This window comes from Cucurbita pepo, chromosome LG06 (genome assembly GCF_002806865.2).
Source record: "Cucurbita pepo subsp. pepo cultivar mu-cu-16 chromosome LG06, ASM280686v2, whole genome shotgun sequence".
NCBI lineage: Eukaryota > Viridiplantae > Streptophyta > Magnoliopsida > Cucurbitales > Cucurbitaceae > Cucurbita > Cucurbita pepo.
In genome coordinates, this window is record NC_036643.1 from 6,060,752 (window position 1) to 6,204,930 (window position 144,179).

The following is a 144,179-nucleotide window of genomic DNA, read 5'->3' on the forward strand; positions in this document are numbered from 1 at the left end:
TGCTCAGTGTTACGATTAGCATTCCCGTAGCTAACAGGATCTGCCATTCCATGTGAGAGATTCACCGAACAGCCACCACCCTCGCCGAAAAGTAGCCTGAGTTCCGGTCATCATCTACGCCGTCTACCTCATCCATACACGAACATCTCGATCACAACACACACCAAACCATCTCACTCAAGAAAAACACCATTTCTCTCTTCCTCCAAAGCTTCCAGATCTATCAATCACCTGCAATAGCAAAACCACAACACCTCCACTCCAAGTAAAAGCCAAACCACAGTGCCTCCACTCCAACTCTCCGGCAAAGAAACAGAGATTCTTCCGGAAAACAGAAGAGAACAACGACAAGCCGCCGCAATGATAGGGTAAAAAGAGGACTACTCGACGGAAAACGTGCCGACGACGGAGTTCAGAAACGGAGGAGAGAAGAGAGAGAGAGAGAGAGTCCGAAGTTTGTCAAAAAGGAAAGAAAAAAAAAGTACATAACCAAAGACGAAAACAAAATTGATATATTAAATAAATATTAAATTATATTAAAGTTTTTTTTTTTTTTTTTTTATAATTATTTTTTGTTGCTTTGGAATCGACTGGGAGCGGAAAAAGGAAACAAGAAAACATTTCCAAAGCAAAAATGATGGAAATTGTTTTTTATTTTAAGAATAAAATAAAATAAAATAAAATAAATATTTGAATATATATAATAATTATAAATACATTAAATTACAAATAAATAATAATATTTAGGTTTGGGGGAGGGAGGCACGTTGGTGAGATGAGTTCCATTGGTGTAGGATTTTATGCAATGTGGACCCCAAATAATATGTATTCATCGTATTATTTTGGAAAAAGTGCATGTAACAGCCCAGATCCACCGCTCAGTGATATTGTTTGCTTTAGGCTTTCCCTCTCGGATTTTCCCTCAAGTGTTTAGAACGCGTCTGCTAAGGGAAGGTTTCCACACCCTTATAAATGGTGGTTTATTCTCCTCCCCAACCAATGTGGGACATCACAATCCACTCCCCTTCAAGGCCCAGCGTCCTCGCTGGCACTCTTTCCTTCCTCTAATCGATATGGGACCGCCCCCAAATCCACCATCCTTTGGGGCCAGCGTTCTTATTGGCACATTGCCTCATGTCTACCCCCTTCAGAGAACAGCGAGAAGGTTGGTGTCTGACTCTAATACCATTTGTAAGGGCCCAGATCCACCGCTAGCAAATATTGTCCTCTTTGGGCTTTTCCTTTCGGGCTTTTCCCCTAGGCTTTAAAACGCGTCTGCTAAGGGAAGGTATATATATATATATATATATTGATGAAAGTCCCACGTCTCAGCTAATTTAAGGAATGATCATGGGTTTATAATCAAATAATAGTATCTCCATATTGGTGTGAGGCTTTTTATGAAAGTTCAAATAAAGTCACGAGAGCTTAGGCTCAAAATGAACAATATCATACTATTGTGCAGAGTCAAACCACGTTAATTAATTTCTTTTAAAATTTAGTTATGGGAAATTCTCAGAATTCATAAATGCACGATAGAAATTGTTTTTCAACGAAAAGTAATAATTATATAATATTTTTTTCAAATATAAATTATTAAAGGGGAATATACTTTTTCAATATTCAATATATCAAAAACTTTATTTCGAGATTCAGCTAATTTATTTTTGAAAATATCTTACACGATCTTAAGAAACTATCTCGTTAATCTCTCAAACTTACGATCATATCGAGCTAAATAGAATTTTTAAAAAAATAATAAATTTATATTATTTGGGTCCACATTGCATAAAATCCTTCACCAATGAGACTCATCTCACCAACTTTGCCTCCCTCCCCCCAAACCCCAAATCCCAAACAAATATAAATATTATTATTTAATTCGTCTACAAATTTCTTTTTAAATTTAGTTTTTTAATTCGTCAATTACATAACATGTCTTAAAGCTCGTGATTCATCAACGNAAAAAAAAAAAAAAAAAAAAAAAAAAAAAAAACATATATTTAAATTTAATATTCAATATATCAAAAACTTTATCTTGAAATTGAGCGGAATAAATTTTCAAAATATCTTACGAGCTAAATTTTATTTTAGTGATTCATGAGGTTGGGAGATTTATACGATGATTGATTAGAGTTCGATCTTTATATTAATTTATTATTAATTATTTTTAAAGTTATTAAAATTAATGGGATGAATGTAACGGGCAGTATAAATTTCATTTGGATCAAATTTAATATTTATCAATTTCGCTCAACGTAGAAATATTTCAAGACTCTAATCATGCAAAGTGTCTAGTATCTGTATGAAGTCTAACACGTGGACCATTGTAAAATTTAGCAACATAGTTGTGCAGAAGTTTGAACTTGAAGTTGATGCTATGGACTCACATAGGTTGACTTGGATTTCAAATGACAAAATCGAACTTTTATTAAGGATAAATTGGTGACACCACTTTAAGTTAATCAGGTAAGTGGTCTTACTATCGGCTCGAGCAAAAGATTTATCTTATGTATAACGACACGTGCGCAAATGTAAAATGACCATGATCACCTTTTTTATGACTTTGGTAGCTAACTATCCTATCACATAATGTGTAATTACCACAAAAGTTATCACAATAACTATATCATGCATCATACAATCATATATACAACATTTTAGAAAATAAAACATTTAAATTATTTTCAGATAAGATTGGATGCGTGGTAATTCTCCACACACGGCCCGCGCACGCGCACATGGACCCACCAAACGGGCTCTTATACGTACCCCTTGGGTCTATTTTGGTCGGGCTAAACGTGCTAACACGTCATTGGATGCCACAGAAGTGAAAGGTCTGCATGATATCATGGCGCATAAATACTATTAGTTGTCACGTCAATTTCCGTGAATAATATTATAAATTATGTCACATATACTATATTATTTGTCATATCAATTCTCATCATTATTTTAATGAAAAATCCAATTTCATGACTTCGGATTAAACCAACCAAATATGTGGCTTTAGTGTTAGCTTGGTTGGATGACTTACTAGTTGTATGAATGACGCGTGTCCCGTAGCCCCTGTACATGTTATATTTTATGATTGATAATGTGTATTATGCTATGATTTATGTTACACCACGTACAAGTTATGCTATGATGTCGTATATACTATGCTATGTTTATGCTATGTCATGGAGTTATGTTATGTTGTCACTGTTATTTGATGCATGTATGTCCATATATCGTGCCACTTAAACTACGTTGATACATATGCTCTACGCCTATGAGACATTAGAAAATCACGTATGTTAATCATGAACAATATGGCGAGTAACAAATATGTATAGGAACAAAAAGTGGAGTACGAATAACATTATGATTATATGCGATGTTTTATTGTTATGGGACCTCATGCATTGTATATGACAAGTGCATCAGGGTACTTTTCCATTATGTTTGGTATGAAAGCGTACCTTATGATATCTATGTTTGACATGATATTATGTAGACTCTTTCCTTTTGTGCGTATGGTAGCATGAGCGTGCGCTAGCTCAACAAGCTAGACCCAAATGGTACGTATATGAGCCTACGTGGTGGGTTCATGTGTGCATGACTATGTTTAGGGAAATACTACACATTAAACCCAACCTGGGCTGGAAAGCGGAGTCCAAGACTATGCCACGATGTTTTTATGAAAAGATAGGTCCCATTATGATTGCTTGCGTTTGCATTTCTCAGACTCCAACAGTAAGGCTAATTACAAATGGCTAATTACTTTAAATACTACTTTGATATCATGTGATATTTGAGTAAATGAGAAGAATATGAATGAACCGAGACTACATCTAGATGAGAGTGATCTTGGGAATATGATAACTAAAATAGACTCAAAAGTGGATAAAAATTAGATTAAAACTCTTATGACCAAAAAAATTTAATAACTAATAATGTTGAAAATAAAGTTGGTTGCCTAAAAAGGAATAGAAATCCCACACGTTCACAAAGTTAAAGAGGATTAGTGTAAATACCACACGTTCACATAATTTTTCAGGTATAGATAAGACGTACGTGTACGAAGGATAACAACATTGTGAGTAGAGACTATAACATGTGCATAGGGTAGACTCATATTTAAATTCGTAGGTCTTAAGGTTAGAATATGTTGTTTTGTATTTCATTGTTTTAAACTATTTTGTATTTTTTTTTTAATTTCTCTAAATTCCAGTACTTCATATTTGAACACATAAGACCATGACCGTGTTTTCCAAAGAATAAAATGTTTTAAATTTTTTCGACATTTATATTATAGATGACATTTTCTTTTAAGAGTTATATTTCCGCATTAGAGATGAGCATGAAATGTTAGTAGTGACTCTGAGTACGTAAAACTTTAGAGACGTTACAGATTCAAACTCTTATGATTAAAAAATAATAACTAAAATGTTGAAAATAAAGTTGGTTGCCTAAAAAGAATAACATAAATAATTGAGCTACAACTAAATCCCACACGTTTACAAAGTTGTGGGGTACATATACAACCCTCAGGCTCAACGGTTAGGTTCGACTCTGGTCTCATCGAGAGGATTTGAGGTGTATTTGGAACCACTTTGTTCGTTTTTGGATTTTTCAGACATGTTTGTGAAGTTACCAAATTGCCCTTAAGTAGGTGAAGGATGGGCTTTATTTTGGATTGTGTGTAGTGTAGGTCCCATTGATTTGGAGACATAGATTCTCCCTCTCTCTTAATTTCGTTTTCGAGGGGGAGATATTATTTTGAAACTCATGTTTGTTTGTTTCTTTTTCAATATATTATTATTATTTTTTTTATTTTTTTAATTCCATTTCTAAAAAACTTGACCGTTATATTTTTAAAATATTTATTTTAGTCGTTAGAGAACAAACGACAAACCTTTAGATCACAAAGGGAACCAAATTTCGAGAGGGACTCAACCGACAATGCAATGAATGAAAATGAAAGAAAATAAGTAATAAAAATTCAACTAGAGTTAAAAACGTTTCAAGTATGAAGAAGGAAACAATATATGAGTCAACTTCATATAATGGGGAAAAAGGGATCGGGATATATGATATGATAAATTTTATCTATACGTAAGTAAACTAGACAGACGCCCTGGGTCGGCATTTCAAGCTCCTGAGCACTCCAACGCCATGATCTATAACTTCACAAACCTGAAAAAAAAAAAAAGCGTAGAAAGGAGAAAGTATAAATATAACCAGTAAGCAACCTACTTGTAGGTTCTTCTTCTCATCCAAGTCTTAGGAGAGAACCACGAGCTATACTCTAGGTCCTAGAGTCTTAGTACTCTCAGTACACAGTTCGGGGTAGAAGAACTTGACCTTTGAAGCGGTATTCGACGTATGAGGATGAGGCGCTACCTCATAAAACTCTGTACCCCCAGTATAACCCAGCTCGAATAGGTCACCATCATGGTCAACTTCCTTCCGTAAGACAGACCCATCATGCACGAAACCTTGACCTACCCGCATGATCAACATCCTACTATAAGACAGATCCACCATGCAGAGTAGTCAATCTACCATTGAGTAACACCACCCTACCCAACATCTTGCCTAGCTCAACGGTACCGCACTAGAGTAGAAAGGGAATTGGAGGATCTTCGACCGCTATACCAACTCTTGAGGCTAAAGGGTCTTTTCCCTTCATCCCGAGGGTCCTAAAGTGGTCCTCTAGGTCTCAAGAGTAGTTAGATGGTTGTGATAGGGATCCTGGCTTCCATATTCACCCATTCAAGACTTCCAAGAATGTAACGGTCCAGGGTTAAAGGGTTTCACCTTCTAATCGTCCCTCATGACACCACTGAACGCAACATCAGGAGGGTTCCCAATCTAAACCTAACTCAATCTCTACAAGTGTACACCCTAGGCATAACTCAACACTACTGCTTATCATTCATATAATAAGTTCACACAATCATTCAACAGGAGTGTGTGTACAATTAACTATGCATGCAGGCACACAAGCTCAACAGGGCAATAACATTCATCAGCACCCGAAGTGCAGATACACAAATACCCCCATCCGCCAACATGGCATGAAAAAATATAAGCATAAGTAGGACAATCCAGATAGCATACAGAAATTTGAGTATGGAATTTCACTAGGGTAGCAAGTTTATCAAATATATATAATTAGCTTCCTAAGTGCAGGGGCTATCAGATCTAGCCACCTAAGAGTAATTTTCTCTAGCATGCATGCAAAACCAAGTGCACCCTACAAGTATTACTTCCTAATTCTGTGTGGTTACTTACCGGTATGTTGCGTGCTTTCCTAAACTTGATTTATAGGCGTAGAGGAGTAAAAAAATTATGAATTCTCTCTACATGCACCTAATTCATAGTAAAATAGGACTAGTATTGGAATCAGGATGAAAAACAGGCAATCGGACATCAAACGGCTAAAAATAGTGCTTCCCACATGGCTTCCACACGTAGGGCGCACGCGCGGGCAGGGATGCCCTTCGAGCCCTAGCAGACGTAACCTTACCCTTCGATTTTTAGGATGCAACACATGGCATGCAGGGATTGAAAATAGGTATCGGGTTTGACTGCGGGNCTTCAAAGGATTAAAGACGTTGTCCTCAAAGAAGATGGTAACTAGGTTGCCAGATATTACTCCACCAACGGAAATTTGCGAGAGTTATGTAGTAGCAAAACATGAAAGAAACTCTATTCCATCCGGAAAATCAAGAAGAGCTCAAGCAATTTTGGAGTTGATTCATTCAGACATATGTGGTCCCATCTCTCTAGCATCAAATGGTAACAAGAAATATTTCATGACCCTCATCGATGATTTTAGTCGAAAAACATGGACTTATTTCTTGCACGCCAAATCAGAATCCTTTGATTGCTTCAAAAAAATTTGTGCTACTATGAAGACGGAAACTGGAAGAAGAGTCAAGGCTTTAAGAACTAACAGAGGTGGAGAGTTCTGCTCGAACGAGTTTATTAAATTTTGTGAAGAGAAGGGCATACGTAGGCAGTTAGCAATAGCATATACACCACAACAAAATGGAAGGAAGCTATGGACAGTGAAATCAAATCCATAGAGAAGAACAAGACTTGGGAGCTCACTGATCTTCCTAGAGGACAGAAAACAATCGGAGTAAAATGGGTTTTCAAAACCAAGTTGAATGAAAACGGTGAGGTGGATAAGTACAAGGCGCGACTCGTTGCAAAAGGATACAAGCAGAAGTATGGAATTGATTATAAGGAGATATTTGCACCAGTGGCATGTCAAGATACTATCAGGCTCATAATTTCTATTGCAGCACATNCTGTTGAAGCTAATAATAGAAGTTTGAATTAGTTACTACGGAACAATTTCATCCATAAAAATCCCAACCAACTTCGGGAATCCCCCTCTAAAAGGACCTCCCTCCCCATCATTCAAATCACTCCTCCTCTCAATCTCACTTCAGTTTTCTGTTGTCACCAACAACTGTTATCAGAGCAATCTTACAGCAGCAAAAAAAATGACAGCAGAAAAACAAGTTGAGAGCTACGTTCAGCCCGCCATCCCAAGGTTCGATGGTCACTATGATCATTGGGCGATGTTGATGGAAAACTTTCTCAGATCAAAGGAGTTCTTTGATATGGTGGAGACGGGTTATGAAGAACCAAATGAAGATGAGATACTCTCAGCTGGTCAATAGCAACTGTTGGCAGCATCGAAGTTGAAGGACCTGAAGGTCAAGAACTATTTATTTCAGTCCATTGATAGGACTATCTTGGAAACTGTTGCGGTCGTAGAAAAGATTTTGCGACCACTAACTCCAAAGTTCGATTACATTGTATGTTCTATCGAAGAAGCAAACAATGTCGAATATATGCAAATAGATGAACTCCAAAGCTCCCTATTAGTACATGAGCAGAGACTCAATCGTACAAGTGTAATAGAGGAGATGACAGCCTTAAAGATATCCACACCAAGTGAAACTTCAAGCTCTAGAGGTAGAGGGCAAAGAAGAGGTAGAGGTCGTGGGAGAGGCAGTCGAGAAAGAAGTGGAGATGTTGGCAGGTCAGCAGACCTAGTCAGAAACAATTCTGACAACAAAGGCAAGAGACACTTTGACAAGTCTAAGGTGGAATGTTACAGATGTGAACGCCTTGGACATTACAAAAATGAATGCTATACTAGGCTCCAAAAGGAAAAAAGAGATCAATCCAATTTTGTGGAGAGAAGAGAAGAAGAAACATTGTTAATGTCATTCCATGCTATGAAGGTTGCAGATCAAGGTGTATGGGTCGTAGACTCTGGATGCAGCAACCATATGACAGGTTGTAAGGAATTCTTCTCAACTCTGGATGAAAATTTTCATACTACGGTTTCTCTTGGCAACAATTCAACTCTCCAAGTGATGGGAAAAGGAACCGTAGATATCAAGACTAGAAATGGCTTTGTAGAGTCTATTTCTAATGTATTCTACATTCCTGATCTGAAGGCCAACTTACTTAGTATCGGTCAGTTACAAGAAAAGGGGTATGTGATCACATTTCAAAATGATGAATGTGAGATTTATGACTCCAAAAGAGGACGATTGCTAAGATGAAGATGACCACCAACCGTCTATATCCGTTGACGTTAAATATCGTTGCCAAAAGTTTGATTATGAAGAAAGAAGATACCACCTCNCAAAGCCCTTGAAACAACCATTGTTCAAGAAGCTTAGAAGAAAGATGGGGATGTGCAGAATCCAGGATGTATATCAAGAAGATGAAGTGAAGTCCTAAACTGAGAATTCAGTTTAAGGGAGGGTGTTGAAGCTAATAATAGAAGTTTGAATTAGTTACTACGGAAGAGAAGGAGGTGAATTCAATTTCATCCATAAAAATCCCAACCAACTCCGNGCTTTAAGAACTAACAGAGGTGGAGAGTTCTGCTCGAACGAGTTTATTAAATTTTGTGAAGAGAAGGGCATACGTAGGCAGTTAGCAATAGCATATACACCACAACAAAATGGAAGGAAGCTATGGACAGTGAAATCAAATCCATAGAGAAGAACAAGACTTGGGAGCTCACTGATCTTCCTAGAGGACAGAAAACAATCGGAGTAAAATGGGTTTTCAAAACCAAGTTGAATGAAAACGGTGATGGGGATAAGTACAAGGCGCGACTCGTTGCAAAAGGATACAAGCAGAAGTATGGAGTTGATTATAAGGAGGTATTTGCACCAGTGGCACGTCAAGATACTATCAGGCTTATAATTTTGTCTATTGCAGCACAGAAATCATGGCCTATTTATCAACTTGATGTGAAATCGGCTTACATGGAGAGCTTCAAGAAGAGGTATATGTGGACAGAAGGTTTTGTTCAATCAAAAAGGTAAAGAGGGAAGAAAAAGTATACAAGTTGAAGAAAGCTTTGTACGGTTTGAAGCAAGCGGAGAGAGCATGGTACAGTCGCATTGATTCTCATTTTGAAAAGATGGGATTCACTAAATGCCCATATGAACATACATAGGTTGTATGTGAAAACTGAAAAGGGAGGTAACATTCTCATTATTTGCTTATATGTTGATGATTTAATATTTACTGGCAATAATGAAGAAATCTTTGAAAGAGCATGATGAAGGAATTAGAAATGACAGATCTTGGTTTGATGAGATATTTTCTTGGAGTAGAAGTTACTCAAACTCCCGCAGGTCATTTTATCTGTCAGAAGAAATATGCTCAAGAATGACTTGAAAGATTGAAATTGGATGAGTGCACATTTGGAACTCCATCAGAATTGGGTTTGAAGTTGCACAAGGATATTGAAGGGCGAGAGGTTGATAATAGGTACTTCAAACAAATTGTGGGAAGTTTGATGTACTTAACTTCAACAAGACCAGACATCATGTATGCGGTTAGTATGATAAGTCCTTACATGGAGCATCCAACGGAAAAAGATCTCAATGCAGCAAGAAGGATACTTCGTTATGTGAGAGGAACTTTTTCTTTGGGGGTATTCTACAAGAAAGGAGATGATCCGAAGATGGTTGGCTATACAGATAGCGACTATGCAGGTGATATAGATGATCGTCAAAGTACTGAAGGAAGTATTTTCATGATGAGTGAAGGAGCTATTTGCTGGTCTTCAAAGAAGCAACCTATTGTATCTCAACTACAGAAGCAGAATTTGGGGCAGCAGCAGCATGCTCGTGCCAAGCAATTTGGTTAAGAAAAATGCTTGAAATTCTTAATCAGAAGCAACCAGGTACGACGGTTATATATTGTGATAATATGTCAACTATTAAGTTGTCTAAAAATCCTGTGTTGCATGGAAGGAGTAAGCATATCGATGTTCGATTTCATTTCTTGCGTGATTTGTGTAAAGAAGACATTATTGAACTCAACTTTTGCCGAAGTGATGAACAAATCGCAGACCTATTCACAAAGCCCTTGAAACAACCATTGTTCAAGAAGCTTAGAAGAAAGATGGGGATGTGCAGAATCCAGGATGTATATCAAGAAGATGAAGTGAAGTCCTAAACTGAGAATTCAGTTTAAGGGAGGGTGTTGAAGCTAATAATAGAAGTTTGAATTAGTTACTACGGAAGAGAAGGAGGTGAATTCAATTTCATCCATAAAAATCCCAACCAACTCCGGGAATCCCCCTATAAAAGGACCTCCCTCCCCATCATTCAAATCACTCCTCCTCTCAATCTCACTTCAGTTTTCTGTTGTCACCAACAGGGTCATCGGATCGTTTCTCAGACTTGAGAGTCGGATGTAGTCCAGGTGTCGGTTTGGATCAGCCGCAGCACCACGTGTCAGCGCTCGAGTGGGGCACGCTTCTCCACTGCTTGCCTGACATGTGTCCCTCCAGTTGCCAGACGCGTTTCTCCTCTCTCTGGCCGCCGCATGTTCGTCGTTGATTGCCTGTTTTACACTAGGCCAAGTCATTTAATCGTCTCCTTCCGTGCATGCATGTTCAATTGTCTGTGGCTTAACCGACTTACCTCTACACTAGGCCAAGTCATTTAGTTCAACCTTACCTCGACTCGGGGGTAAGATCTCTCATGTGCAACATTGTATCTGAATTCTCATTTTGGTTTCCAATTAACACGACCTTCGTGTCATGATGTCATCCCAAGTCCTAGGATGTCATCGGCCATCATAGTTCACTCAGTCATGCTCATCGAGAACGAACCCATATTTCATTCATATCATCGAGACATCTTGAACATCTATTTGTCTGGGCTCTATCGAGGCATTGGACCCTCATGTGTCAATGCTAAGTCATTTACGAACTCCATATTAGATAGCTGGTACATATTTCAACCTTCTACACATGGGTAGGGGCACAATGTCGGCACACCCATGCCATCCGACATAGTCCTTAAAAGACTCATTTCAAAGGAAGTCATCAAAGACAATCGTCTTGCAATGCTCGCTTTCATTGTGACAAACGTATGGGCAACAGAGTAGTTCTCTTAGGCTATAGGGCCTAGAGTGGGTGGAGAGCTGACCCCATGCCTCCCCCCTAAGGTATATTATAAGGCATTTCCGAAATGACAGGTGTAAACAAGATTTTAGCAAATGGTCATATGGGGTCATGGAGTGTTCGTCTAGTGTTTGATTGGCACCAAATTTGGTGAGCTTCCATTTTTCATATGGATTGACTTAACTTCAAAGTTGCATGCCCAAACTCTTTCCAAAACTCCAACTTTCGAGGTTAAGTCCTGAGAACTTTTCCAACCCTTTATTAAGTATATCTTTGTCACTCATGTCAACATAGTTGACTCTATCTTACTTATGCCCAAGCTTGACTTAAAATGCACATCTCTTTGGTGTGTTAGATGATGTATTATTGTCACGGCCCAAAAATTTGACGATGAGTCATGACCAAAAGACAACGCAGGTGTAATATGTACGCATGAAATAAGTTAAAATCAACTAAAAACTTTAAATTTCAAAAAGGAAAGTTTTGATGCAATGTAACACGAAACATAAGGAATCGTTTAAAAGTTTTAAGGTTGGAGAATCATGAAGGTCAAACTCCTAAAGAAAAGAGGACTAGAAAAATGCCCTGGGGCTGTGTTAAGAATGAGAAATAGAAATAGAATTAGGATCGAAAGTATGATCTTCATTCATGTTTACCACGTTTTAAATAGGATACAAACTATCAACTAATACCTACAAATAGGGAANTAGAAAATATTTCAAATTTCCTAAATCTTTGATAAGAAATTTATGGAGTAAACTAGTCTTGAGATATTGAATTTCTTTGAGATCATTGCCTGTCAATAGAATATCATCAACATAGATTAGAACTGTAGTGAAAGAAGTACCTTTACTTTTAGTAAATAAAGAGTAATTTGCTTTGGACGGAGTGTAGCCTGCANAAAATATATAACTAACTAAATCTGTTAAATAAATAAAATATACGTTAATTNATGGAGAACCAATTGCGAGAAGCCTATTTTAATCCATAAAGAGATTTATGGAGCCGACATACTGTATTCTCTCCCTGTCGGCGAAGACCTGGTGGTAAAGACATATAAACTTCCTCGTCTTTTNCAACTCCCAAAATATCTCAGATATACTCGTAACTAATTATTAAAATATATCTCTAAAATATCATGTCTTAATACTCCCCTCAAGTTGGAGAGTGTATGTCAATCACACAACTTTTTCTTCAAAAAATCAAACTAATGTCTTCCTAAAGCTTTAGTAAAAACATCTGCCAATTGCATTTTGGTCGAAACATAACACGGTTTGATGATTCCAGCTTGTAACTTTTCTCGAATTATATGACAATCTATTTCAATGTGTTTCGTATGTTCGTGAAAAACTGGATTGGCTACTATATGTAATGCTGCTTAATTATCACAATATAATAATGCTGGTTCGGACAGTGGAACATTCAAGTCTTGAAGAATGTATCTTAACCAAGTTAACTCTAAACAAGTATTTGCCATAACTCGATACTCAGCTTCTACTGATGATCTGGACACATTAGTCTGCTTTTTAGACTTCCAAGAAATAATTGAATTTCCGAGGAAAATGCAAAACCCAGAAATAGACCGTCTGGAAGTTCGACAACCACCCCAGTCAGAATCGCAATATGCTTGTAATCTTAAATTGTTTTCAGATGGCAGTAGGAGTCCTTGACCAGGAGTGGCTTTGATGTACCTCAGAACTCGAAGAGCTGCCTCCCAATGTGGTTTTCTTGGTTCATGCATAAATTGGCTAAGCATACGAACTGAATAAGCTATGTCAGGCCTAGTGACGGTCAAATATATTAATCTGCCAATCAACCGTCTGTATTTACTTGGATCATTCAACTTCTCTCCTTCAGTTAAAGAAAGTTTCAGATTTTGCTCCATAGGAAATTTGTCTGGACGTGCTCCTGTAAGACCTGTGTCTTGAAGGATGTCTAGAGCATACTTCCTTTGAGACATAAAAATTTGAGATTGCATGTCATACAACTTGTAACCTTTATGACCACAAGGATATCCTACGAAAACACAAGGAGTTGCCCTAGGTTCAAATTTTTGCTTAGGATGTACTATAGTTGCATAACATTTACAACCAAAAACTTTAAGATGATGAAATGTAGGTGGTCGTTTGTAGAGTGCTTCAAAGGGTGTCTTGTTAGATAATAATGGTGATGGCGTTCTATTTATAAGATAAACAGCCGTTAAAATGCACTCTCCCCAAAAATTAAGTGGAACCTGTGACTGAAAAAGAAGAGACCTAGCTACATTTAGGATATGGCGATGCTTGCGTTCTACGACTCCATTTTGTTGTGGAGTATAGACACAAGTGCGCTGAAATTCAATACCACAAGAAGTAAAGAATGGTTGCAAAGATAGGAACTCAGTCCCATTGTCTGATCGAACTATCTTGATAGTAGTATGAAATTGAGTTTGAACGAATTTAACAAAGTTCATTAACAAATGATGGTACTTCTGACTTATGTTGCATCNTCATTAACAAATGATGTACTTCTGACTTATGTTGCATTAAAAAAACCCAAGTACATCGAGTAAAATCATCAACAATAGTGAGAAAAAAACGCAAACCAGAATGGGTAGGAATTTTATGTGGTCCCCAAAGATCACAATGTATTAGATCAAAAGCAGAATGGGTTGTTATTGAACTTCTTGGGAAAGACAACCTAGTTTGTTTTGCTAACGGGCAGATACTACAATTATGAGAATAACTCGCATTATTAAGATGCAATTGATCAGCTAGAAATTTAAAACGAGAAAAGGAAGGATGACCTAGGCGTAAATGCCACAAATCAGATGATTGAGATACTTGATGAGCTCAAAATTTGATTGAAGATGAAGAAATATGATAGAGACCTCCAAATTGTTTACCCGAGCCAATCATCTTCCCCGTAGCCAAGTCCTGCATAACACAAGAATCAGGATAGAAGGTGACATAACATTTCAAGTTATTGGTAAGTTTGCTGATGGACATTAGGTTTAAATTGAATGAAGGCACACATAAAACGTTGTTTAATTTAAGGTTAGGGCTTGGTGAAATATGTTGACAGTGTCATGGTTCCTTGTGACATCATTGCTATCGAGTTTTGTATCTGAAAAATTGCTGGAGCATTCCTTTGGGGTTGATCTTTGATTAATCGTATATTTCATTCTTTTGTGGGTTGATCTTTGATTAACCGTATATTTTATTTATTTACCAGATTTAGTTAGTTATATATTTTTCCTATTTTGAGGTATTAGTTGATAGTTTGTATCATATTTAAACGTGGTAAACATGAATGAAGATCATACTTTCGATCTCAATTCTATTTCTATTTCTCATTCTTAACATGGTATCAGAGCATGCATAACTAATTTACTCTAGGATTGATAATTTGCTCCATTTAATTTGATTGGAACAAGTGAATATCCTAACTGATCAGAGTGATGAATATAGTAAGGATGTGTTAAATCAACATCCGAAATTTTGAAGCTGGATTTGGCTGATTCCGCCATAAAGGAAATTTTGATATTTAAGAACACCAAGATCGGTACTCTGATACCATGTTAAGAATGAGAAATAGAAATAGAATTGGAATCGAAAGTATTATCTTCATTCATGTTTACCACGTTTCAATAGTATACAAACTATCAACTAATACCTAAAGATAGGAAAAATATATAACTAACTAAATCTGGTAAATAAATAAAATATGCGGTTAATCAAATAAAATATACTACTAACAACTCTACTACTAACAACTCCCAAAATATCTTAGATATACTCGTAACTAATTATTGAAATATATCTCTAAAATATCATATCTTAATAGGCTGCTCCCATCTATGACCCCATGCTTCCCAACACGCCTTTTCCTCGACCAATTGCATCACACACCTAAAAAAAAAGTGTAACAAGGGGTGAGTAAAAATGTTATACTCGGTAAGCAACCTACTTATGAGCTCTCATTGCATTATTAGCATCACAAATTCCCACGAACTTTTCTATGGCTCTATAGGACATTTGGGTCTGGTCTCTAGTTGCTTAGACTTTGGGTCTGGTCTCTAGTGCATTCTAAGCAACTGGGTTTCCCCAAGGTCCTAAGAGAGTTTATGGTCTAGTCTTCTCCTTAGGGGTCTATTCTGGTTTTCATCCGTATATCCTAAACCTTGTAAGTTCATTATGCTAGTGTAGTGAATGACAGGTGACCATCCCTGAGGCACTACCTTATACATGATTTTAATGAGACTATATGGCATCATATCTGGGAAGTTAGTTGGTGCCTCCCACAGGTCCACAATGTCACCCTTCTTTGGGGGTGCCACCCCTCCCTCGACCCATCCAACTATTGGGATATCCGACATGGTCTCATGCTCCCTATACGGAAATGGCTTAGCATCTATTTGGTTTTGTTTTAGGAACCACTGGTCATACTATGAATTTGGGGCCCATACTCCGCTTTTTGGTCCATATCTAACTCATCTAATTCGTTACGAGTATGGAAAGGGTATTGAGACACTTATAGACACCGATCACTTTGGTTGCAACCTAAATGAGCTTCCATGGTTGATTTTTGGCCGTGAGGGTCTACTAGGCTCCTAGGGTGGTCCTCTTGGAGTGTACACTCTGTTTAGTCCACGTGGAGTTTCTGTCTCCATCGCAAACACAAGGGTTTCCACCCTCTGTCTACCACGCGCGATCTTATGAAGTTCGGTCTACTAGGGGCGTCCTGACCTAAAATTAGCGACGAGCCAACCTAACCTTATTACCCTAGTCTTAACTTGATCTTGGTTCTATTATCTTAATGAAGAGTGCACTCAATCTTGCACCTAAAGTTATCCTACAATATTTCATGCAAAAACAGTCACATGTTCAACAGTGCGTTAACATCCATCAAACACTTGGAGAGCAAATAAAAAAATCCCCTATCCTTCTTTTAGCATAATATAAGATATAGGTGCAGTGATGTGTAAAGCATGATAGCATTAGGAAGACAATCTTTTAGGGTTTCTACACATCCATTTCTCCCAAGTACATAGTACATAACATGATGGAGCTAGCCTGCTAAGGTAGGTTTATTAGCATGCATTTAATCCAATGAATTCCATAAATATTTTTGGCCTAAATCCATGTGGTATCTTACCTGTTTATCGCGTGCCTTTCCGCCTATGATTCTTCACTAATAGGGCATTTGAGAGAATTGAGTTTCCTCACGTAGGTCCTATTTCACATAAAAATATAGTTAGTATTGGAATCGAGACAAAAAAACTACCAAACAGAAATCAAATGGACCAAAAGGAGACTCACATGCATGTTACACGCGCTTCCACACACCTGGAGTCATTTTCACTTGTGATATCATACGCAAGAAACACTACAGTCGGAGCTCATTTAGTCAGGTTTGGGTCGGTTCAAGTTGGGACCGTGGATCGGATCAATTCAAGTTTTGGATCGCGAGTCATGTCGATAGAAGGTGCAAGCCACATGTATTTGTCCCATTTGCGACACATTTTTCCACGCTGCTCTCAACACTTGTCCTCCCCTAACCGAACGTGCTTTACCCCTCACCAGTCGACACGTGGCACGTCGAAAATTATTCTCTCATCCTAAAGTCACAAATGCAAATTTCGATTAGTTTTTTCTTTAGTTTTACATTTTTATAACTTTTACTTTTGAACTTGAATTGAGTTCGTTCCTTCATCAAAATCTTAGAGTATAAATTTGTATATGCCATGAAATTTTTCTCAATTAAACACCAACCATAGGTTGAATTTCGGGCGTTAAAAGTAGGTACGTTACTCTCTCTTATTGTTCTTGGTTGAACCTTCTGACACAAGGTTAGAATTCTAGCTCTTCCAAAGTGGTATCTCACTGATGGCTCGAGCCCCCCTAGAAGGGTGCCTTCTTTGCCTTCCACTTAAGCTGCACACGAAAGATCCAAAACTAATCCCAGGGAAAAGTGAAGCTTCATAGGGTCTTTCTATCCAAGTGTAGGTAGTTTTCATCTTCATAGACATGTCTATTTCACTAAGCCTCTCTCCGAGGCATTGCTCAAATCATTACGCGTTTCGTGTGGATCGAAGCTTACTCGACAAGGAATTTCACTACCTTAGAACTATTATAGTTACGACCGTTGTTCACTGGGGCTTCAGTCGCTGCCTTCCCCTGTCATCAGGTCACCAATTTCTTTGACTTTATGACACTGGGCTAGCGTTAATCCCCCATACATGGTCTTACGATTTTGCAGAGATATGTGTTTTTGGTAAACAGTTGCTCGGGCCTGGTCATTGCGACCTCCTTTGTGAGAAGACACCCCTTCTCCCAATAGTACGGGGCTATTTTATTGAGTTCCTTAGAGAGAGTTGTCTCGTCCCCCTAGGTACTCTCTACCTACCCACTGTGTATTCTCTGTTTCCAAACCAAGATCTCTGCCGAGTTCCACGAATCTTGTGGAGAATCCTTCCAAGGTGAACATATTAAAAACTTAGGTCTCGATTCACAAGATAGGTTTCAGATCTAAGGAAAAACCGTGTAGGATTACCTAATACTTTACCTTGCGAAACTCCTTGGTTTTTTGATCGCTTAATTCTTCTTCTTCCGCACAAGAAAAAGTTCTTGTGTTAAGATTGAACTCCAACAACTATCCAAGGTGTTTTTTGTCAAGTTCTTTCTTGTTCCACACCCCAAACCCTAACTCCCTCACTCTTCCTTTCTTTTCCTTTTTCTTTATGGCTAGGATTCTCCACTTGGTCCCAATATAGTACCAGGATAAAATGACTATTTTGTCCTTCAGTTGACTTTGACCAAGGGTATTCGTTTTTTTTTTTATTTTTATTTTTTTTTATTTGTTTTATTTTTTAATTTCCCTACATCCTTGAAGTTATCGGATCACTTATCTCTTCTATGCCAAATTCAAAATCAACGTTTAAGGCCCTCCATAAATTTTGGGAAGTTTATAATAAAAAGATAATAGTTAGGAAAATGGTGTACATAATGGCTCACGTGCTACAAATATCCTCAAGTTACATCATGACACTCGTTTATCTTGGTGACTAGATGGGCACCACTTGAGGGTCGCCACTTTACTTGTCTCGATGCGAGAGTCAAAGCCTACTTCTTCTTAGTATGGTTGTGAGTTTCTCCCCCACTTAAACTAGTCATCGTCCTCTATGACTTTCTTTGGGACACAATCCCTCCATGGATTATGACACTCTCTCCCACTTAATCTCGACATCGTCTACGATGACGACCTGACTTTAGACTGGCTGCGACCAGACCCCCTGGAAATAATGTGCTTCAAAATGATTACGAAACTACACACTACTTATGACAGCGACATAAATATGAAAAGAAACTTACCCAATGATTATGAGCTACCTCGCCCTTTTCTAGGACTTGATCGAGGACTCATCAAACCATGGTAAAATGAACTAGCATCGATTTATTTTCGCCTAAGCTAGGGGGAGCACACCCTAACATGGCAACCTTGGCCTCAACACTCGTATTCTCTGTGTCGCACATGATGGTGCATCCTACAAGGTGAGGCTCGAGAGCCAAACACAATATTTACTAACACAATCTCATGTTGGCACTACACTTCAGCCAACTTTCCACCGGCCACCTTTATGTGGCAGTCGCCTGCCTTGACACTTCTCTTGCACATCTCTTTGGCGTGTTAGATGATGCATCCTCCTCCTCGGTCACATCATGAAATTCGTCTCTCTTGTCCCTCGTGCGGTTGAATGGGCACCACTTGAGGGTCGCTGTTTTACTTGTCTTGTAGTGAGGGTCACAACCTACTCTTTTCTTAGTATAATTATGACACACTGTGTGTGCTTCTAGGAAGCTATAACCGGTGCGTGCATGGCCGCCTATTTTTTTCATTTTTTAATTTTATTTTAAAACGTAGAGAAGATTGCCCAATTACATCAGTCGTGCAACATTTCCAATCATAGGTTTAACCTACCCACGACACCCATGTCACATCATCAAAATTTTGCTAGTGAAGCACCACATCATCCCAATTTTAATTGTTAGCCTGTCAAGTCAGCATCCAAATGCCGACTTCTGGTTTGTTAGCTCATTTGCATATAGACATCGAAAATCGTGTATCGAGTTTTATGCTATTGATATTTTAAATACTAAAATTATTAAGATGTTCAAAGTTTATTATCATTGATCAAAACATATGGTCGTGATTAAAGTTCATAAAGCTAACAAAATTTTGATGATCGATAAGAATATCAAGGTGTTCGAGTACAAAAAGGTGAAGATTGATATCTTTCGTAATTGCTCGAAAACTAGTATATAAAGGATACACAAACATATATTATACGTACTTTTTTCTTTCGAGAATTAAGTTTTACTAGGACTAAATTATAACATATGAAAGTTTTATAAAATTGAAAAAATAGAAACTAAATTATTACTTTCTTGAAACAAATATTAAACCACGGTGTCTAATTAATGATTAGATATACATGAACGCACACCAAGTCAAACCTTTCTAATTAGAAGTAGTAAAAGTGTTGAAAAAGATTTAGTTGCTATTTTTATGTTTTAATTACGAGTATCAAACCACAAACATTTCTTTGACACTATGACACAATCATATGGTAGTAGTATTTATTATCTTAATTTTAGGCTAGTACAAGATGTTTTTAATTTAAATGCTTATCTATTTTATTTAATCTTTTGTTGTGTCGTTTTAAAGCTGTTTTCAAAACACGTAAGTCCATGGCTGTGATTTAAGCTGAAAGTTATGTTTTATGAAAGTTTAAATGAAGTATTTCTGCATTCAATGTTTATGATATGTATACCGTAGCAACGTTAAATTAAATAGAAAATTTCGGGTCGTTACATCACTGATATGATCTTATGTCGTATCAAATCATAGATACAATCTTATGCCAGATTCTTTGTTTTGGCCCGATATTCTACTTTCTATTAGGATTTTATTTTTATCTTCGGTTTATAAATATGGTCATTTTCACATAATAAAGTACCGAATTTTCGTCATTTTAAAAACTTNGAAAACGAGGTTAGACTAAAGTTTTCTTGTGCAAGAGATGTGAGTTTTATAACTTTTAAGACATGCTTCTATATGCATGTAATAGGAAGTTTTCGTGATCATGCTTCTTAAATCTTCACATGTTGACAGCCCGAAAACAGCCCGATGTAAGGATAACATCGCTAGAGCCAAAAAAACACCAGCTATCTTACTCACAAATACAGCATATGACAAACAATTTTGAGACGAAAATCGGGGAAGGAGGATTTGCAAAAGTATTCCTTGGTTACTTGGACAATACTCAAGTTGCCGTTAAGGTCCTTAAGGCTTCTGTTCAAGGTTATAAAGAATTTGAAGCAGAGGTCAGTCATCATGAAAACATAAAGACCATCTTAGTTATCCAAATGTTAATTGCTGACTTGATTTTTTAGTATTCAGTTCTTGGCTCTTTTGGAGGATTCTTGTTCAAGTTGATTCTACATTTTGTTCTTGGTTTTCTGTTTTTGAAAATTATGTTCGTTGTCTCGCAATTTTTTGGCATGTTATGGGGTGATTAAAATGTTTGGGTTTTTGGTTTTAATTCTTTTAATTTAAAGTGATTTTCAAGAGATTTGGGCATTTATATAGCTATGGATTGATGATTTGATCTAATTGAGGTTAACATGGCTGTGATGTTTACAAGTTGTGACAAGAAATACCTTATCGAGGTCTAGCGGATATGTTTTTATATTGGGTTTCAGACCTTATTCACTAGCCTTATAAGAGGTCCAAGTAAGAATGGTTAGGAATTACAGATATATACATGTTAGGATCGATACCAATTGTTAGCTCTCATACCAATTGTTAGGATCGCTCAACAACGCATACACTCGATCAAGATGAACACAAAGAACAGGAGAGAGAAAATACAAGGAGGAATATTGACTAAAAGTTTTATTATTGATGATTTAAGGGACAACAACAGAGAATACAGAGAGAGAAGTACATTTTGAGCTCGGGGACTAGGCTATATATATATATATGGTTTCAATTTACTAAATATAACTTCCAAAGATTTAAACATATAATCTAACAAACATATGTGTATCAAATCTTTACCATCTTTCAAATATATCTGTATTAGATCTTTACAAAATATCTCTCAAATATATCTATCTTCCAATTATATCTCTACCAGATCTAGGCATCAGGCTCCATATCCAACAACTGATATTGTCCACCTTGAGCATAAGTTCTCATCGCTTTGCTTTGGGCTTTCCCAAAAGGCGACATTATTCCTTAATTATAAACCCATGATCATTTCTTAAATTAGCGACTCACTCCCAACCATCCTCAAGAACTAGGTAGCTAATAATAAAGAATTTCAAGTTGGTCACATTTATTTAGTGGTTTAGGTGGGGCACACACTTGGACAATAAGTTTAGGATATTATTCATTGGAGGTCTATGTTTAAAAAATGATATATGTACTTTATAGTATATAGATAAAGTTTGGTATCTTATTTTTATCTTTTATCTCGATAGCACTGTTGATATGTTATACTATTATTTGATTCAAATTTTAACAACTTTTATCTAAGAAAAAAGATTTTAGTCGCTTGTGAACTTGCAATACAATCCCAAATGAATTATGTTTGTTTTAGCCCACTTCTTCGCCCGAAAAGCTTAGAATCATATCTGAGCGTTTTCTCTCTCTCGATTTTGAAAATCGTCGTTCCACTCTCTCGAACTCTCTCTATATCGATCAAGTGTCATTGAAGTTATCTGAAAAGGAAATTAAGGATTGATGTCTTGTTTAAGTGGGAATTGACATGCAACGTTGTTGTGATTCATCTCGATCATTGTGGATGTCCATATTCGTGAACAATCAACCACAAAGTATAGTCGATAATTTCTTAGATCTCATTCTTGGTGGTTTATTGGTTTCTTGGTGGGTTTTGGTTGGCGCTTTTGATTAATGTTCTTTTGGTATTGCTGTCATCGCCATGAAATTAGTAGGTGCATTAGGCTTATCGTTGCAGCCCGATTAATCTTGTGTGCTTTACTATCATAACCTAATTTTCGAGATTTTGAAATTTCGACCACGAAAGAGTACGAAAGCAAAAAATAAAAAAATAAAAAATATGATGAAATTAAAATCAACACCACTACATTAAAATTAAAAGAAAATCTAATTATAAGTTGTATTTTTTTGAATTTATTACAAATGGAGAATGAATTTGGAAATAATTACAAACAAAGCACAAAAGACAAAAAAAAAAAAAAAAAAAAATATATATATATATATATATATATATATATATATATATATATATATATATATATATATATATAAAGATTAGACTGACGTCCCGGGATGATCTCCTATATGATTGTGGAGCTCACGAATGCTCTTCTACATTGACTTGTAGCCCATGAATGCCTAAAAAACGGGAGGTGAAGGGGGTGAGTATAAAAAAACTCACTAATGAGCCTACTTGTACCCTCATGGCATCTTTATCCTAGTAATTTATTAAGGATTTTTCTCTAGACTCTAGAAAGTTCGAGCCTAATTCTATAGATATTTGAGTTTCTGAGAAGGCCTTGATATTTCGAGCTATTATCTTATATGTTATAAACCCTATTGGGGTCTAGAAGCTGTTTACCGGATTCTAGCCCCGCAGGTTTCTTGGACGGCAAATCTCATCTCGAAGTGAACCAACTTCCTATTCTCAAACTTGATAAGCTTGTATAGCCACAACAGTGAACGTTCGATATCCTAGGTTGAGATGAAACCTCGTCAAATCTCACAGGACAATATTAATCTAGTTTGAACACATCTGTATAAGGTTAATTGTCTACCCATCCACAAGAAAAACCATAGTCATTAGGTACCTTGCCCCTCGCAAGACTAGTAAACAATATAGCAAGCTTGTTTAGGGGACCCCTGACTGTTTCCACTAACGATAGTGGCACTTGTCGTGAGTTAAACTATTTATGTAGTTCTTTGTCCCATCTCAAGGCTGGTTTATGATCTTTTGACCCCCTTCTATATACAATAGTAGCTCTTTAAGTCAACTACTTATGTAGTCCCTCGTCCCCTCTCAACACTGGTTCATGGGCTCTCGACCTGCTTCTACACACAATAGTGGCTTCTCAAATTGATACTATTCACGTTGCTAGTGGTCTCACAAGTTCTCTTAAATTTCTTTAGAAGCCGTGGAGGTTTACTTGGTTCTTAGTGTATCTATTTGGTTTAAATCTCATTTGATGTTCCTAGGACGCTCGGAGTTAGCTCTTCAAGGCTAATTCAATCTCTAGTTGCACTCAAGTCTAGACCTCTGATCACCGCTCACGATCCTAGAGTGCTCATTCTACTGGAAACGTATTGACTTAGGTCAACGTGTAAACCGCTCTAGCTCTATCTCTAGTGTCCTAATCATAACTTGATTAATTCATGCATGCTTTGTTAAGGAAATAATTAAATATTTCTACAAACTCGATCCGGAAATCATTAAAATAGGCCTACAAGTTAAATTCTCATCCTAGGAGAATTTTGGTAATTTTCATAAGATACATAGTATTCTCATGCTAGCATTGTCTTGTACTATTGCCGAACACCCGGTAGGAATAGTGACCGTCGTAGCATCATGTTAAACATGAAGATCATTTTTATTTTCATAACGTATATGTCCGTACTCATCATAAGGGACAACATATCCCGATGCATGTGACTTACAATAATGCATAAGATCCCAACATTTTTTCACTTTAATTAGCTCACGTAAGATAACCCTTTCCATTTTCGTTCGCATCATATCATTTTATAACATAGCGTTTAAAACATATTTCGGGGTTGTTTATCAATTCAAGACATATTTACTGTGTATCATTCATGTCATACATTGTATTATATCCTATCGTGCTCATCACATATCCCTCAACATATCATTTCAGAAATTGTATCATATTATAATATGCATCATTTATCAAATATATCATACCATGACATGTACCATATCATCAAGCATATCATAACATAACATAACATGTATCATAATATCAAACATATCATATCATAGTCATATCGTATCTCGAACATAACATTTCATAAACACCTCGCACATATCAATCATATGACACGTGCAAAGCCACCAGGCACGTGTCATCATACATAACACAACTTCTAACCATGTCGATAGTAAGGTTCCAAGTATCATCGAGGTGTTCGTCATATCGTATATCGAACATAACATGTTGGTTGACCTTAACCGACGTTCTCCCTAAACTCGAATGCTTGATTTCGTCCCTCGAAATTGTCCCAAGTATCGTCGAGCTGTTCGTCCTATTAGCAAATCTCATTTATTAACTAAATTGAACTCAAATTGACACCTTAATTGCCTTAAATGAAGGTAGGGTTGCAAGTTGATATTTGACCTCGGGTTCGATTCGATCGTCTTCTTTGCCCTACTCGAGCATCCTCCAGTCTACCCCTTCTCTCTCTTCTGGAAACGGTGTTCGGAGGCCTTTCCTTTTAAAAATCCAACCGTCGTGATTTGGTTTCAATATGTCTTCCACGCCCTCGACGTTAAACGCTTCGTATGTACCTACAAACACAACTTCTTGCTCTTTAGTTTCCCATATCCTTCCATATACCATATCCTTTCATTCTCGTCAGCGTCACTCTTTGATGAACGTAAAACGTTCACCTTTTTTTGGTATTCTCACATTCTTAGACCACATGAAAGTATTGAATGGTGAAGGTGATGTGTTTCATTTTTAAAAGGAGGGTAATGGGTTGGTTGAAATCGTAAGATCTCGGATGCCTCATCGAAAATTTCGCATTTTTCCGCGACGACATATATATGTATATATATATATATTTTTTTTTTTTGAATCGTTACACAAACCATCACAAACAAAAATTCATAACTCATTCAAGATTAAAATCGAGTCACATATAATCATTTTGTGAATATTAATTTTCTCAATTAACAAATTTAGTAGGAGAGCTTTTATATTTTGTAATGCACTCATTGAAATGATTGCTATATTGGTATAACTTGCAATAATTAAAAAGTTATTGCAATAGGAAGCCCATTGTCACTATTACTAAATGTGATATTTGAAATGGACTTTCATCCATACTCATAGATTTTTCACAACAATAGACATGCGTTCTTGTAGCAACCAAACTATAATATTCATTTTGTAACGGTCTAAGCCCATCATTAGCAGATATTGTCCTCTTCCGACTTTTCCTTTCAAACTTCCCTTCAAAGTTTTTAAAACGTGTATGCTACGGAGAGGTTTCTACACCCTTATAAACATTGTTTCGTTCTTCTTTCCAATCGATGCGAGATCTCACACATCTCATCATTTCTTACGAGCCCTTTTTGACATTTCTCTCTATTACCATCCCTAAATCCGCACCCACGTCAATATTTCAACCAAATTTTGAAAAGATTAATGTTTTAACATGGGTAAGACAACATAAAGTAGAAAAACAAAGTAAATAAGATCTTTGAAAACTAAAAGTCCAAGATTAACCAAAAGTTAAAGACCATATTCACTCCAACAACTTCAAAGTTATGATGAATCAATAGTCAAAAACTTGACATAGAAAAGAAAATTAGTTGTCTTGATGAATGGGAAAGCTACCCATTCTTTACATGTGGCTACTTGTTTTGAATTCTATGGGCTCATAAAAGTTTGGCTTTCTCCCACAAACAAACAATAAACAAATGAACACATAATTCTTCGGCTTTATTACACCTAACAATGGAAATTCAAATATATCATTACTAGTGAATATTACAATTTATGATTCTAAATCATCAATTTGTTTGAATATTTGCACTTCCATTTATGCATTAATTGATGAATGGAAGAGAGTTCAATTACAATTTTGTTTACATTTTGTATGATTGAAGATAAGGTCAAAATCTTATTTTTCATTATTTTAATCCAAGCTCACCCGTAGCAGATATTGTCTTTTTTGGGCTTTCCCTCCCGAGTTTCCCCTCAAGGTTTTTAAAACGCGTCTGCTATGGAAAGGTTTTCATACCCTTGTAAAGGGTGTTTCGTTCTCCTCCATAACCAACGTGGGATTCTTACACTGATTCTTTTTATAACATAAATTTTAAGAACTCATTTTAAAGAACCATGGTGATTTATATACGTGTGTGTTCATGGAGTTGTTCATTGCCTAAATATATAATGCAATGCCACGTGATTAAGATTCCGATTAGGATTTAGAATATAGATTCAGGCTAGATTCTCTTGTTTCTCCTAGGACGTGGTCATATTACTTACTCATTTCTTTTAAGAATGAAGACGGTCACCACATAATTTTAGAGTTCTCATGGTTGAGCTAATTAAGATCACCCTGTTGATACATATAGTAACTTTTAATTCTTTTAAACCTTCTTAAGTCATCTTACCCTCAATATCGCTATTATTTGAATGTGGTATCATTCATTTACTTAGGTATTAGTGAAGAATCTTTGTTTAAACTGAGAAGGGGGAGAGATAGTCAGAGATTTTTTTCCGTTAATTAAACTGGACGAGAGGTGCATATTATATTTTCCATCTCTATCTCTGTCGTTATTTTTTTCTCAAGTATTAAATAGTATTTTGTAATATTAAAATTTAAATTTTTAGAAATTAGGTTGAAAAACATTATATTATAATATTATATATTTTCTTATGAAATACTATCAAATTTATTAAGATATTTTAATTTTTTATTTTTAGAAAATAAATATTATCCAATTGAAAATATATTTCTTTCAAAAATTGAGAAAATTTTCCCATAGGGGTCATGCCCAAATTCCCGCAAAAATAGATGAAAAATTTCTAAGAAACGAAGATTGAAACAGGTGGTGAAGAAGGGACGAGACTTTGTCATCTTTGCCCCTGCCCTATGAACATCTCTAACAATAATCTCGGTATAACACAAACCGACATCAATCAATAACGTACACAAACTTATTTTTCGGTAAAAGATACTGGGATTAGTTCAAACGCTCGGGATCAAGGGACATAGTTGTTATTTCACCATGAGTGAATGAGGCTAGGGCTATTTTACACTAATAATCTCCTGACCTCTATCTAGTCTAAATCCTATCTAGTCTAAATGGTAATAAGGATCGGGGATTGTCTAAATGGTAATAAGGAAGTGGCAGCCGTCCTCTCATATCATATAAAAGATAAAGTTATTCTGCTTGTTCTCTCTTTTCCCGAGTCATTACATTCAAATCGTTATTTTCAATCAAGTTGGTCGTCGTCACACCACTCGCTAATGCAGATCTAGGAAGCTGAGTCGTCCTGCATTGAATACGACTAAGCTACGAGAACGAAAAAGATGAGTATTATTTGGCTCCTACACCAAACAACATTGATTCAATTAAATACAAAAGTGATGAATTATTGAAAAAATTAAATAATAAATATATGATAGTCAAAAGTGAAAGCAAATGAATACACAGATCCGTACGTGGAATTCCAATGGCCTCTATTAATTTCAACACACCTAATCTTGAAGAGATCTTAATTAAGAAAAAAATGGAAGGTTGTAGGAGACATGCCAACCACTCTTGCCAAACCCCAACTCCTTAGTACCTCAACTTTCCTCTAAACCTATCTTCCAAACTTCGTGCCTTTCCACTCGCTCCTCTAACGATTTTGAGGTTTGTGTTTATTTGAATTCGAACGGTAAAGAAATCGTCACGAAAAATCAAAAAACGTGTCGGGATAAATATCTCCCGACGCTATACTGACTCGACAAAAAACGTAGGTAAAACTGCATTGTGGAAACATTACGGAATGTTTGTGTTAGAAGCATCGAGAATAAGACTTGTTCTTTCAATGCTTAATTTAGCATTGAGGAAACATCGTTATACTAATAACGTTTATATCAGTATAATTTTTTTCTTTTTTTTTTGTACCAACGCCTCATAGCTCTATTTCAACCCAACCCATATGAAAAGATTCTTGTAATTATTTGAAAATTTTCGTTAATATCAATGCTAGTATCTTGAATTAAGTGCGATAAAAGGTTAATATACTCCAACAAAATATGGGTAGAAAAGTATAAATTTATACGACCAGAAATCCAAATAAAGTCCCTCCGTGAAATATAAAGATGGTTATTTCTACTGGGTATGACGTATTTGTGTGAAACCGAACGCAAACTATAGGGTTTAAGCTCCCGAAATGCATTGAGGCGCAACTGTTGACTAGACATCTAAGGATAAAGCACTATTTCGGTACGAGTCGCGAGAGCAGTACCAAATCGAAGCAACCTCTGAATACTAGACGATGAGGGGTAATAATAAAATAGTGTTTTTTAACATAAAATAAATTAATGTAGAATAGAAAATATTGATGGAAGACTAAAGTACAATATGAAAATCAACTCTTTATTTATTTATTTATTTATTTTCTTCCATGCATGGTGTGACCAAAAAGGATATATTTAAAAAATAATAATGGAAATTTCAAATGTAATAATAAATGAATAATTGATAAAGCATAATAATAAATAAATAAATAAATAAATATAATAATTAATAATAGACTCGAATATTGACTATAAACCAATTCCAGCTAGATACCACAAATTATGCCACCCATTCTTTTCTTACGTATTTTATGCACCGCCTCATATTAATTTCATATAAATAAATAATATTTTTTTAATTAATTAGTTTATTTTTATTACGTCATTAAATTTTGTTTTAATTTTCAGTTATTAGGAAATATATTAAAAATAATATGAATTAAAATTCATAATTATTTTTAAATAAATAATTTAAATAAAATTGCACACACACTTTAAAGTATAAATAATTAATTCAATAATCAAATTGAAAAATTAAATAAAATTTGTATTTAAATTATCTCTAAAATTTAATTTTTAAATATTTAATTTTATGCTAAATAAATGTAAAATTTTAAAAATTTAAAGATTTATTAGAAACAAAATTTTAAAAATCTACCATTTTCGGAAAGATTCTGGCTTTCGTGGTTTGGTGGGTCTCCGAGATCCTTTCGATGACCTATGTTGTGTTGAAGGGATATTTATATGATCTGATTGATTGCGTAAAGCCCGTGGTAGCAACGAAACTAAGGAAAGTATACAGAAAATACAATTCTTTTCTATTCTATTAGTATTAGTTAGTGATCTCGACTCAGTGAGTTCTTTCTTCCATGATGAACTGTTGGCACCAGTCCTCCATTTTGTCTCTGTGGATCAAGGAGAAAGGGGCTCGGGGCTCGGCCAAAGTTCAATTAATTTAAATTGGTTAAGAAAAATAATTTATTTAAAAATTACAAATAGGTTTTATTAAAATTAGAAATGTGGAAAAATCATAAAAATAAAATAAAATAAAATTAATGAGTGGAATATGCATATTAAAATATGGAGTTGATTAATTAGTTTATAATAATAATAATAATAATAATAATAAAAGAAAAAACCCATAAATTGATAAGGTTAGTTAAAATTACAACAACCATATAAGAAAAACTAAAACAAACAAATTCAATATTCACACGTTTCCTCAAAATTCAACTCTTCTCCTCGCACGTGTTAGGTCACATGCCATAAATTACTACCATTTTCATTCTACATTCTAGAATGTTCATTTATTTAAACTAAATCGAAAGGTAAGACTCAATATTAATTCGAGCATATTCTCTCCTTTGAGACATGCTCCGAGAGGGTTAGCCCTGACTATCAAGATGGGAGGCGATCTAATCCTTGAAGTCAAAATCAATTTAGTTCGACCATATATATCAGGTTGGACGGATCAGGTTATATTTTAAAAGTGAGCCTATGCCCTACCGAAGAATAGACTTGATAGAATCAATCGATTGCATCAGATATGCCAAAACCCCGAGAGAAGTCGATCCTTTTGATTAGGACAAAATGAATACAACTAACTTCGAGCTATCAGGAGAGGAGAGAATATGTGAGACTCGAAGAGGAGCGGATTTCGCTACTGGTGTGGGAGCGATCCCCTCATATTTTCTATACTACTAAATATAATGTCTCCACCACCCTTATACCGCGCTGTGCATTAAATGACTAGATTTCACACGATTTTATTTTTACCCCAACTGAAATTCTACACAANCTCCGAGATCCTTTCGATGACCTATGTTGTGTTGAAGGGATATTTATATGATCTGATTGATTGCGTAAAGCCCGTGGTAGCAACGAAACTAAGGAAAGTATACAGAAAATACAATTCTTTTCTATTCTATTAGTATTAGTTAGTGATCTCGACTCAGTGAGTTCTTTCTTCCATGATGAACTGTTGGCACCAGTCCTCCATTTTGTCTCTGTGGATCAAGGAGAAAGGGGCTCGGGGCTCGGCCAAAGTTCAATTAATTTAAATTGGTTAAGAAAAATAATTTATTTAAAAATTACAAATAGGTTTTATTAAAATTAGAAATGTGGAAAAATCATAAAAATAAAATAAAATAAAATTAATGAGTGGAATATGCATATTAAAATATGGAGTTGATTAATTAGTTTATAATAATAATAATAATAATAATAATAAAAGAAAAAACCCATAAATTGATAAGGTTAGTTAAAATTACAACAACCATATAAGAAAAACTAAAACAAACAAATTCAATATTCACACGTTTCCTCAAAATTCAACTCTTCTCCTCGCACGTGTTAGGTCACATGCCATAAATTACTACCATTTTCATTCTACATTCTAGAATGTTCATTTATTTAAACTAAATCGAAAGGTAAGACTCAATATTAATTCGAGCATATTCTCTCCTTTGAGACATGCTCCGAGAGGGTTAGCCCTGACTATCAAGATGGGAGGCGATCTAATCCTTGAAGTCAAAATCAATTTAGTTCGACCATATATATCAGGTTGGACGGATCAGGTTATATTTTAAAAGTGAGCCTATGCCCTACCGAAGAATAGACTTGATAGAATCAATCGATTGCATCAGATATGCCAAAACCCCGAGAGAAGTCGATCCTTTTGATTAGGACAAAATGAATACAACTAACTTCGAGCTATCAGGAGAGGAGAGAATATGTGAGACTCGAAGAGGAGCGGATTTCGCTACTGGTGTGGGAGCGATCCCCTCATATTTTCTATACTACTAAATATAATGTCTCCACCACCCTTATACCGCGCTGTGCATTAAATGACTAGATTTCACACGATTTTATTTTTACCCCAACTGAAATTCTACACAAACTCTCCACAATCGTATGATATTGTCCATTTTGAGCATAAGCTCACATGGCTTCACTTTAGGCTTCCCCGNCTCCGAGATCCTTTCGATGACCTATGTTGTGTTGAAGGGATATCTATATGATCCGATTGATTGCGTAAAGCCCGCGGTAGCAACGGAACCGGGGAAAGTATACAGAAAAGACAGTTCTTTTCTATTCTATTAGTATTAGATTAGTATTAGTTAGTGATCTCGGCTCAGTGAGTCCTTTCTTCCGTGATGAACTGTTGGCACCAGTCCTCCATTTTGTCTCTGTGGATCAAGGAGAAAGGGGCTCGGGGCTCGGCCAAAGTTCAATTAATTTAAATTGGTTAAGAAAAATAATTTATTTAAAAATTACAAATAGGTTTTATTAAAATTAGAAATGTGGAAAAATCATAAAAATAAAATAAAATAAAATTAATGAGTGGAATATGCATATTAAAATATGGAGTTGATTAATTAGTTTATAATAATAATAATAATAATAATAATAAAAGAAAAAACCCATAAATTGATAAGGTTAGTTAAAATTACAACAACCATATAAGAAAAACTAAAACAAACAAATTCAATATTCACACGTTTCCTCAAAATTCAACTCTTCTCCTCGCACGTGTTAGGTCACATGCCATAAATTACTACCATTTTCATTCTACATTCTAGAATGTTCATTTATTTAAACTAAATCGAAAGGTAAGACTCAATATTAATTCGAGCATATTCTCTCCTTTGAGACATGCTCCGAGAGGGTTAGCCCTGACTATCAAGATGGGAGGCGATCTAATCCTTGAAGTCAAAATCAATTTAGTTCGACCATATATATCAGGTTGGACGGATCAGGTTATATTTTAAAAGTGAGCCTATGCCCTACCGAAGAATAGACTTGATAGAATCAATCGATTGCATCAGATATGCCAAAACCCCGAGAGAAGTCGATCCTTTTGATTAGGACAAAATGAATACAACTAACTTCGAGCTATCAGGAGAGGAGAGAATATGTGAGACTCGAAGAGGAGCGGATTTCGCTACTGGTGTGGGAGCGATCCCCTCATATTTTCTATACTACTAAATATAATGTCTCCACCACCCTTATACCGCGCTGTGCATTAAATGACTAGATTTCACACGATTTTATTTTTACCCCAACTGAAATTCTACACAAACTCTCCACAATCGTATGATATTGTCCATTTTGAGCATAAGCTCACATGGCTTCACTTTAGGCTTCCCCGAAAGGCCTCACACCAATGGAGAGAGTATTTTTTGTTTATAAACCCATGATCATTCCCTAAATTAGCCGACGTGGAACTTCCATCATCCAACACCCCGAGTTATTAATTATCAAGAAATTTACTATTGAATGTTTCAATATTATAAATTTTGAATAATTCAAACTTCGACTGGATTCGATTCACGTTTGTTCTTAAAAGATAATATAAAAATTAATTCAAATGTAATATGGGAAGCTTTTTCAAACCAAAAATTATGGTTATAAATTTAAATAATTTTATAACTCAATCCAAATTTGAATAGTATAATGGCATACTCATTTGTCAACATATTGGTCTCTTCCACGAAGGTTAGGTGTAAAAGTTAATATCATTTTATAATTGGTTGGCTATCATTTGTTGCCTTGGAGGAGCTTATTTGAAAGCTATATAAAGAGAGGGGAGGCTTGGGTTTGAAGGCATAACTCAATCCCATTGAGGTACAAACATGGGGAAATCTAGGTCTTCGATGGCCTATCTCGTGGCCACGATCTTGGTGGCGACTCTAAGTTTGCCATCGGTGTTTGCTGCTGATTATGTCTATTCGTCTCCGCCGCCTCCTTACTATTCATACAATTCACCTCCTCCTCCTGTTTATCATTCTCCTCCACCACCGAAAGTGAAGTATGAATATAAATCACCACCACCACCTCCTGTTTACTATTCTCCTCCACCGCCTGTTTATCACTCTCCACCACCTCCGGTTTACCATTCTCCTCCACCTCCCGTTTACCATTCTCCTCCACCACCTGTGTATCACTCTCCACCGCCTCCGGTTTACTATTCTCCTCCACCACCTGTTTATCACTCTCCACCGCCTCCAGTTTACTATTCTCCTCCACCACCTAAGAAGGACTATGAATACAAATCTCCACCACCACCAAAGATGGATTATGAATACAAGTCTCCACCACCTCCTAAGAAGGACTACGAGTACAAGTCTCCTCCACCACCCAAGAAGGATTACGAGTACAAGTCCCCTCCACCACCAAAGAAGGACTACGAGTACAAGTCTCCCCCACCACCGAAGAAGGATTATGAGTACAAGTCCCCTCCACCACCAAAGAAGGACTACGAGTACAAGTCTCCCCCACCACCGAAGAAGGATTATGAGTACAAGTCCCCTCCACCACCAAAGAAGGACTACGAGTACAAGTCTCCCCCACCACCGAAGAAGGATTATGAGTACAAGTCCCCTCCACCACCAAAGAAGGACTACGAGTACAAGTCTCCCCCACCACCGAAGAAGGATTATGAGTACAAGTCCCCTCCACCACCAAAGAAGGACTACGAGTACAAGTCTCCCCCACCACCGAAGAAGGATTATGAGTACAAGTCCCCTCCACCACCAAAGAAGGACTACGAGTACAAGTCTCCCCCACCACCCAAGAAGGATTATGAGTACAAGTCCCCTCCACCTCCCAAGAAGGACTATGAGTACAAGTCTCCCCCACCTCCCAAGAAGGATTACGAGTACAAGTCTCCACCACCTCCCAAGAAGGATTACGAGTACAAGTCTCCACCACCACCAAAGAAGGACTACGAGTACAAGTCCCCTCCACCACCCAAGAAGGATTACGAGTACAAGTCCCCTCCACCACCCAAGAAGGATTACGAGTACAAGTCCCCTCCACCACCGAAGAAGGGTTACGAGTACAAGTCTCCCCCACCACCCAAGAAGGATTATGAGTACAAGTCCCCTCCACCTCCCAAGAAGGACTATGAGTACAAGTCTCCCCCACCTCCCAAGAAGGATTACGAGTACAAGTCCCCTCCACCACCCAAAAAGGACTACGAGTACAAGTCTCCACCACCACCCAAGAAGGATTACGAGTATAAGTCTCCTCCACCACCCAAGAAGGATTACGAGTACAAGTCCCCTCCACCACCAAAGAAGGACTACGAGTACAAATCTCCCCCACCACCCAAGAAGGATTACGAGTACAAGTCCCCTCCACCACCCAAGAAGGACTACGAGTACAAGTCTCCTCCACCACCAAAGAAGGACTATGAATACAAATCTCCGCCACCACCCAAGAAAGACTACGAGTACAAGTCTCCACCACCTCCCAAGAACGACTACATTTATGCCTCACCACCACCTCCATACCACTACTAGAGTGATATCCTTCACATCCCTACTCTAGGGTAAGCTTTTCACAAATGAAAATCTCCCCTCGAACCCATTTAACAATATCATCTTTTGTTCCTTCATTTTACATTGATATTAACTTAATCCTATAAACTCTTGCAGGTAAAAGAAGAAAATACTCATATCAATAAAGAGATGGCCTAAGATGATCGTCACTACGTTCAAACAATGGCCCTCCATTATTTATGTCGTGTTCCATGTGTTCTTTTCTTTTCAAATTTAGTTTCATACTGTGTATTCATATTTTACATTAAGAAGTGAGAAAATTTTATTTAATTTCCAAACGATTCAAAAACTTCCTTAAATATAACTATCAATGACCACGAATCATTACAGACTACTATCAAATAAGTTCTTAAACTGTTCATATTTGGATCAACATGTCCCATGTTGTTCTTCGTTGTACTTAGCCATATTTAACAAACAAATCCATACTTTTGTTGACCTAAAAAATCACTTTATAGGTCAATGTTTGTTAAAATAGTAGCTCATAGGGAGGATTATTATAAACCTTTCCTTATTATTATTATTATTATTATTTTTCAATTTTGAAGGTTGACTATTACCATAGTTGACCACTTTAAAATTGTTTTTTTTTTTAATCTTTTTAGATGTCTTGTGTAGTAGAGCTCCTATAGTTTAATTGGGTCAACCATTTATATGTTTTAAATTTGAAGATAGTAACTATTTTTAAAATTAGAATAAAATATTATGTAACATTCATGACCATTTCTAAATAGCAAAATAAAAAAAATAAAAAAAAATGCTTAAAATGTACCCACCGACCTAGGAAAAACATAAATAAAAAAAATAAAAAAAAACAAAAAAAAAAACAACCAAAGTCAACACTAAGAGACTTTTGTAAATTATCATAAGATTTGTATTTAATTTAGTTATTAACTCTCATTCATTTATAAGCATTGATTAAATAAGAATATTATTAATTTGGTTATTAATTTTGTAACTATTTTAATATTAATCTTTCATAACGTTTGATGATTCAAACAATTGTCCCTATATAATGAGCTTGTCTAGGAGAATGAGGGTATCGGAATTTGATATCTGAGTCTGATTGAGTTTTGTGAGTCACAGTGTATTTCTTGAGTGACGTTTTGGGAAGAGAATTTTTAGTGTGAGAGTGAGGCATTCACTTGTAACACTTTGATTATTAGTGAATGATTGCTACTCGTGGATACAGTGAAATTTCTTCTCTCCGAACCACGTAAATATGTTGGTGTCTTTTTGTGTAATTTTGTTCATTGGTGTTGTGAGTACATTCGTTCCGCTTTCGGCCACAACAAGTGGTATCAGAGCCATATTGTGGTATTTGGGGTATTGTGAAAGTTTTGACCTCATCGACTACTAGACGTGCTCACAATCGTGCTTATTTTCTTGAAAATCAATTTTTCAAGAATTGTGTTTTTCTACTTTCATCCAGATTACTTATTACAAATGCAGAGTCATCTGGAACTAAATCACGACGTGGATCGAGAATTTTGAGTTCTAAGCTCGAAGTAGAGAAATTTGATGGAACCAATAATTATGGTGTTTTGCAAGGCAAAGTTAGCAATTTGCTTGTCATGCAAGACCTTGATGCTTCTCTCGAAGAGGAGATGAGTGAAGACATGACAGACGCCGAATGGAGGAAATTAAATAGACAAGCTTGTGGGATTATTCGATCCTATCTTGGCAAGGATCATAAATATTCATTTATGAAGGTGACCATCGCGAAAGAACTATGGGACAAGCATGAGGCAAAATATATGCAGGTGTGGAAAATAAACTCCATTTGAGGAAGAAATTCTTCGGTTTTGACTTACGCAAAATATATGGAGTTTATTTTCCACACTCTTCGGTTTTGTCTTCTCTCCTCTTCGAGAGAAGCATCAAGGTCTTGCATGGCCAGCAAATCGCTAACTTCGCCTTCCAAACACCAAAATTTTTTGTTCCATCAAATTTCTCTACTTCGAGATTAAAACTCAAAATTCTCGATCCACGTCGTGATTTAATTCCAGATGACTCTGCTATTTGTAATAAGTAATCTGGATGAAAGTAGAAAAACTCAATTCTTGAAAAATTGATTTTCAAGAAAATAAGCACGATTGTGAGCACGTCTAGTGGTCGATGAGGTCAAAACTTTTACAATACCACAAAAACCATAATATGGCTCTGATACCACTTGTTGTGGACCGAAAGCAGAACGAATATACTCACAACACTAATGAACGAAATTACACAAAAAGACACCAAAATATGTACGTGGTTCGGAGAGAAGAAATTCCCCTACATCCACAAGTAACAATCAATCACTAATATTCAAAGTGTTACAAGTGAATACCTTACTCTCACACTACAAAGTCTCTTAACAAAATGTCACCCAAGAAATACAATGTGACACACAAAACTCAATTAAACTCCGATATCAAATTTTGATATCCTCAGCCTCCTAGACAAACCCATTATATAGGAACAATTGTTTGAATCATCAAACGTTATGAAATTAAACAAGATTAATATTAAAATAGTTACAAAATTAATAACCAAATTAATAATATTCTTATTTAATAACGGTTATAAAATTATGAGAGTTTATTACTAAAATAAATATTAAAAAAACTCAATTTACAACATTTTTATTCCTTTCTAACATCCATCCCAAGAATTTGCAAGTGACTTAATTGATGAGATTAGGAAGAATAAAAGAGANAAAAAAAAAAAAAAAAAAAAAAAAAAAAAAAAAAAAAAAAAAAAAGTAACCCGATGACTTCCTATAATGACCCTAAATTTCTACGGACCTAAAATACCTATTATCATATTATACTCTCTTAGGTAGAAATAAACATTTAAAAACTTTATCATAAAACACTGTCATGGACTTACATGTTTGATAACATTTTTAAAACAACGATATGAAATACTAAATAAAACAAATAAAACATTAAAAGTAAAAACATCCTATACTAACCTACTTTTAAGAAAATTAAGTAGTACTATCATATGCACGTACCATAGTCTCTACTTGTGATGTTGTCATTAGTCGTATAGGGGTATCTTGCATTTACCTGAAATAGAAGTAGCACACCACTTTAATATTTTAAGAAATACTTAGTAAGGGACTTGATTATTGGGGTCAGGGAATGCAAATACATGCAACTTATGATTAAAGACCTCTCGTTAAAACCATCATAGGGATGGCCTCCAATCAAGATAAAATTGGGTGCGTAGTATTTCCCTACACATGACCCACACATGCGAGCATGAATCTCCTGGCAGTTCACACCCCCTAGACCCATCATAGTCGGGCTAGCTGTCCATAGCCGACATCCAGAGGTCAACAGTCTCCCGAATGTCATGTCTAGCATGATGAAGATCATCATCATAGTGTACCCGTCCGTACTCATCCTCATAAATGAGGAAGTAACCCGATGTATATGAAAACACAAATTGCATGAGATCCTTATAGTTTTCATCTTTAAATCATCTTTATGATACAATCCTATACACCATTCACACATTACCCTAAGTAACATGCATGCATTGGTTTTCATACGTTCATCATCATTAACATTAATTAGGGTTGTGTCTTAGCAAAATCATCGTCATAATGCATCATGAAATTTAATACATACACATCATCCTAATATGGAATAACGTCATATTAGGTCATCTCATCATCATGCATCTTACATCGTCATGTTATCATACAACATCATCATCATGTCGTCATCATATAAAGTCATCATATAACATCGTCGTATAATATCATATAACATAATCACACCATCATATATCATAGTTTCATCATCATATAACTAGTCACATCATCATATAATATAAAGCATAAATGATAAGTGCAAGGGCCATTAGACACGTGTTGTCGTACACAAGACAAGTCTTTCAACCGACCGATAGTAAAGCTACTTATTTGGTTGGCCTTAGTCGTCGTTCATTCTCACCAAGACTCTAACAAGGATTAAATTTGCAGACATGCGTGAGTTGCTCAAACCGAAGAATCTCAAGTAAAATCAAGTTTATGGAGGAGAATGTAAGCCAATAACCTTGACTAAGCGGAAAAAAAATTAGAATATTAAGAACAATTAACTGGTTTAATTCTTTATCAATGAAAATCCAACTTTACAAGGTTCGACATCAATTAGAACGATTTGACAAATGACTTATTCTAGCAAATCTAAATTAACAATACTTCTGGCAATAATAAGTCTTTATTCAACTTCTATTCAAATTTTATTTAATGATCGAGCTAGAAATGAAAAGTCAATCTCTTCAATTTAAATAAAAATTAATAATTCTATAAAGATTAAACAAAAATGAAACTAATCATTAGCATAATACATAAGACATGAATTAATATTTTAAGAAACAAATAATTCAAGTATTTTAAAACATTTTAGCCGTTTAAATATTCATTTTTTCAAAAAAATCTACGACATATGTCAAACTATTATACAATATATTTGTAATGTTAGATGAAAGTCCCACCTCCGCTCATTTAGAGAATGATCGTAGGTTTATAATGAAAGAATATTCTCTCTATTGGTACGAAATCTTTAGAGAAGCCTAAAGAAAAGTCACGAGAACTTATGCTCTAAGTGGATAATATCACACCAACGTAGAAAGTCGTGTTCTAAAACTATCCAAAACAAAAGGAATATGAAAACATTAAAAAATATATATACAAAGAAGAAACAAACAATCACACGTTTCTTCAACATCTGCCGACTGATGAACAGAATTATTAAAACCACCGAACCGCGTACTACAATTCCTTAAACGACAGCCTGCATGAATTTTTATTGTCGAGGTCAGCCCTAGGTGTAACATGTTGGAAGGGGTGTAACTTGAAATTTAAATATTTATGTTTGATATGGTCGGAGTTCTTGCCATTTTTATGTTGGGATTATGTTGACTTTACTGGCATAGGTTAGCATAATAAAACACTTATTTTATTTGACCACGGCTCGAGATTAGGGGTGTATATAGGTCGAATTGGATTGGGTTGAAGAAATTTTTTTGGACCAACCCAAAAGTTCGGATTTGTTGGATGGATAATCCAACCCAGCCCAACCCAAACCTCTATTTCAGGTTTGGGTTATCGGGTTATTAAAAAAAAAATATATTTACCCACAATCCATATGGAATAATTCAAGAAAAAAAATGAAAGTTGTTCGAACCACGTTAAATAATACAATATTTGGTCTTCGTTTCATCGCATTTGAGTAGTTTGAAGTCTGTCAAGAAATACATTTTTTGACGTCTCCCGGCCGACATTTCGACTAATCTGGTTTGGGTCTGATATGTTACAACATTTTCCTATTAGTTTCAACTCTTTGAAAGCATTTTAAGGTTAGTATGACTGTAATAGCACTAGCCCACCGCTAGCAGATATTATTCTCTTTGGGTTTTCTCTTTAGTGCTTCCTTTCAAGATTGTTAAAATGGTCTACTCAGGAGAGGTTTCCACATCTTTATAAAGAATGTTTTGTTCCCCTCTCCAATCGATGTGAGATCTCACAATCCACCTCCCTTCGACGCCCGGCGTTCTCGTTGGCACTCCTTCCCTTCTCCAATTGATGTGGGACTCCCCAATCCACCCCCTTCGTGAGTCCCAACGTCCTTACTGGCACATCGCCTCGTGTCCAGCCACCATTCGAAGCTCAACCTCCTCGCTAGCACATCGCCCAATGTCTAGCCCTGATACTATTTGTAACGACCCTAGATTTCTACTAACCTAAAGTCGTTACTATAAACATAACGTAACCGTTTTATGCATAAATAATCACTTAAAACATATTCATAAAACATTGTCATGAACTTACATGTTCAATAAAAGGTCTTTAAAACAAAACAACCTATATTAACCTATAGTCTACAAAATTAAATACAACTATCATATGCATGTGTTACAGTCTTTAAAGTTGCAATAACACCATCACTATGCTGGAGTACCTTGCCTTTACCTGAAATATAGAAGTAGCACGTGACTGAAGTATTTTAAGAAATAACCCATAATTGACCCCAGTGAGTTAGACTCAAACACATACAATCATGAATTGGACCTATCATTTAAATCTGTATTCCCTTAGACAACTATCCTAAGCGGGTAATTGGGTCAGGGCACATGTAGGTTGTATTTTGAGTCGAGTCACTACTAGGTCGGAGTAGGATTCAAGGTCGCGTTCGGGGTGAGGCAAAAATGAATTGGGCCAGACAAAGTGTTTGGGCTAGATTCATTTACGGGCCCGGGAGACACATGGGCTGAGGTGGAGAATAGATTCATTTTCTTCCTTTTTAGTCGACTTATGGCCTCTTTTGATCATTCTTGACCCCTTTTAACCACGATCTCCATAGGTAAATTCCTATAAATGTTAGATAATTTTTGTATTTAATTTATAATCCAAACGATAAATTCTTAAAACACATTGTTTCCAATGCATAAATAATTCTTGACATTTACTTCCAAATACAAGTAGAATGCACCGAGCTAACACTGATGAAGGAGCACAGGACGAGCTTTTCGAGTCGGGTGTAGGAGTCAGTCGCAGATCATAGGTCAAGGTGCACACCCAGGTTGTAGTTCGAGTGAGGTTGCCATCAGGTCAGGCACATGAGGTCACCTTGCAAGCTTAAGCTTCTAGCTATTTCTACTCGAATTAGTTCGAAAGGCTTTCATAACATTTGGTGCGTTAGAAGTTTAACCTTTCTTATTTTTCTACTACTTTTTTTTAATTATTTAACTAAATTATGTTTAGATTTTTTTTAGAAATAGTGACTTAATTGACAAATTCAATATTAGTACTTAATCTTAGTCAATGCATCTCAATTAAAGGCCATTTAAGAATATGATCAACATAATTTGGTTCAAAATTGGAGTAAGACATGCCAACTAACCTTTGCCAAACTCCAAAAATATTGCTCATTTTTCTTCCCTCATGTCTTATTTTACACCATTTTTTCAAACAAAGCTTCCTTTTATTTAATCATTATAACACTTCATTTAATTATCTCCCTAATTGTTTTTAGATCATTGTCTTCATGATGAATAAAAGATGAGCAATGTTTAAAAACTCGGCTTGTATGTGGATGGAAACGGGGAATGAAAGAGGGAGAAGGGAGAACGTTTTTTCTCGTTAGCTAAAATGGGTTAGGGATAGAGATCGTATTCTCCACCAGACTCTACCCAATTTTTCGCCCCTCTACACCATGTATATATATTTATATTGAAATTTGTATTGGTAGAAATTATAGAAATTTGAATGTCACGCTAATCAAAGATGAAATTTGAATTATCATACTGGAAAGGGAAAAAAAAAAAAAACTCTCGGCGAGAAACTCGATCTCTACAAAATAAATGAAAAGTTTCATAAAATTGCAGCATGAAACAGGTGGCAAAAATAGAACGTCTTTGTCCCGTGAACATCTATATTTTTTACTGTGAGATCCAACATCGGTTGGAGAGGAGAATGAATCATTCTTTATAAAGCTGTGGAAATCTCTCCTTGCCATTTTAAAAACCTTGAGGGGAAGCTTGAGAGGGAAATCTCAGAAAGGACAATATCGGCTAGAGGTGGGTTTGAGATGTTACAAATGGTATCAGAGCTAGACACCGGGTGATATGTCAGCGAGGTGGTTAAGCCCCGAATGGGAGTAGACACGAGGCGATGTGCCTTGAAGAGAGTGGATTGGGGGGTCCCATTTTAATTGGAGAAGAGAACAAGTGCTAGCGAAAACGACCCTGAAAGAAGTGAATTGTGTGATCGATAGACTAAATGGTGGCATATTTAAAAGTAAAAAAAAACGCTAAATTATCACCCACCAAAGTATTTTGTTGGGCCAAATTTAATCCATGGAGAGTGGTCAATGAAAAAGATTTAAGGAATTAATTAATGCGAAATACGCGCTTATGATTTGGTATGCATGCCATTACACACATTTTTTTTGTTCTTTTGTTCTTGTTCTTTTTTGTTCATCCCATGTTGGATGATGTTTGCCTTTGAATTTTCCTTTTTTAAAATTATCTAACTAAATTTATCCGATAAGATTCAAATAACGTTAGTATAATAAAAGAAATATGCATTGATGCAGTGTTAACAGAAGCCTCGAAACTCCAAATTCGATAAGTATTAGCATTGATTCTCCCTCACACGCATGTACAACGTAATTGGTTTCCTCTTCGATTCAGACGACTTTCATTTCGACACTGTTTGACATCATCCATAGCATAGTTAACTCCAATCTCGAGTACCCACTTCATTCAACATTAGCATTACAAGATCAAACAAGTTCTAACACTGTCCAGCATCGAATCGAGACTTTTGGTGAGATTATTATTATTTTTTCATGGAATTTTCTACTTAAAAATGACTATTTTATTAGCCAAATAATCCAAATTCCTTCTCTATCATGACCGTCGTCCAAATTCATCCATTAATTTATCACATACCATAATATAATTAAATATAATCTCCTTTATATTTTATTCATTTGACCATATAATAAAATCTATATTTTAATTTGTCACATTATTCCTTAATATTTTAATTTTTTTTTTATTATTTACAATTTTATATTTTCTCTATCAATCATCAACTTGGTATTTTCGTGTTAGATTTTAATCTTTTAATATATTTTCTAAGAACTTTTCAAATATAACGTGATGTTTAATAATCAAATATTTTTTTAATAATTCACATTTATAAATTCTAGCTGGCTCCCTCCATTATTATTATTATTTAATTACTTTTTCAATATTTATTTTGTACCGACGGCAAAAAGTCACCGGTTAACTAGCTCGAAAAAGGTTTAGAGAAAAAAGCTCGAAAAAGGGGGAACTCACAGTCAGTGAGACAAGTCGCGAGCCAAAAGCTCGGTTGGTCATCTCGATGTGTGACAAACATCATACAGCATGTTATGTGACTTAAATTCATGACTGAAATTGGACTCTGCTCATATTTATAGGATGGTTGAATGCATAGAACTTCTCTATATGAGGTCTACACACGTGCACATGGACCTACTAGGAGAGCTCGTTAACGTACCCATAAGGTCTAATTATGGGCTAATGCGTACTCTCGACGTCAAAACAAAACTAAAAGATAAAGGATCATGAATAATATTGGAGAAGTAGTCTATTACTACCCGAGCGTGCAATATGCATAATGTCTCACAATTTAAATCATCAGTTCAATGATATTATGCCCTATAACTTTTTTTCGAGACGTGAATTCATAATCTTGATCTGTCTATCGTATTTTATGAACAATTCTAATTCATGATTTCTCGTATAATACGTACATTCATACAAAGTCATAATCGATCATACATGACCGTACCCAAATCACATAAATCATACATACTCGTACAATTCAACAACACACTATTTTAATCAACATATTACCCAACGTACCAATATGATATTTTTTTATCACTTTAAAAGTACAATAGGGTTGGTAAAAATTTCATCAACTTTACAAAAAGAAAAATAAAAAACAAGAGGATTCACGCGTTCTTCAACCTCTTACGACGACTGATTCTCAAGAAATATTATAACCTAATTCATCACCAAAAGGCGTCCGTCACTATTTGGTCTCATTGGAATCTGTCTTTCCCAACCTTCCAAATTGGTTACCCTAAATTCTGTTCGGTACAAAATTGAAAACTTGATTCGTTTCATAGTTTATGTGATTTCAATATGTACGTGTTTAAAGTTAAATCATTGATGATAGAAAAATTACGAGATAAAAATTGAAATTATTATTTTCAGAAATGATAAACACGAATTTTTTTCAAATAATTTTATTTGAAATTGTATATATGCAACTCTCCCTCGGCGTAAAATATAAAAAAATACGTCGTTATTGTTACACGAAGAAGTATTCAACCGAAGAACGAAGAACGAGTTGTGTTACAAATTTATATAATTTTATAATCTAATCCAAATTTGAATACGAAGCAGGCCGGTCTCATTTGTCAAACATATTGCATTATATTTCCACGAAGATTAGGTAGAACAATGAACAATTTAATACTTAAATTTCTTGACCATGATTTGATGGCCTTGAAGGAGCAATGAATGGAAGCTATATAAAGGGTGGAGATGCATGTTTGGAAGCAAAACCAAGATACCATTGAGAGACACAAGGATATGGGAGAATCCAAGTCTTCGATGGCGTATCTCGTAGCTACTGTTTTGGTGGCAATTTTGAGTTTTACGTCGGTGATCGCTACTGATTATAGCTACTCTTCTCCACCGCCTCCTTACTATGTCTATAAATCTCCTCCTCCTCCTCCGGTTTATCATTCTCCCCCGCCACCGAAGGTAAAATATGAGTACAAATCGCCACCTCCTCCAGTTTATTACTCTCCTCCTCCACCTGTTTATAAGTCACCGCCACCTCCAGTCTACCACTCTCCACCACCTCCAGTTTATCACTCTCCTCCACCACCCGTTTATAAGTCACCGCCACCTCCAGTTTACCATTCTCCTCCTCCACCAGTTTACAAGTCACCGCCACCTCCAGTCTACCATTCTCCTCCTCCACCAGTTTACAAATCACCACCACCTCCGGTGTATTACTCTCCTCCTCCACCAGTTTACAAGTCACCGCCACCTCCAGTGTATTACTCTCCTCCTCCACCAGTTTACAAGTCACCACCACCTCCAGTGTATTACTCTCCTCCACCACCAGTTTACAAGTCACCGCCACCTCCAGTTTACCATTCTCCTCCCCCACCTGTTTATCACTCTCCACCACCTCCAGTGTATTACTCTCCTCCACCACCCGTTTACAAGTCACCACCACCTCCAGTTTATTACTCTCCTCCTCCACCAGTTTACAAGTCACCACCTCCTCCAGTTTACCATTCTCCTCCCCCGCCTGTTTATCACTCACCACCACCTCCAGTTTATTACTCTCCTCCACCACCGGTTTATAAGTCACCACCTCCTCCAGTTTACCATTCTCCTCCCCCACCTGTTTATCACTCTCCACCTCCTCCCGTTTATTATTCTCCACCTCCACCAAAGGAGTATAAATCACCACCTCCACCTGTATACTACTCTCCTCCCCCACCCGTTTACAAGTCTCCTCCACCACCTAAGAAGGACTACGAGTACAAGTCTCCACCACCTCCTCAATACTATTAGATGCACGAACATTTTACTATTCCATTGAGGTATATTTCTTGAATGCAATCCTCCTTGATATAACCATTTTTCTAATAATGTTCGAGAAAATTGATCATCTTAGCATTGGTATTCATCAAATCCTATTATATTCTTGCAGGGAAACAAAGAGAATATTAGTATCAAATAAAAGAGATGGCCGAATGAAGACGATCCCTACACACAAATCATGGTCTCTGATTAGTTTACTACGTGTGATATATGTTTGTTTCAATATTTAGTTTTTACAGTGTATTCAATATTCCCGACTATAATGGAGATACTAAAATTTTTAATTTTCTTCCAAAAGATTTCAAAGCTTACTGTAAAAAGGAAAGCTTCCAAATTTTCAATATCTATTACTTACTCAATATTCATCATTGAAATCAAAACACGATCTATATTTATGAACTTGAAATCAACGGAACTAAAACATCGACCAAATAAAGATTAAAAAAACCAAGATTCTGATTCAATTTGATTGTATGTGGATATCGAAAAATCAAGATTACGTTATTAAGCATCTTCAAATTTCTCACCAAAGCTCAAAGGCGGCATGCTCAAGATGTTCGTATTTTCTTTCACAACATCTTTACGGGATCGAGTGATGGAATGATTAGATGATAAGCAAGCTCGTAAGGTAAAAGATGTCTCCATTATCACTAACAATGATCTTTAACACTAAACACCAAAATCGCTTAATAGATTATATGATTAGATGATGAGCAAGCCCGTAAGATTATTTTTGCACTAGATATCCCTCAATTATTGATATTTCTTGTTGTCTTTTCTTATTGTCTTTGAAATGTAGAGCTTACTATTTTAATGGGTAGTTTGTTCTAAATTATTAAATGTTTATTGTAGCTAATTGCAACTAACGACAATGAAGAAACGGTCTCATATGAGTTGTCGAGTTGCTTAAGCATTGTAACGATAGTAAAAAATCATAATAAATAGTAATAATACGTAAAATAAATAAAATATGGTTTCTTTAATCCACGCCCCCAAATTCACTCATACGCTCATCTAGCTCATTTAACTAAAACGCTCTCATTTCTTTTTCTCTTTTGTGAGTGGTTAGGATCTGCAACTTTTACCATATCTATGTGTAGGTTGTTATAAACTTCGAGGGACAAGTGAAGCTAATCTCGAAGATAGGATAGAATGTCGGCTAAGGCCAACCAAGTGACCTTACTATCGATATGGTTGTAAGAGTGGCTCCGCACGTGTCATATGTTTGATATATGTACTGTGTTTTATGATATGATATGTTGAAAGATGTGATGTATTTTGAAAGAAAGTTGAATGGTACAATATGTTGAAGGATACAAAATGTTGAACGACATAATGACATGTATTAATGTTATCCCGATATTCATTGATTTTTCATTGTTTTATTTTAATTTACTTTAAATATTTTCTTTCTTTTAATTTAAGACTATTTTAAATGTATAAGTTCATGACATCATTTTGTGAAATCATACCCTTACTATTAGAGTGCCTTATGCCCCATAAGACACTTGATCAATCGTGTATGATAAGTATGAATGATATTTCTTGCATGTGTGTATGTCTCACAGGGAGTTCATGTCATGAAATAAGTACGATGCGCATCATGACCATGTACAATGATGTAAAATATGAGACCTCATGTATGTTGTATATCACGAGCACAGGTTACTATCCCAATATGTTGCGTGCGAACGTGTACATCATGATATGATATGTGCTCCTTTCTTTTTGTTGGTTTCTAGTAGCATGAACATGAACTAACCCATAGTCAAGCTTAGGGAGTACATATACAAGTCAGCCTAATGGGTTCTTCCATGCGTGTGTGCACAATGTCGAGAGAAGTACTATGCATATAACTCTATCCAAAAAAATAAAGTATACCCAAGGAATAGTAACAAAAAGTAGGTCCCTTGCATGTGTTACATTTTTCAAGTCTAACAGCGACATCACTTATTACGTTTAGCATTTTTTAAAGGCAAGAACCTCATGTACAGATGATGACATCAGTTAACGAAGCCATAGACACCAAAGAGGACAGCTATGTAAGAAGAGAATCAATGAAAATCGTGCAAAAAGGAGGGCATGTCTAATTTGTCTTGAATGCGATCAACTCGAGATTATAAAAGAATACGAGTCTGTTACAAGAAAACAGACCCAAGAAAGGAAGCCTAGGAAGGTTTACTTATCTCTTAGGAGAGCATAGACGCAAGAATAGCCAACATAGAAACAAAGAGTATCTAAAGCAAGAAGATGGAACTAAGGGAACTTTGAGGAAGCTTAAGCTAATTCTTCTTTCCCTCCACTGCTCATCTATCTTTGTTAGTGTTGTGTCAATTTTTATATACCATGTCATAAGTGTAATGACTTTGCTCTGGAATTTCTCCTACCTGTTACATCCAAATTACTTAAGCAAGATTAAGAAGACCATTGTAAAGAGTTTCGAACTTAAGCCAAAGCAGAAATTTAAAATTATGGCCTAGAGTTTGTATTAGATCCAGAAATTGAAAGAACTTTTAAAAGAAGATTGATTGAACAAAGAGATAGAATGATAGAACAACTCGTACCAAATCTTGATCCTAAAGTATAGCTAAACCTTGAGATAAACACACCAAATGATGCAACCAATCAGACTAGAAATTCTGCCAAGTATCTATTGAATCATGTGTGTGTTGATGAATCATGTGTGTGTTGATGAATCATGTGTGTTGATGAATCATGTGTGTGTTGTACTATTGGAAGATCATAGAGAATAAGTCGAGACCTAAAAAAAGAAGTAAATCTGAAGTGTTGCGAAAGACTGAAATGGAAAACAAAACGAAATGTATCGGATTTTTAGCAATTACAACCATCAAACCAGGGACCAAAACTCGGCTCAACAAAACAACATTCAAAATTTTACCAAAAAATCCACCTCAATTGTCTATGTTGGAAACCAAGGGAATCAGGGAAATAATCCATTCTCAAACACTTCTAACCCTGAGGGGAAAAATCATTCAAAAATTTCCCATGGAGATTTAGGACATTATGCTAACAACTCTCATATGCAATAGAAACTGAACTATCTCCCTAGATTTGAACAACAAAATTTTGGAATTCAATAAGCCACAACCGAATCAGAAGTTAAACAATGCTCAATGAGGAGGAGGTTCCTTAAGTGAAGCCAATAGAATCATAAAGTTGTGCCCCCTTCACCAAAAAAAACATATACCCATCTCCCTCCTTTTTTTCACGAGATTGAAGAAGAAGAAAGAGGAAACCCACTTCGAAAAGTTTATGGACATTCTAAAGAAAATACATATAAACACACCATTGTAGAAGCTCTCAAGCAAATGCATAACCATGCAAAATTCCTTAAGGACATCGTCACAAAGTGGAAAAAGTTTGAAGAGTTTAAGGTAGTGCCATTGAATGAGGAATGTACTGTCCTGAAAAATAAGATTCCTCAAAAAGAGAAAGACTCTAGATCCTTCACTATTTCAATGTCAATTAGAGGACAGTTGCTAGGAAGAGCTCTTCGATATTTGAGAGCAAGCATCAACCTAATGCCTCTTTCTATTGGGTATTGGTAACGCTCGACTAATCTCATTCACACTTCAACTAGCTAATAGATCTATCACTTATCCTGAACGAAACATCGAAGATATCCTATTGCAAGTAGATAAATTTATATTCCTGTCAGATCTTTTAAATTTTGGACTATGAGGCTGATAAATGCGTACATATCATTTGGGAAGACCTTTCCTTAAAATAGGAAGAACTGTGGTGAGTGTGTATAAATGCACTATAACCCTAAGAATGAATGAGAAATAAGTGAAATTCAACATAAATGACACCCTCAAATATCCTTATGAAGTTGAGGAATGTTATGTGTTGAAGGAACTAAAAGAATGTCTGATGCTAAACTAATGTATGATGCTAGTAGTGATTGTGTTGTTGGTGCAATGCTTGGACAAAAGAATGGAAAAATATTGCACCTAGTTCACTATGCTAGTAAAATATTATATGAAGCTCAAATCAATTATACCATTACTAAAAAGGAGTTGTTGGCTGTAGTGTTCATCCTATTTGGTTGGCGCAAAGGTTAAAGTATGCACGGACCACACAGCAATCAAATACCTAATGACTAAGAAAGATGCAAGGCTAAAGTTGATTCGTTGGACCCTGTTGTTACAAGAACTTGAAATAGAGATTCAAGATACAAAAGGGTCTAACACTCAAGTGGCTTATCATCTGTCTAGCCTTGAGCATCCTGAGTAAGAAGACATTAAGAATTCCTTCCCTGATGTTCAACAGTTAATTGTGGATATCCCTAAAGACTTGCCTAGACAGCAAAAGAAATTTTTTTTCCATAGAGCAGAGAGTTATTTATAGGATGATTCCTTCCTATTTAAGTAATGTGTTTATGATATGCTTAGTCATTGTGTCTCAAACGATAAAATACAATCCATTTTAGAGCAATGTCGTGCAACTTCATATGGAGGTCATTTTGGAGATCAAAAAATAGCTACAACTTCAATAATCCAATCAAATTCAAGTTAATTAGACATAATAAAGTTTAAAATAATCTTCAAATGGATAAAATAATCTTATCTTAAAACCTGAGACATTATGCTATACGAACTATGATAAAACAATTTATGAGAATTTTAACAAACCATAGGGATAAATTCAAATTTTTAAATCATATGGACTAAATTTTAATTTTCTCTTGGGACTATACTCATAGCAAGGGATCATACTCATAGTTTAGCCCTACCAATTTTAATAGATATAACCTCCCAAATTTAGAAATATAAATAGTTCTCTTTTTTCCCTAAAAAATTAATCATGCAGATTCTATAAGCAACCATTAACAAGCCATGGTATAGTACACGTCTCAACAAAATATACCCAAGCAAATGTAACCAAACGATGGAAAAATGGTTTTTAGACTGAAAATAAAACCATTCCGAATGTTTAAGTTATTGCTCTTTGAATTAAGGAACACCCAAAAACATTCCATACTAACAAAACGAAACCACAGCTACAACCAAAAGAACTATTCAAATCTCCATAGTCATTTCCTCCATAGTCCCTATTTGGAGTTGTCCCAATAAAATTAGGCTCAACAAATGGCTATTACTAAGTCCAAAGGAATGAAGCTTAACTCGAAGGGTATAATAACATAATAACAATAGGAATGGTTCAAGAACAAAATCTACCAAACTAAAGCTTTTAGGTTCGAACTTTTACAATATAACAAGTTGGGAATGACTGCCAGGTTTAACNAAAAAAAAAAAAAAAAAAAAAAAAAAAAACATTATGCCAGACTCTGTCGCTCAATCTAGGAACTAACCTGCATAACTTTGTGTGCTATTTTCTTTAGATATTCATAATTCAGATACACCATCATAGAATGTTGAGAAAAGACCACAGGGAGGACAAAGAAATAAATAATAAAACACAGAAGTTAACTCATTAATGATTGACAAGAAGAATCACCTGCTAGCTTGCTTTTGAATGATCAGTGTTTTGTTTTCTTCTTCGGTTTCGAGGTTATCTTGCCGTATCCCAAGAGCCTACTGTGTGACAATTTAAATTCAGCTTGTCGTTGTTTTCTTCTGGCTTTCCGAGATAAATTGCTCCTATCAACATTTGAATCCTCATTTTGTACTTTGTCATTCTCATTGTCATCCAAAATGTGCAAGTCGGAGCTATTCTTCATCTTTTTCTTCTCATTCTCATCGTCATCCAACGTGTGCAAGTCGGAGCGATTCTTCATCTTTTTCTTCTCATTCTCATCATCATCCAAAGTGTGCAAGTCGGAGCGATTCTTCATCTTTTTCTTCAAGCCATCTTTCTGCTCACCAAATTGTTTGCCTTTAAGGAGCTCCTTGGTCCTCATTTTCAGGCGCTGTCTAGTACTATTTGGCATCTTCCATTCTTCCTTATAAGGGGCCAACTTTTTCAAAGAAACAAACTGATTCAACTCCTTGTCATCCAATGCCAGGATTTCGGCAGTACTTAATCCATAACGATTAGGTTGTATTTTGGCATACTTAAACCTCGTCTTTATGTCGTCAATTGTGTCCTCGTAATCTAATTTATAATATTCCTCCATCATGGCTTCTTTAGCTCTTTTGTACAGAGACAATTTACGCTTCCTCTTTCTTTTGCCTTTTTCATCCTCATCGTCATGTTCTTCATCGTCTTCATTGTTCTCTTCATCACTTGGATCATTATCAATTTTATGGCTTAAACTCCTTTGCCTAGCTGCTAAGAAGCCATCACCTGACTCAGATGAAGCCCATCCTTTTGGCAATCCAAGCAACTCATCCTCTTTGTCGAAATCGGGTTTCTCAATCTCACCATCACCTTCATCATCCATATCACTTCCAAACCCAGGATCAATGTCTTCTTTCTCATAATATTCTTCACCAAAAGCCACCTTCATCATCCTGTCATACTCTTCTGGATCAAATTCATCATCTAAATCTTTGATATTCAATAAGCAAGTCTCGTCCTCCCCAATTCCTGCGGTCTCCCTAATCTTCCTAAGCTTCTCTTTTACCTCCTCCTTCTTCAAATTTTTTAAATGCTTCAACTCCTCCTTCCTCTCTAATCTTGCAATCTCCATCCTCTCTTCCTTACTCTTCCTCTGCTCCTTCCTCGAATTCTTCTTTTTCCTAACTGACCCCTCAATAGTCCTACTATGCCCTATAATGCTATCTCCTACATTTTCTTGAAACTTGTATTCATATTCCTCTTGTTTTTCAATCTCTTCCTCATCCTCCGACAGCATCTCCAACTCCTCCTCCCCGACCTTTCCATCTTCACTGAGCCAAAGTTTATTCTTAAAGTACTCCTTCAAGAACTTTGAATTTTCATCCAATTGGTCATCCCCATCCCCAAAATACTCATCCAACTTCTTCTCTAATTCTTCATCCTTTTCCTCTTCTACCATACCTTTATCCTTCACTTTTAACAATGCTTCCTCATCATCTTCATCTTGCATTTCTGCTGCCTCCAAGAATGCCTTGCGTATCTCTTCTTGCTCCTTATCATAAATCTTCACATTTTTAGGCTTCTCATCATTGAATTCAGGGCCCTCTTCAATCAAATGTTTTGCAACCACATCTTTCAAATACATACTACTTTTCTTCTTCTCTGTTAAACTACTTTTGACATCGTCACTTTCCTTTGTAGAGTTGTCATCATCTGAATCGAAAAGCTTGGCGTCTTTCTGTTTAAGGGTTGGATCATGCTTCTTGACCTTGATTAATGCATCAAAGAACTCCAGGTCCTTCCTACTTTGGCTGCCTTCTTCATCCTCGGAGGAAGATGATTCAGATTCTGAGCTTTCTGATTCAGAGTCTTCAATTAGACCCTTCTTCTTTAGCTCCTCTAAGCGCTGAAGATCCTCTCGCTTCTTATTATGCTCAAACTTCTTTGCATAATCCCGATTAATTTCTATCTTTGAGTCATCATTGTCAGAATCGCTTCCATCAAACAGTTGTAGACCCATTATTTCTGCAACAAGAAAACGCTTCAAATTAGGATTTTTAGTGATTTCTATCCATATATGTCAGAAGGCATAAATAGATTCAAATTGGTATGGTTTTAGACCTCAATCCCTCAATGTTATGCAACTTTTTTCCATAACAAGCAACAATATTGTATTCTAAAAAATTAAAACAGTTAGCGTAATCAAGCTAATCGTTAAAAATATAAGTAAAAATCAGATGTACTAAGGAAAACATGACCCCCTATTGAATATATGGAAAATGAATCATAATTATGATTCTACATCAAAGAGAAATGAGGGGCAAAGGTGACAGCCTTCACATCACATACAGATAGGCAGAAAAAAAAAGAGTTACAGAAAGATGAAGCAGAAAATGTAAGCGAAAAAATAGAACACAGTAAACGAGAATGGACAAAATAAAACACAAATGCTTATTATCTAAGTAATAAAAAAAAATTGAAAAAGAAAAAACGTGTCAAAAAATTATTGAAATTGACAATTACAAAACCAAAAATTTAAATCCAAACTACTCAAATGCAAGCATAGACACAATCTCAAACAATAGTTTAAATTCAGCATATATTTCAATAGCCTAGTTGCACATCTATGGCATCCATAATAGCGATTCTCCTTGCAAAACAAACGTAGGTTTGGAACTTTGTAGATATTGAAGAGAGTGTGTCATAAGCTCAATAAAGTAGAGCATATAGAAATCCCTTAATTCCTATAGTTGAAGTTCATTGTTCAATTAATAAAATCCATGGTTTCTTCAGATAAAATCCTATCCCATGGATATCTTTCATATTGAGAAAATCTAGTAGTAAAGTATGGTCCTACCCTATCTCACTGTTTAAATTTGCCTTTCTAAGATTGACATCTATACAGCATCTTCAATTTGAGAGATATAGGCATACAAGCATAAGAAGTAGGTGAAAGAGAAAATTCAAAGGCTTTACATGATGCCTTGTATATCATGTCATTGAATAAGGGTACATCGTTACTATTTGGATGGATATATGAGAAAAGTATAGAAATTTCAACTAAGGAACTAATTAGCAAAGAAAATACAGTAATGATAACTAAAAGATAAAAGTTGTAATCTTAAATCTAAACACAATTAAACTGTATACAAATCTTATGTTTATTAGAGTCTTAGCAATTTTTGCAAAAATAAATAAATTTAAAGCTACTTTAAGCCAAGTTACCTTTTGGTTTCAAACACAATCTTATCTTTTTTTTTTTTTTTTTTTTCCTTCCCTCTTTTTCCTTTGGTAGTGAGGAGGGATAATATTGGAATCATAGCCCATGATAATTAAACCAGTCTTGTGAATATACCAGACACTAAGCAACCAAGCTTTCTTTATACTTTATCTACTGACTGCTACACCTATAATGAGATAGAACATTTTTCAATTCCTTGATGATCCCCTCCTAATTTTGGATTCTATAATTCTCCATAGCTTCAGAGACGCAGAGGTAGTTTATTGTAGGTAGGTAAATCCTCTCTATCTTCCTTCCTCCAAATGTCTCAAAAGATTAAAAATCAATATAGATGTTAGATGTATATTCAATAGCACTTATATTATGATCATACAATTTTGATATAAAAAAATGGATAATCAGATGTTTTAATTGATGTTGTTGATCTAATTTAACAAATTAGAGTCATCAAATTAAATTTCACTGAACTGGATTATGATTATGACCTCGATCAAGACAAACTCAATACTTCCTAAAAAAAAAAAAAAAAAAAGAGTGTCCATCAAAGTCACTTGAAGATTTGATGTTTCTCCATTTTATCTGAGTTTAAACGAATTCAAGTCTAATAAACGTGTATCAATAAGAAAAAGAACCTAAAGTCATGCATGCATTTGAGAAAATTTCAAAAGGGTACTACATATTAGATACCCGACTAATCAAAATTTGAGCAATAAAGAACTAGAGAACAGTTGAGATGAACAAAGACCAAATTTGGTTTTATTTGAAAAACAGAACACAAATTCAACAAATCACGAAGATCCACAAGAATAATTAGATTCTTAACATCGATGACAGTCAGGGACAGAAAGATTAAATGTGAACTTCAAATGAAAACGAAAGAGATAAATAGACAATTCAAGCAAACAGAAATTAAAAATCGACTTAACAAATAATCATAGAAACAGAACAAAATAGATAATCATTATAGAGGGGAGAATTATATAATAAGAGAGAGAAGAAGAAAATTAGAAAAGCAAAGCTTCAAACCATCAAAAAGCAGATCAAAGCCTCGAACATATGCAACAATTCAAAACGGCGATTAGCCCACGTCTAAATTGGAACAGCCTAACACAAATCACGTCCTAATTTGGCGCAAGACTTTTTCTTTCTTTTTTCGCTATTGTTATCTTTCAAATACATACATACATATATATATATATATATAGATATCAAACAACTTCTCCTTCCATTCGACAAGGCTTAATTTGTGATTTTCAAGTGAGAAGAAAAACAGAGTTGGAGATTGGAAGAATTACCAATAAAGAGAAGAAAATCAGTGCAAAATCGCTAAGAGGCAGACTGCAGCGGCACAAGCAGAAGAACAACGACGACGGCAGCAGCACGGAACCGGAGGATGCGGCGACACCACTGAGCAGCTGAAGAGAACGTGGTGGCGTGGAGGGAAGAGTTAGGGCTTTCCTCTTTATTTTCTTTTATTTTATTTTAGAATTTTATAAAGTGGGAATTTTTTTTTTATTTTTTATTTTTTTTTTCCTCTTAACGGCTAATTCAATAATATGGTTTAATTTAAAAATCTTTCAAATTTTAATTTAAATTAGTGAGCTAGAAGATTAGGGTTTTTGTCATCTCGAGAAGGATATTTTCTAGATCGAAGAGTATTAAGATAAGATAAGGAGACCCGTTGTCTTGTTGTTTTTGTTCCTGTTATCATGGAAGTGTTATCTCGAATATATAGAAAGATATGAATTTATATTTTTCACAAATTTAATCGAAACGAACGTAAATGATTTTTTTTCATCAAAATAAAATATTCCAACTTTACATACGTATATCGATCGGAATCGTTCAAACAACTAAAACATTTAAGAACACTCTGGAAAACTTCATTACAAAAAGCACCGTCAGTTCACAAATCAAATAAAAAGCGTTCCACGACCAACTTCTCCACCCGCATCATTAACCAATAAAATTGGAGAGCGGGAACTAATAGTGGGGAGTGATGCATTTCAGTTAAAAAAAACGTGAAGTAGCAAAACCTTGGGTAAAAATGGTACTTGGTGCAATAACTAATAATCTTGTAAATCCTTCGAATCTCGACTCTCAGCCGTTGGATCTCCTCCAAACTTGGATATATTCTAGAACACTCATGGATCATCAAATTCAACGGCTAGGATTCAAAGTTCGAAGGATTTTGTGCCAAACACAAGGTGAAGATTCTGGTTTTTTAACAGAATGGCAAATCTGTAATTATCCTTATCTTCAAGGGTATTTTGGTAATTTGCCACTTTTCGAATGTTTTATTATTATTTTCTCGAAAAAAAAAATCCATAATTTTCTTAAAAACTTCTTCATCCCTTGTCCGGAAGATCCTTATACTTCGAACACTTAGACACTAGACTCATTATCACTTACGATTGTCCAGAATTGACTTATAGCCTTCATGTTACTTTTTAATATCGAGATGAACTCCTACAGTTTATATAATCATCACTGCAATCGAATCTATAAATTTCTTTGAAGATCTCGTTCATGAAATCCATGTAAGTTATCATGCATCGATGATATTTCATATATTAATGATAGACGTAAAAGTTGAGTTAACTACATTTGTTAAGAAACTCTTAGAATTTGATGTAGGAACCTTATGGAAGAACAATACCTTTAGATCTAAACTATCAGCTCCAGAACGATGTGGGATCAACCCAAGAGAAAGTTTTGGAACAGATTATCTTGATGATCAAGATTAAGAGTAAAGAAAACTCGTTGTTAAACTCGTGATTCGAATCACTCCACGAGATAGCTGACTCAAAACTACTTGAATTACTCTAGCATGCAAATCTAAACACGAGAAATACAAAGAAATAATATGCAAACTTCATTTATTATCCAAAATCTTCGTACTAAANTTTTTCAATTCCTTGATGATCCCCTCCTAATTTTGGATTCTATAATTCTCCATAGCTTCAGAGACGCAGAGGTAGTTTATTGTAGGTAGGTAAATCCTCTCTATCTTCCTTCCTCCAAATGTCTCAAAAGATTAAAAATCAATATAGATGTTAGATGTATATTCAATAGCACTTATATTATGATCATACAATTTTGATATAAAAAAATGGATAATCAGATGTTTTAATTGATGTTGTTGATCTAATTTAACAAATTAGAGTCATCAAATTAAATTTCACTGAACTGGATTATGATTATGACCTCGATCAAGACAAACTCAATACTTCCTAAAAAAAAAAAAAAAAAAAGAGTGTCCATCAAAGTCACTTGAAGATTTGATGTTTCTCCATTTTATCTGAGTTTAAACGAATTCAAGTCTAATAAACGTGTATCAATAAGAAAAAGAACCTAAAGTCATGCATGCATTTGAGAAAATTTCAAAAGGGTACTACATATTAGATACCCGACTAATCAAAATTTGAGCAATAAAGAACTAGAGAACAGTTGAGATGAACAAAGACCAAATTTGGTTTTATTTGAAAAACAGAACACAAATTCAACAAATCACGAAGATCCACAAGAATAATTAGATTCTTAACATCGATGACAGTCAGGGACAGAAAGATTAAATGTGAACTTCAAATGAAAACGAAAGAGATAAATAGACAATTCAAGCAAACAGAAATTAAAAATCGACTTAACAAATAATCATAGAAACAGAACAAAATAGATAATCATTATAGAGGGGAGAATTATATAATAAGAGAGAGAAGAAGAAAATTAGAAAAGCAAAGCTTCAAACCATCAAAAAGCAGATCAAAGCCTCGAACATATGCAACAATTCAAAACGGCGATTAGCCCACGTCTAAATTGGAACAGCCTAACACAAATCACGTCCTAATTTGGCGCAAGACTTTTTCTTTCTTTTTTCGCTATTGTTATCTTTCAAATACATACATACATATATATATATATATATAGATATCAAACAACTTCTCCTTCCATTCGACAAGGCTTAATTTGTGATTTTCAAGTGAGAAGAAAAACAGAGTTGGAGATTGGAAGAATTACCAATAAAGAGAAGAAAATCAGTGCAAAATCGCTAAGAGGCAGACTGCAGCGGCACAAGCAGAAGAACAACGACGACGGCAGCAGCACGGAACCGGAGGATGCGGCGACACCACTGAGCAGCTGAAGAGAACGTGGTGGCGTGGAGGGAAGAGTTAGGGCTTTCCTCTTTATTTTCTTTTATTTTATTTTAGAATTTTATAAAGTGGGAATTTTTTTTTTATTTTTTATTTTTTTTTTCCTCTTAACGGCTAATTCAATAATATGGTTTAATTTAAAAATCTTTCAAATTTTAATTTAAATTAGTGAGCTAGAAGATTAGGGTTTTTGTCATCTCGAGAAGGATATTTTCTAGATCGAAGAGTATTAAGATAAGATAAGGAGACCCGTTGTCTTGTTGTTTTTGTTCCTGTTATCATGGAAGTGTTATCTCGAATATATAGAAAGATATGAATTTATATTTTTCACAAATTTAATCGAAACGAACGTAAATGATTTTTTTTCATCAAAATAAAATATTCCAACTTTACATACGTATATCGATCGGAATCGTTCAAACAACTAAAACATTTAAGAACACTCTGGAAAACTTCATTACAAAAAGCACCGTCAGTTCACAAATCAAATAAAAAGCGTTCCACGACCAACTTCTCCACCCGCATCATTAACCAATAAAATTGGAGAGCGGGAACTAATAGTGGGGAGTGATGCATTTCAGTTAAAAAAAACGTGAAGTAGCAAAACCTTGGGTAAAAATGGTACTTGGTGCAATAACTAATAATCTTGTAAATCCTTCGAATCTCGACTCTCAGCCGTTGGATCTCCTCCAAACTTGGATATATTCTAGAACACTCATGGATCATCAAATTCAACGGCTAGGATTCAAAGTTCGAAGGATTTTGTGCCAAACACAAGGTGAAGATTCTGGTTTTTTAACAGAATGGCAAATCTGTAATTATCCTTATCTTCAAGGGTATTTTGGTAATTTGCCACTTTTCGAATGTTTTATTATTATTTTCTCGAAAAAAAAAATCCATAATTTTCTTAAAAACTTCTTCATCCCTTGTCCGGAAGATCCTTATACTTCGAACACTTAGACACTAGACTCATTATCACTTACGATTGTCCAGAATTGACTTATAGCCTTCATGTTACTTTTTAATATCGAGATGAACTCCTACAGTTTATATAATCATCACTGCAATCGAATCTATAAATTTCTTTGAAGATCTCGTTCATGAAATCCATGTAAGTTATCATGCATCGATGATATTTCATATATTAATGATAGACGTAAAAGTTGAGTTAACTACATTTGTTAAGAAACTCTTAGAATTTGATGTAGGAACCTTATGGAAGAACAATACCTTTAGATCTAAACTATCAGCTCCAGAACGATGTGGGATCAACCCAAGAGAAAGTTTTGGAACAGATTATCTTGATGATCAAGATTAAGAGTAAAGAAAACTCGTTGTTAAACTCGTGATTCGAATCACTCCACGAGATAGCTGACTCAAAACTACTTGAATTACTCTAGCATGCAAATCTAAACACGAGAAATACAAAGAAATAATATGCAAACTTCATTTATTATCCAAAATCTTCGTACTAAAGCAATAACATGAACGGGTATTTATAGTCTTAAAAATAAACCTTATACTAATCTATATTAATTGAAAGGTTGTAACTTTCTACCGTAATGGCCACTAGCGATGACGTTGAACGTCGATTAGGTTCACGGCGTGGGTATGGTCATCACCACCGTGATCTTCATCCGAGACAGTTGGGGAACGGGGAGGCATGTCAAGTACCATCGTTTGAAATGTTTCATTAAATTTTTCGCATGTATTATTAAAGGCATGCATGTAGTGGCGTCTTTGATCTAGATAAGAATTTTAAGGATGTTACATAAACGCTTCACTATTAAAGCCTCGAAGTTTTATTCCGATAGTTCTTTGGCCAGTATCGTAATAACAACCCTCAACCAAAATGTTGCTCGAGTAAACTCCAAAGCAACCTCAAGGAAGAAGCTTATTAGTCGTGACATATCTTCAGAGATCTAAACTTTTCTAATTAATAACTCTCGAAAACTTTTATCTTTAGAATTCTCGGTGTTCTCACCACATGAGAAATTCACACTTTAGCTCAAGTTAAGAGACCGTGTCAACCAATGACTTCTAAAATCCTTTAGTCTCTTCCGGTCTCCCCTCCTCTCTCAAGGTCATAACTGACACCAAAATCATACTTTAACTAAATTCAGAGTGTAATAGACATCGATCTCAAACATATACCTGTTTAGCACAAAACATACATCCACAAGTATTCAACATAGCCACAAATTTATGCCAACCGAACCATTGACTTTTTTCAAACAGTCGTTTCCAATAGTATGCAATTCTCGTGCACCTAGATAAGTCATTAGCAAAAGATTAGAGCACACGGCTCTTGCAAGAACAATTTCCAAGCATTTAACTGTTCAATTATGGAAATTTTATATAACTTACAACGTAAACCGTCTAAACAACTTCAAAACTTAACTCTAACACCAATTGCATTGACCTAACTTTCCACACACGTACCGGTTGAAACGGTTCGTTGAAACATGGAAATCTCTATTAGGAAAGTACAATCGGTTCACAAATCAAGTTAAATCAAAAGCATTTGAGTTGTCCCATGACCAGTTTCTCCACCATGCTCGTTATTCTCGCACCACAAGCTTGCTTTACTTGAAAATCATTTTAAAAAATGGATGAGTATTAAAAATACTTAGATACTCGCACAACCAATAATCTTTGGGATCTAATGTATGCACGTTGTACATTTTGGGTAACTAACCATTAAGGTCCCTTAATTTTTCAGAATTACGATATATATTGGTATCTTTTAATTTCATAAAGCTACACAAACTCATAATATATATTAATGGATACACATCTTATGTTACATAATTCAATAATTCATAAAGTCACGTATGAACGACGCAGTTTACACGACATTCAAGTGTCTATAACGAACTTTCACACCAAATATATAGAATATTTGATACATGAATTAAAATAAATAAATAAAATATGCTAGTTTGAATATTTCTTTTTAACTAGAACAAATAAATTTCAACGTCATAGGCTAGTTGGCCATGGCTAGCTTGTTATTAAACCACAATATAGTCAATTATTGCAAAAAGTCAAAAATAGACTACCATACTTTNTTTTTTTTTTTGGATCTTCCGATAGGATTCGAGTCCATATGAAATTATGATCGTCTGTTAGGAAAAAAACGAATGAATCTTGTAGGACTCTCGAGAAAATTTTCAATTTCTTTTAGAAGTAGATGATTATTTATTTACTTTTCACTTTTTGTGTAAAAGGTGGTACTGCAACGGTTGAGGCCCACCGCTAACAAATATTGTCCTCTTTAGGCTTTCCCTCATGGATTTAAAACGTGTCTTTCAGAGTTACACAACGGAACCAGTGCTGAGCAGATACTATTACAAATGGTATCATAGTCATATCGGTCGATGTGTCAACGAGGAAGCTATTTCCCGAAGGGGGTAGACACGAGGCGGTGTGCCAGTAAGGACTTTGGGGCTCGAAGGGGGGTGGATTTGGTGGGGGTCCCATATTGATTGGAGAAAGGAACAAGTGCCAGCGAGGACGCTGAGTCCTGATTTGGTGGGCGTCCCACATCGATTGGAGAAAGAAACAAGTGTCAGCGAGGACGCTGGGCCCTGAAGGAGGGTGGATTGTGATATCCCACATCGGGTGGGGAGGACAACGAAACACCCTTTGTAAGGGTGTGGAAACCTTTCCTTAGTAGATGCGTTTTAAAAGCCTTGAGGGGAAGCCCGAAAGGGAAAACCCATAGAGGACAATATCTACTAGTGGTGGATCTGGGCCGTTACAGGTATTAATCTTCGGGGACGTGACAATATATCTAAAAAGTTATTTCGTCAATCATGTTCTCCCCTGAATGTAGGAAAAGCGATACAAAATAAATGTCCAATCTAAGCCAAAGAACGTACCCTGAATAGTCCTCGAGCCGAGATTAAGGATTATTTATTTTTTTAAGGAAATTTAAAAAAAAAATTGAAAATGGATTAATTAATTTGAACAAATCTTTCTTATTGAAACATTCTTATGGAACAACTTGATCACTTTTAACTTTAATTAAAAAAAAATATTTAAATAAATTACCTAAAATTTTGGTTGTTAATATTAAAAAGAATTAAAATGGTGTTATGAACACACGTGGGTCAACTATATACTAATTCAAAACTCCAACAATTTCATATATTAAAATATTATTAACAAAATATATCTTATTATAATTAATTGATAATATTTTACTAATTCCACGTTTGGTGATTAATAATGGATATTTTTAATTAATTAATAATTAAAAAGGACTTGGTTTGCGCTTAGGAGGTATGAAAATTGGAACTATATAAAGGGGCAAAATTTGCATTTCAAAGTATATCCCAAAAAAAATACTGTTCTAAGATATGGCGTCTTCCGTGGCGTCCCTGGTTATTGCTATCTTAGTTGTTGCTCTAAGCGTGCCATCGTCAATTGCTAGAGGGTATCGTTACGATCCTTGGCTACCACCTCCGACATATAAGTGGCGGCCAATTTATCGCTATCCTCCATCACCTGTGTATTACTCTCCTCCTCCACCGGTGTATCATTCTCCTCCACCTCCTATCTACAAATCTCCTCCACCACCTGTGTATTACTCTCCTCCTCCCCCGGTGTACCATTCTCCTCCACCTCCCGTCTACAAATCTCCTCCTCCACCTATCTACCCCTCTCCACCACCACCGGTCTACAAATCTCCTCCACCGCCAGTTTACCCTTCTCCTCCACCTCCAGTGTACTATTCTCCTCCACCACCAGTCTACTATTCTCCTCCACCACCAGTCTATTCCTCTCCTCCACCTCCTACCTACAAAACTCCTCCGCCACCGGTTTATCACTCTCCTCCACCTCCCGTGTACAAGTCTCCTCCACCACCAGTCTACTATTCTCCTCTGCCACCGGTCTATCACTCTCCTCCACCTCCCGTGTACAAGTCTCCTCCGCCACCGGTCTACCATTCTCCTCCACCACCAGTCTATCACTCTCCTCCACCTCCAGTGTACAAGTCTCCTCCGCCACCAGTCTACCATTCTCCTCCGCCACCAGTCTACCATTCTCCTCCACCACCTGTGTACAAGTCTCCTCCACCACCGGTCTATTACTCTCCTCCACCGCCAGTGTACAAGTCTCCTCCACCACCAGTCTACTATTCTCCTCCGCCACCCATCTATCACTCTCCTCCACCTCCTGTGTACAAGTCTCTTCCGCCACCAGTCTACTATTCTCCTCTACCACCGGTCTATCACTCTCCTCCGCCACCCGTCTACCATTCTCCTCCGCCACCTACATACTATTAGGTCAACATATACAATCTACTACATACTAGGTAAACGCGAGCTTCATTACAGTTTACATAACTGTCTGCATGTTTTTTAATATACAATTTACCTTAACATGATTGGTATCCTAATTTTGCAGGAAAAAAATCAATGAAATATTCAATTTTCAATTCAATAAAGAGGACAGCCCTAATGAAGATTTGATCATTCCTCTACAATGAAGACTTTAATTTCTTTGCTGATTTCCAAATAATCCCTTATGATTTGAAATGATTTTGATTGATTTTATGTGCTTGTAACGCCGTTGCTACCATGGCATATTGTTTTATTGTTTAACTTTCAATTATTTCATAATATTCATGTCTAAACTCGTCACCACATGCATGTCAATATCATTTTAAGTAAATAATTCTATCAACGGGATCGAAACATATAGACACACATAATACGTATCATATTGGCTTAACTTGGGAGATCGGAGCCTTTTTCATCACGTAATTAAACCTTCCTCGTCCTACACAACCTCTCCCAACTTCTTCGTGCATGAATATCTCCTCCCGGGACTTAACCCCATGTTGAGAGTAAACCTTGTAAGAAGGGTTAGAGTTACCGAAAATGTGAAGAAAATGTTGTTTAAATTATCACAGGATGTTGCAATTCATGCCACGTTAAAAGAAGAATATAACTGCATTTATTGTTAGCGAAATGACCGTAGTTTTCTACTGACCTAAAGTCGCTACCATATGTATGATATAACATCTTGTACGAAAATATTAATTTGAAACGTTTTCATAAAACAATGTTATGGACTTACATGTTTAAGAAAAAAGGTCTTAAAACAATACAACCCAAAAATTAAAATAGAGGCAAGTAGAAATCAAACAGCAATGCCCTCTACTAATCTAAAGTCTATGAAATTAAATATAACTAAATACAACTACCGGTCATGGTCTTTAAATTTGTGATGTAGCCGTCAAACGTGTAGGGGTGCCTTGCCTTTATCTAAAATGTAGAAGTAGCACATGGCTTGAAGTATTTTAAGAAATACTCAGTAAGTGACCACGCTATTGGGGTTAGAAAATGCAAAGACATACAAAATGATCAAGACTTATCAACTTGAAGTTGTATTCCCTTAGGTGACTATCCTAACCGGGTCATTGGATGTGTATTTTACTATTCTACACACAACCTATACGAGTGAATATGGACCCACGCACACCTCCTAGGCTTCGTTCTGGTCGGGCTAGCATTCTCTGGTGTTGTTGTCGGACACGTATGTATATATGTGTGTGATTAAGCGGGGTGGGGATAGGGCGGAGACGAGAAATATAATCCTGTCACCAACCTCATTTATCTAACGGAGTCCCCTATTTCCCGTTGGGAATCCCCTTCCCGTTCGGGACAGGTTGGATCGCTACATCTAACTATTGGATTTAAAAGAAAACTTGAAAACTAATAATAATAAATGAAAAAAATTCATGTAGATGCATATAAGCATATACTCGTAGCATTCTCGTCTCTTGCATTTTACATTGTTAACGATATCTGAAAATTTTTATAAGAAAAGTTCGAGAATATAAATATCTAGTAAGGAATCCTACTATTAAAATCAAAATTAGAACACCGTAGAATATTGACTTAACTTGTGAGACCTCATGGTCTCCTCTCGAGACCGTACCCCATGTTGAGAGTACACCCTGCAAGAAGGGTTAGTTAGGTATAAGTACACATTGCCCTCGAGAAGTAAAAAAGTTTCGGAAGTCGAACCAAGAATTTCGAGAAATCTCGATGGCTAATTTATACATTTGAAATAGGAGTGTTGAGGTTCAACGAATGTATAAACCTGATAGAACCAAGAAGGCTCAACATGGGGTACGGTCTCGAGAGNACCTCATGGTCTCCTCTCGAGACCGTACCCCATGTTGAGAGTACACCCTGTAAGAAGGGTTAGTTAGGTATAAGTACACATTGCCCTCGAGAAGTAAAAAAGTTTCGGAAGTCGAACCAAGAATTTTGAGAAATCTCGATGTCTAATTTATACATTTGAAATAGGAGTGTTGAGGTTCAACGAATATATAAACCTGATAGGACTAAACGGCTAGGTCATAGAATTGACCAACACTAGGGCCTAGGTAAAACACGTAGCCTCGAGAACATTGAATATGAGTGATATTCAACGAGAGCCTACAAGTAAGTTACTTGCTGAGTATTTTTATACTCATTCTTATTATTCTTTATTTTTTAAATGGATTGTAATTGTAGATGAATCGTCGATGGCAAGAGCATATAGGGAGCTGTTAGATCCGATTCATTATCCCTATTTTATATTCGATTGTCATCTTTAAGCTTATATTATCGTAAGTTATAAATTTCAAATATCAAACATTTACAAGTCACATCGCATCACTAACATCAGTTATAAATGTTAAATATTCTTAATATTTTTAAAAGTAGAGTAAGGATGAGTCGGATTGTAACCTTATTTTTCAGGTTGGTCAAATTGACCCGACCAAAATAATTTTCACCCACGAACCTATCTATATTTTCGGTTCTTAAAAACTTCAACCCAACCCAAACCGAAAAAAATCTAACCCGACCTAACTCCTATGCTTTTAATTATACAATTTAGATTGATCAGATTCTCGAGTCGTATAAGCTTACGTTTATTCGTTGGTTAAATATTTGTGTATGCATCGAAGTACGATTTTTTCTCTTTAATTCCTTATTCTACACATTAACCTAATATTTTATTAAACTCAAAATTACCAAATCCACTCTTTATACTATACTCTTTAATGGCTAAGTCAATATGAACAAATTTATAAAAACCATGCTAGTTTGAATATTTGTTTTTAACATTCATAAATTAATGAGTCTCAACATCATAGACTTGGTGTATTATGGCTACCATTGCACAAAGTCATAAATCCTACAATATTTTATAGAATAATACCCGAAATAGTTAAATAAATAACTTAGAAACATGGAAAAATAAGCCGTTTTCGTGGGTTTAGATGAATTACTGATCTCCACAATGGTATGATATTGTCCACTTTGAGTATAATCTCTCCTGGCTTTGCTTTGGACTTCCCCAACCGGGCTAAATTAGCCAATATGGGACTCACTCCCAACAATCCTCCTCTCAACTACACCTTCGAGGCTCACAGTTCTTTGTTCGATATTTGAAGATTCTATTGTCATGGCTAAGTTTAGGGTATGACCCTGATACCATGTTAGGAATCACGACCCTCCACAATGATATGATATAAACTCTCGTGACTTTGTTTTGGGCTTCTCCAAAAGATGTATTCCTCACTTATAAATGCTTGATCATTCTTCTACTTGGTCAATTTCAACTCATTTTTTAATAATTCCATAAATACAAATTTGTTTTTGTTTATTGTCGTGTGGATAATATTTTATTGATTACGCGCTTGGTTATGTAATAATGATATGTATGTTTTTAATTATTTACAATTTACAATGACTTGGTTTTGGTTGAAGGGGTAAGAAAATGGTGGCTATATAAAGGAGGAGGGTTAGTGTTAAAAGTATAACCCAAACCCTAATTACAAGATATGGGTTCTTCAATGGCTTCCCTTCTTGTTGCGTTCTTGATTGTTGCTCTAAGCTTGTCGCCGTCGATTGCGGTAGACTACCGCTACTATTACTCTCCGCCGCCACCTTTTATGTATAAGTCGCCGCTGCCGCCGGTTTACTATGCACCTCAACCACCATATTATAAATTACCTCCACCTTTTTACTATTACTCTTCTCCTCCTCCTCCCGTCTATAAATTTCCTCCTCCGCCCGTCTATTCGTCTCCTCCGCCTCCCGTGTACTACTCTCCTCCTCCAGCAGTCTACCCGTCTCCTCCACCGCCTGTCTATAAATCACCCCCTCCACCGGTCTACTCGTCTCCTCCACCTCCTGTGTACTACTCTCCTCCACCACCTGTTTATAAATCTCCTCCTCCGCCAGTATACTCGTCTCCTCCGCCTCCCGTGTACTACTCTCCTCCTCCACCTGTCTATAAATCACCCCCTCCACCAGCCTACTCGTCTCCTCCACCGCCTGTGTACTACTCTCCTCCTCCACCTGTCTACAAATCTCCACCACCACCAGTTTACCCGTCTCCTCCACCTCCCGTGTACTACTCTCCTCCTCCACCTGTTTACAAATCTCCACCACCACCAGTTTACTCGTCTCCTCCACCTCCGGTGTATTATTCTCCTCCTCCACCTGTCTATAAATCTCCACCACCACCGGTATACCCGTCTCCTCCACCTCCTGTGTACTACGCTCCTCCACCTATCTACCCATCTCCTCCACCTCCCGTGTACTACTCTCCTCCACCACCTGTCTATAAATCTCCTCCTCCGCCAGTCTATTCGTCTCCTCCACCTCCCGTGTACTACTCTCCTCCACCACCTGTCTATAAATCTCCTCCTCCACCAGTCTACTCGTCTCCTCCACCTCCTGTGTACTACTCTCCTCCACCTGTCTACCCGTCTCCTCCACCTCCTGTGTACTACTCTCCTCCACCACCTGTCTATAAATCTCCACCACCGCCGGTCTACCCATCTCCTCCACCTCCGGTGTATTACTCTCCTCCACCACCTGTCTATAAATCTCCCCCTCCACCAGTCTACTCGTCTCCTCCACCTCCTGTGTACTACTCTCCTCCACCACCTGTCTATAAATCTCCACCACCGCCGGTCTACCCATCTCCTCCACCTCCGGTGTATTACTCTCCTCCACCACCTGTCTATAAATCTCCCCCTCCACCAGTCTACTCGTCTCCTCCACCTCCTGTGTACTACTCTCCTCCACCACCTGTCTATAAATCTCCACCACCGCCAGTCTACTCGTCTCCTCCACCTCCTGTGTACTACTCTCCTCCACCACCTGTCTATAAATCTCCACCACCGCCGGTCTACCCATCTCCTCCACCTCCGGTGTATTACTCTCCTCCACCACCTGTCTACAAATCTCCCCCTCCACCAGTCTACTCGTCTCCTCCACCTCCCGTGTACTACTCTCCTCCACCACCTGTCTACAAATCTCCACCTCCTCCAGTGTACTCGTCTCCTCCACCTCCTGTCTATTACTCTCCTCCACCACCTGTCTATAAATCTCCCCCTCCACCAGTCTACTCGTCTCCTCCACCTCCCGTGTACTACTCTCCTCCTCCACCTGTCTATAAATCTCCTCCTCCGCCAGTCTACTCGTCTCCTCCACCTCCTGTGTACTACTCTCCTCCACCACCCGTCTACAAATATCTTCCACCACCCGTTTACTCGTCTCCTCCACCTCCTGTCTACAAATATCTTCCACCACCCGTTTACTCGTCTCCTCCATCTCCCGTCTATAAATATCTTCCACCACCCGTCTACAAATATCTTCCACCACCCGTCTACTACTCTTCACCACCAACAAAGTACATTTACAATTCACCTCCGCCACCTTTGTACTTTTAGGTTAACATACGTACTCTAATCCTAAGTAAGGGGATAGCCAAATGAAGATCATGATCGATGTTATACAAAGAAGAAGGCCTTTTAATTTGTTTGTTGATTGCATCTATGATACTTTTAATTGTTTCTACACATCTTGTTTTTCCAATACTATTGATCAATAAAATTAAGGCTTTTATGTTCCTTCATTAAAAAGTTCGACTCAAATATATATTATTGTAATTATGTGGATAATATACTAAAAAGAGTAAACCTACTTGCATGAGTTAATTTACAATAACTAACATCTCATACTCGTAATTGTAAATCAAAGCTACTAATGTCTCATACTCATCTCTAATGCGGAAATATAGCTCTTAAAATGAACATCATTTATAACATAAACTCCGAAAACGCTTAAAACAACTTCTTCTCTCGAAAACACAGTCATGTTCTGATGTGTTTAAATACTAAATACTGAAATTGAGAAAAAATAAAAACAAATATAAAATAATTTAAAACGATGAATGCAAAAGAACCTATTCTAACCTAAGACTAAGAATTTAAATATGAGTCTACCCTATGCACGTGTCATAGTCTCTACTCGTGATGCTGTCATCCTTCGTACAAGTGCGCCTTGTCTTGACATGAAAAAGGATGTGGCACACGACCGGAGTATTTCGACGAATACTCAGTAAGTGGCCCCACTGTAGGGGTCATGCAAATGCAAACATATACAATCATGATTTAGGAACCTATCTCTAGCTCATCTAGGGTGGCCTCAAGTCTTGGACAAAGTGGATGTGTAGTATTGCCCTACACATGACCCACACGTGTGAGTTTGAATCTCCAGGGCGCTCGCCCACGCTCTGGACCCTCTGGTCAAGCTAATCTATAGCAACGTCCGGAGGTCAACAGAACCCCATAGTGTCATGCACCTCATGAACACTCTGCTCGTCATATTGTGCGCATTTGCACTCATCATCATATTATGTGCGTTCGCACTCATCATCTCTAGAGGAAGTATCCTTAAGCTTATGAACCAATATGCATGAGGTCCCTCTAACGTCCATCTTATCATCTCTTCTGATACAACCCTTAGTCTCATCTCTTTGTTACATTAAGTAACACATACTCGAGGATATTTATATTGATATCATTTTCATGCTCTTAGGGTTGTGTCCTATGTCGATCTAACGACATGATGCAATATGACACTCATCATCATATATCATGCTCAATATGAAAAACATCATTATATTAAGGTAAACGTCCTGCAATCATCATACTCATCATATTATCGTAAAGTGCATCAAGCATATCAAGTACGTCATTCATCGAAATATATATACTAAGCACATCATCAACCATCATAACTCATACATCATCATAACTCGCACATCATCATATACTAATATACGACACCATACGATATAGCTCATACATCATCATAACTCATACAATTTTTTAGCCTATCTTATAGTAAAGTCACTACTTGGTTGGCCTTAGCCGAAATACTCCCTAATTTAATTAACATAAGTTCCCGTTCCTCGAGAGCTGCTTCAAAGGTTGCCGGGGTTCACTTCCTATCGCACCGTTTGTCACCTTTTGTTAGTATTTTACATTTTAATTAACAGTCCAACTAGCAATGTAAAATACGACTCTAAAACGATCTCAATTACCTTAACTGGGATCGAAAACAGATCCAGGAGGGTCAGAACAATGGAAATTGGGCTAAAAATGGCAAGCCAAGCCAAAAACAGCCGAGGAGCGGCCAGAGCCGCCGCTGTGCCACCAAGCCTAAGCCATGTGGCGGCATTAGGTGAGCCATGCCGCGCGGCGCTTCGGGTCGAAGACCGGTTCGAGTTGGTTCGCGGGTCGTCAGCTGTACGTAAGTTTGAGCCTTGGGCTACTGGGCTAGATTGGGTTTGGGCCGAGAGAACTCGGGTTGCAAGACGGGCGCAGGTCATGGTTCGGGTTTCCGACGAGGGCCGCTGCAGCTGGATTGGGTTGATGTTGGGCCGACGATGGGTATTGGGCCACTGGACATGGGTCGCGTATTCGGTTCAGGTCGACCCGGATCCGATGGATCCTTTTTTCTTCGTCTGATTCCTTGCACGATTTCTCGATGATGTTTCTCTCTCCTCCGTTCGTCGTTTTCGGCCGACAAATCGGTTCGGGTATTTGGTTCGGGTCGACCTAGACCCGGATCCGACGCCGATTTCCATACTATCTATGTGGTATTTGAAAGACTATTTTTCATATATATATATATATATATTCCATACTTACGATGAGTCGGTTGATCTCACTAGCACACTGTACCGCCCCGTCTACAGAATCTAAAAACCTAAGGTTCTGATATCATTAGCAGACCTTATCCACTTTGATCTGTTACGTTTCGCTGTTAAACTCATGACAAAATCAACAAAGTCAATTTCTTCGAGCATTATTCTCACGTGCCAACTTCGTAATATAATAAAACAAAAGCTAATGATTTTATTAACAAAGGTTAATTTTGTAGGGCTAATTTAAATTTTTATTACATCAAGATTTTTTTTTTTTAGGAAATTAAATTAGGTGTGAAATTGAAAATATTAACATAAATAAATAAATTTGTTATATTAATTATTTGAGCTAAAAATAATTATTTTTAAATTGGTATTTTTTTATTTTATTTTTTGTTGGTAAAGTTGCCCTAATTGGTGACGTGTGTATAAAACGCTTCCCTTCTTCGCATCAAAATCCATTCGATCTTCGTCACCGTGAGAACAAGAGGGATCAGTTTTCCGACCACCCATTACTGTAAGCCAACAATTTGCTCTGTTTTTTTTGTTTATCTGATTTCATGATTGTTTCTCGTTTCTTGATCGGCCTTTGATTTTTAACTTATGTTTTGGTTTTTTTTTATCCCCTTTCTTTCTCATTTTTTGCAATTGTCGTGATCGATTTCATGTTGAAGGAAAACTAATGTTCAGGATCTGTTTCTGATGGACTTTTGTAGTTTCCTTTCCTGTTGTTCAGATCTGTGAATTTTCTTCTGGATTTTGTGGATGTTTTGTTAATTGCATCTTTTAATGATCTGAAATGAAGAATGTGATAGTTGCTTTAAAGATTTATGTATTTATACGAAGCAGATGACAAGGATGAAGATTTTATGATTTCCTTTTTGTTATACATCCCATCTAGTGTTATTCGAAGAGGTCTGGGATTTGTATCCGTTTGTATTTAATTGTTTGTTTTCATTTTTCTAATTTTCTTATGGCTCTTTAGAGCTTCCGATTATTCATTAGGCTTTTATAGGTTTGGCTGAGTATCATGTCATAATCCTTCAAAAACAGTGGTGCTTCAGCACACATCCCAAATNATTGTTTTTTTTTTTTTTTTTTTGGGTCAAACTTGTTTTTAATCATGAATAGTGTTTCAGATCAATTCGTTTTTTGGTTTCCCTGTGGCAATGAACTCCTCCACTCCCGACACACACGAGTAGCCTTTAGTAATCATTTGTATTCTATGAACTTATTAAAATTATCTTATTTGTAAAGGAACTTTTGGTTGATTAAATCAGCAAAAGGGAGAACTAACTGCTAGCAGAGAAAATGGCCATGGTCAATGGAGTGAAATCATGCGCAAAGCTGCTGAAGTCTTCAGAATCATTGTTGGTGAAATCAGGTTTTGTTACTTGCTAGCTAGCAATCTAGATTTTACTAAACCTTACGTTTTACAATTTTTGCACATGATTTTAACTTGCTACAATTTTTTACAAATTCATAGCAGTGTAGTACTAGGTTTTTCTAAGACAGCTTTAAATAATGAAACAATCAAATCATGAATCAAAATACAAGTAAACTGATGGAGTTGTAAAAGAACGACAGTAACAAAAAAGAATCAGCTGAAAAAGACAACCAAGGATTATCAGAAAGTAAAATTTATGCGTAGGACACAATCTTAGAACTTTGTTGTTTTGGAAACGATGTAAATGTGTCTCTTCTAGTGGAACATGAGTTTTTCTTCTATAGGAGGCAGTCTAACTTTTGTCTAGTTTTGAGTGGATCTCGCCTTACTTCCTCTCTTTGTTTAGGGCCCTTGTCTCAATCAACAAAAGATTAGAGAAGTTTATGAGTCATTTTGTATAGGAAGAATGACCAATGAGGGTAAAGGTGTCAATTTAGTCCAGTAGAAGGTGGTGTCCAAGTTGTTGGATTTTAAGGGGCTTAGGCATTGATAACTAGAGGGCTTGAGATGAAGTCTTGTTGACTACATAGCGTTTCCTCGGGAGATTGACATCTTGTGGTATAAGGTTATTGTTAGTAAGCATGGTCCACCTTCCAATGGTCCTCTAGCTAGGGTTTGAAAGGGTCCTCTAGAAATCTATGGAAAGCTACATTTGAGGGTTTCTCTTTTTTCAACGATGGGTCTGATACTTAAGTATACATGGAGGATAAGTCGTTGAGGTATAGACCCCCCTTTGCTCCAACTATACTCAATGAGGACTCATTTGATGATTTCAGTGTTACCTTCTTTTGGAAACTTCTCCACTCTTACTCTTGGTTTTATTGTCCTTTGTTTGATAGTGGAACATAAGATATGTGGCTCTTGTGTCTTTGGTATGGTTTTTTTGTTAGTATGGGGCGAAATGATTCTCTGTCTTTGGTTCTGCAATTCTTTGGAAGGGCTTGCTTGTGGTTCATTTTCCGTAGTTGGGTGGATCTCTCTCCTTATAGGTTTCTTTCTTTTTCTGGCTGTTGAAGGACTAAATTTCTATGAATATCAATTTTTTTGCACCATAGCAATAGAGTCATTACTTTGGATTGCATCGTTGGTCCTTGGAGGGTATTGTAGAGTAGAATCCTTTTTCTCTCTTTATTTTTGTAACTCAGATGGGGATAAGGAGGGCCCTTTTTTTTGGGGAGGATAAGTGATGGGGGATAAATCCCTTCGCTTTGTAGTCTGTAACTTATACTAGTTATCTCGATGAGGGATCGTTTTGTTGTGGTAGTGTTGTCTTAGCCTTTGTCTTCTCTTTCGCTGGGTTTTGGTCGTGCTTTATCTGACTGGGAAATGCTAGATGTCATCAATTTCCTATCAATGACTGGGGACTTCCGTTGTAACTTTGTGGGAAGGTATGTTTGTATTTGGAGTCCTTGCTCTGTTGAAGAGTTCTTGTGTAAATCCTTGTTTCTTTGTCATATGAACCCTTCTCCTTTGAGTGACTGACTGGTTGTGGAAGGTGAAAATTTTGAAGATNTTTTTTTTTTTTTTTTTTTATCTAGAAGGTTCTCCATGGTAGAATCAATACCTTAGGTAGGGTTTTGAGGAGGGAACCCAACTTGGTGGGGCTTTGGTGTTGCTTCATCTGCAAAAGGGTGGCGGAGGAGGATCTGAGTCATATTCTTTGGTTGTGTAATGATGTGTTTGCAGTTTAGAGCCTGTTGTTAGATGGGTTTGGTTTGAGTTTAACTAGACACAAAGGTTGCAGAGATATGATCGAGGAGTTTCTTCTTCACTCTCCTTCTTGCGAGTAAGAAAGCTTTTTGTGACATGCTGGGTGTGCACTATTATTTATGGGCTTTAGGGAGAAAGGAACTAAAGAATTTTTAGAGGGTTTGAGAGGCTTTTGAGTGAGGTATGGTCCTGCATTAGGTTCAATGTTTTTCCGTGAGTGTATGTGCCCAAGTTTTTCTTAAATTGTCCATTATGTTCTATTTATTTAGATTGTCTGTTGTCTGTGAGTGTATGTGACTAAATTTTTCTTGATTTATCCATTAAGTTCTATATACTTAGGTCGGATACGGTTTTTGTAGGTGTTGTGGGTTCTTTCTTTAGACCCGTCTTTCATATTTTCTCTCAATGAAAGATCGGTTTTTCATTAAGAACATTTAAATATTTTTATTTACTTGCAATTCTGGTTTTAGCAATGGATGCTGGATTGCCTATTGCTCACTAATGTTTCATCCAAAAAGTTCATTCACGTGTAGTAATGTCTATTGCGAAGCTTACTTCCAGTGGAAAATCATGCTGTCACATGTTTCAAAATTCCTTGTCATAAATAAATACTGCAAATTTGTTGAAGATTTTAGTTCTGGGTTCTGTCCCAACAAAATTTTGCCTCTTTGAAATTCTGGATTAGTACAGAGAGGCCTCGTGTTAATAGTCTTCGAAGCATTGTCGCTACGGATTAGGTGAAGTGTCCTTGACATTCGTCACCACATAGATTTGTATCATATACTAGTGGTATAAAGTTGATGTGATTTCAACCCTTGTTAGGCATGTATGGAACAATTATGATGGATAATATATATAGTAACAAAGGACACAATTAAAAAATCTTAGCATCAAAAGACATCGCTCATGTACTTTTTAGTATATAAATGTATAAGCATCTTCTTGTCTTTTAAGTTTTCTGGTATGAAAATTATCCATTTGCACGATATTTTTGTGTTTCATTGATAACAATCTATCTATTTCTCCGAATTGATAATGGTCATGTATGAATCGAGGTTTCGAAATCCAAAAAATGATGGTTCAATGTGATCTCATGCTGCAGCTAATCGAGGGATTCACTCAACTGGTGTGAAGAAAATGGGAGGACATGCTCATGGACATGATGAACCATATTATTTGCACGCCAAGCATATGTACAACTTGGACAGGATGAAACATCAGAAGCTGACCATGACGCTTGGAGTACTCACTGCATTCAGCATTGGTGTGGGCGTTCCAATCTTTGCAGTCGTCTTTCAGCAAAAGAAGACGGCCTCTGGATGATGACTGAAAGAACGTGCGTGGATTCGTGTTGCAGCCCGCATCCTCTCGTTCGTTTTCTTAATTCTGTATAAACCCTCCTTTCAAATGCACAGAAACTCAGAATCTGGATTCTGTTTTTGCCAATAAGTCTTTTCATCAACATCCCATTATTGGATATTTTTGTTAAATTATGTTTGTTCCAAAGATCTCTTTGATCATTTAGATTTCTCTCCCTGCATTTGTTCTTAGTTTGTTCGCAACCAATTTCTACATCCAATGAATTTGATAAGGAGACATGGTCTTGGACCTTTTGAGCTTCCTGCTAATAAATGGCCTTGCCGTGTAACATCATGAGAGATGATAATGCATTGTTCTTTGCAGCCCAGGGTGCCATATGGCATGGCTGTTATATTTGTGATTTCAGGCTGGCAAAGTGGTCGATGGAGCAAGTGAAAATATAATGAAGGGGGAGAGAATTCAAGGTAATCATATATATATATACATACATATATATATATATACATATATATATGTACTTGGATGGTTGAGCCCCAGCACATATATATATATATATATATATATATATATATATATATATATTTGGTACTTGGATGGTTGAGACCCAACACATTCATGGCGAAGACTTGGAATGGATATCTTCCTTTCTTTAACGAAGTGACGGTTGTTCATGTGTCAATGGTTCATTGGATAAGAAAAACAAGACAAATGTAGATTGGGTGGATTTTGAGAGTTTTAAGTTTGAAAATGAACACTACTTAATGATGGAAAAATGAGGCATATGGTGAGATTTCATATTTATTGGAGAGAGGAACGAGTGTACGTCCAAAGAGAACTGGAAGGAAAAGTCCAAAGAGGACAATATCCGTTAACGGTGGACTTGGGCTCTTACAAATGATATCAAAGCCAGACATTGAACAGTGTGCCAGTGAAGATGTTGAGACTCGAAGGGGGGTGGACATCGGGTGGTGTGCTAGCGAGAATGTTGAGTCCCGAAAGGAAAAACCTAAAGAGGACAATATTTGTNATATCAAAGCCAGACATTGAACAGTGTGCCAGTGAAGATGTTGAGACTCGATGGGGGGTGGACATCGGGTGGTGTGCTAGCGAGAATGTTGGGTCCCGAAAGGAAAAACCTAAAGAGGACAATATTTGTTAGCGGTAGCCTTTGACTTTTACAAATGATATTAGAGCCAGACATTAGACGGTGGACTTTGACTCTTACAAAAAGGCAGACATTAGACGGTGGACTTTGACTCTTACAAAAAGGAAAAACCATTAGACGGTGGACTTTGACTCTTACAAAAAGGAAAAACCTAAAAAGGTGGACTTTGACTCTTACAAAAAGGAAAAGGACAATATTTGTTAGCGGTAGGACTTTTACAAATGATATTAGAGCCAGACATTGGACGGTGGACTTTGACTCTTACAAAAAGGAAAAACCTAAAGAGGACAATATTTGTTAGCGGTAGACTTTGACTTTTACAAATGATATTAGAGCCAGACATTGGACGGTGGACTTTGACTCTTACAAAAGATATCAGAGCTAAACATTGGACGGTGTGCTAGTGAGAATGTTGAGTTTCGAAGGGGGTGGACATCGGTTGGTGTGCTAGCAAGAATGCTGGGCCTCGAAAAGGGGGTGGATTGTGAGCCAGAATGGAAATTAATGTCTACTAACCAAGGTATATTACATCCTAAGTTTGAAATACAATATTATTAGTCTTGGTCAAATGACAATTAGTAGGTTCGTTCCTCAAGATATTTAATAGAAACAGAGTCCTTTTGATGAAGGTAAAATTGGATACTAATGAAAAACCATCAACATCTTCCAAAAGTGTCCAATGACATTAGAGGTAAGGAAGGGAAGAAGAAACTAGTAAGCCGAGAGAAGAAGGAATCAAAGAACATAGCTAAGAAGAAATCAAAGGCTACATCGATCAGCAAAGAGCAACCTACAAATCGGTGTGGTTTGTCAAACTTATCATCTCGACCAAGGAGGCCTAGAGGAATGCCACCAAGGTGTAAGAAAAATAGGTCATCGGACTTACCATCACAACCAAAGAGGCCTAGAGGCAGACGTCAAAAGAAACAAGAACCGAGTGATAATTATGGTGACAATTACCAACTTATTCCGGTTCTTCAATCAAAGTAAACTTGTCTTTCCAACTTGTTCTCTTCGTTTCCGTTATTTATTTTGGTATACTTAAAAACACAACCATCTCTCAGTTTGAGTACTGTATGATTCTCTTTGTGAACGTTCGTTGAATTATCAATAAACTAAATATTTAATCCTATTAATATATGAATTAACATAATATTTAAATTAAAAAAGAAAAGAAAATATATTTGGAAGTAAATATTAGATCATTATTTTGATGTGTGGTACAATAGGAAGGATTGGAAGGTTTTTATTTAATGAAAGGCATAGATGATTGAAGCATATAGATGAGATTATATGATATGGTCGTCTCCTTTATTGAACTTAATTCAAATGCCTTTGTTTATTTATTGTTTTTCCTGCAAAACAAACATGAAGCTTAGCCTCCAATATATTCAATTATATGTGTATCTTAATATACTCACCTTATAATCACTCCTTATCGCCCTACTAGTAGTACGGCGATGGTGGGGGAGGAGGCCACTTGTACTCGGGCGAGGGTGGTGGAGGAGACTTCTTTGGTTCTGATCGGGGTGGCGACTTCTTTGGAGGTGGTGGAGGAGACTTCTTCGGCGGTGGCGGTGGAGGAGACTTCTTTGGCGATGGTGGAGGCGGGGACTTCTTTCGTGGTGGTGGTGGAGGAGGAGATTTCTTTGGTGCTGGTGGAGGGGGTGACTTCTTTCGTGGAGGTGGTGGCGGAGGAGACTTCTTTACCTCTGGCGGAGGGGGTGTCTTTTTTGGGGGAGGAGACTTCTTTGGCGACGGTGGTGGAGGAGATTTGTCCTCATCGTCCTTCTTAGGAGGTGGAGGAGAGTAGTAGACACGTGGTGGAGAAGAGTATTTGACCGGTGGAGGAGGAGAGTAGTAGACAGGTGGTGGAGGAGAATAGTAGTCGTCGTAGCCTTCAGCAGATGTGGTTGATAAGCTTAAAGCTGCCACGAAAACTGCGATAACAAGATGGACAATGATAGACGGAGGACCCATTTTTTGTTATACTTTGGGTTTTCTTAACTCTGATTCTGAATTGAACATTTCTCGACCTTTATATAGATTTAAGGTTCTTGATTACTCCTCCCATACTAACTACGTCATTTATAATGGTAATTTAATTCAAAACATTAATATTACTCCATCAATCAAGGAAATAATAAAACATCTCAAAGTCTTTAAAAGCTCACAGGGATCAAATAGGAAATAATACTCTGAATCATAGAACTATAATAAAATATACGATCAACTAACATTTATCAAATTTGAAAAAGGGTCCGAAGAAATGGTTCGACTCTCTTATTTTAATTTCTCGAATCGAGAGATCCATGAATCGGGATCCTAATGCATATAGATACAAATGGTCCAATGGGAGCGAGAATTTCTAAGAACATTTCATTTCTAAGCAGAACAGCCATTTTTCATTTTCAAGTAGTGTTCGTTCGATTACGTAAACACGGTTGAAAGTTCAAGGATATTTTTGAAACAAAAATAATAATGAAGTTTGAATACCGTTAAATTAATTAATGTTGGTAATGGGGCATCGAGACAATATTAAAAATTGAAGAACGGTGATACGCAATGGGTAATACTTTTGACTTTGATTGTAGCTTATGAAGTGCACGACTATCCATATATACACACATAACTCTTTACTTTTCAAATTTATTTTGCATTAACAACAATTCTTCAACACATTCAATTTCAATTTAATTTATTGCGATGGTGCCTTGCACACAATAGCTAAGTTTTAAAAACATTACTCGTTCTTAGGGAAGAGTAGGGGTGTACATGGTCCGGGTTAGCTCGGGTTGGGAGATTTTTTTGATCCAACTCAAAATTCGGGTTGGTTGGATTGGTAACCCAACCCAACCCGAAACTTTTCATAATCCAACCCAACCCAACCCTCTATTTTCGGGTTGGGTTCGGGTTGGATTGTCAATTTTTTTTTTAAGTTTTATTTATCCACAATTTATAATTATTCCGATACAATCTTATATAAAATAAATATTAATTAAAAATAATAAAATAACAAAATAATTGAAAGAAACATGTATATACATGGGGTGGATACCACTCTCGCAAACCCATTAATATGGAAGGGTTCTTAATATATTTTATGTATTTATATTTGGTTCGGGTCAACTCGAAGGTTTTGCTCACGAACCCAAAACCGAACCGATTAAGTTCAGGTTCAGAAAAATGAACTCAACTCTACTCGAAATGCTTATCCAACCCAACCCAACCCTTATAGTTTGGGTTGAGTTGGTCTGTGTTGTCGGGTTGAATGTACACCCCTGTGGAAGAGTCACTACTACTGTGATAATCGAGTAAAATAGGAGTATATGAATAAATCGAGATGACATCTAATGAGAGTCATCCTGAGTGTAACAACCCAACTTTCCATACACATAGGGTCGGAGAAAAGGAAAAATCTCCTAAGTTGTCCCATGGCTACTCCTCTACCCGACTCGTCATTCCTGTGCCACGACCTTACTTTGACCTGAAAATCATTTAAAAAAAAATGTAAATATTAAAAATACTCAGTAAGAAACTCCCCTATTGAGGTCGAATATGTAACTCATCGTATAACTAATCAAACAAAATCGAGGGATCTTAGTAGTTAATTATTCGAAACATACAACATGTAATTTCCTCACGGAAGCTATTTTCAGCCATCACTCCTCAAAGTGATCACCAATAACCGGTTAAAAAGTGTCCCGCTTGGTGGTTCGAGGTTACTTAGAGAATACATTTTCTAACGGTTCCAGGTCAATTTCATGGCTAATTCGGCTTGGATCTTATATGCTCGAACCGTTCCCTACCAATTTCAATTGAAATATTGTTGACTTTGTGTAAGGATGACTATCATACATACTTCAAACTTATTTAGTATTGAAAATAACATTAAATTTTAATTTAATTTAATTTAATTGATATAATCATTGAGATGATGTCTTGCACACTAATGCTAAATTTTAAAAAGATGGATTTTATTATTTTTTTCAACGACTCATTCTTATATACACGAGAGTCGCTGCTGAAGCATTTTTACACTCGAGTAAAAGAATGACACATGAATGAATCGAGATCACATGTAATGATCCTCATTTTCTACAGGCTTAGAGTCGCTATCATAGGTATGACATAACGTTTTAATGTGAAAACATTCATTTAAAACGACTTCATAACGTTTACGAAAATATCTTAAAACAATACAAAGAAAATATTCAAAATAAATTAAAATAAAACCAAGAAAAATATTGAAATAACAATGTCGTGCACTATCCTAAAATCTACGAAAATAAATGCAACTACCCTATGTAGGTTTCATTGTCTTTGATGCAATGTCGCTGTCAAATGTACGAGGTTGTCTTGCCTTTACTTGAAATATAAAAGTAGCACAACTTGAGTAAATTAAGAAATACTCAATAAATGACTTCACTATTAAGGATCAGAAAATGCAAACACATGCAATCATGAATTGAGACTTATCAATTAAAACCATAGTGTCTTAGATAGCCTCCAGTTTTTGGCATATTAGATGTGTAATACTTCTCTACACACGACCCACACGTGTGAGCGTAGGCCCACTAGACAGGCTCGAACACTCCCAGGCTTGCTGGTCGGACTAGTTGGTTGTAGCCGGACGCCCGAAGTTACAATGTCTACAGCAACCGTCGTGCATCATGTCAAACATGATAGTCATCTCATCATCGTAGTACAAGCGTCCATACTCATCATAAAATGGGAAGTATCCCGATGCATGTGAACATATATAGTATGCGTGAGGTCCCTATACTCTTTATCTTAAACCATTCATGCAGCACAACCCCATACATTTCTCACATATTACCCTAAGTAACATGCATGCATAAACTTTCATACACTACATCATTCATAACATTACTTACGAGCTATGCATCAGTAAACTCCTCATTGTCATACATGTCGTAATATGTCATACATTTCATTGCCAAGCATATCCATGTCATAATGCAACATGACATCTCATACATATATATATCATCGTAACATGAGATATTATCATAATGTATCACATCGTCGTACATCTCATGTCATCATAAACATATCATATAATCACAATGTAACGTATCATCATAACATAACATATCCTCATAACACATCATATCAAACAACGTGAAAGGGTCACTGACACGTGTCATTATACATAAGACAATTCTTCCGACTGAGCCGATAATAGAACCACTTCCTTAGATAGTCTTAACCGATTGAAATTTAATGCGGCGAAGAGTAAAGACTTGTGTGTGTATATATATGGATAGTCGTGCACTTCTTAAGCTACAATAGAGACTCTCCATTCTCTACACAAAGTCAAAAGTAGTAAACTTGTACGTCACCCTTCAAACCTTAAATTACCTTTTTATTTTCTTAGTTACATTATTAAAAATACTCCATTAAAGTTTCTATTTAAGTTTTTTTTAATAATACCTTTAAATTTTAAAAAATATTCATACCCGAAACACATTTTTGAATTTTAGAATATTTCATTAATATCCTTATAATTTTTTAAATTAATTTTAAAAATACCCTTGAAATAAAATTTTAAATGCATCGTTAACACCCTTAACCTTTATATACATACATGTACGTATCTATACATGCATACATAGAATTGTATATACACAAAAAATCATCTACTGATATGAATCACGACCAAGGAATTTTCATACCTCAAGATCTAATTATAAGGACGAGAGCCAAGAAGCTACAACAAAACTTGTACACTTATATTCAAACTATAGTGAGCTCATCAAAAGAAATTCTAGAAGACGTTGGAGACCTCCATTATATGTTGTGTAAAGTTGAGTTTCAAGGAACAGATGCATTAGATGCACTTTAAGTTGCATTTAATGAACTCAACTAAAATTTATGGGAGTAGTCAAAGGATGACAAATAAACACATTTCATTCCTTACATTATTTAATTATAATTTAAATATTTATTTGTTTTTAATATAGGAGTTAACTAGGTTACCATATTCCACCGTTAACTAGTCATTTTAATATGGAGGTTATGGATATTTCTCATTTACTAGCAAATTTAATTTAGAATTTCTATTTTTTTAGTTTTCTTGATAGCTAAGATTTTCCCTGTAAATTCTTTGTGTTTAGAACTTGCATGTCAGAATCATTCTAGTGGTAGTGATCAAATCTCTGGTGGAGTGATTCGAATCACGAGTTTAGAAACGAATTTTCTTTGCTCTTGATCTTGATCATCAAGATAGTCTGTTTCATACTTTTTCTTGGGTTATATCATATCATTTACCTTATTAATCATCTTAATTTTTTTATTATTTTTTTTAATTTAAGGGTATTAAAGAGTATTTTCTATATATATATATATATATTTTTTTTTTTAAGTTAAAAAAGGTATTTTTGAAATTTTTTGGAAAGTTAAAAAAGTATTTTTTTTAAAAAATAATAATAAATAATTATTTCCGTCCAAATTTAATGGTAAAGGTGTTTTTGTAATTTTTTATTTTAAAGGTATTTAAAAAATTACAAAGTTTTTTTTATTTTATATTTTATAGTTTTAAGATAAGTTGTTTTCAATATTTTTTAATTCAATTTATTAAGTATTATGTTCTGTATATTCTTTATTAGACGGTTTAACATTCACAAATCGCAACCGAACTAAATTAACAATAATGTTACAATATAAATGATTAATTAAATATTAATCTTTCAAATTCTACGTCTTGATTAAGTAATATTAATGACTTAGTTAATATTTGAGGAGTAATCAAGAACCTTAAATCTATATAAAGGTCGAGAAATGTTCCATTCAGAATCAGAGTTAAAAAAACCCAAAGTATAACAAAAAATGGGTCCTCCGTCTATCATTGTCCATCTTGTTATCGCAATTTTCGTGGCAGCTTTAAGCTTATCATCCACATCTGCTGAAGGCTACGACGACTACTATTCTCCTCCACCACCTGTCTACTACTCTCCTCCTCCACCGGTCAAATACTCTTCTCCACCACGCGTCTACTACTCTCCTCCACCTCCTAAGAAGGAGGATGAAGACAAATCTCCTCCACCACCGTCGCCAAAGAAGTCTCCTCCACCAAAAAAGACACCCCCTCCACCAGAGGTAAAGAAGTCTCCTCCGCCACCACCTCCACGAAAGAAGTCACCCCCTCCACCAGCACCGAAGAAATCTCCTCCACCGCCACCACCTCCACGAAAGAAGTCACCCCCTCCACCGCCACCACGAAAGAAGTCCCCACCTCCACCATCGCCAAAGAAGTCTCCTCCGCCACCACCGCCGAAGAAGTCTCCTCCACCACCTCCAAAGAAGTCGCCACCCCGACCAGAACCAAAGAAGTCTCCTCCACCACCCTCGCCCGAGTACAAGTGGCCTCCTCCCCCAGCATCGCCGTACTACTAGTAGGCTGATAAGGAGTGATTATAAGGTGAGTACACTAAGATACACATATAATTACTCGAACATATGTGAATATATTTGAGGCTAAGCTTCATGTTTGTTTTGCAGGAAAAACAATAAATAAACAAAGGCATTTGAATTAAGTTCAATAAAGGAGACGACCATATCATATAATCTCATCTATATGCTTCAATCATCTATGCCTTTCATTAAATAAAAAACCTTCCAATCCTTCCTATTGTACCACACATCGCAATAATAATATAATATTTACTTTCAAATATATTTTCTTTTCTTTTTTAATTTAAATATTATGTTAATTCATATAATTCAACGAGCTCACTTGTGTGTTTTAAACTAAATTTTAATCCCGTGAGAGAGGATTAGGGCCTACAAGGGTAGAAAATTCGTGATGTTTGACCCTAGAGAATGTGGTAACGGACCCATGCCCTGATAGCTTTTACGACATATAAGGGAACCTTTTAGAGCTTGAGAAAAGCCCGTGGAAACCTACCGGGAATTGGATGCAATGAGAGAGTATTTTTATACTCACCCCTTTTCCCTTTTCTTTTTCAAGTACCTGTCGAGGTGGGGAGGTGCTCAAGAACTACACTATTATAGAGAGGTGTTGACCTAAGACGTTAATTAGATTGTATTTTTGTGGGTTGTCATTTGTAATAATTTGTATCACATACTCGTTCCCCGCTTGTAAATAACTTGGACGACAACTATTTTGTATTGTTTTCGATTTTAATTTTTGGGTCTATTTGCTTTTGTCTTGTTTTTGTAGTCATGGTACGAGATTCAATGTCTTGAAAATTGGGTCGTGACATTTTCTGACATTTTTGTTCTTTGACTTAGATAGATTGTCTTGTCTATGTAGTGAAGGACCGATATCTTGAGTAATCTAGTGGGATAGTATGGTGTCTGATCATTTGAACATGATTCATGGTGTGTTAGTTGGTGAACCTTTCCACATGACCATAAAGTTGCCGTATTTTGAAGGAAATGACCTCGTGTGTTGGCGAGCTAATGTATCAACCTACATAGTCCTACAATGGGGCAGTTTTTTTTAAAACATAGTAACCTTGATTAGGAGGCCATTAGCCATTTTCCACAAGGTTGGGCATCTAGTCATCTCGACATATTGCCCTATCCAGCCTAGACATAGCTCGACGGTGCCTAAACTACTACCACCTGGTACGGTGCTGCTAGCCTAAGGGTGAACTAGAGGAGATAGGAGGTGGAGACTCTGGTGACATCATTCATACTCCTAACAGCCTGGTGAGCTACATTAGTCATTCCTGGATGTCGTGGAGGCCTACTAGGTAGTTTAAATCTTATCGGGACTAGCTTCTTGGGGCTAATCTAATCTTTGAGTGTACTCATGTCCAGACCTCTAATCTCCACTCACGATCCTAAGGTTCTCGATCTACTAGAAATGTATTGAGCTAGGTTCACGTGTAAACCACTTTGGCTCTAGTGTCCTAATCTTAACTTGGTTGACTCATGCATGGTTTGTTAGGGAGATATTCCTATTGATCACGTAAAGCATCGAAGACATAATCTAAATATCATTTTGGTCACCTTGGGTGTTGAGATGGTCTACTAGGTTCCTAGGACGATTAGGTGGCTTAATATGAACTTTCTACTCTAGGCTACTATATTCTGGCTCTCCGAGTCTTTATTAGTCCGGGAGCACTAGGGTCTATACCACTTGATTGTCGCTCATGATTCTAAGGTCCTTAGTCTACTAAGGGCGTTCTGACCTAGGTTATCGTCTAGTCGATCTAGCTCTAACGTCGTATTCATAACTCTATTTAGATAAACACGCTCTACAAGGAGAACACACAATCAATCACCTAGAACTAAACATATTATATCATACATTCATACAAGTTCAGTGAGGAGATAACATCCAGCAATCGCTCTGAGCACAAACTACGATATCCCATCCTCCATTCGAGCACAATGGAAAACATTAAAATCGTGGAACATTAATTCTCATTGTAGGGGTATTTTGGTAATTTTTCTTAACATACATAGTATTCTCATCCAAATAGCAAAACTTCTCTAGTAGGTCTTGATTCACATTGAAATAGTGTCGGTATCAAAACTGGGGCGAAAAACTAACGAACGAGAGTCAAATGAATGAAAAAGGGATTCACACGCGCCTTCACGCCTACAATAGAGAGGGTGCTCGTAAGTAGCTTGGTCAGTTCAAGTGGATCAGGTCGGGTCACGATGCTGGATCATACGTAGGGTTTTTTTCGGGTCATGCACGGGTTATTGGGTCAAGGTGGATCCTAGCGTTCGACACATGAATGTGTACCTATGTGACACACTTTAGGTTACAATTAATTATATAATAAAAGTTGACTTCAATTTTGATGATTTTTTTTTCCGATAGGAATAAATTTTAAGGTACAGCGACTAAATTATTAAATATTAAAATTTATAAACTAAATTATCATATTTTTTAGGTCCAAAACTGTTTATTTATTTATTTTTATTTTTGATTTTTTAATTTTTGATTTAACTAAAAAAATCTTTAAAAAAAAACAAGAAATAATTAATTTGTACCGATTTAAGGGTATTACTGTGTACGTACGTGTAAAGCCACGTGTCCCTCCGGTGAAGAGAAAAGACGGCTTCTTCGTTTGGTGCTTCGATTTCATCTACCTTCCATTTTTTGTTCTTACTTTCTCGGGCGCTGTTCATATTCAATTCACCAATTCCCAATTCCCAATTCCCAATTCCCAATTCCAATTGATTTGAGGCTTTTACCACTGATTTCCAGATCTACTCTTAATTCTCAATCTTCCGGTGGTACTGAATCAGAATCCGGCGAAAATGTCCACCGACAGCGACGACCTGGATGAGGATGAACTGCTGCGGATGGCTCTTAAGGAGCAAGAACAGCGCGATGTCAATTATGTCTCTAAATCTGGCAAGCCCGTTGCTAATTACGTCCGACCGCCGGCTCACTCCCGGAAATCGGCTTCTGGAGCTGCTGTTTCTTCTAAAACTAGTGGCAGTAAAGCGCAGCCTAAGGGTGGTAGGAGAGTTGTCGACGACGATGACGATTCGGAGGTTGAGATGCTGAGCATTTCCAGTGGTGATGAGGATTCCGCCAATTATCGTCGAACGTCCGCAGTTAGAGGTCGCGGCGGTAAGGCGGCTAGGTCCTCTGGTAGGGACGATGATCCTGGCTGGGACGGCGAGGAGCCTCATTGCTGGAAGCATGTTGATGAAGACGAGGTTCTTCTACATCGTTACTTTAATTTCGCTTCAATTTTTCGATTTATACAGCAGTTTCTTCAAGTTTTAGCTGTTTTAGGAGAGTGGTTAATGTTTATCTTCCCTCTTGTTGTTGAAATCATTTGAAAAGTATATTTAGATGCCTTTGTCAAGCTTTTTCGGAAACGGCGATCAGTAACCAGTAGTTTTATGCATTTAGATGGCTGCAATCAAATTTTGTCTATCACTTTTCTTGGATTAATTTCTTCTGTACTGTGGAACTTGCCCTCCCCAACTTAGACGGGGAGAATGCTTTGTCAATATATATTATTAATGATTCATCATTTGTGGATGAATGCTATTTGCTTGCACAGCTTGCTAGAAGAGTACGTGAAATGCGGGAGACAAGAACAGCACCGATTCCTCAGAAGTTTGACCGAAAGGTATCTGCCATTGGTAGACCGGGGCTCAGCCATTTGCAGTCATTCCCTCGTGGCATGGAATGTATAGATCCACTTGGGTTGGGGTAAGTTTATTTCTGGCTTGCATTTTGTACTTGCTTCATGGGCTTATGACTATTTTCATAAACTTTATGTTTGTAGTAACGTTTTGAACATGACTTTTGGTATTTGATTGGTGGTGTTAGTAATTATTCTAGTTCTAGGAGGCTTAAATTATCACATCATTGCAATTTATGCCGTGGACCTTTTGTACCCATCATGGATTTTTCATCCCTTTTGTAAATTTTAGGCATCAATCAAATTATTGCTTNAAAAAAAGAAAAGAAAGAAGAGAGAAATGAGCAAAGATATTTTTCTATGTCTTTTAGATACAACCCTGTTCTTTATAATTAACCTTTGTGATGGTTTCATGCAGCTTTTTTAGTTCCTGTTCTTTATAATTAACCTTTGTGATGGTTTCATGCAGCTTTTTTAGTTCTTACGCTTCTAGGATAAATTCTTCCATTTATGCCTCATTAAAAGAACTAGTAGGTTGTGCCTTTTGTCTTTTGGATGTTAAAAAAGGAGAATCCCTCTTTGAAGTATTTTTACACTAGCTTCCCGTTCCCAACAGTTTGAGAATGGAACTAGAGAATATCATTTGGTAGAAGACATACTTTTGAGAGCACTCACTCTATCAAACCTACAAATCTTTGTCTTTTTTTGGATAGTAGAAGAGTTTTAGCTTTTAAAAGATCATGCCTTGGAGAACTTTAAAAAAAGGGATTGGAGAACGAGGAGTAAGTATGTCAATAACCTTTCATTTTCTCTATGAAAAAATTGTTTTTCCATTGTTTTTTGGGGTGAAAAACATACTTTCCTAAGATAAAATGAAAGAAAAGATATGCCAGCGATGCAACAAACAACCCAAGCCAAAAGGCAAGAGCTTCCATAGAAAGGGGCTCCAACTATTAAAATCAGGTTAAAAAAGAAAAAAAAAAAAAATGCAACGTTGTAATTCTGACATAAGGATGGAGAAGAAGCTTTTGGGGTGAATATAAAAGTCCTTAATTTGGTAAAACTAGCCATTTGATTGAACTTCTTGTTACTTCTCAAATGCGCAATTTATCTCACACTTCCTTTCATCTTAATGAAAACAGTGTCTTTGATTAGGGTTTTCCCTTTAGTGGGGGAAATTGGTAATTGGTAGTTGGTCGTTAGGTTGGGGTGCTTTAGCTCCAATGGGCATTCATGCTATCGTGACTAAGGAAGATCCTTTAGTCTTGACCCCTACTCCTAAGAATGGAATTTGGTCCAAGATGATTGAAAGAGGTAGTTCAAAGTTGGTTAGGGAGCTTGAAGTTGGATTACACGGTCAGTTATGAGAAGAGGAAAGCTTCCTTGGAAGCAGGGTTGAATCGTCTTTATGTTGAAGCTTGTTAAGGAAAATTTTACTCAGGGATTGGACTAAGGGTAAGAAAGTCCTAATATAAATGTGACATAAGAAAGTCTAAACTTTGTTTTACTCTTCTTTGAATACAAATGCCCTCAATATTGAAGTACGTTTATCTTTTCCTGAATATAATAATTGTCTTTATGTTGAAGCTTGGAAACAAGAAAGCTTACTAACATTTTACTCGGGGATTCCTCTTGGAGGCAACCTTAGGCAGGTATCTTTTTGGAGTCTCATGGCGGACAAGGTGAGAAAAAGGCTGGCCTCTTTGAAGAGAAGTTTTTTCTCCAAAGGAGGTAGACTTACCCTAATCCGGTTGGTGTTAAGTGGTATTCTCACTTTGTTTCTCCCTGTTTAGAGCACCATGTTCAGTGTGATAGTTTCAGGAAGCTTATGAGGGACTTTTTGTGGGAAGGTGTGGAGGAAGTTGAAGGAGTTCATTTGGTGAATTGGGAGATTGTTAAGAGTTAGAGGGTGATGTGGACAAACAATGGTGCTAATTGGAAGGAGCTTGGACGACTGATAATGACATTTCTTGTACAAGCACAAGTCTGATAGTGAAGAAGCCTAGGCAGCATGGGTTGCTTATCAAGCAATGGCAGCTGGGGTTAGTTCTGGCGGCTGCTAGGTGTAGGGGTTTAATTTGTTGGTTCTAATGCCATTTTAGAATATTAAGAGAATAAATATTCTCTTTTTTCTTTTATTCACAATGAATGACAATGGTTTCTTAAGTAGAAGAAAAGTCCATTACAGAAAAGGAAATAATGTTGCAAATACACACAAATTACTGCTAATATTGTAGAGTAAATCAAAGGACTCTTATTTAATCAGAAAATGAAATAACCAAAGGATGTGACATAAGGATTGTTTCCCTCATCCTACGTGCGCATTCCTTTGTCACAACACCAGAAAACATCCCGTTCTGAGATCCCATAGTCGACAAAGTTTGTAGGAGTCTCTCATCTTGGAAAAAGAGTTTTTCCTTTTTAACCTGTGTCGAGTGGTTTTCTAACCTATTTTTGGTCTTTTTTATGATCCTTGTGGAAGTTAGAAAAACCTTGGAGAAGCTTATGAGGGACTTCTTTTCAAAAGGGATTGAGGAAGGGGGAGGATCACATTTAGTCAATTGGGAGAGGGTGATAAAACCAGTTGGCGTCAAGGAGTTAGATATTGGGAATATAAGGGCAAGTAACAGTGCGCTGATGAGTAAAAATCCCTCCTGCCTTGATAGACTCCGTTTATCCCAGAAGGACATTTGAGCATAGAATGTAAATTATGGCTTTGAGCCAATGACAACTGAAGTTCATGCAAAAGAATTCCAAATAGATCTTAACTGATACCCAATAATCTGATTGAAATTGATTGATACACGCTTACATCCCAAAAATTATTGAAGTGAGTTTCATTTGAATATTCATGACATATTTTTAATACCATCGACAATGGGGTTAAGGTCTTTGGTGAGATATTAGGTATATGATTGTTAATTCACATTTTAGTGGAGCTTTTAGATTTGAATGCTCATGACTCCTTCAACTTGCTTTCTTTCTCCCCCTCCCCTCGCCTCCTTTCCCCACCTATTGGCTCCTGATAGACCATTGATTATTTACATATATCAAAGAAGGTCTGTGAGTGGAGCTGGGGTCTAGAGAAAGAGTTAGATAGAGGGACTGTATTAGAGAGCTGATGAAAGGGTATGCTCTGGGAATTTTAACACAGTAGAGGTTAAGAGAGATGGATAGCTCTATAAATCTCCTCTTTGTCTTGTACACCATTATTGATAAATAATATTGAGGGTTATCACCTGCTCTCTACTCTAGCTCCTTTCTCTTCTTCAATTCATCTTGCCTTTCTCCTTTTTCCTCCTGTCCATAGATTAGGACTATAGCAAGCACTCAATTTAAGTGGACAGAAGTTGACAATGCCTTTTACTAATTATTTATTAGAAGCTGCCTTAGCCTTTGAAATGAAGGAACACAAACTTGGGGGTGGTAGCCAAGTTCAATGGTCAAAAGATATTCTAAAAATCTCTATATATTAGGTCCCCATTCTTAGCAGTAGTACAATCGTTGTTTTTGTCTCCTCCCTGCCCTTCGGAATGGATTTGAACTTCAAACTACCCCCTACCTTTCCTTGATATCAATTCCATGTGATCACGAACACTTGTCTGCCTCATTCCATGTATGTTCAAGTTTTTTGCTAGAGTTAATTGGGACAGCTTAAGAAAGTTCTCCCTCTACAATCTCAGAATATCACTCAACCTTCTTTTTTGTTAGGTATGTCTTAGAATCTCTTCTGACAAGTAAAATGATTAAAGAATATGAAAGAGAAAAGAAAAAAACGTGTTGTCATGAAACTAAACATTGAGCTACTTCTCTTCCTAAATTTTGTCCCTAAGATAGTGGGTTAGCTGCAGCTTTTCGATGGATAGGGCTTTAGGTTTAGTGACATTTTGGTCTTTGTGGTTCTACTTTTGGGATAGTTTCTCCCTTGTGCACTTTGTTCTTCAATGATTTATTTTGGCTTTTGCTGTTATTGGTTGATTATCCTTTTCACTCAGTTTGCATCTTTGAACATTTTCTTTCTTTTATTATATCAACAAAAGCTTGTTTCTTGTAGAAGAAAAAATTATAGAAATGCTTATATAAAAAACATACTTGCTAATGTGGTTTTCTGTTGTATTTACAGAGTAATAGACAACAAATCATTAAGATTGATCACGGAGACATCTGAGAGCTCTCCTAAATCTGAGAAAAATTTCATTGATGGTGCCTTCCGAGGTATATTTTCTTTTTTGGTTCTGGCGTACAAATTCATATCCACCTTGTTATTGTTTCTCATGAGGAGAACAATTTGCTTATCCATAGCAATATAGGGTTTGCTCCAATGGCTTGGTATTCCCGATACGCTTATTTGGGTTTGGGCTGTAGCCCTTGGAAGGCCATTGTTCAGAGTCATCTTGAGTTCTTACAATTCTGTTCCTTCTGTTCGTTAATGAGGATTGTATTCTATTTAGGAAGAGTATGTCTATTTAGGAAGAGTATGTTATATGTACATCTCCTTCTCTGGTTACCAGACCATATCTCTCTTTGCTCTAACTGGCTATGAAGTGTTTTCTCTTGCTTTGTTTCTTGTGAGTGCTACGGAATATTATTATATGATTATAATTACATTAAGATGTGGTCGGGCGTTTGTACTTGATATTTTTGTTGGTTGCATAAGTTAGGTACTTCGCGATAATACTTGTTGTCATTGGTGCTGACACATATTTTATATGCATGTTGGCAGACAAGTTGATGTATTTCTCTGAAAAATTTGATGCAAAACTTTTCATTTCTCGGATACACCAAGACACAACTGCAGGAGACTTGGAGAAAGGCGCTTTTTCTATAAAAACTGACCTTAAAGGACGGACGCAGCAAAGAAAACAGTTAGTCAAAGACAATTTTGACTGCTTTGTATCTTGCAAAACCACAATTGATGGTATGCAAAAATCGTTTCTTTTCAGCTGAATATGACTATCTGCTACTGAGTTAATATTTACTCCAACATTTTTCTTGTTTATTCAGCTTTTTACCGTTTCCTCGTCTGATATGAATATGCATTGTCTATTGATTGTGATGGTAATGTTTGTAATTCCTAGATATTGAGTCCAAGTTGAGACGAATTGAAGAAGACCCTGAAGGTTCTGGAACTTTACATTTGTTTAATTGTATTCAAGGAGTAAGCAAGCAAGCCAATCGGGCTTTTCAGTCTCTGTTTGAAAGACAGGTCAGTATAGATTCAAAACTGGCAAGGGGCTTTGAAGCTTTGAACTATTGATTGGAAATGGATTATATAAAGTTTCTTTTGTAGGCACAAGCTGAAAAGATCAGATCAGTTCAAGGAATGCTGCAAAGGTTCAGAACGCTTTTTAACTTGCCAAGTACCATTCGCAGCAGCATTAGTAAGGGTGAATATGACCTGGCAGTTCGGGAGTACAAAAAAGCAAAGTCAATTGCTTTGCCATCTCATGTAAACTTCAGTTCTACATCCTCTCATATTTTGTTTACATAATGTCTTACCACAATGCATGAGGGAGGACAAATTTTGATTTTTGGGTTGAAGCCACTCTTAACTCTCCGTCAACTTCCACAATGTGTTTTCTAAATCTGCCTTTGCAAGGAAACCTTAGTGCTCTGTCCTTCAAAACTTTGTATATAACTTCCTCCGTTCTTCATGCTCTTCCAAGTCATGTCAAATCTGGCAAACATATTCTGTTTCTGCAATAATAGTTTTCATGTTCAATGCAGAGTGAAAAATGTTGATGAGTATTTCGTTTAAGCTGCCTTTTGGATTCCTACCTTTTGCTTTCTTTAGCCAATTGTGCTCTATAGTATATTATTTTGTGCAATTTATTTTATATATGACAGTTGCAAAATTACTTGACTTCCTTTATCCTAAGATTATTCTGTACCTTATTATCCTTCTGATGTGTGGTAAGCTTTTATTCTGTATGTTTGTTATAAAATGTAGCATCGTTATGTTAATGATAGCTTATGGGAAGATTTCTAGTGAAAGGCATTACAGTTTTTGGACATTGGAAACATTATCTTTGTGTCATCCAAGTGCCTAAACTTTCGAACTATCAAATGAACAAAATGATATAACCCATGGTTTTGCACTGGATCATGCCTTCCTGGAAATTTAAGATAAAACTGACAAATGAAGTTTCCAGAAAGGTTCGTTACATTGTTTGATTTTTGAAATTTTAGTTTGAGTATTTTTTTTTTCGCTCTCCTGATGTTACTCTGTGCAATTTTTTTCGCTCTCCTGATGTTACTCTGTGCAACTTTCTACCCATTTACAGGCAATGCTTAGACACTAACGTCAGTCTGAATATGGAAATACCCTAGATTGATGTATTTGGTTTATGTAGTTGGATATTGATGAATTGTTGGATGACAATTAAATTCTCATTGCTACATGTTGGTTTCAGGTGGGAATTTTGAAAAAAGTTCTTGAAGAGGTTGAAAAAGTGGTGCACGAGTTCAAAGGCACACTTTACAAGTCAATGGAAGACCCAAAAATAGATTTGACAAATGTGAGCTTTCTTTTTAACCATTTTTCATTATTTTCACTTCATCCTCTAGACCTCTACAGGATAGAAAATTTTGGATATCTTCCTGATACCTTGTGGCTGCCAAAAGCATCTTTATAGTCTGTGCTGGGAGCAGCACTTGTTGCTCTTAAATTAAAGAGTCAGCTCTTTGTTTTGCATTTAGTTCACTCCAAGTTACTAATTACGGAAATATATTTCAGATAACTTTGTGTACAAGAAAAGAAATGATGTTTGCATCTTCGTCAGTACAAAACTTTCCATCGTAGCTATAGTTGAGTCAGACTGATTGCATCATATACATATTACTGATGATGGTTTTGGTTTTGATTTGCAGTGGATAGTTTTATATACTCTTTTTCCTCCTAGGAATTGTTCGTTCAATTTTCTGATTGAGCAATTTATTTTAGATCAATGCGTTTCTTTAGTAAAACAGATTTGATGCATGCATTTTCTATAAATGAAACTGAATACTACATAATTATATATCTTGAAGCTGTGCGATTGTTATTAAGATGGTTGGATATGGAAGATATGCAGATAAACCGTAGACTGTACACAAATTGTCTTAAATAAAGGTATTCTGCAAAAATTCAGCCTCAGTGTAATCCATGGGTCAATCTAGTACAAATAAACGGGGTAATTTTGTAAAATGAACACAAACAGCTATAGCCTTCGTCTTTCTATAATTAATTTTGTAGAAATATGTTCATACCTAATTATGTTCACAATTTTAGGAGAGTCTTTAAAATTCTATTCTTCCTAAATTCCTTCCAAAGCTACAAGAAGTTGTGGCTTGTTCATGTATATTGTAATGTAATAGTATTACCAACTCATTTTTTCGATGTTCTCATTTGTATGCAAACTCTTGGGTGGCTAATTATTCTTTTGATATTTCATTTAGCTTGAAAACACTGTGAGACTACTACTGGAGCTGGATCCTGAATCAGATCCTGTGTGGCATTATTTAAACATACAGGTAAACAGTGCTTCCTCATGGCATTTGGATTTCTGATCATATATTCAGTATGTGGCGTGAGATTAATATTATATTGGGCAGTCTATCGAGTATATAGATATTTTTTTATTTTTTTAATAATATTTTTTAAGAAACGATGATATATATTAACCAAAGGGAAGGAAGAAGATACTACCAAAGAGATTACAGAAGAACTGCCCTTCCAATCTGTCATAATCAAGACAAGGCTGTAACTACGAAAGAATTTGGTATGATTTGACATCACTAAGAAGCTATATGAACCACACTATCCCAACAAGAACAAAAAAAAGAAAAAAAAAAGGAAAAAAAAAAAAAAGAAAAACAAAGCAAACTTTTCTTTGGATGTTCCTTGGTTAATTTCTTTCCAATCGAAAAGCTTTCAGTTTCAGAGATCACTTAGGCCAAGACCGTAAAAAAAACCACTTCTTATTCAGGGTCATCGAGATCTTTACTGAAAAGAAAAGCTTTACTAAAAATGCCATAAGAGCGCTCTAACTTTGCAATTCCATAGAGGTTTTGCCTTGCCTTTAGGGTTCCAGCCTGATAAAGCTTTGACCAACCAATCCTCCACTCTCGAGGGTGGCAAAGGTCCAAGCCGAAGATTTTTAAAATGAAACGCCACCCTTTGTACACAAATGGAAAGTGAGGAGAGGTGGTCTAACAACTCCTCCTGATACAGACAACATACCTAGGGGGACAGGGATCATCTAGGGAACTTCCTTCGAATTTGGGCATGGGTATTCAAACTTCTATGGGCCAGAGACAGAAACATTTTGACCTTTTTAGGGTCTTTGAAGTTCCAAAATTAGATCCACCAAAGGAGCCTTCAAGCTACCAGGCTTTTGAGTTAACTTTAAAAAAGATAACTCAGTTGAGAACAAGCCTGAAATTTCCAGCGACCAAGTAACTGAATCCAGCCCATTATTCAAATGAATCGAATCAAGCTTCTGGAGGAGTGCTAACAAATTTCCAACCTCCCTGTGAAAAGCACCTTTTCTCATGCCCGAGTCTCAAGCTTGATGCCCCATATTTGAGCAATCTGCAATCTGCAATCTGCAATGCTCGATATTGAAATATATTAATTAGTTGTGTTGGTTGTAGAGAAACTTAGGCAAATATGTATCTTCACTTCTGAAGTGTTGTGTTGGGTTGTATAAGAGTTGTTATTTTAATTTGAAGCAAATGAAAAACCAAAAGGGTGCAAATAAGTTATCCCTAATAATCACTTTGAACATCCCTTCATCATGGGTTTAAAGATCGGCGATTCCTATCAATACTTGAAACCATAGTAGTTTACAACGTTGCTGGGGCACTCCCAGCTGTGATTTTCGATCAAATCCAATTCTTAACAATGTTGAATAAGAAACATTAAGTATTGAGTTATTCGAATCTCTCCCGAATACATATTATGCAAGGCTCATAATTTATTTTATTTTATTTTTATAAGAAGCAATAACTTCATTACCAAAATGGATGTACAAAAAGAGGGGAGGTGAGATATCTCCACCCCCCACAGGTTACAAAATGGCCTCCTGCTGGTGAATAATTTAGCTGTACTTGATTACAAAATAATTTAACAAGTTCCCGAAAGACCTTCTAGCTAGTTCTTGACCTTGGAAAACCCCTTTTGTTTTGTTTTGTTGTTTTTTTCAATTGTTTTTAACGAAACATTTACCACTTCATTCAAATGGAAGAAACAAAAAGTCCAGCGCACAAAGCGGTAAGGTGTCCCCTCCTAGAAAGAAAAATTCTACATAAGAATCTCCCAATCTAAGTTGATGAAGAAAGCGGAGTAATTACAAAAGAATGTGTTCGCTGCTCCAATTAGAAGCCTTGAACTGTACAAGATCACAATACAAAAGAATTGTACTTATCTGAAAGGACTCTTGCATTTCTCTCCTTCCATAACAACCATAAATAGCCTTCAAAACGTTGCTGCAAAGCACTTAAGCTTAGTTTTTTTAGCGCCATCCATTAAGAGATTCCACCATCCAAGCATCTATTTACTGAAGCTTACACCCATTCAAGCCAAACAAATGGCCAAAATAATCCGACCTGACACTAAAACTGCAATGAAGAAGGCTGTGATCAAGCATTTCCTCGTTCGTCTGGCATAACAAACACATATTTGGGGAGATAAATAAGTGAGGTTATCTCTTTGAACCTTATCACACATATTCACTTTTCCCACGTGTTAATCAAACCTTTGAACTCATATTTACACTGCTTTTTGCTACCGTTACCTTTGTTCCTCGTACATTCTTTTTATGAAATTGGTCTAATGTACAAATATAGCACCTCTACTGTCTTCCTTGAGATATGGAGGTTACACACTTTGCCTTCTGGTTGGTTTTCTATGCCCTCTATGAGATTCGCAGTTTCTTTCCCATTTTATCTTAGAGGAGTAGTCTCAACTCTTTACTGTTTACAGCCAGTGGGAGTGGCCAGACATGGTTTATTCCACAAATTCTCTTTAGGTGTCTTTTTCATTTCTTTCTTAGCTAAGCTTTCTTTTTATTTCTCTCTTAGCTGGTTGCTGTTTCGATTAAACGTTCAGCTGTGGTTTTTCTCAGTAAGGGCATTTTTCATCGAAAAATCAATGATATTAATATAACTTTTTAAATTTTTGGAGTATTATTGTAGCGAAACCCAAAGTTTTGAGGTATTTTCTATAATTCCTCTGTTATTTTCTACCTTTCTAACCTATACTCATATTCTTAAAATCTCTAATTCAAATGTGGTCTTAGTTCGTTCATATATCCTTCCTATACTTGTGAGTCACATGCTCACTAGCTTCAACCGTGGTTCGTCCTTGAACCACAATGTAGTAGGAGATGTTTGCTCTGATACCAACTGGAATGCCCCAAGCCTAGTATTCAAAATTCCGATCCTGTACCTGATAGCCTTGATATTCCCATGCTTCCCCTTGCCCTTGCCACATCACTTTACATGTCTCAAGGGGAACTTCCTCTATAGACCAACATTGGGACCTTTCAGGATGTTCGATTCTCACTTACATGCTTTCGTGTTGGGTGACCTCTTTAGAATTCTTATAAAGCATTTGAGTGATAATTTTGGTTCTATTTTCCTTTTAGCTTCTTGGAGTTAGTAATCACGGTCATTTTTAGCACTTTTTTTTAATAATATTTTATTTGATTTGAGTTCAACAATTGTGAATATGGGGATTGACCCAGTGGAACACCTTCTCTAAAGCCTTTGCTTGTAGGGAGATTTTTTTTCAGTGTTCTGTATATCTTTTGGTGATTAATGGAATGGTTTCTTATCATAAAAAACGGAAGAAAATGCATTTTTTCTGATCTCCATCTTTTCCTTCCCCCTTCCCCTATTTTCATATTGAAGTGAATGGATTAGTTTAGAAGTCAAGCGTAAAGAATTAAGTACAAATGGTCAGCTCATCGAGGTACGTTTTGTTTTCTTTTATAGAATCACAAGATACGAGGTTTGCTTGAGAAGTGCACCATAGATCATGAGTCAAGAATGGAAGCTTTGAATACTAAATTGCGTGAAAGAGCTATTGCTGATGCAAGATGGAGGCAGATTCAACAAGATCTGGATCAATCTGTAGGTGAAATCTGTAAAGATGATTCTAATGATGATTTGAGCAAATTTATTAAATTGAACATGGCCTTCGTTTTAATTTTTTTTCATTGTTGTCAGTCAGATGTTGATCATTCTTCTGTTAGGGTTGGCCATCTCCCTGTGGGTGTGGAACTCGTGGAAGTAAATAGTGAAGAAGTTGATGCTCTCAGAGGTAGATATATTCAGAGATTGACAGCTGTACTTATCCGTCACATACCAGTGTTTTGGAAAACTGCTCTTTCTGTTTTCAGTGGGAAATTTGCCAAGGTAATTTGAGATCAGTTAGTGATCTACTGCATGCTGTCTTGTATAAGTGGATCTGTTGTTTTTAAATTATTTCTCTATAGTGCTTGTGAGGATAAGATTAATTTTTTCTTAACTTTCATTATAGCCTTTATCTTGATGCTTGATTTTATAATTTCAGTCTTCTCAAGTTTCTACTGAATCAAGTACAAACACCTCGGCTAGCAAAAATGAGGACAAGGTTGGTGAAGGGAAGTACTTGAATCATTCTCTCGAGGAAGTTGCTGGGATGATACGCAATACACTGTCTGCATATGACGTAAAGGTGAGAATGCAATTGACAGTCATATGCTTATATCTTGGATAGTCACTGCAATAATGGTATTGGATTGGATGATTTCTTCTCCGAGTAGAATTTTAATGATGTGCTATAAATGTTTTTGTGATCATTCATAACTGTGATTTTGAAGGGTACTCTCCTCTCACCCGTGAGAGACTGCTCTTCATGATAGAGAATCTCCCAAAACATTTGAGAGGGGCTATCATCCATGTAGTTGGCTTTTGTTACTGGAAATTTTGTTACCGTTTATTTTTACATTACCTAGCAGGGAGATAATTTTTTATCTCAGCCATGGGAGGACAACTAAATATCTTTTTTGTATCTGCTTAATAAATCTTTATTATGCCCCCCTCTATACAGAAGTATATTCTCCCATGTGAGCTGGACTTAAAGAAATCCTCTTTGTTTTGGGTTACTCCCATATGAACTTAATCAGTCAGTGTTGCATAGTTCAATCTACATTTATTACATTTGGTTCCTCCATGCAGTACGCTTAGCTTAGTAAATTTATGCAAAATGCTTAACTTGTCAGGTTAACAGCACCTTTCGTGATCTTGAAGAATCAAATATTCTTCAACCGTATATGAGTGATGCCATAAATGAAATATCTAGCACATGTCAAACTTTCGAAGCGAAGGAATCAGCTCCTACAAGTGCTGGTATCTACACATCATTTATGTCTAATTTTTTCTACCCGCTCCAATCATTCACATTTTTTTGCTTTCTGTGAACACAGTGATTGCACTGCGAACACTTCAATCAGAGGTGACAAAGATTTATATTTTAAGGCTTTGTGCCTGGATGCGAGGCTCCATCGTAAATATTTCGAAAGATGAAACATGGGTCCCTGTGTCAATTATTGAGAGGAATAAATCTCCATACACAATCTCTTTCTTGCCTCTAGCATTTCGATCTATCATGTCTTCTGCAATGGATCAAATAAATTTGTAAGCCTCCAAAGCTTTCTGTTATAAAACTTTTCTGTATTTTTTGTTTCTTATAACACAAAGAAGAGAAAATGAATAAAGCAGAGGTCTTGTCACAGAAGTTCATGCTATTGTGCTCTTGGACAGCAGTTTTATACCGAAGAGAAAATACATTAATGCATTGGAATGCCATACAAAATTACTTAATGCCTTGAAATGTCATAAAAAATTACTTCGGGCATGTGATAGTGAGATGCTGGTATCTTGGGCTTCATATACATCTAAAATATTAGGAATTTACTAACTGCATTGCTTTGATGCGCTTGTGTGTTTAATGTTTGTGGCTACCGTGCATAAATGTTGATGTCAAGTAGTCATGACGAGAATAAAATTTTAGAGAAATATAGAAGGGAAGATATGAGATGCCACCGACATTTGATGAAATTAATTATGCTGGTATTCATCCTGGAATTTATCTCTTGGTCCTGATGGCTTTACTATAGCTTTCTTTCAAAACTGTTGGTATAGTATCAAGGAGGATTTGTGGAAGGATTTTTTTTGCAAATTCTTGATCGAAGAATTATTGATAATAGAATGAATGGGACTTATGTATTCCTCATGCCTAAGAAGGATAAGGCGACTAAGGTGAGAGACTGTAGACCCTATTATCCTTGCAACAAGCATGTACAAGATTATTGCAAAAATACTAGTGGGAAGACTGAAGCGATTCCCTCCTAATACTATTTAAATGCTATTTCTGACAGTCAAGGAGTCTTTATAGCAGGAGAGAAAATTTTGGACCAAGTGCTTATAGCTAATGAAGCTTAGAAATCGATTTGAGAAAGCCTATGACTGTGGATTGGGTCTTTTTTTAACAGATTTTTGGGTACAAAGGTTTTGGGGTCAAATGGAGAGGTTGGATGAAGAATCGAATTAGTTATATGAATTTTTTCGTTCTTGTCAATGGGAATTGTATTAGGCCTTAAAGGGGGGGTTAGCATTTATCCCATATTTTCCATCTTTTGTTTGCTGACAACATTTGTTATTTTTATTTATTTATTTTTATTTATTTATTTATATTTTTTATATTTTTTTTGTTTGGGCGAGGAGGATTATTTTGTCAATCTAAGTAGGGTTTTTTCCTTCCTTGAGGCATTCTCTGACTTGAAGACAAATAGGGGGAAGAGTTTAATTGTAGGTTGGGTGTGAAGTTAGTCAGCTCGCCATTGCTAGCTTGGGCCCCCTTTGGGTGGGAACCAAAGAAGTTCGCCGTTTTGGAATTTTGTCTTGGAAAAGTTTTAGGAAGGGCTGACTTCTTCAAAAATGGTCTATTTTTCCAAAATAGGGAGACTCGCTCTTATTCAGGTAGTTCTAACAAGGATTCCTTGCTATTTCTTGTCCTCATTTAGCTTCCTGAATTCATTCTGCAAGGGTCTTGAGAGATTGATGAGAATTGTTTTGTGGGAAGTGATGTAGGAGGGTGGTGGTTTGCATTTAGTTAAGTAGGGGGTGGTTCTTAAGCCTGNTTTTTTTTTTTTTTTTTTTTTTTTTTTTTTTTTTTTTTTTTTGATAAGAGATAATTTCATTGATGATTGAAATTTACAAAAGGGATGTAATATCCATGGTGTTTACAAAAGACCTTCCCAATTTGCAATGAGGGAGGTATAACTATAGGAGGTAAAAATATTAGATAGTTTCCACCGAAATGTAGCTTGGTAAGCAACATTGTCGAAAAGTTTTGTACAAGTCTGTATCTTTTCTGCGAATATTCTCTGATTTTTTTCTTTCCCAAATTCTAAAAGAAAGCCATGATGAGGTTTTTTCATAGTAGGTCTTTTTCATTCTTGAAAGGGTGGTACGTTAAGGCCATGTTCAATAGATTCTTTTACCTCCCTAGGAAATGTGAGATGCCATCCAAATATATTGAGAACCATTGTCTAGAAATTAAGTAGCTTTGTGATTCGCTTTCTTTCTTGCCTAATGGACACCAATTTGAAGAAAGAGTGATACAAGACATTCTTTTGCTAATGGCTTTATGCGCTATTTCCCAAAGGAAGAACTTTACCTTTTTAGGATGATGTCCTTTCCATACCGTCTTTGCTAGCATGTGATTTATTGCTTCATTTTTTCCCATGTTTATCATTAAGGAAATGAGGCTCTCTTGGCCAATGGTTATGGCATTCCTTCTTGAAGATTGATGTGCTGTAGTTTAGAGTGATAGCGAGTAGGTGTTGCCCCACCCTTTTGAGTGGTCTTTGAGTGGGGTGTTGAGGAGCCTCTGTAAATTCCTTTGCAGAGCTATTTCTATGGGTCTTCTTTTTTTTTTTTTTTCAATTTTTTAATTGTTATGACTTACTTATTCCTTGGGCTCCACTTTCTTTCAGATTAGAAGTTGCATCTTATGGCTTCTGTGTGGTGTTCTCCAAACTAGTCTTCTTCAATTTCTTTGGGCTTTCATTGCCCTTTGTTAGATAGAGAGGCAGTTGAGGTGAGAGATCTCCTTTTTATGCTTTGAGACCACCTTATTGTTCTAGGGAGAAAGGATGTTAGGGTGTGGTTCCCCTGATCTTGATAGGGAGATTTCTTGTCATTCCTTTTTAACCTTTTATCCTCTCCCCTTGCTCAATTGGCTGCTCTTGAGACTTTAGTCTTCTCCTCTTTATAGAAGATAAAAGTTACGAAAAAAAGGTCGAGGTTTTTGCTTTTACTAAGGAGAGTCAATGCCTTGAATCATGCCCAATGGCATTCTTCCGTCATCTTGCTTCTGCTATGGTGCATTATGGGCAAAATGCATTTGGAGGATTTAAGTCGTTTGCTATGGGAGTACCGGTTTGAATTTCCTTTGGGATCAGAGGTCGAATTCTTTTGGGGTTAGTGGGGCTTGGAATAGGGACGTGTTATTTGATGGAGGAGGTGACTTTGCATCCCGCTTTTAGGGAGAATGGTAAAATATTGTGGCAACGAGCTTCTTTGCTATTTTGTAAGCATTTGGTTGGAGTGTAATAGTAGAAGTTTGAGGGATGTGGAGAAATCTAGGGAGGAGGTTTAGGAGTTGGTGAGATTTAATAGTTCCGTTTGGGCGTTGGTCATAAGATTGTTTTGTAATTATGATATTGGTCCTTTCTTTTGGATTGGAGTCCTTTCTGTAGTTAGTGTTGGACTCCGCCTTTATGGAGATTTGTTTTTTGTTTGCTTTGGTGTTGTTTCATTTTCTCAATGCATTTGATACATTCAGATATGTGGTTCCATATTCTTTTTTTTTTCCCCAAATAATTGGAATTCTCTAACTGCATTGCTTTGATGTTCTTTTTATATATGTGCCTCTCGTGCATTATGAAACACACAGAAGTTATGTAATCATTGCGAGATAGAATTAATGAGAACTGAGAACGGAATATAATATCCTGGTTCAGAACTAATATATTGGCATTTGGACATAAGTGCCATGTTTACGCATACTCTCGAATAGGATGAAGTTTCAGTTATTCGTTTTGCATGAGAAATGTATACATGAACAGCTTTTTAACGAAATGTCACTGCAAGAACTACTGTTCTCTGGAGATGCAAACAAAAACTTTCTTTAAAGAGAATATTACTTATTTATTTTTAACTGATTCTCAGTTGCATTAATTTTCAGTATGGTTCAGTCTTTAACAAGCGAGGCTTCGAAGTCGGAGGATATATTTTTGCAACTTCAAGAAATTGAGGAATCTGTTAGACTTGCATTTTTGAACTGTTTCCTTGATTTTGCAGGTATTATATACTTCCAATTGTTTTTGTTATCCTTGCATGGAAATACTTCTTAATTATATCTAGTGATATACATCATTTAATACATACCTTATCTAGGTCATCTGGAGAATATTGGAAATGGGCTTATCCAGACCAAACAAAACAAAGACAATCCACACTTGCAGAATGGATTTTCTCATGAATTTCAGGACAAACTACTTTCAGATGTGCATGGGAATTTTGTGAATCCACATCAACAATTATTAGTAGTCTTGAGTAATATTGGTTTTTGTAAAGAGGACCTTTCGTGTGAATTATACAGCAAGTACAAGCATATTTGGTCACATTATAGGTGAGTGATTAAGGCTCATTTTTACCTAGCAGATAACTACTTTGTCCTTCAAGATTCTAATAATACTTTTCCTAGATGTAGTTTAAAATCTCTTGGTTGACGTGATGTATAATATTTAAGTGCAATGCTTTACATTTTTCTAATTTTGAAGTACTTTAAACTCCTTGTGATTGAGATTATGGATGCTGAAAAAATTATATATATTTGCGAGGTTTCCACTAACGCCTTCCCTTCATTCTAGGGTAAAAACTGAAGAGGATAGCAGTGACCTTCAAGATCTTGTTATGTCCTTTACTGCAATTGAAGAAAAGGTCCTTGAACAGTATACCTATGCAAAGGTATTGCCAAAATGCATTCTAAATTTATATGGAATTTATTTCTTTAAAGCAACAACAACAACTCTCTTGATTGATTCCTGCCTTTTCGTTAGAAGTATATTCTTACCATCCGTGAGTCCTTCCTTTCTTGTAAATATTTTGAAAAGAGGAGCGAGTCTTTGTGAACTGCTTGTTATTGACAAATCTGATGTTTCCTTCCACATTCAATGCAAATCATGCATTGAATCTGATTTTTTTTATTTTTTTTATTTTTTTTATTTTTACATTTAAATTGTAATTTATTAATGTTGTGTGTGCCTAGTAATCTTATGTTCTGCAGTACTTTTTTTTTTTCCCATCATGAAGTCTTGTACATATAGATATATTTATGTTTCCTATCCCAAAAAAATGAAGAAAAACAAAAAGAAAAGTAAATGAGATATACGTACGTACTTGGGAAGCTTTGGGTTCAGAAGAATGACTTCCGAATATCAATGTGATATCTAGTATTCGAACTGTATTTCTTAAAAATTAAAATGAACCGATGCAATGAAATAGGTCTCCTTTGCAATGGTTTTTTCTTCTAAAAGAAGTTTCCTAGAGAGGGAGGAAACTTTTATGGCAAGCTGGCCTTGTTATTTCCCATTGGAGTTTAGGGCTTGAGAGGATAGGATGTTTTAAGGGTATGCAGACTCTTGGAAGTGGGAGGTTAGGATTACTGTGCATTTCAGTACTCCCCCTTGAGTTTCTACTTCAGAATTTTTGTGATTATTTCTCATTCTTAGTTGCTCAATCGGGGAGATTTTCTTGTAATTGTTTTTTTCCAGTTCGTCTATGTTAATAATAATTGTTTTCTTACCAAGAAAACAAAGTTACAAATTTGTTGTTATAGTTTACCACGAAATTGTATAATATCCTTTTGTTTCTTTTATTTCATTTCAATATGAGCTCAATTTTCCATAAGCCAAATAAGATTGATTTCGATTTGATATGTTGATGAATTCTTTCTTCTAGCATAATCAGCTGTATTGTTGGAGCTTAAAGATAATTTGAGACTCATTACACATGAATAATGTTTATGCTCATAAACAGTCGAATTAGTTCATCCAATCGAGTATTGAATTTTATTTTAAATTTCAATATTCAATAGAATTTCCTCCACTTTTTTCTTTTAGTATAAAGCTATCACGTTGTTGTTTTTTCTTCTATGAAAAACTGTACTCTTGTAGAGCAAATGGTAAACTACACAACCAGGCAATAAAGGAAAAAAAAAAAAAAAAAAAAAAAACTAGACCAAAAGGAGCCAAAACAAAAGTGAAAACTAAAGGCAAACAAAACGAAATCTTTCCTTATATCATCTCATAATTACAAAGTTTTATTTTTCCAAGGTTCTAATTAGATGGTTTAGAATTCTTCAACGTTTTCTTTTTCATGGCCATGAACATCAGCTGATAGTATCATGATTTTATCCATATTTTCTAGGTTTACACCAAGCTTTCATGAACTAATGGTTGATTGTCTTCACATCAGGCAAACTTGATGAGAACAGCTGCTACTAACTATTTACTGGATTCCGGAGTCCGCTGGGGAGCTGCTCCTGCAGTTAAAGTATGCTCCACTGGAGACTGTTCCCATGAGTGCTCCTATTGATAGCACTGCCTTTTACATTATTTATTTATTCTTTCAATATTTAGCACCTAAAACTAGTTCTCTTTGCTATTTTGTTATGTTTTCCTTTTCTTTATCTTTTTTCTTTTTGCAGGGTGTGCGTGATGCAGCTGTAGAGCTTCTCCACACTCTTGTGTCTGTCCATGCTGAGGTGATCTTACCATCAGTTTAGGATAATGCCAACCGTGTGCTAGAAGCGAATTATGCAGTTTCATTGTTCTGATTTTCGTTCTGGATGTTAAAACTTTTTTAATTAAACTTTCTGATTCTTTAATGCTAGCTTGATGGTGCTATGTCCTTTGTGAAAAGGCTTCTACACTTTTTTTGTTCTCATTTTATTTGCCGCTTTCCTTCCTTCTAATTACGAGTTTTGGCTAGCTGACTCTTATTTTAATACATCGTTTCAGGTTTTTGCTGGTGCTAAGCCCCTTTTGGACAAGACACTAGGCATTCTTGTTGAAGGTTTAATTGATACTTTCCTCAGCATTTTTGATGAAAATGCAACGACAGAGCTACAGTCACTTGATACAAATGGTTTCTGTCAACTCATGCTTGAGGTAAAATTAATGTTAAACTAGGGAAGGGAAATCAACGTTAGCTGTGTAATCTGATACTGATCGAACATAGGATGTTTTTCATGCATTTAGATTTCAACGGAGGAAACAAACTAGAAACATGAACCGCTGATCTGTAACCGCAATCAAACAAATAAATTGCCCATGCACCAATTCCAACAGAAAAAAATGGTAAAATAATAACGAGCTGAAGAAAAAAAGCCATGCATCTCATGTCTCTTTTTTGTTGCATTAGGGGATGTATCATAATTATGTATTGTGCACTGGAGCAGCTTCATTTAGATGGTTAACCTATAATGGTAGTAGCTGACTTGTGCTCCTTTTGCAGCTCGAGTACTTTGAGACCATATTAAATCCTTATTTCACACCCGACGCAAGGGAGTCTTTGGGGTCTTTGCAAGGAGTTCTTTTGGAGAAAGCTACTGAAAGTGTGACAGAGGCAGCTGATAATCCAGGCCATAATCGTCGGTCAACTCGTGGGAGCGAGGAAGCTCTAGATGAACGACAGCAAGGAGCAACTGCCCCAGATGAACTTATTGTGAGAAGCATCTCCTTGCACTACATTCTCTTGTACATGTTAAAGTTCAAAATAATGCCTCGACTTCCTCTTTATCATTTTAGACTTGGCATATGCATTTTAGTCCCTCAAGTTTAGGTGTTTTCCCAATTTAGTCTCTTCATGTTATAACATGTTTCGAGTGTAATCTTTCCATTGGAGCATGTTGCAATTGGCATTAACCACCCAAGAGAGAGAATTTGTAGTTTTATATTTTACAAATTTAGAGGAATTAATTAGCTTATCATTTGCAAACTTTAAAATTTACAGATGGAAAAGATATAAACTTAAAATTTGTTAAGATGTAAGGGACTAGAATTATACTTTGCAAACAATAGGGACTAGATACAAACATTAAGGACTAAAACATATATCTGATTTATATTGAGCCAAAAGGTAGAACATCTACATCAATGTCTAGAGTTCTTTAAGTTTACCAATTGCTACATGATAACTGATTCATATGTATCAACCATACCTTTTCTTTTACTACAGTTGTTGTGTGCGTTGGGCTATAGTCAATTATCTTTCTATGATACAGGCACTGGCACAGCAGTACAGCACAGAGTTGCTTCAACAAGAGCTCGAGAGAACACGAATAAACACCGCTTGCTTTGCAGAGTCGATTCCATTAGATTCTGTCCCTGAACCAGTCAAGGCAGCATACACTTCATTTAATGCCACTTATAGAGGAGGCATAACTCCCACGGGGTCTCCTAGTTTCTCGTCCCGGAGCAGGCGTCGTTTATAACCTTAGATTCTTGTTTGCTTGATGGATTTTCCCATGTCAGTGCAGAACTACTTTGCGGTTTTGTTCATTCTTGTAAGTAAATCTTCATTGGTCATCCTAGTTTTATTTTTCCCCATGGTCAGTTTTTGCTGTATAATTGATGTCTATTATTTACTTTCAGGGATGTGGAACTGTTTATATTGTCCCAAGTTTACTTTACAAATATTAGTGTCGACAATATGTTCGGTTTCTTGGTCTATACATTTGTGAATGTCTGCTTATATCTTAGAAATTTCAAGTCTTAATTGTTGTGCTCTGGCTGTGTAAACTTTATAATTTGCTTCATTGTCATTAGCAAATTCTCCTAAAAGATTTTGAGTCCAGTTTTCATTTTTGTTTATTTATATTTCTTTAGATCAAGAAGCAATCAAAAGCTCGATATAAATTTGGCGATTTAGATTTTGCAACACTGAAACGAAAAGCATTGTTTTATAGTATCCTGAAACCGTTGATCGTTGCAGGTTCGAATGCTCGAATGCGACAGCATCGAAGTTTGGTGATCATAGATCTTTCTTGGTTTACTGCAGGAAATAGTGTACAGTATGCTTTATATTTACTTGATCTTATGTTCAAGGTTTCCTCGAGACTACCTGTTGAACAGCTAAAAGTTCTATTTTTTTTTTTTTTTCAAATTACTACAGATTTGAACTTTTGATCTCGAGCGGGTCTAATAATTTTAAAATACTTGATGTCCCACAAGAACTAAGTTCTTGTAAAAAAAATATTCAACAAGTTCTAATTAGTAAATACAAGCAAATTATAAGCTAGAAATATAACATAAATTAGCAAGAATTAGTTGATAACTCACATTTACTATTTAGATTTGAAACTAAGATTGTGGAGAAATTATGATGTTAAGTAATATCATATAGAGAAAATCGAAGTAAAAATAATTGAAGTTTGGAAGGATCTGATGTGTTTCCATGCTTTTGTGCTACCTAGTTGCCTAGCTACGCTCATTACGGTCCGGGTTGAGGGATTTTTTTTTGACCCAATTCGAGTTTGGATTGGTTAGATTGGTAATCCAACTCAACCCGACTTGCATGTAGAAACTTATTGTAAGGTACTCCTCTTCCCTTCAACCCTTCTTTTCAGTAATGTAAGTTGTTTAGAATTTTTTGGGATATTATTAATATCAGGTAAGTTGGATACGTATCCAATTAGGTATTGAATGGAGCAGGCTTGAGCAAGTTGGTAATTGTTACCCAGGTTATAATTGAATTTTTGTTTCTTTTTAAGCCTGCCCTTAGGCCTCTTAGTTCGATGTCCCATTTTTCTTATGCTCTGGTGGCCTTCCTCTAGTCTCTTTGGTCGAGGTGATAAGTCTGATGAACTACACCGACTTGTATGTTGCTCTTTACTGGCTGAAGTAGCCTCCAATTTGTTCATAGTTGTGTTCTTCGGTTTCTTCTTCTCATGATCTACTGGTTTCTTCTTCTCTTGATCTACTGGTTTCTTCTTCTCTTGATCTACTGGTTTCTTCTTCCCTTTCTTGCCGCGAATGCCAATGGAGGCTTCTAGAAGATGTTGATAGTCTTCATTAGTATCTTATGTAGGCAATTTTGTAACCGTTTTACCTTCATCAACAAGGCTTCGTTTCTATCGAACATTTTAAGAAACGGTCTAATCAACTCCACTCTACTACATTTTTCTGTCATTTGACCATGAATGATAATATTACTCATCAAACTAGATACAATATATACCTTGGTCAGCAGAAGTTGATCGCTATTCTTGCACTTGAATAAGACGGATACCCTGCCTTGGATAAGTATAATTGACCTGTCGCCAAAATTTACATTTCCAATGAGCTTCTCATCAAACTCTTTGAACTTCGCTTGATCTCCGGTCATGTGGTTGTTCGCCTCGTTGTCTAGATACCACATGTTGGTTTCCCTCGATCTTCTCTGTCTGTGAGGAGGTTTGCTATAACCTTCTCTTCCTTGAACATAAATAGGTTGGACATCTTCTCGGCTAACACTAGTATGGGCTCTTCATCATGTTTGAATGTGAGGTTTGTCTCCTCATCTTGTTGCGGCACTCCACTATATAATGCCTGTACTTTCCAAACAAGTAACACTTAATCATGCTCTTGTCCTTCCAGGGGTTGACATCGTCATGAGTTTGTGAGATATTTTTACGACCTCCACTGTTATCATGGCCACAACCACGAACTTTGCTTTTCTAATTGTAGCCATCGCGTCCCTTCGAAGCTAAAAAAGAAGAATCAATCGCATCTTTCTTTTCGTCCGTGCGAACCACTCCTCATATGTGAGCAAGTTTGGTATCGACTCCCACTCGGGTTACACTGTTTGGTATCGTTTCCTACAGTTTTACCCTTTCGAAGCTGTTTTTGACCTCGTGGAAAGCATTTAAGGTTAGTTTAACCCCAAATGGCTCAAATTAAGTTATTTTGAGCTATAAAGTTGAATTAAGGGTTGCTTTTAACTATGTCCATGTCATGTATTGATATAATCGCGTGGCAAAATATAGGTTAGAGTGTAGGACAAGGGGCACCTCAAGTCAACTTTAGAATTATCGAGTAAGTTCAGCTCATGCTAATCAAGTAAGTGGTGCCACTATCGGTTTGGTTGGAAGAATTGTCTTACGTATGATGAACGTGCTTCGTGGATCCTACATGTGTCATATGCTTAAATGTTATATTATGTTATGCTATGTGATGTTATGTTATGATATGATACGTTATACTATCATAAGTCATGCTATGCTATGCTATGTTATACTAGGCTACGATAAGCTATGATGGGTGATGATGTGAACATCTATCTGGTGCTCTAATAGTTCTGGATAATCTCCTCAGTACATGCTCAAATATCACTTGCTCCAAGTATGGTTCTTCAACAACCGTCTCAACCGTCTCCAAGTACATGCTCAAATATTACTTGCTATAATATCACTCAAGCTCAACATGATCGTAGACTTNGTCATTCTCATTTTTTTTTTTACTCAAGCAAATCTGACCATTATTGTTTTTCTTCTTTCTTTCTTTCTTTGTCTTTGTGCAAGACATTTTAATCAAAGATCACGTTACAATGTTTTTCTATTCTTGTCATTCCAAAATATGTACCCGAACATGTCAACACCATAGCCTATAAAACAACAATTCATAACCTTAGCATCAAGCTTGTCTTTTTTCTCTAGATCATCGTGAACATACGCAATGCAACCAAAACCTCTCAAGTGAGAATAATTGACTTCTTTTCCTCTTCTAGCAATTTAAACTCCAAGGGCACAGACAGTTCTTTGTTGATCAAATAGGCGGGTGTATTCACAGCATCTGCCCATAATGTTTTTGGTAATCCATAATGAATCATCATGCTCCTTGTCTGCTCATTCAATGTTCTGTTCATCTTTTTTGTAATATCATTTTGTCTTTGCCCTACCGAGAACTGTTCTCATTAATCTAATTCACTCGGTCGCACAAAATGTTTTAAGTTTTGACTTGTTGTACTCTCATCCATTGTTCGACCCCAGACATTTGATTTCAAGTCGGTCTTATTTTCAACTTCAATTTTCCACTTTTTTGAAGGTAGCAAACACATCTAACTTATGTTTCAAAAAATAAATCCGTATCTTCTTGCTGAAATCATCAATGAAGGTAACGTAAAACTTTGATCCACCAAGTGATAAAACTAGAGAAGGTCCCCAAACATCATTTCCAACCACGCTTTCTTCGGTTCTCTAGCAGCCTTTATGAAATTAACTCGTATATGTTTGCCCATATCGCATCTCTCACAAAGACTCATATCAACAGACTTCATGTTTTCTAAAACTTCTTTCGCAACCAACATCTTCATTCATTTGACACTCATATGTCCAAGTCTATTATGCCATAAACTTGAATTGGAAGCACTCTTAGCAACAACAACCATGTTTATACATCCTACAGTGATGTATAAGGTTCCAGATTTTGTGTCACGTGCTACCACCATGTCACCCTTCACAATCTTCCACAAACTCTTCCCAAACTCTACTGCATAACTTGTGTTATCCAACTAACCAATAGAGATCAGGGTTTTTTTGAGACTAAGAATATATCTAACATCCTCTAATGTTCACTGATTTCCTTCTAGAGTATGTATGTAGACATCTTCATTCCCTTCAATCTCCAAGGTTGTTGGCAAGATACACCTTCCCAAAATTTTATGATTTGAAATTTCGAAACAATTTCTTACGTGGAGAAGAATGAAACGATGCACTTGAATACAAAATTTAGGATTTAGTCGGACGGTTCATACTAAGAATGAGAGCATCCTTAATGTCTTATGTTGAATTTACAAAACCATCATCATCTTCAGATTTGTGATTCTGCTTCCTCTCTTGTTTTTCGTACATATTCGACAATGCCTTGAACAAATCCAACGTTATCTTCTCCTTGACAATATTGAATGTCATGTTTTTGGACAACACCAATAATATCAGCCCTAGGCCTTTCGATCTTTGAAATTCCACTACTCTATGGTTATGGTATCCAGTTTTACCCCAAATAGGAGTTCGAGAAGATTTTTTTTATACAAGTAATCTTCAATCTGCATCTTCCAAAAACTAAAATTAGATCCATTGAACTTCTCAATTCCAATCTTTGAGCTTTTCTTTTTCACAGATCGTGGTGAATTTCACTTAGCTCTGATACCTGTTGTTAAGATCACACAACAACACACACTCGATCTACATGAACACAAAAAATAGGAGATAGAAAATACAATGAGGAATATTGGTTAGAAATTTATATTCATGACTTCAAGTATGTACAATAATAGAAATTACAAAGAATACACCAAGTTTATTTTCAAACCACACAATCTAATGGGTATATATATGGTTTAATTTAGTATATAGAGTTTTACCAACTATAGTCATCTACGACGTATAATTATCTATCATCTATAACTTTACCGGATATAATCTTTTACTATACAGAGTTGTTTACTATATAGGACCATTTACTTCATATATCATATATAACTCTGCTATATATAAGCATTGATTAAGCTACAAATAAGTAGCAGACTCAGCCTAACACAACCACACCGAGCACTCCCATAATTTTTCACACATAATTCTAACATTCGTTACAAATTTCAACCTTAATGCTTTAAATCAAATTACAAAGGGGAAGAGAAAAATCATGGAAAACATAGAAATTTCAAAGAAATCATTTACTCGGATGTAATAAAAGAGAGAAGTGGCTTCTCATATTGCATATATTCCTAGTAATATTACAACAAAAAACATTCATAAACTTCTTCATGGCTATTTACATTTGCCCAAATCATCTTTGGAGAACCAAATGGTTAGTGGAAATCCATTCGAAGTGTGTCAAACATGCATGCAATGCAAGCTTCTCCTTCATTTAGGCTATCTATTTGATGCGTCTCAAAGCCAAATATGCCAATAACCTATACCCCACAAACATAAATAACAAAGCTCCAACGCTCAATGCAGGGCTTATTTGCCCTACCACATCTTCTTCCACAAAGTTACACCTTGCTTTGTCGGTTCCATGTCGTGAGCAACCGAGCAACGACCATATCTTGTCTCCGGTGCCATATTGCACGTTGATGAAGAGCCTATAACTGTAATATGTCGCTGAAATGTATTTGATCCAAGCCATGCACGTTGGTACTTTGTGTACATAAAAACCTCCCGTCAAGACAAATGCCAACATCGTCACGGTTACTACGGTGGAAGCTTGTTTAGCATCCATGATCGTTGCACCTAACGTAAGGCCAAGCCCTTGCGATACGAGAACATAGCCAAGGAGGACTGACAACGTCAAGAGAAAGGCACCAAGCTCTGGTTTTAGCTCGGTCATCCAATATGCAATCGTGAGGAAAATTGTTGGAAGGATGAGCTCCATAGGAAGGTCTCCAATGACTCTAGCCATGAAATATGACGATAGCGTGTACAAACCCGAAGCTCGTTCCTTAAGGAAGATTGCTCGCTCTTGAGGGAATGCAAAAACTGCGTTAAAGGAAGGGAAAACTCCCCAGAAAATTGAAATGAAGAAAAGAAGGCCGAGACGATCTTGAATATCTCGAAAATCCGAGTGCCACCACATCAATCCCGCGAGCATCGCCGCAGTGATAACTTGAAAAACTCTCAAGCCATTGAAGGTCTCATGTTTTCGTTCTTTGAGATTTCTCTGAAGTAAGATACTCAATTGGTTGCACCACATGAGGAGACTAGTTTTGCAAGTCAATCGTTCACGAGTTTTCGTTTCGAGCAACGTTGATGTCTCCATGCAAGCTGCCTTTACTCTTGGAGCCAAAAGAGTGTTGTAAGAAGTAATTAGGGTTTGCTTCATGTTGGGTTTCTCTCCTTCACTTGTATTTTCAACTTGGTATACACCTACATGCATGAAAATAACACAAAATCAACTTCTAAATTCACATACCACACCAAAACTACAACTTTATTTTCACTATTCAAAAGTACTAATCTGGTAAAGGATCTAGTAGGAATGTTTGAATTGGTGGTTGACATAATTCAAAATAAAAATAAGAGCTTTAAAAAAATTCAATGACCCAAAAAATTGATCAACTCAATCTAATAGGTACGGTTTGGATTGGACTATGAAATGATATTATATTGTCTACTTTTAGCATAAGCTCTCGTGGCTTTGTTTTGGGCTTCCCCAAAAGGCCTCACATCAATAGACATGTATTTCTTACTTATAAACCCGTGATTATTTTCCTAAATTAGCCAATGTGAGACTCCCTCCCAACAATCCTCCCTCGAACAAAGTACACTATAGCTTCTCCTGAGGCCTATGGAGCCCTCGAACAGCCTCCCCTTAATCGAGGCTCGACTCCTTTGGAGTTCTCGAACAAAGTACACTCTTTGTTCGACACTTGAGTCACTTTTGACTACACTTTCGAGGTTCACAACTTCTTTATTTGACATTTGAGAATTAGCCAATGTGGTACTCCCTCCCAACAATCCTCCCCTAAAACAAAGTGTAGTGTACCCTTAGCTTCCCGAACCAACCTATGAACACTCCTATTTAAAGGACTAAAGAAAGACCCTTAAAATGCATGCACGTGTAGATTCTAAAACGGGATGTTTCCCATTATATAACTATCTTAATAATTTATTTCCCATGAACAACACAAAAGCATTAAATATTAAACATACCAAAAAAGAAAGGAAAAAAAAACATTTAAAATAAGGAACAGCCATAACTCTTTTGAAAAAAACATTGACCATTGTTGGTGGTAAAGGCAAGAGTTCCACTAATGGTTGGTGCCTTCCACCAAGCACTTTGGGCGCCCATCATGCCCATTCCAAAATGCTATCATTATATCCCAATGGGACTGCAAAATCTCAGCCCTACACATGTCGCCCTACTCGACACGTGTCTACCCTAATCTACTTCTTCCAATATTAAAAAAATCGACGTAAACCTAAACCCTAAACCCTAAACGATATCAAATATGAGAGATGTAAATTTGAATCTGACGTCACCCATAATTATATTATATTTTAAAAAATAATTAAGAACGGGATCCATTATGCACTAAAAATTACCAAATCGAAACCTTCCCGCACTTTATAATCATTTATATATGTATGTCTCCAACACATTAATGTTTTACCCTAAAGTTTTTATGTATCCTCTCTCACATATGATTCCTAACCACATTAAGAAAGGGGGGAAATCTCTCTTAGGCTTTATTCTTCACAAAGGGGTTTGAGATATTTATCTCTATATAGACCTTTTAAAAGGCAAAAACAAAAGGAAAAACAACCCTTTAAGGATTAAAAGTTGTGTAGCTTTGTTTTCAAAAGTTGTGGTTTTTGTTCAAGGGATGAAAGTGATTTGATAAATTTAAGGTAAATGTAAGTACGTGTATTTAGAGACGTTCAAGGGATGGGGACAAGAACAAGCCTTTCCTTGTTCCTGTTCTCGTCTCCTATTTCAACTTCTATCACTACAAAATTTTTTATTTATTTTTATGAGTATCGAAATGGAGATTTTCCACCAGTACCGTCTCCATCCTTGTTTACCTAACAGTTAGAAATCTCTCCCCACTCTCTCTTCCATTCTCAACTTAATCCTAGATTTCCCACACTATTCTAAGTGGGTTCCCACTCTGGGATGAGAGTACACGTAGCTAATTTGGAGACGATCATGAGTTTATAATCAAGTAATACTATCCATTGGTATGAGGCCTTTTTGGGAGCACAAAGCAAAGCCACGAGAGCTTACGCTCAAAGTGGACAATATCATGCCATTGTAGAGAGTCGGTTCATCTAACACCCACAACACGGGCTCCACAGGTTAATGAACATCTCTAATTGTATATACCTCGTAATTAAGGTATTGAATTTGAGACCCATTTAAAACAAACACACGAATCATTAATCTATTCGAAGTCTTTATTAATATTTTTCCAACTCATTTGCCATCCTTATTTAATATATATATATATATATATATATATATATAGATAATTGAGGACTCTTTTTTGACAGCTTGCATTTTAATGAGGAGGTCGGTCCCCTATTTTATGGTCATTTCAGGCTTCTGATATTTTATGAGATGAGAATTTAATTTTCTGTCTCCTTTTTTTTATTATTTTATTTTTTTATTTCTAATATATATATATATATATTATTAAACACATTTTTAATATCAATTTAAGCATAGCTCAATTAGTTTAGATATATTTTACTGATTATAGTGTCAGAAATATTCTAAAACTCCCGACACTTACTTATTTACCATAATACTCTCGACCCACTTTCATTTTCACAATTAAAAAAAGATTATTAATATTTTCTTTTTTCTTTTTTTAAAGGTGGTTGTGAAAGAAACCCTAAAAAGTTCCTCATGGATAATGAACACAATATCCACTAATTTATTAAAAAAAAAAAAAGTTAAATTAATAATTTTAGACCCAAGAATTAATTAGTAAAAAAAAAATGAAAATTTTAAAATCAACCTAAAAGCTTAATGTGATTTCCATGGTTAATTAGCTCCTTAATCAAAGTTAAATTATTGATAAATAAAAAATTAATGAAGATTTAAATACGATATGGAGAAAATAAATTAAAAAATACGTACCATTGGCGAGATCGAGGAGAAAATCAGCTGGGTTCATGGGAAAAGAAGGTGTGAACCCAATAGACTCAAAATAGCTCATTGCTTCACTTCCTTTCCCATAGTACAAGCATCGTCCTTCCGACAGGACCAGCACCTTGTCAAAGGTTTGGTACACCCGGCTCGATGGTTGGTGAATTGAGGTCACTATGGTCTTCCCCTTGTGAGCCAGGGCAGCCATGGTGGTCACCAGTCGGTGCGCCGCGGTCGAGTCTAGCCCTGATGTTGGCTCGTCGAGAATTAGTAGGCTTGGGTTTATGAGCATCTCGTGGCCTATGCTCACTCTTTTTCGTTCTCCACCCGAGACGCCACGGATGAAGGCGTTTCCGATGATCGTGTTTTGGCATTTCGTGAGCCCGAGCTCGGCGATCACCGACTCGGCTATTGTGACTTTGTCTTGCTTTGAGAGGGAAAGAGGTAGTCGGAGGAGAGAGCAAAATATGAGAGTTTCCCGGACGGTTAAGTGTGGGTAGAGGACGTCGTCCTGTGCCACGAACCCGGTCCATCGGAGTATCGATTTGGAAAGCTTTTGACCGTTAGCTAATACTGACCCGGTTAGACCATCACCCTGTTATCAATACAAGAGGATCAGACCTCTTTTTGACTCAGATTTTGACTAAAAATGTCCATTTTAACGGTTCTCTATTTATAATTCTAAATAGAATCAAATAAATTACAAAGAAAATAGAGATAACAATAAATGGATACATATATTTAAGATATTTGACTATAAGAAAAGAAAAAATATGATACAAAAAACCACAATGGAAGATATTTGTATATAATAAATGATCGAATATAATACTTAATGTGAAATATCCTTAATCACACAAGATATTTGTCTATAATAAAAAGGCAAATATGATACTTATGGTAAAAAGTAATTGAAGGTTAAATATCATACCAGATATTTATATATAATAAAATATCAAATATGATACCTATGTTAAACCGTAATAGAAGGCAGATATGATATATGTTATGGTAAATCATAGTTTAAGACTAAATATCTTTTAACACCTGTAATCTTCCCGCAAGAGCATTAAGAAGAGTTGACTTGCCACTTCCGGACGGGCCAAGAATGGCCAAAGTCTCACCCGGCGACACCATCCCAGAAACCCCATGAAGAATACTCCGTTCTTGAACGGGCGGCGCCGCCCCATCGCCCGACCCACATCCAAAAATCCGTCCAATAGTATTTCCACTCTTGTTCGTCACCTTCACTCGATAACTCACATCTACAAACTACAAACACGGAAAAATCATCACAAAAAACTGATCCAAACATCGAACAAAATTTCTAGCTCACCCTGAAACATCCGTACCTTAAGCGTAAGAGGACGACAAGAAGACGAAGAAGGAAGGTGAAGAGAAGAGACATCTTTAGCTTGAGCACCACCAACAAAAGAAGGCATTTTGGGGGGAACTATATAAACTAATGTCTCTTTTGGGATTGTTTTGGGGATTGAAATGATAATGAAATGAGGGAGTTTATGGAGAGGAAGAGGGAAAAGAGGGAAGAACAAAGGGTATTTAATGGAAGGGAAGAGGGTATCAAAGTGGATGACACGTCAAAGGGAGTGGAATGGCGTGGCGTGGCAGCTCCATATGGCAAAGATCAAAACCTTTTCTTTTTTGCAGCTTCGGACCACTAACTCTTTTTAAAATGTTCATACTTTGTTGGTTGATGTCATTTTTTGGGGTGATTCTTTCAAACTTTGCCTTTTGTTGCCACAGAGTGACAATGCTTGCCTCTTGCTAGATGGAGGAGAGAGGGCTCTTAAAGACCTGTTGGTTTGCCTTGGAACTAGAGGTAGGTGAGTGAGAGAGAGAGAGAGAATAGGGGAGCGAAACTATGAGACTGTCGTAATATGACCGTATTGGTTTTAGTAACGGATAAAATATAGTTAAAAAGGTAAGTGATTTGAAGGTAGAACGATAATGGAGAGAGAGAGAGGATGAGAATGAAAAAAATTGATAGAGATCACTTGTTTTATTTAATTTGATTGGAATACGTGAATATATTGGCGGATTAAAAGGGTGAATGTAATAAGTGAGAGAGGAAAAACAGAAGAAAAGTGACTGAGATAGAAACAGAGGACGGGATCACCTTCCATAACATATATCGATCTTTCAATCTCACTTATGTTTCTCATTCTTAACATGGTATCAGAACATAATTCTTAACATGGTATTAGAGCATCATTCTTAACATGGTATTCATAGCGATGAATATAAAAAAAAATGTGTTAAATAAACCTCGGAATTTTGAAGTTGGATTCGGCTAATTACGCCATAAAGGAAATTTTGATATTTAAGAACTCCAATAAATTTAGATATTTACCTTCACCGCTTTCATATTTGCTATTTTATTACAGGTAAATATCTTGTATTAAATTTTTTTTTTACTATACCGTTTATTTAATTTTGTAAATGATTATAAATAGATACACCTTATTTAAATATGTTAAAAAAAATGTGATAATGATGAGAATGGAAAAAATATGGAACGTGATCATTAAAATGTGGTTGTTGTGAGATCTACGTCGATTAGAGAGAAACAAGTGCTAGCGAGGAAGTTGGGCTTCGAATGGGTGGATTGTGAAATCTCATATCGGTTAGAAAGGGTAACGAAGCATTTGAAACCTCTCTCTAACAGACACGTTTTAAAATTTTAGAGGACCACTAAAGAACGGTTGAAGAATGGTTGAAAATGCACTTGCAAAATATGTTTATGTAAAATTATTAGTCACATCGTTTGAGTTTTTTTTTTTTTTTTGGAAAAAGTTAATTTTTTTTTTTTTTTTTTGTATCAATTCACTCGAACTATTTAAATTTTACGAAATTGGACAATAGATATAGATATCGCAAGTTCTATTCTCTATTAATTTTTCGTTGCTTATCAAATAGTAACAAAAAGCATCTGAAACTCGAATAAAAAAGGGTACATGAATGAATCGAGACCATATCTAAATAAGACTTAAAAAATTGAAATTTCAATGGCTCGTTCATAGAAATAATTCTACGTTGAGTGACCTATTAGAAATTTTCTTACAAAACATATGATTAATAACAAAACATCTTGAAAAAACCGAGGTTGGTTCGTGAGAATAGTCTTAACTCTTACAAATGAGAAGTATCTAACGCGACCATGTTGTAAGGAAATGTCACGGCTATCAAGTACAGAACCCGAATTTCAAACCTAACCATAACACACGTAACAAAACAATTCTTATTCGATTCGACGATATATATATATATATATATATATATTTTTGTCGGGAGAGAGAAAGAGGAGGGCATTAATTAAGTAGAGGATATTTTGTTGATATTATTGTGAAGGAAAGAGATTAAAAAGGTTGGGTGAAATTGAGGCAAAATGCAATTAATGAGGACTCCAAAAGATATGAATGAAGTTATATAAAGTTATTTTTATGGTGGGAAAGTTTAATATATTCCTAAAAACTTGCTTTCATCTCTTTCCCCAATGATATTTGCGCATAACACATGTATTTTGTTGAGAAACCATGTTCAATAAAGTTGTTCCTCACCTTTTTTCTTTTCTATAAAGTTAAATACTTCATTTTCTAATATTATTTCTTTTCATTATTATTACTATTCATGTATAATTAAATGTCGTATTTAGCATCATTCTTAGAATTTAAGACATTTTACCGACGAACAACATGAGTCAGAATAAAAAAAAAAAAAAGTATGGGAACTATTGGAAATCTAATTCTTATTCTTTATTCTGTCCGGATGAATTTCATTTTTATCTTATCTTGTTTTTTAGACTCTTTTCTAAGTGAGGTGTTTATGAGTCAAGTTGAATTGGATTTGATTAGGACGTTTTTTATTTGTCTAGTGAGATCCGAATCTAAATCTACGACGACGTTTGGTAGTAATCACTCGTGTGTATCAAGGTGTTCTTTGGCTCTCCCTCTGTACCTACGTAAATATATATATATTTTTTTAATCTTACAACTCTATACATCATTCACACAATACCCTAGGTAAGATGCATGCATTGACATTCATACATTCATCATCATTAACATCAATTAGGGTTGTGTCTTAAGAAACTCGTCGTCATAATGCATCATGACATTTAATACATGTACAACATCTTAATATGAAATATGATCATATTAAGTCATCTCATCATCATACATCTTACATCATCATCTTCATGTAATCATATATATCTTACATCATCATATAACGTAAAGCATAAATGACAGGGCTACTGGGCGTGTGTCGTCATACATAAGACAAGTCTTCCAACCAAGCCAATATTAAGATCACTTACTTGGTTGACATAAGTCGAAACTACTATGACTTCTTGATGCTAGCTTGACGCCGCTCTCTGAAATTTAATTCTGCCTAAGGAGTCCAACAATCATAAATTAGAACTCAATTAGCTCGCTTAATTTTGTATAAAATAATTTAAACTTGCATCAAAATTTTAAACTAGCTAAAAGTAGTCATACTACCCTTATACGCTTCCCAAGGGTTGAAACTAGAAGAAAAATGTATCAGTTCCAAGCTAGATTAGCCGAAATGTCAACTTTGAGCCGTCGAAAAGTGTATTCTCCAACTGATTTCGAATCGTTCAAGGGGATGATAAAATGAAGTGAGACTAACTTCCTACTTCTCAACTTAAACAACACGGGACAATTTCCGTTTTTTTTTTTTCTTTATAATTTTAAGGTTATTACAATTATATATATATATATACATACATATATAAATGTGTTGTTTTATTTATATTGGATGAATGTTGTTTTAGTTGTATTGGATGAAGGGGCTTTATTGATGGTTTCAAGCATTTTCCTTGTTAAGTGGGACTTTTCACATGCTTCATCTTGTAGCCAACGTGAAAATATCTTCATATGGTTGGATTTAGAACCTCACGTGACTTCCCTTTTGAGTGTTCTTAATTTTGATGGCTTTTCCTTTCCATTTTTCTTTTTTTTAATTAAATTTTTAGTACGATAAAGTATGAAAATTTAAATATCGAGTACATGTTCATTGTTAAACTAGACTTAGTTTAACCAAATTTTTAGTTTCATTTGGAATGATTAAAATTTAAGTACCAAATTATTAGGCTAGGTCTGTGGGGTGGGTTGGATTAGGTTGGGTTAGGTGAGTCGTAATCAGACATGTTTTAGACAAACTCAATTGTTCGAATTATAAATTTTTCAACTCAAAAATCTTTATTAAATAATGAACTCAACTCGACCCAATTATAAATTAAAATTTTTGTTTTTAATAAAAGTAAAAATGTTAGTTCGTAAAATATATATTTAATTTATATACAAATATTTAATTAAAATTTATAACTCAATTTCAATATATATTATTTTTAAGGGTTGTGGGAGAATAAATAATAAAAATATTATGAAATTAAATAAAAATAGAATCAATATATGTGTATGATGGTATAGTAAGCAAAAATAAATAAATAAATAAATAAATAATAATAATAATAATAAATTCATATTAGTTTAGTTTAACCCGCTCATTCCATCAAAATTTCATTTATTCCCGTCTAAATAAGTTCGTAATTCAATTTATTTAAATTTAATCCCGTCTAAATAGGTTCGTAATTCAATTTAAATTGGACAAATTAAATCGGGTTAATCATATTTTTTAAACCATCGAACCTTTTGAACAACCTTCCTCTTTATTTTTGTTTAAAATTATTATTTTCGTAGATTTTAAATTCAATAGTATCGAATTTTAGATTAATTTAATTTTTATGCTAATTGACGGTAAAGTTGATTATTCATGTGATGCCTCAATAATAAAATGGTACGTGAATAAATCAAGACCACATTTGAATGAGAGCGATCTTAAATGATATAATGATTAAAAAATGTAATGAATAAAAGTTACTACTCATACCAACTCCAAAGTAAAGCATGATTAGCTTGGAGAAATTTTATGTTGGGTGACCTGCTACAAATTTTTCAATGAAACATGTGAGCGAGGACAAAGTATGCTATAATGACCTGAGTTGATTTTCGGAGATAATAGCGTTCACTTATAGAAACGGCAAGTAAGTAATGTTCTAATTCTTGATATGAATCTTGCGCTTAGAAAAGTAAAATACATATTATTTTCACTATCGAATAAATGTTAATATGATATATCCACTATGTTGGATGAAAGTCCCGCATCGGCTAATTTAGGGAATGATCATGGGTTTATAATCAAGAAATACTATCTCCATTGGTACGAGGTCTTTTGGGAAGTTCAAAGCAAAGTCACGAGAGCTTTTGCTCAAAGTGGACAATATCATACCATTGTGGAGATTGTGACTCCTAACATATTATACTAGTCTTTGCTAATATAAATTTGTGCTTTAACAACTTACATGGTATAGGTTTTAATATCAGGTTAAATCGCGAATGAATCTAGTTAACGAGTAGTACAATAGACTTTTGTAAGGTAAAGATATGCTTTTCTTTTTGTGGGCAAAATTTCTCATAGCCAGCTAGCTTAGTACAATGATACAAGGCATAAAATCAACATATTCTAATTTGATGCCTTTCCATGATGCCAACCATTTTGGGTCAATTTCCTTTTTCACTATCACTTTTTTCCCTTCCATAAAAAAAAACCCATTTGTCACTGATCTAAGGTGAAATCCCATCAAAGTTTTTTACTCAATATGGGTACCATTCTCGAGTAATCTTATCTCCGATCAGTAATTTTTGTAACATTTCATGTCTAGGATTTATAATTTGAATTCGGTACCTGATAACTCTGATATTCCCTTGTGATAAGGTCAAGTTATTTCTCAGTTGGTGAAATCCTATCAAAGTTTCTTACTCAACATGGGTACCATTCTCGAGTAATCTTATCTTCGATCAGTAATTTTTGTAACGTTTCATGTCTAGGATTTAGAATTCAAATTTGGTACTTGATAGCTCTAATATTCCCTTGTGACAAGGTCACATTACTTACTTCTCGCTTGTAAGAGTGAAGACTATCCTCACATACCAATATAGGTCCTTTAAGCATATTTTGTCCTAACTCACTCTTTAAGAAAATTTTAAAGAGGTCACCCAACATCATGAGATTACTCCAAACAAACTAGGTTTAACTATGAAGTCAGTTATTTTAGGTTTTTTATAAGCATCCTATCTTTAGGATTGCTCTCATTCATGTGTGGTTCAAGTTTATTCACGTACCATCTTTTACTCAAGTGTCACTATGTAACAAACTCAAGCGCACCACTCACATATATTATCCGTTTTGGCTGGTTACATATCGCCGTCAGCCTCACAGTTTTATAATGCATCTACTAGGAAAAAAATTTCACACCCTTCTAAGGAAGGCTTCTTCCCCTCTCCAACTAATGTGAGATCTCACAATCCACCCCCTTGGGAGTCCAGCATCCCACTAACGCATCGCTCGGTCTGGCTCTGATATCATTTGTAATGTTCGAGCGTCCTCACCAGCATATCGCTCGATGCCTGGCTCTAATACCATTTGATATGTGTCAACATCTTCGTTGGCACACCACTCGGTGTCTAGCTCTGATACCATCTGTAACGTGTCAGCATCCTCGCTAGTACAACGCTCGATGCCTAACTCTAATACCAATTATAACAACCCAAGCCCATCACTAGCAAATATTTTTTGGTTTGGTCAATTACGTATCACCGTCAGCCTCACGGTTTTAAACATGTCTACTAAGAAAATATTTTCACATTCGTATAAGGAATGCTTCATTCCCCTCTCCAACCAATATGGAATCTCACACAATGCTTATATCAAGTTCATGAATTTACAAAAACTTAAGTATAGTTTGAACGAAAAGTCAAACGTGGAATAAACACAAAAGTATTGGAACTAAAACAAGTCACGTTGTATGTTTAAAGGGTGAGAAAAGAGTATAAAATTTGTGCATATCCAATAGAAAAGAGACATTTAGAAGCATGAGCTAAAGAGGAAGGCATTGAATTTAGAGCACTTAAAAGGTTTGGATTTGGTCCAATTATATGTGTGTATTAGGGTTTGGTGATATTGAGTTTGTGTGGTCTCCAATAGCACTATGGTTGAGTGAGTGAGTGACAAGTCCTATCATGGCATGGACTTTTGGTGCTTTGAGGCTTTAAAAGAGACCAATTTCACTTGTCCACGTACCCCATCCTCTATTGCTCCATTTCACCATCATTATTTCTTCAACTTCAAACTTTTCCATCATTTTTAATATTATATTCCAAAATAGAAATGGACCATGTTGCTTTTTCAATGTCAAATTCATATAATATATATATTCATACATTCATTTTGTTATGATCCATCTTTCTTTTGATCATTATTTTAGTTGGTCATTAGCTTCTATAATGACTCTTTGAACTTTAAAGGAAATGAGGTCGTGTAAAAGCTACCCAATTATAATATCTAACCAACCATTACTTGTAATGAATCAATAATGAAAAAAGAAATAAAATCGATCTCTTAAATGTAACAAGTTCAAGCTCATCGCTAGCAGATATTATTCGTTTTGACTAGTTACATATCGTCGTCAGTTTCATAGTTTTAAAAAGTAAAACGCTTCATTTCCCTCTTTAACCGATGTGGGATCTCACAATCCACCCTTATGAGCCCTAGCATCCTCACTGGCACTGTAACGCTCTAGGCACACCGCATGTCCGCTTTGATTCGTTACGTATCTCATTAGTTTCACAGTTTTAAAACATGAAAACGCTTCATTCCCTTTTTCAACCGATGTGGGATCTCATAATCTACCCTCATGGGGCCTAGCGTCCTCACTGGCACTGTAACGGCCCAGGCACACTACTGGCAGATATTGTCCTCTTTGGGCTTTCCCTTTCAAGGTTCCCCTCAACGTTTCTAAAATGCGTCTGCTAGGGAGAGGTTTCCATACCCTTATAATGGGTGTTTCGTTCTCCTCCCGAACCGATGTAGGATCTCACAATTCACCTCCTTCAAGACCCATCGTCCTCGCTAACAGTCATTCCTTTCTCTAATCGATGTGGAACCCCTACCAAATCCACTCCCCTTCAGAGCCCATTGTCCTTGCTGGCGCATCGCCTTATGTCTACTCCCTCTTCGGGAAACAGCCTCCTTATTGGCACATCGCCCGATGTCTGACTCTGATATCATTTGTAATAGCCCAAGCCTACCACTAACCGATATTGTCCTTTTGGGCTTTCCCTTTCAGTATTCCCCTTGTTGGGCTTTCCCTTTCAATATTCCCCTCAAGGTTTTTAAAACGCGTCTCCTAGGGATTAACACCCTTATAAAGGGTGTTTCGTTCTCCTCCCCAACCGATGTGGGATCTCACAATCACACTGTCTTATATCAGGCTCGGATACTATTTTTAACAGCCCAAACCCACTGCGATATTTCTGCTTTGACCCGTTACTTATCGTCATCAACCTCACGATTTTAAAACGCGTCTATTAGGCCACACCCGAATGTTTCATTCTACTCTCCAACCGAGATGTCAGTTAAAAGCGAGAGAGTTTGCTAAAAATCTCAAAAGGTATGCCACAAAATTCGTGAAACAATATCTAGGCTTGCCTTTTCAATCTCCGAGAAATAAAAAATCTTAAAATTTATAACGATTGAAGCCATTCGTACTTATAAACATCACACAAACATGAATGATAATATCAAATTACAAAAATTCAAATTATCAAAAAGCTATTCATAAACATAAACGTTATGTTTGAGAAGGACCCAATAATCCTATATTTATAAGTACAAACAAAAGCTAACATTTTTCCTTTTGACTAGTACCTATCATATGTACTATATGTTACTTTGAATCGTCTCCTTTCATATTTATAATTAAATTTATATACACAGCCAACTTTGTTACGGAATATAATTATGATAGCTCAATTTCAACTTTATATATGTTAGTTACGTATGATTAATCGTTTCACACGTCTTTAACTTAATACAAAAATGAGTAGATGTCGGGAGAACTCGAACGGAATATAAATTTTCATATTTAATTCTTTTTCGAGGAAAATGGCATGTGTGTTATTTTATATTATTAAAAGTAAGGGTCCATTCAAGTTGTCTTTATTTTGGGTAGTGGGTAAATTAGGAGAGATTTGAAATTAATGTTGGCTAAGAAATTAGTAGTCAATGGAGTAATGATGTTTTTATTTCTTTTGGGGAAAAAAGAAAAGTTTTTGAAAAGGAAAAAGGATGAATCTTGTTTGTGGATTGATGCATGATGGGTTTGAATGGGCATGAGAGTGACCTCACCATAAACCCATGAAATAATAATAATAATAATAATAAAATAATTTAAATAAACATCGTGTTGATTTTGCCAACATAAACGTAAGATGTTCGAGTTAAAATTTGTGTTTTTTATATAAATTGATAGTTCAAAATTTAATTCATACCCGTTGAGTGTTGGGATTCACGACTCTCCACAATTGTGACTCTCCCCTGAGGTTTATAGAGCTCTCGAATAGCTTTCCCTTAATCGAGGCTCGACTCCTTTCTCTGGAGCCCTCGAACAAAGTATACCCTTTAATCACTTTTGACTACACATTCGAGACTCACAATTCTTTGAGGATTCTATTGATNAATTAATGTTGGCTAAGAAATTAGTAGTCAATGGAGTAATGATGTTTTTATTTCTTTTGGGGAAAAAAGAAAAGTTTTTGAAAAGGAAAAAGGATGAATCTTGTTTGTGGATTGATGCATGATGGGTTTGAATGGGCATGAGAGTGACCTCACCATAAACCCATGAAATAATAATAATAATAATAATAAAATAATTTAAATAAACATCGTGTTGATTTTGCCAACATAAACGTAAGATGTTCGAGTTAAAATTTGTGTTTTTTATATAAATTGATAGTTCAAAATTTAATTCATACCCGTTGAGTGTTGGGATTCACGACTCTCCACAATTGTGACTCTCCCCTGAGGTTTATAGAGCTCTCGAATAGCTTTCCCTTAATCGAGGCTCGACTCCTTTCTCTGGAGCCCTCGAACAAAGTATACCCTTTAATCACTTTTGACTACACATTCGAGACTCACAATTCTTTGAGGATTCTATTGATATGGCTAAGTTTAGGGCATAGCTCTAATACCATGTTAGGAATCACGACTCTCCAAAATGGTATGATATTGTCTACTTTGAGTATAAGCTCTCATGGTTTGCTTTGGGCTTCCCCAAAATGCCTCGTACCAATGGAGATAGTATTTCTCACTTATAAACCCATGATCTTCCACTAGATTAACAAATGTGTGACTCACTCCCAATAAACCTCAACAATTGAGTGCATACAGGTTGGGTTGGGTTTGAAAAATCTTTTGAACCGATCAGAATTTTTGGGTTGGTTAAATTGGTGACACGAACAACTATATTTTTGGGTTGGGTTAGGTTGTCGGGTTATTTTTTATTATTATTTTTTTAAAAAAATCCTACTTATCTACCATACATATTACGTTAATAACTAAAGTCTTATAACTCAAAATATCAAACATTCACAAATCAAAACTCATCACTAACGTCATAATAATCTTATAATTAGTGTTAGGTTAGGTTGTAACCTTACTTTCGTGTTGATTAGGTTTACCCAACCAAAAAGAGTCAATCTGTCAGCTAACACGAATTTCTTATTTTCTAAAAGTTCAACCTAACCCAAATCGGAAAAAATCTAACCCAACCCAACTTTTATACTTGTGGTTGGATAGTCCTAGTTGGTCAGATTCTCGAGTCATATAAACACCCTAATAGGTTAGTATACAGATATTTACTTCCATTTGATTCCTAAAGTAGAAATATTTTTAATTTGTTAATTACTTATAAACTTTAGGTCTTAGGCATCAAACTTTGTATGAACGATTAAAATTCTTAATTACTTCTAAACTTTCACTTACCCTTTTTAGATTATATATGTCATAATCATTTAAAATCACTTTTGATGGTAAGAAAATATTGTTTAACGTTTAAAATTCAAATATTAAACTAATTTCATATTATTAAAAGTCACGTTCGAAAGTGGTCGATTTGAAACGTATATATTTATTAACCGAATATATGAATAAAATATAGGAGTCAATTGGAGGCTTTTATTAGAGTAATAATATTAGGTACTAAAAAGGGTTTTACACCAAGTTTGAAATTTGAAATTTTGATGCTATAATTATAAAGTCAATTCTAGAAGCAATAATTATCTCCTTAGCATGAAACCATGTGCAATAAAGGCATTTGTTAGAGAATAAAATAATTGAGACATAGAGCATTGGCTATAGCCAAATTGGTCAAACTAAAGCACTAGGGTTTCTCATGGGGTTTATAATTTTACTTTGTTATGAGTATTGGAAGATCAATGGAGACGATTTTGTTTAAGAAACTATGTGTGTCAAATATATAAAGGTTTTGTAATAGTAGGATATGTTCGAGGGTTAAAATTGATTTGAATTAATCGATATGCATTCGTTACTGTCTAGAAACGGGGAGAATTTAAGAGTTTAAAACACGAATATTTTGCTACGGAACGGTAGCTTAAACCACAAATTTGATATTTGTATCCAATTACTTTTAGCCTTTGTTACTCCACCTCAAGCTAAGCAAGTAAGTGGTTCTACTATTGGCTTGGCTGGACGAATTGTATTATGTATGTTGACACGTGTCTTGTGACTCCTACACATATCATAATTATGATTGATATATATGTTATGTCATGTCAGGCTATGACATATATGTTATGTTGTAAAAATATGTTGGAATGATGATAATCTCTGATGCATAAACCTCCGTAAGTTAAGTTATATATATTATTAAAGATTAGAAAGGAATTATGTATGCATAATTCTGATATTCACTTTGTTGTTGAGAAATTGTGACTTTATTTGCATCATAAATTTATGTCATGACTTTAAGTTAAGGGAACATCATGTATTTTTGTGTGTCATATGCATTGGGATACTTTTCCGTTATGATTAGTACGGAAGTATACCTTACAATTTACGACATTTTTGTTCGTCATGATGTTATGCGAGTCATTTCCTCCGTGGTGTCTCGTAGCCCGTTAGTGAGTGTTAGCCTGACGCGACGAGCCAGGTCAAAAGGTATGCGAGCCCGCTTGATGGGTCCATGTTTGCATGCGTGGGCGGTGTGTAGAGAAGTTTTATACATCCAACCTTGCCCAGATGGAAAAACCGCCAAGGTCATGTCATGATGTTCTTTAAATGATAGGTCCCACCATATTGCATATGTTTATATTTCTCTACTTCAATAGTGGGGTCACTTACTGAGTATTTCTTAAAACACTCAAGTCACGTGCTATTCTTATTTTTTTTCAGGTAAAGGTAAGACACCCCTCTACAAATGACGACGTCGTGATGAAGTTCATGGAACCAGTGTTACAGTAGTTGCATTTTATCTATTTTTTAGCCTCTTCGGTTAGATCAGTGCATTGCTTTTTATTTTTCAAATGTATTATTATTTAATTTTTGTTATATTATTATTTTTTGTTGTTTAAAGATTTTACTATAAATGTTTAAGTCCATAACATCGTTATTAAATTATTTCAAATGAATATTTCCATACTTTACAATCATGTCATACATGTAGTAGCGACTTTATCTTCTTCGAACTTAATGCACCAATAGATAGAATAGCAGCAAATAGGGGCAATAGTTAGGAGAGGTGCGCCAACGGCGAGCAGAAGCAAGGTTATTAGATACCTCAGGAAAGCCCGGCCAGAATGCTGAATCTGACCTTCGTCCAAGAGTTCTCGGGGTCCGGAATTCGAAGTGAAATTTGTTATTTGCCTCTTACTAGTCGGTTCCGGTTCAGTCCAATTAATGTAATGGTGAGAGTCTTAAACCTGTAGTAAAAATAAGAGTCGTTATAGTGCAATAAACAATAAACGTAGATATGAAGCTCGATTTTCAAGTTAATCTCTGCTATTCTAGTCACTTCACCCGATTTACTTGTAACTACCCTATCTAATCAATCAAAATCATATTTTGCATGCCAAAATTCCAAGAGACATGGTCGTTTGAGGGTTGCTTAGTTCACCTAGCCATTGTCGGCAACCCTCTAGTGTTGTCAATTCGACTTCATTAATTTTTTAAATGTTTTATCTTTTTAAGGTTGAATTAGTTATCTTTCAACCTCAATTCTTACTCATTTTTTCCACGACTCTATTGAGAAGAACATGACGAATCAAATTAAACGAGCATCAACTAAAATCGATAGCTAACTAACGAGAATTTACTTGGAGACAGATTGAATCCCAAAATTCCTAAAAGACTTACCTAACTCCGATGAGTTCCCACGGTGAGCTCTGAAGTCTCTTCCCTCGAATTTTTTCTATGTGACGTTTGAGTAAAGGATAGGTATATGAATAAATTGAGACCACAACCGAATGAGAGTGATCTTGAGGATATGATTGTTAATTAAGAAATGCTTAAAAAGATTTGATAGTTATTACCTATACCAATAAGGTGTAGATTCATTTTTGGTGGTTCAATCATTAGAACTCTAAGGTTAAGCATGCTTGACTTTGAGCAATTCTATATTGGGAGACCTTCTAGACTTTGACCTGTATTGATTTTGTTGATAGTTTTCACTCTTAGAAATAATTTAAGACAAGACAAGTTGATAACATGTCACGTCATGGTGGATGCAGGGGAACGTTGAGGTTATTTGGTATCGAATTCAAATTCAAAATTTTAGTTCGAGTTTTGGGCATGTGATGTTACAAATGATATCAGAGCAGAACTTATCCTAGTAGGATGTAATTTAATGATGAACTAAGGTAGTAGCAGGTGGACATGTGACTCCCGAGTAAATAAAGGGTATAGGAATGAACCAAGGCCACATTGAGGGTGATCTTAAATATGTAATGGTTAATTAATAAATACTTAAAAAGAATTGATAATTACTTTCTATACTAACAAGTTGCATCTTAATTTCGTATCTAGGTTGGAATAATTTTATGTTGGATGACCTTCTATGAGTTTTCTTAGGAAGTATGTATGTCACGACCCAAATTTTGAGACGTTGAAACCCGGTTCGAGAATAAAAAAAGAAACCGAAAATGAATAAAAGTAAAATAAAAGATAAAAATTTTGTAAAATTTAAATCGGTATAAGGTAAAAAAATAACAACCATCGACATATGGGCTAGGGCGTAATACCAGTGTTACGATCGTACATCTTCAACCGTGCGGCATTGTGATCTTGACATGCTCACGATAAGCCTTAAGAAAAACTTAAGCCTCATAATTATTTTTCGCCCAACTTTGTGGCTTCGTAGGACCATCAACCGTCAACTAAACATCGCTTATGCAGAATCCAAGCTTATTCGGCCACACATGTTCATGTGTGCATGTTCAATCATTGTGACACAAGAACATCACATCTCATTATCATCAACGTTCCCAAAAACACGACTCATGCATCATGATTTCGTCCCATGTCTCGAGACACATTGGCCATTTTGGCTTTCTCGGACACATCCGTTGGGAACGGACCCATGTGTTGATCATCTCATCAAGACATCCTGAACATCCATCCATCCTGGTTCACTCAAGCATCAAACTCTCCCGTGTCTATGTTAAACCATTTACGACATATATTCCAGATAGTGGATGCATTATTTAACCTCCGACACATGGGCTCGGGTGCAATATCGGCACACTCATGTCTTCTGGTACTGTCCTTGAAAGACTCTTTTCAAAGGAAGATGCCTAGACCGCTCTTACCTTGATGCTTGCCTACATTGTGACACAAGCATATGCCACAGGGTAGCTCGCTTAGGCAAGAGGGCCCAGGGTGATGGAGAGTCAACACCATGCCTCCCCCTAAGTACATTTTGAGGCATTTCCGATCCTTCTCGAGTACACATCTTTTTGGTGAGCGAACATACGACCTCATGCATAGTTCTTCGGGTATCTGATTGACACCGAATTTGGTGAGCTTTCATCTTTCATATAGACTGACTTAATTCTTGAGCCTCATGTCGAGAGTCATATTGAAACCCTGACTTCTAAGGTTATGGCTCGAGGCCTACCTGGCCTTTTTCGAGCTCGTCTTAGACACTCGTATGCCTCGTTCTCCCTGGCTTTAATGCACACTCTTGGTGTGTTGGATGATGCATGTCCTCCACGGTCGCATCATGATCTTCTCAATTTTAGAACAAACATGGTCGAATGGGCGCCACTTGAGGGTCGCCCCTTGTCTGTATTGACGTGTGGGGGTCACAACCTACTTTTTCTCAGCGAGTTGTGAAAACCAACACACCCGTGTCGCTCGATATTTTTCTTAAAAAATCTATTTCAAAGGAAGTCGCCTAAGACACTCGCCTCGCAACGCTTGCTCTCACTATGTTACACATATGTGTCACAAAGTAGCTCGCTTAGGCCACAGGACGCAAGGTGATGGAGAGCTAACATCATGTCCCCCCCTATAGTACATTTTGAGGCATTTCCAATCTGGCGAGTGTAGACATAATTTTGGTGAACGGGCATACGGTGTCGAGGAGCATCTACCTGGTGTCCAATTGGCACCGAATTGGTGAGCTTTCATCTCTCATATGGATGGACTTAATTCCAAAGTCGCATGTTCAAACTCCTTTTGAGAATCTCAACTTTTGAGGTTAAGGTTTGAGGCCCTGATCCTTCAATAAGTCTATCTTTGACATTCTTTTCTACTCGTTGCCTCTATCTTGCTTATGTCTCGTCTTTCCTTCAATGCACACATTATATGGTGCATTGGATGATGCACCGTTCTCTTTGGTCACATCATGGCACTCGTCTGTCTTGACCCTCGCATTATTGGATGGGTGCCACTTGAGGGTCGTCTCTTTGCTTGTCGCAACGTAAAGATCACAACCTATTCTCTTCATAGTATGACTGGTTAACCATATGATCAACACCCTCTCATATAACAAAATGTCCAAGTAGGGTAACCACCAACTACCTGTGTGATTAACGTCCAACCACAGGACGGATCCACCATGTAGAGTAGTTGATCGAACAATTGAGTAACACGACCCTAATCACTATTACTACTAGCTCGATGGTACGGTATCAAAGTGGATAGGGAAGTGAAAGCTCCTCAAATACTATACTAGTTGTTATCGACCCAAGAGGCTACCTTTGCAATTCTTGGATGTTGTGAAGGTCTACTACGTTTTCTGACATCTATGCAGATTAACTCTCATCTCTCGTTTTTAGGACTTTTGGGGTTAGCTCCTCAGGCTAAACTAATATATAGGTGCACACAAGTCTAAACCTCTAATCGCTCACGATCCTGGGGTTCATGGTCTACTAGAAACATACTGACATGGGTCAACAATTAAACCGCACTAGCTATAATACTCTAATCTTAACTGAATTCTCTCATGCATGCTTTACTAGGGAGATATTCCTATCGATCACCTAAGCACGTAATCCATAATTTAAACTTCACCTTACTCATATTTGGGAGATTAAGAGATCTATTAGATTCCTAAGGCGGCTAGATGGTTTAACGTGGACTTCTGGCTTCAGGCTGCTCTATTCTGACTCTTCGAGTCTTTCTCCTCGACCGTCAGTCACGAACCTTAGGTGCTAAGTCTACTAAATACGTCTTTTAAATTTTATGTATGTTTTAAATATAGTACAATAGTAAGGATATTTTTTAAATTTTCAAAAAAAGTTGAAGGATATTAATAAAACTTTTAAGTTTAAAGGTGTTTTAAAAAAATACTTGGGATTTTTAAAACATTATTGAAACTTTAAGAGTGTTTTTTTCAATAAAGTAACGATTTTCATCTAAAACTACGAGTAAAGGCATTTTTTTTTAATTTTTGAAAGTTTAAGGGTATTTTTTTTAGACAAAGTGTGGCAACCTATGCCTAAAGTTCGTAAATTCCTATATCCTCTGTGACATCGTCACGTTACTTATTTTTTACTTTTAAGAGTGAAAGATTATCCTCATAGACCAACAAGAATCCAACTGTTAAAGGGTTACTTGTAGATACATGTATAAATAAATGTATGAGTATATACATGTAGATAAAGGTTCATTAGTTCATATTTAATTAGGGGCATGGTTTTAGTTTATACATGAATGAATCATATTTAATTAGGTGCATGGTCTTTGGATCATGAATGGAATTTGGGAGTGTCCCAAATTACTTATATATACATATGTTGGCATTAGTGAAAATGGTAGAAAATCAATTTAGCACCCTTTTCTAGCAATATAAAGTTCTCTCCACCGAAAGTTCTAACAAATTTCTCTAATGTCACCAACAACCGGTATCAAAGCGATCTTGCAACAGCAAGAATGGCAACAGAGAAACAAGTTGATAACTTTTTTCAACCCGCTATCCCAAGGTTTAATGGTCACTATGATCATTGGGCGATGGTGATGAAAACTTTTCTCAGATCAAAGGAGTTCTTTGATATGGTGGAGACGGGTTATGAAGAGCCAAGTGAAGACGAGATACTCTTAGCTGTTCAACAACAATGGTTGGCAGCATCGAAGCTAAAGGACCTAAAGGTCAAGAATTACTCATTCCAGTCCATTGATCGAACTATCTTGGAAACGATGCTTCAAAAGAAGACGTCCAAGGAGATTTGCAACTCAATGAAGAGGAAGTACCAAGACGCAACGAGAGTAAAGCGTGCTCAACTTCAACTAATTAGAAGAGACTTTGAAATTCTCCAAATGCAAAAAGGAGAAGCAGTCAATGATCATATTGGCAAGGTTATAAGTCTTGCAAATAAAATAAGGATGCATGATGATTCAATCATTGATGTTGCTTGGAGAAAAGATTTGAGATCTCTAACTCCAAAGTTTGATTATATGGTATCTATTGAAGATGTAAACAATGTCGAGAAGATGCAAATTGATGAACTTCAAAGCTTCTTGCCAATGCATGAGCAGAAGCTTAATCGCACGAGTGCAATAGAAGAGATGATATCATTGCCTCTAACTAGATCTAATGACCTACCAACATCTCTACTTCTTTCTCGATCACCTCTTCCACGACCTTTGCTTCTTCCTCGCTTTATACCTCTGGAGCTTGAAGCTTCACCTGGTATGGATATCTTTAAGGTTGTCATCTCCTCTATTGCACTCGTGCGATTAAGTTTCTGCTCATGCACTAGCATGGAGCTTTAGAGTTCATCAATTTGCATCTCTTCAGACATTGTTTGCTTCTTCAATATAACATACAATATAATGAAACTTTGAAGTTAGAGATCGCAAAATCTTTTCTACAACTGCAACATCAGTGATTAAATCACCATGCATCCTCATTTTATTTGCAAGACTGATAACCTTGTCAATCTAATCATTCACTGGTTCTCCCCTTTGCATTTGGAGAATTTCAAATTATCTTCTAATTGCTTGAAGTTGAGCACGTTTTACTCTCGTTGAGCCTTGGTACTTCCTCTTCATTGAATCTCAAATCTCTTCGGACGTCTTCTTCTGAAGCATCGTTTCCAAGATAATCCAATCAACGTACTGGAATAAGTAGTTCTTGACCTTCAAGTCCTTCAACTTTAGGTCCTCATAACCCGTCTCCACCATATTGAAGAACTCCTTTGATCTAAGAAAATTTTCCATCAACATTGCCCAATGATCATAGTGACCATCAAATCTCGAGATAGCGAGTTAAACAAAGTTATCAACTTGTCTCTCTGTTGTCATTTTTGCTGCTGCAAGATCGCTATCACTGTGATACCAGTTGTTAGTGAGAGTAGAAAAATTTGATAGAACTTTTGAGAAAATAGAACTTTATATTACTAGAAAAGGATGCCAAATTGTTTTTCTACATTTTCCACCAATGCCAGCATATGTATATATGGATAATTTGGGACATCCCCAATACCATTCCTGATAAAAAAAAAAAATCATACACCTAATTAAATATGATTCATGTATAAATCAAAAAATCATGTACCTAATTAAATATGATTTATGTATAAATAAAAAACATGCACCTAATTAAATATGAATTAATGAACCTCCACGGGCATGTATATACTCATACATGTATACATGTACCTATACATGTATCTACAAGTAACCTTTCAACACCAACATGTTTTGTCCTCACTCACGTACATTCTAAGAGAACTCTCAGTTCACCCAACATAGAATTGCTCCAAGCAAAACATGTTTATCATGGAATTCTTATGATTGAGTCACCGAAACCTAAGAAAACTCTCAATACACCCAACATAGAATTGCTCAAAGCAAAACATGCTCATCATGGAATTCTTATGATTGAGTCACCGAAAAAGAAGTTATACCTTGTTGATATAGGTAACGACTTGTTGGTGAATTCAATCACAAACTATCAAGAAATAAAAAAAAATAAAAAAAAGGAAAGATTTTGAAGCTCTTGGACCCGAAGTTATTTGTACGCCAAAAATACAAGTGCTCGAGATCTTGCTAACTCTTCAAAAAGGTATCACTCAAACTTTGAGATTCAATCTGCGATAAAAGAGAGATTGAATTGACGACTTGAATATTGTTCAAAACAAGGTGTTCATGGAAGCAATATTGAGAATCATTCCTAGTAAGCCTTTGTCAATAGACTTTTACTCTTATTTTCATTTACTCCTTTTCTTAGTTGCTTTCATTTACAATTTTCGTTTAATGTTTTACGTTCACAAACGACCTCTAGTTGATATGAAAATCATAGACAATTGGATCGAAGAACTTTTATGAATATGCAAACCCCGAAATCACAAATGCCGTAAGATGATTTCAATTCAATGATTCAACTTATCACACTAGAATAGCTAAATTAGTTCTTCATTTTCTTAATAAAAAAAACACATGCAAACATTCTTAAATAATGACATGAAATACCTAAATTAAAGAAAATGGTAAATAAACACAATGTTTAAGCATGGAACACAAACAAATAAGCCACAACCAACATCAAAGAAGTCATCCATAGAACAAACATTTATGCAATGCAACTCAACCCAACTCAACCCGTCAAAGTATTAGTAACCTTTTCTAAGGGTTGCAGGTTTGAATTCTCACCCGAACAAAAAAAAAAAAAAAACCTTAAAAACAAGAAAAAGAAATGTAAGAAAGAGGATATGTTGACAAGATAGAATGGCCATTTATTAATGAAGTTTGACAATGGGCAGCAAAATTCCAAGAAGTCCATAGATTAAAAATGAAAAGTGTCTCGCCCATAGCCAAGCAGCCATCAATCATTTCATTCATCGGCTGAGGAAATCTCAACAAAGAAAATTTGCAGAATTTTTGTGCCAAAAACTCGAGACACTACCTTTTTTTTTTTTCAAGACCCAAAAAAAGACCAAAGTCTCTGCAGATTGATGATGATGGGATTCTATTGTACACAGCCAAAATGTGAAAAGAATAGAGTTACAATGGAAAACAAAAAGCCGAGTTTCGACTTTGTTACCTCTTTTCCTTTGGCCTCTCTGTTTTCAGCAGGTCCATGATGATGATCTCTTGATCAGTGGTTTCATTTGCCTGTCCTCTTCAAGTGAAATCATCCCCAAATGTGATGGATCTTCCAACATCATCTTTGCAACTAAGTATCCTGCTATCGACCATGTCTGGTATTTCCTTGCTTGTTTTCCTATGTATCTTCCTAACTTTCCATCATAGTATTCAGGCCAACTATCCTTCAGCAAACGACTCTCGGCAAGCTCGATGGCTCTTCTAGCAATCTGTGGTCGTCCGGTTTTAATGCAAGCGGCTGTTAGCAGCCATAGTAGCACTGCATTCAGAGCAAGGAGAAACATATCAGTATAAATATGAGATTAACAACTGAACTCCGTGATCTTTTACTGCATTACACAATGCAGTAATGGTAAATGATAATCCTAACCTACCATGTCTCATGAATCGACTCGACTACATTGAGTGACGAAAATATCCATCTGTATAATTTTGTGCTAGATCTAGAATGAGAAGCTAAGCCATCTGCAGATGCTATGAAAATTCTAATCATTACTATTCTTTCAAATTTCTACTTGATACCGCTTGTTACGATCGCACTTTTCTTGGCAGCAGACTTTGCAATTGTGCGGCACTCACTTCTCAGCAGCAAGTGAGTTAAGCCAATTTGTATTCGCGTCACCTACGGCAAGGTAACGTATGCTCAAGCCTCTAACCCCGATTTGAGAAGAAGGTTTTAGAAAACGGGGCAGAGAGATTTTGAAAGGGGGTTTGAAAGCAAGATTGAGAGATTTTGAAAGCAATGTTATGGCATACAAGAAAAGGCAACACAACAGCTTAAGTAGCATATAACTTTCAGGTAGGGAGAATTACTCAAGTGTCCAAAAAAAATTTAGAGATACTTGTGGCCCTCCAATCTTACAGTTCGAAGATGCATCAAAGATCAAGGATATTTCCCTACAAGACAATCTAATAAAGATTCTGAAGTTTGGAAAATGTTATCCATCTCCAGGACATTCCGACAATATCCTAGCTCTTTTCGAGATCATACTTGATACACCTTAATGTGATTAACACTAATTAAATTGCTTTCTTGTAGACTCCTAGCAGGAGTACTAGAGTTGGGAATGTAACTTTTCAATTTACGGATGAGAAGTGTTTCTAGACTCAAAAAGGAATAAAGAAATGCATTGATGACTAATGAGAGAAAATTTCTCAGATTTTTAGTGTTCTGATGGCTTGTAATATCGTTGTTCTATGATCGAAGGGGTGCGCTTCTAACCCTCTATTTCGTTATGGGCGTCGGTTGTTTGGCTGGAGATGACAACAGGATGGTTGAGAGATTTGGTGATAAGATATGGGAGTTGGTTAGGTTTAACTTTTCGTTATAGGTATCCATTAATCAGGTTCAACTTTTCTTTCATAAATGAAAGTTCGGCAATAAATAATTAGAAAAGGAAAATAAACTAATGAGAAAATATGAATGTCTCTTTATCAACTGAAATGGCACTTCTTTATCTCTAATCGATGATAATCTTGGCCTAGGCAACTACTCAAGATAACGAAATAATGTCCTGACATCAAAATATGGTTTTGATCCTGGTGCCCTAAAGGTGTAAGATTATCAAAAGGCATGTAAGATAAAGGTAACCTTTGGATGGTAGACTACACTACTATTAAAGTTCTCGGTTAACTATATAATATGGGTATTGTAGCCCCAAAAATAACTAAAAGAACAGAGATAGTCTTTCATCATCCACAAGAAAGATGGGGATTGGGGCGGCTCATTATATTTTACACCTCAAGAAAAACGCAATAACAGACAATAACTAAAGAAAAGAAAATAATGCTGGAAATTTGGGATCACAGTTGGTACCTTAACTTCACAAGGAATCCTCATGTTAACTTGATGTGTGGTCTAATGTAATAGTTTTGAGGGCTACATTCATTATTATCAGCATGATAAGCATGAAGATTGGAGAATGCTAATCTGTATTCATAACACTAAGTTCTTCCAATAAATCTTATTAATGGTAAGCCTACCTTTATTCATAATACTAGAATTCTTCCAATAAAGCTTATTAGTGTTTTATGGAAACTGGAAAGAAAGAAACTTCGGTTCTTTGTTAGTTAATAGACAATGACTGTGGCTGGCATCAATACGTCAAGCAGGTCTAAAAAAATTTGACATTCGTATAAAAAGAATACAAAATATAAGATAAAAATGTTCATGATGAAACTCTTCACTAGCTAGATCTCATAGTTACTATTGCAGTTCATGAAAACACAGATTTTGTTCTGAGAGAGATAGAAAGGGGAGAAACGAAATTCTGAGAGTACAGAACAGGAGAGTTGATTTGGGGAGGCAGAGAGAGAGAGTCACTAAGTGAGAGAAGATTTGATAGGTAGACAGAGAAAGAGTCTGCTGGGAATGACACTTAAAAATCTTTTTTTCTTAAAGTCAATCAAAAAAAGATCCAAACTGATAGAGAGCTACTTCAGACAGTCCAAAAGATTAAGGAAAAAAGATAAAGCAAGTGAGCTCATTCTCTTTATTTTCTTTTTTCTGTTAGCCCTACGATTTTAGAAGATAAGTATCATCGTGAGCACATGCTTCATGCCTAAAAACTTTACAAGAACATACCTAAGTGCTTGTCTGAGCAAGGTTCTCTCATGGGGAGGCAGCTAGCTGCATATTTCTTAAAACTGGACTTTCAACATGTTTATGAGTGATTTTATATGATTAAAATCACTTTCTTCAGGATTCAAATCACTCCGAAACGTGTTCGGTTTTATACTTCTAAACGTGATTTTCATATGAGCAAAATTGATTTTAAAGAATAGAAAGTATGCTTTATATAATTACAAAAAGTGATTTTGATTACTTACCAACCTTATATAATTACAAAAAGTGCTTTTGATTACTTACCAACCTTGTATAATTACAAAAGTGATTTTGATTACTTACCAACCTGCCATTGTTTAAATTTTCAAAAAGTAGTTGTCTGATACTTTTTTTTGTTTTATCAACTAAGATTCCACCCATACTACAAGCTGATGGATACTAGCTAAAAGCTAAAATCTAATAGTGTATAAGCTTAAGGTTTGAATCCTCGAAGGGAAGAAAAAGACAGTTCCTTATACTGCCTTCTTGAGGTTTAGAATGCCAAAATCATCAATAAAGTTGATGGCTAGCAAATCAAAGTGCATGAAAGGCACTGATGCCCGTTCTAATTTAAGTAAACGGTGCCTGCAGCAGGTTACTTTTTATACCAAAAGCTATCATCTTTAGGATAAGAATACCTAAAGCTATTATTAGAAGACTCTTCTAAATTAATGATAAATAACAATCTAAACTTTATTATATAACATGAAGAGATAAATGAATGAATGAACAGACAGACCTGGCCAAGATCCACCATTATGGTAGCTCCACCTGGTATTCTTGGGATCACAACCAGTAGTAATTCGCCACTCATGGCTTTCTATAGCAGGATATGATATTTTCAAAGGCATTTCTCCAACCAGCTCCTCCCAGCGTGCTTCAATAAGATCCATAATAGCCATTGATTGCTCAGGGGTGGCAAGAGATGATAGAATTGCAACACAATTACCTAAAGTAAACCATCTGAAATCCATTCTTGCAGGACTAACGTTACCAACAAAATACCCACCACGTGTCGGCATAAAATCAAACACCCAATCTGGGATAGAATCAGGGATGACATTAAACTTATTTACAGCTGTATGTGAATATTCTTCTGTTTTATAACGGTAGATGTCATTTAGTTGCTGGAAATCAAGCCAGAAATAACTCCTCATGTGATAACTTAAAGCATGCAGACGCTTCACAATACGCTCTATGCACTCTTTTCCTTCAGCATCATGTTTTAGCATAGCCAGAGCACATCTCAAGGCCATAAAGAAAAGGGCTTGAATTTCTATAGGATAACCATATATACCCTGGAGAAAAATTATCAAGTTAAAACATATAGATAAGGTAAATATTTCTCAGAAAGATCATGAGAAGTTCT

At 36.0% G+C, this 144,179-nt stretch overlaps 11 protein-coding genes across 21 annotated transcripts in view; 6 read left to right on the plus strand and 5 right to left on the minus strand.

Moving 5' to 3' along the window:
• The window catches only part of LOC111797192 (PH, RCC1 and FYVE domains-containing protein 1-like), an 8,325-nt gene extending 7,850 nt beyond the window's left edge, over window positions 1–475 (minus strand). For all 3 annotated transcript variants that reach the window (XR_002815494.1, XM_023680139.1, XM_023680138.1), the window contains exon 1: window positions 1–475. This exon is cut by the window's left edge. Coding sequence is in view for 2 of the 3 variants with exons in the window: in XM_023680139.1 (XP_023535907.1) it covers window positions 1–47 (47 nt within the window). In the remaining variant the exon portion in view is untranslated.
• Window positions 476–33,379: 32,904 nt separating this feature from the next.
• On the plus strand, window positions 33,380–35,408 carry LOC111796714 (extensin-3-like). The gene is made up of 2 exons (XM_023679455.1): window positions 33,380–35,117; window positions 35,224–35,408. The coding sequence occupies exon 1, from the start codon at window positions 33,418–33,420 to the stop codon at window positions 35,086–35,088; it is 1,671 nt and encodes a 556-aa protein (XP_023535223.1). The 5' UTR covers window positions 33,380–33,417; the 3' UTR covers window positions 35,089–35,117; window positions 35,224–35,408.
• A 9,895-nt stretch (window positions 35,409–45,303) lies between these two features.
• Window positions 45,304–46,525, plus strand: LOC111797634 (extensin-1-like). The gene is made up of 2 exons (XM_023680694.1): window positions 45,304–46,313; window positions 46,424–46,525. The coding sequence occupies exon 1, from the start codon at window positions 45,304–45,306 to the stop codon at window positions 46,282–46,284; it is 981 nt and encodes a 326-aa protein (XP_023536462.1). The 3' UTR covers window positions 46,285–46,313; window positions 46,424–46,525.
• A 1,928-nt stretch (window positions 46,526–48,453) lies between these two features.
• Window positions 48,454–59,223, minus strand: LOC111797100 (protein KRI1 homolog). Of its 3 annotated transcripts, XM_023679998.1 has the most exons (3): window positions 56,335–56,501; window positions 51,796–53,823; window positions 48,454–48,701 (listed from the first exon to the last, which is right to left on the minus strand). In XM_023679998.1, exon 2 carries the CDS (start codon window positions 53,816–53,818, stop codon window positions 51,818–51,820), a length of 2,001 nt encoding a protein of 666 aa, XP_023535766.1. In that variant the 5' UTR covers window positions 53,819–53,823; window positions 56,335–56,501; the 3' UTR covers window positions 48,454–48,701; window positions 51,796–51,817. The 3 variants fall into 3 exon arrangements, with proteins under 3 accessions (XP_023535766.1, XP_023535765.1, XP_023535764.1); XM_023679997.1 differs by lacking the exons at window positions 48,454–48,701; window positions 56,335–56,501 and adding an exon at window positions 59,057–59,223 and having other exon boundaries at window positions 51,627–53,823; XM_023679996.1 differs by lacking the exon at window positions 48,454–48,701 and having other exon boundaries at window positions 51,627–53,823.
• Window positions 59,224–63,554: 4,331 nt separating this feature from the next.
• On the plus strand, window positions 63,555–85,551 carry LOC111797172 (extensin-1-like). The gene is made up of 5 exons (XM_023680105.1): window positions 63,555–63,608; window positions 63,672–64,481; window positions 68,102–68,425; window positions 84,798–85,296; window positions 85,377–85,551. Exons 1-4 carry the CDS (start codon window positions 63,555–63,557, stop codon window positions 85,269–85,271), a joined length of 1,662 nt encoding a protein of 553 aa, XP_023535873.1. The 3' UTR covers window positions 85,272–85,296; window positions 85,377–85,551.
• LOC111797359 (extensin-2-like) lies at window positions 68,432–69,946 on the plus strand (the record flags this gene model as incomplete). The annotated part of the gene is made up of 1 exon (XM_023680347.1): window positions 68,432–69,946. A coding segment is annotated over one exon (1,515 nt), but the record flags the coding sequence as incomplete, so codon positions are not given.
• Window positions 72,621–76,975, plus strand: LOC111797174. Of its 2 annotated transcripts, none has more exons than XM_023680108.1 (3): window positions 72,621–72,727; window positions 73,468–73,594; window positions 76,470–76,975. In XM_023680108.1, exons 2-3 carry the CDS (start codon window positions 73,522–73,524, stop codon window positions 76,688–76,690), a joined length of 294 nt encoding a protein of 97 aa, XP_023535876.1. In that variant the 5' UTR covers window positions 72,621–72,727; window positions 73,468–73,521; the 3' UTR covers window positions 76,691–76,975. The 2 variants fall into 2 exon arrangements, with proteins under 2 accessions (XP_023535876.1, XP_023535877.1); XM_023680109.1 differs by having other exon boundaries at window positions 72,631–72,727; window positions 73,491–73,594.
• On the minus strand, window positions 79,026–79,879 carry LOC111797173 (extensin-3-like). Its single transcript, XM_023680106.1, has 2 exons — window positions 79,274–79,879; window positions 79,026–79,207 (listed from the first exon to the last, which is right to left on the minus strand). The coding sequence occupies exon 1, from the start codon at window positions 79,830–79,832 to the stop codon at window positions 79,299–79,301; it is 534 nt and encodes a 177-aa protein (XP_023535874.1). The 5' UTR covers window positions 79,833–79,879; the 3' UTR covers window positions 79,026–79,207; window positions 79,274–79,298.
• Window positions 85,552–87,932: 2,381 nt separating the features above from the next.
• On the plus strand, window positions 87,933–109,853 carry LOC111796898 (exocyst complex component SEC5A-like). 2 transcript variants are annotated; one of them, XM_023679694.1, is made up of 21 exons: window positions 87,934–88,529; window positions 88,883–89,034; window positions 93,090–93,181; window positions 93,690–93,884; window positions 94,045–94,172; window positions 94,257–94,415; window positions 95,380–95,484; window positions 96,404–96,478; window positions 99,944–100,081; window positions 100,178–100,366; window positions 100,524–100,667; window positions 101,215–101,341; window positions 101,419–101,629; window positions 105,246–105,361; window positions 105,458–105,692; window positions 105,934–106,030; window positions 107,540–107,617; window positions 107,772–107,828; window positions 108,085–108,234; window positions 108,581–108,790; window positions 109,350–109,853. In XM_023679694.1, the coding sequence occupies exons 1-21, from the start codon at window positions 88,122–88,124 to the stop codon at window positions 109,557–109,559; spliced, it is 3,276 nt and encodes a 1,091-aa protein (XP_023535462.1). In that variant the 5' UTR covers window positions 87,934–88,121; the 3' UTR covers window positions 109,560–109,853. The 2 variants fall into 2 exon arrangements, with proteins under 2 accessions (XP_023535461.1, XP_023535462.1); XM_023679693.1 differs by having other exon boundaries at window positions 87,933–88,529; window positions 99,944–100,366.
• A 4,936-nt stretch (window positions 109,854–114,789) lies between these two features.
• On the minus strand, window positions 114,790–120,215 carry LOC111796713 (ABC transporter G family member 25-like). Its single transcript, XM_023679453.1, has 4 exons — window positions 120,051–120,215; window positions 119,746–119,970; window positions 118,690–119,293; window positions 114,790–115,970 (listed from the first exon to the last, which is right to left on the minus strand). Exons 1-4 carry the CDS (start codon window positions 120,138–120,140, stop codon window positions 114,982–114,984), a joined length of 1,908 nt encoding a protein of 635 aa, XP_023535221.1. The 5' UTR covers window positions 120,141–120,215; the 3' UTR covers window positions 114,790–114,981.
• Window positions 120,216–137,904: 17,689 nt separating this feature from the next.
• Window positions 137,905–144,179, minus strand: part of LOC111796970 (probable alkaline/neutral invertase D) — a 9,926-nt gene continuing 3,651 nt past the window's right edge. The window contains exons 3-5 of one of the 5 annotated variants that reach the window (XM_023679804.1): window positions 143,550–144,108; window positions 140,144–140,464; window positions 137,905–138,427 (exon numbers count right to left, since the gene is read on the minus strand). In XM_023679804.1, the coding sequence (XP_023535572.1) occupies window positions 140,169–140,464; window positions 143,550–144,108 (855 nt within the window). In that variant the 3' untranslated portion in view covers window positions 137,905–138,427; window positions 140,144–140,168. Of the gene's footprint in view, window positions 138,428–138,476; window positions 138,589–138,877; window positions 139,192–139,812; window positions 140,465–143,549; window positions 144,109–144,179 lie in introns of those variants that run through there. The other 4 variants (XM_023679805.1, XM_023679803.1, XM_023679801.1 and 1 more) reach the window with 4 other exon arrangements.

Excerpts from the sequence above, each read along its gene's own strand:
- LOC111796714 (XM_023679455.1), top strand. The coding sequence starts at position 33,418 with ATGGGGAAATCTAGGTCTTCGATGGCCTATCTCGTGGCCACGATCTTG.
- LOC111797634 (XM_023680694.1), top strand. The coding sequence starts at position 45,304 with ATGGCGTATCTCGTAGCTACTGTTTTGGTGGCAATTTTGAGTTTTACG.
- LOC111797100 (XM_023679998.1), bottom strand. The coding sequence starts at position 53,818 with ATGGGTCTACAACTGTTTGATGGAAGCGATTCTGACAATGATGACTCA.
- LOC111797172 (XM_023680105.1), top strand. The coding sequence starts at position 63,555 with ATGGCGTCTTCCGTGGCGTCCCTGGTTATTGCTATCTTAGTTGTTGCT. Across the intron at positions 64,482-68,101 it reads CTCCGCCACCTACATACTAT|TCGCCGTCGATTGCGGTAGA; the intron begins TAGGTCAACATA and ends GCTCTAAGCTTG. Across the intron at positions 68,426-84,797 it reads ACTCTCCTCCACCACCTGTT|TACTATTCTCCTCCACCACC; the intron begins TATAAATCTCCT and ends GGCTACGACGAC.
- LOC111797174 (XM_023680108.1), top strand. The coding sequence starts at position 73,522 with ATGGCCATGGTCAATGGAGTGAAATCATGCGCAAAGCTGCTGAAGTCT. Across the intron at positions 73,595-76,469 it reads ATCATTGTTGGTGAAATCAG|CTAATCGAGGGATTCACTCA; the intron begins GTTTTGTTACTT and ends CTCATGCTGCAG.
- LOC111797173 (XM_023680106.1), bottom strand. The coding sequence starts at position 79,832 with ATGGGTCCTCCGTCTATCATTGTCCATCTTGTTATCGCAGTTTTCGTG.
- LOC111796898 (XM_023679693.1), top strand. The coding sequence starts at position 88,122 with ATGTCCACCGACAGCGACGACCTGGATGAGGATGAACTGCTGCGGATG. Across the intron at positions 96,479-99,943 it reads GGCATTATTTAAACATACAG|AATCACAAGATACGAGGTTT; the intron begins GTAAACAGTGCT and ends TTTCTTTTATAG. Across the intron at positions 105,693-105,933 it reads CATATTTGGTCACATTATAG|GGTAAAAACTGAAGAGGATA; the intron begins GTGAGTGATTAA and ends CCTTCATTCTAG.
- LOC111796713 (XM_023679453.1), bottom strand. The coding sequence starts at position 120,140 with ATGCCTTCTTTTGTTGGTGGTGCTCAAGCTAAAGATGTCTCTTCTCTT. Across the intron at positions 119,294-119,745 it reads CTCTTGCGGGAAGATTACAG|GGTGATGGTCTAACCGGGTC; the intron begins GTGTTAAAAGAT and ends TATTGATAACAG. Across the intron at positions 115,971-118,689 it reads TCTCCTCGATCTCGCCAATG|GTGTATACCAAGTTGAAAAT; the intron begins GTACGTATTTTT and ends TCATGCATGTAG.